This window comes from Theropithecus gelada, chromosome 1 (genome assembly GCF_003255815.1).
Source record: "Theropithecus gelada isolate Dixy chromosome 1, Tgel_1.0, whole genome shotgun sequence".
Taxonomy (NCBI): Eukaryota; Metazoa; Chordata; class Mammalia; order Primates; family Cercopithecidae; genus Theropithecus; species Theropithecus gelada.
Window position 1 is genome coordinate 51,505,926 of NC_037668.1, and position 115,603 is coordinate 51,621,528.

The window sequence follows — 115,603 nt, forward strand, 5'->3', positions numbered from 1 at the left end:
CTGAATTGTATTAACTTTAGAGATTTTACAGAAACTTGAATTTTGTTTACAATTGGTTCTTATGTGTTTATCTTGATTTATAAAGATGCATCATGTTTGACAGATTTAAACATATACTTCTTTTTGAGTAGTCAGCAGATAATTATAGACTATTTGATTTCTTTTTTGTTTTGTAGAGAGGGAGGTTCTCCCTGTGTTTCCCAGGCTGGTCTCAAACTCCTGGGCTCAGGCAATCCTCCCGCCTTGGCCTCCCAAAGTGCTGGTATTACAGGCAGGAGCCACCACATCCAGCCAGACTATTTGATTTTTAGGATGCTTCCTAAGAAAGGATCCCTTCCCCGCTTCCTTCCTTCTTTTTCCTATCAAGGGATAGTATACACATTACCGATTTCATAGCCTATATTAATCCTGAGTACTTGATGGATTTTTACAGATGTACGCATCCATGTGACCACCTTCCAAATAAAGAAAGGGAACATCTACAGCAAGCCACTGAGCCTCCATGTGCCCCTTTCCCATCTATACTATTCTCCTGTTGGAGGTAACTACAATTCTGATTTTTTTTTTTTTTTTTTTTTTTTTTGCGACAAGGTCTCCCTCTGTCATTCGGGCTGGAGTGTAGTGGTGCAATCGTGGCTCACTGAAGTCTGGACCTCTGGGGCTCTCTCTTTCAAAAATTTTAAAGTGGGCTGGGTGCAGTGGTTCATGCCTGTAATCCCAGTACTTTGGAAGGCTGAGGTAGGCAGATTACTTAAGGCCAGGAGTTTGAGACCAGCCTGGCCAACATGGTGAAACCCCATTTCTACTAAAAAAATACAAAAATTAGCCACGTGTGGTGGCACGTACCTGTAATCTCAGCTACTTTGGAGGGCTGAGATAGGAGAATCGCTTGAACCCGGGAGGCGGAGGTTGTAGTAAGCCGAGATTGCACTACTGTACTCTAGCCTGGGTGATAGAATGAGACTCTGTCTCAAAAAAAAAATTTTTTTAAGTGCCTATTGTTCAATACAGCCGTCCACTTCTAGTTATTTATTCCACAGAAATACTTTATCCTATGGATATATTCTATTCCTTGAAAATATTCCATGTGAGCCCAAAGGTATTTGAGTAAAGTTCATATACAATGTCCATCATTGTTTGTAATGAAGAAAAACAGAGGCCAGGCACAGTGGCTCGTACTTGTAATCCCAGCATTCTGGGAGGCCCAGGCAGGCGGATCACCTGAGGTCAGGAGTTCAAGACCAGCCTGGCCAACATGGCAAAACCCCGTCTCTACTAAAAATACAAAAATTAGCCAGGCGTGGTAGTGGGCGCCTGTAATCCCAGCTACTTGGGAGGCTGAGGCTGGAGAATTGCTTGAACCAGGGAGGCGGAGGTTGCAGTGAGCTGAGAATGTGCCACTGCACTGCAACCTGGGTGACAGAGAGAGAGAGAGAGAGACTCAGTCTCAAAAAAAAAAAAGAGAGAGAAAGAAAAATAGGAAATGGCCCCTTATGTCCACCAATAGAGGCGTGGTAAACACAATTTGGCATGTAGTATTATGTTATTATTTTTAGAGACAGGTCTTGCTCTATGGCCCAGGTTGGAGTGCAGTGGTGTGATCACTGCAGCCTTACACTCCTGGGCTCAAGCAATCCTCCCACCTCAGTCTCCCAAGTAGCTGGGATTACAAGTATGAGGCAATATGCCTGGCAGCACATGGTATTAAATACTATACATCAGTCAGCAAGGATGACGAATGGTCATTAAAAATCTTTAATACTTACTAAGTTCAAAATGCAAGTAGAAGAATAATAGGCATAACATGATTTCATTTATATAAAAATAATGCACACTGCAAAAGAATGAAGTTGGACCCTTACCTAACACCATATACAAAAAATAACTCAAAGTGGATCAAATACCTAAATATAAGACCTAACAACACCACTACTCTCAGAAGCAAACGTGGTAAACACTTCATGACATTGGATTTGACAATGAATTCTTTTTTTTTTTTTTCTTTTTTAAGACAGAGTCTCGCTCTGTTGCCCAGGCTGGAGTGCAGTGGCATGATCTCGACTCACTGCAAGCTCCACCTCCCGGGTTTACACCATTCTCCTGCCTCAGCCTTCCGAGTAACTGGGACTGCAGGCGCCTGCCACCACGCCCGGCTGATTTTTTTGTATTTGTAGTAGAGACGGGATTTCACCGAGTTGGCTAGGATGGTCTCGATCTCCTGACCTCGCGATCCGCCTGCCTCGGCCTCCCAAAGTGCTGGGATTACAGGCGTGAGCCACCGTGCCCAGCCCGGATTTGACAATGAATTCTTAGATATGTGTGACACCAAAGGTACAGGCAACAGACGAAAAAATAGACAAATTGGACTGCGTGGAAACTTAAAAGTTTTTGTGCATCAAAAGACACTATCAACAATGTAAAAAGGCAACCCAAAGAATGGCAGAAAATATTTGCAAATCATATATCTGATAAGGCATTGTCATCGAGAATAGGTAAAGAGCTCCTAAAACTCCTCTGGGCACGGTGGGTCACTCCTGTAATCCCAGCACTCTGGGAGGCCCAGGTGGGCAGATCACTTTAGGCTAGGAGTTTGAGACCAGCCTGGTCAACATGGTGAAACCTCGTCTCTACTAAAAATACAAAAATTATCCAGGTGTGGTGGCAGGCGCCTGTAATTTCAGCTACTTGAGTGACTGAGGCGGGAAAATCACTTGAACCTGGGAAGGGGAGGCTCCAGTGAGCTGAGATCGCACCACTGCACTCCAGCCTGGCCTGGGTGACACAGCGAGACTCCATCTCAAAAAACAAACAAAAAACCCTCTAAAACTCAACAACAACAAAATCAATCCAATTCAAAAATGGACAAGGAACTTCAATAGACATTTCTCCAAAGAAGATATGCAAATGGCAAATAAGCACACGAAAAGATGCTCAACATCAAGAATTATTAAGGAAATGTAAATCAAAACCACAATGGGATAACACTGTAAACCTATTAGGATGCTACTATCAAAACAAAAGCAAAACAGCCGGGCGCGGTGGCTCAAGCCTGTAATCCCAGCACTTTGGGAGGCCGAGACGGGCGGATCACGAGGTCAGGAGATCGAGACCATCCTGGCTAACACGGTGAAACCCCGTCTCTACTAAAAAATACAAAAACTAGCCGGGCGAAGTGGCGGGCGCCTGTGGTCCCAGCTACTCGGGAGGCTGAGGCAGGAGAATGGCGTGAACCCGGGAGGCGGAGCTTGCAGTGAGCTGAGATCCGGCCACCGCACTCCAGCCTGGGCGACAGAGCCAGACTCAGTCTCAAAAAAAAAAAAAAAAAAAAAAAAAAAACAAAAGAAAAAAAACAACAACAACCAAAAAAAAAAAAAAAAAAAGAAAAGAAAAGAACCAGAAAATAAGTAATGGCTGGAGTGTGAAGAAATTGTCAGTCTTGTACACTGTTGGTGGGAATATAAATTGATAAAGCTGTTATGGAAAACAATGTGGCAGTTCCTCAAAAAATGAAAAGTAGAATTACCATGTGATCCAGCAAATCCACTTTTGGATATATGCTCAATAGAATTGAAAGCAGGATATAGCCATGTTCATAGCAGCATTATTTACAACAGTCAAAAGGTGAAAAGCCAACCAAGGGTCCATCAGTGAATGACTGGATAAGCAAAACGTGGTATATCCATACAATGGAATATTATTTAGGCTTAAAAATAGAGAAATTCTGACACATGCTGTGATATAGATAACCTTGAGGACCTTATGCCAAGTGAAATAAGCCAGTCACAGAAAGACAAATACTGTATGATTCTACTTATATGAGGTACCTAGGGGTATCAAATTCATATAGTGGTGGTTACCAGGGGCTGGAGGAAGGGAAAAATGTTTATTATGATTGTTACTATTTAATGGGTGCAGAGTTACTGTTTAATGGGTATGGAGTTTCAGTTTTTTTTTTTTTTTTTGAGACGTAGTCTCGCTCTGCCGCCCAGGCTGGAGTGCAGTGGCCGGATCTCTGCTCACTGCAAGCTCCGCCTCCCGGGTTCACGCCATTCTCCTGCCTCAGCCTCCCGAGTAGCTGGGACTACAGGCGCCCGCCACCGCGCCCGGCTAGTTTTTTGTATTTTTTAGTAGAGACGGGGTTTCACCATGTTAGCCAGGATGGTCTCGATCTCCTGACCTCGTGATCCGCCCGTCTCGGCCTCCCAAAGTGCTGGGATTACAGGCTTGAGCCACCGCGCCCGGCCTTGGAGTTTCAGTTTTGCAAGATGAAAAGGGCTACGGAGATGGACGGTGTTGATGGCTGCACTACATTATGGATGTATTCATTTATTTTAGAGACAGAGTCTCACACTGTTGCCCAGGCTAGAGTGCAGTGTCTGTAACCTTCAACTCCTGGGCTCCAGCAATCCTCCCACCTCGGCTAGAACCATAGGAATATGCCACCATGCTCAGTAATTTTATTTTCTTTCTTTTTTTTGCTTGTTTGTAGAGATAGGGTCTTGGTATGTTGCCCGGGCTGGACTTGAACTCCTGGCCTCAAGTGATCCTCTTGTTTCAACCTCCCAAAGCGTTGGGATTAAAAGTGGTGACTTACCATACCAAGCCTAAAAACATTTAATAATACTGAACTGTACACTGAAAATGGTTAAGATGGTAAATTTTATGTTATGTGTATTTCACCACAATAAAAAATGGAAAATATAAAAAATGTACACATGGGTTTATTTATTTATTTATTTTGAGAAAAAGTTTTGCTCCAGTTGCCCAGGCTGGAGTGCAATGGCGCCATCTCGGCTCACTGCAACCTCTGCCTCCCAGGTTCAAGTGATTCTCCTGCCTCAGCCTTCTGAATAGCTGGGATTACAGGCACCCGCCACCATGCCTAGCTAATCTTTTAATGTTGGCCAGGCTGGTCTCGAACTCCTGGCCTCAAGTGATTCCCCCGCCTCGGCCTCCCAAAATGCTGGGATTATAGGTGTGAGCCACCACACCCAGTCACATGGGTTAATTTTTACGTATACATGTACATGTATATAAATGTATAAAAAAAGGACTAGAAGGATACACGCTAAACCATTAACAGTGGTTACCTCTGGGAGGGGATTAGTGAGTGTCTGGAACACACTGGGGGATGAGGGAAGGAAGACCGTTTGCTCTTTTTGTTTTTTTTTTTTTGAGACAGGTTCTTTGTCACCCAGGCTGGAGTATAGTGGTGCAATCCTAGCTCACTGGAGTCTCAAATTTCTGGGCTAAAGCAGTCCTCCCACCTCAGCCTCTTGAGTAGCTGGGACTACAGGTGTATGCCACTCTACCTGGCTAACTTTAAAATTATTTTTTGTGGAGACAAGGTCTCACCTTGCTGACCAAGCTGGTCTTGAACTCCTGGCCTCGAGTGATCCTCCTGCCTTGGCCTCCCAAAGTGCTGAGATTACAGGCATGAACCATCATACCTGGCCCACCTTTTGCTTTTTTTTTTTTTTTTTTTTTCTCTGAGACAGAGTCTCGCTCTGTCACCCAGGCTGGAGTACAGTGGCATAATCTTGGCTCACTGCAACCTTTGCCTCCTGGGTTCAAGCAATACTCCTGCCTCAGCCCCCTGAGTAGCTGGGATTACAGGCATGTGCCACCACGCCTGGTTAATTTTTTTGTACTTTTAGTAGAGACGGGGTTTCACCATGTTGGTCAGGCTGGGCTTGAACTCCTGACTTCGTGATCTGCCTGCCTCAGCTTCCCCAAAATGCTGGGATTACAGGTGTGAGCTGGCTCCACCTTTTGTTTTTTAAGATATTTTGATTTTTAAGATATTTCTGTACTGTTTGATTTTTTACAGCAAGAACATAGTGACTGGGAAGGAAAGGTTGAGCAGCAGGCCTGAAACCTATTCCTTCTCTTTACCAAGGATCCTTGGAAGAAAGGGATCCCCACTCACATCCCCTTGTAAACACTCCAGTAACCAGAGCTCCTGGTAAGCAAACTAATGGTATTTAGTAGCAGAAAGATAATATCTGTGTAATGCGTTTAGCAATATATATGCTGTCTGCTTAGAGCATTTACCAGAAGTAAACTTGGATTTGTGGATTTATGGGGCATAGCATGCTGGAAAATGTCACATAAGCTGTGTAATTAATGGGGTGTAAAATGAAGATCCTCCGTAATAAATATGGCTCCCTCGTGTAAGTGGTGGCATGTGCAATTGCTTAGACTCACACATTAAATATAAGTGCAAACATATTCTATGCAGTAGACGAATGCTCTCTTGGGGGAGGTGTTGATGGTGTTGGACTTCAAGGGAGGGATGTTTTGCCTGTGCCTTGAGATCATCTGTATCCTTCAAATTAGTAGAATTTGGTACTGGGAGATCTATGATTCATGTGACTTGATTTGACAAATTGGGAGACATAGACTGGGTAAAATCAGCATATAGATGGCATCTTACAGCTGTGGAATTTGAGAGATATAGTCAGAGAGAGGTTGAGAGAGGGCATAGATAGAAAACAGAAGAGCAGGCTGGGCATGGTGGCTCACACCTGTAATCCCAGCACTTTGGGAGACTGAGGCGGGTGGATCACCTGAGGTCAGATGTTGGGGTCTGCGTGTTTCCTAAACAAAGGAATGAACACACAAGACAACACAGGACGAGACAAATATGGCGGCCGCCCCGAGCGACACGCTCTGCTTTATTTTATACAGTCGTTTGTGGAATGTTGCCAAGTCACAAGACACATTGTTGTTTTTCTGACCTTTCCCTGACTTTCTGGATTTTCAAGATGTTTACACATAAACCAGCCCCCAGGGTCTGCTGTTTGCAGCTGGCTCCTTTGTCCTCCCTGTTTGCAGGGAAGGAACGCCCTGCTTCGTTTGCAAGAGCAGGACTTATCGGGAATGTCTTGTTTGCGAGCACATAGTCCACTACAGTCAGGAGTTCGAGACCAACCTGGCCAACATGGCAAAACCCCTTCTCTAGTAAAAATACAAAAATTAGCCGGGTGTGGTGGTGGGTGCCTATAATCCCAGCTACACAGGAGGCTGAGGCAGGGAGAATTGCTTGAACCTAAGAGGTAGAGGTTACAGTGAGCTGAGGTCATGCCATTGCACTCCAGCCTGGGTGATAGAGCGAGACTCCATCTCAAAAACAAAACAAAACAAACAAACAAACAAATTTAAAGAAAACAGAAGTGCTTGGACTATTGTAGTAGCTTCCTAACTGGTGTCCTGGCTTCCCTTCTTGACCCCTCCATAACCCAATCTCCACACAGCATGACATCACTGTTTCTAACTTTCCAGTGGCTTGCCATCACATTTAGAATAAAATACAAAGTGCTTATCATGGCCCACAAGGCCCTACACAAATGGGCTCCTGCGACCTCTTAAGCTCAACTCCTAGTACTCTCTTCCTTGTTAACCAATGTTCATGCTGTGCTGGGCTCCTTCAACTGCCTGAGGGCCCTTTTCTGGCTGTTTTCTCTGCCTGTGGTATCTTTCCTTTGGGGCATTCTCTGCATGCCTGGCCCTCTCTCAGGTTTCAAGTCTCAGTTCCAGTGTCACCTTCTCAGGGGATTTGCCTTGGTAATGCAATCTAAAGCAGCTCTACCCTCAGTCTCTACTGCCTTACTTCATCCCCGTCATTTTATTTGCTTTAGAGCACTATCTGAAATTATTGTGTTTTCTTGTTGATTTTTTTTTTGAGACAGGGTCTTGCTCTGTCACTGAGGCTGCAGTGCAGTGGCACAATTATGGCTCACCGCCAGCAAGGAAGAGAGTAGTAGAGGTTGAGCTTAAGAGGCCCCAGGAGCCCATTTGTGTAGGGCCTTGTGGGCCATGATAAGCACTTTGTATTTTATTCTAAATGTGATGGCAAGCCACTGGAAAGTTCCAAACGGTGATGTCATGCTGTGTGGAGATTGGGTTATGGAGAGGTCAAGAAGGGAAGCCTCAACTCCCAGAGTTCAAGTGATCCTCCCAGCTCAGCCTCCCGAGTAGCTGGGACTACAGGTATGTGCCATCGCGCCCGGCTCATTTTTAATTTTTTGTAGAGACAGAATCTTGCCATGTTGCTTAGGCTGGTCTTGAACTCCTGGGCTCAAGCGATCAGCCCACCTTGGCCTCTCAAAGAGTTGAGATTACAGGTGTGAGCCACGGTGCCCAGCCTGATTTTTTAATAGTGGTAAAATATACACAACATAAAATTTACCATTTTAACAATTTTTTTTTTTTTTGAGGCGGAGTTTTGCCCTTATTGCCAGGCTAGAGCGCAATGGCACGATCTCGGCTCACTGCAACCTCTGCCTCCCAGGTTCAAGCGATTCTCCTGCCTCAGCTTCCCTAGTAGCTGGGATTACAGGCATGCGCCACTGTGCCTGGCTAATTTTGTATTTTTAGTAGAGATGGGGTTTCTCCGTGTTGGCCAGGTTGGTCTCGAACTCCTGACCTCAGGTGGATCTGCCCACGTTGGCCTCCCAAAGTGCTGGGATTACAGGCGTGAGCCACTGCGCCCGGCCCATTTTAACTATCTTTAAGTGTACAATTCAGTGGCATTATGTACATTCATGATGTTGTGTCATCATCATGACTATTTCCAGAACTTTTTTATCATCCCAAACAGAAACTCTATGCCCGTTAGACAGTAATTCCCCATTCCTTCCTCCCCCCAGCCTCTGGTAACCTCTATTCTACTTTTTTGTCAATGAATTTTTCTGTTCTAGGTACCTCATACAGCTGCAATAATACAATCTTTGCCCTTTTGTGTCTGGCTTTCAGGGTTCATCCATGTTGGAGGATGTGTCAACATTTCATTCCTTTTAAAGGTTTTCTTTTTTTTTTTTTTTTGAGGCGGAGTTTCACTCTTGTTGCCCAGGCTGGAGTGCAATGGCACGATCTCGGCTCACTGCAACCTCCACCTCTCAGGTTCAAGCAATTCTCCTGCCTCAGCCTCCCTAGTAGCTGGGATTATAGGCATGTGCCACCAGGCCCAGCTAATTTTGTATTTTTAGTAGAGACGGGGTTTCTCCATGTTGGTCAGGCTGGTCTCGAACTCCCGACCTCAGGTGATCCACCCGCCTCGGCCTCCCAAACTGCTGGGATTACAGGCGTGAGCCACTGCGCCCAGCCTCTTTTAAAGGTTTTCAAGATTCATCCATGTTGTAGCATGTGTCCAAATCTCATCCCTTTTAAAGGCTGAGTAATATTCCTCTCTTTTTTTTTTGTTTGTTTTAGACGAAGTTTTGCTCTTGTTGCCCAGGCTGGAGTGCAGTGGCGTGATCTTAGCTCACTGCAACCTCAGCCTCCAGGGTTCAAGCGATTCTCCTACCTCAGCCTCCTGAGTAACTGGGATTACAGGCATCCGCCACCACGCCTGGCTAATTTTTTTTTTTTTTTTTTTTGAGATGGAGTTTGCCTCTCATTGCCCAGGCTGGAGTGCAATGATGCTATCTCAGCTCACCGCAACCTTTGTCCCCCAGGTTCAAGTGATTCTCCTGCCTCAGCCTCCCGAGTAGCTGGGATTATAGGTATGGGCCACCACGCCTAGCTAATTTTGTATTTTTAGTAGAGATGGGGTTTCTCCATGCCTGTAATTGCCACCATGCCTGGCTAATTTTTTTTTTTTTTTGTCTTTTTAGTAGAGACGGGGTTTGTCCATGTTGGTCAGGCTGGCCTCGAACTCCCAACGTTAGGTGATCTGCCTGCCTCAGCTTCCCAAAGGGCTGAGATTACAGGCGTGAGCCACTGCACCTGGCCTTAATTTTTTGTATTTTTAGTAGAGACAGGGTTTCACCATGTTGGTAAGGCTGGTCCCGAGCTCCTGACCTCAGGTGATCCACCCGCCTCAGCCTCCCAAAGTGCTGGGATTACAGGCGTGAACCACCGCGCCCAGCAGATATCTCTGTTAATTGAACATTTTAACTTGATTCTGTCCCACAGAAATATAACAAGAGCCATATATAGAATTAAAATTTGTTGTTGTTGTTGTTACTGTTGTTTTTTTGGAGACAGGGTCTCCCTCTGTCACCCAGCCTGGGGTGCAGTGACATGATCACAGTTCACTGCAGCCTCGAACTCCTGGGCTCAAGTGATCCTCCTGCCTTAGCCTCCTGATTGCTAGAACTACAGGCACATGCCACTGTGCCCAGTTATTTTTATTTTTGTAGAGACAGGGATCTCGCTGTGTTGCCAGGGCTGATGTCAAACTCCTGGGCTTAAGCAATCTTCCCTCCTTGGTCTTCCAAAGTACTGGGATTACAGGTGTGAGCCACTGTGCCCAGCTGAATTTTCTAGTAGCCATATTAAAACAATAAAAAGAGGCCCGGCAAATCACTGGCAAGTTACTTAACCTTCTAGATCTTCTGTTCCCTCTTGGGTAAAATATCTACCAAAGGGCAATTGTAAAGATCAGATGAGGTAGCATATAGAAAAGATATACATGAAAATGCTTTGGTAGTGCAACATCTGATAGTCAAAGTGTTATTTTTGTTTTTCTAGAAATAAACAAATGATTTGCAAAAAATACCGTGTGGTGAGCACCAGATGGATAGTGAGACAAGTTTATTACACGTCTTAAACTGTGCAGTCAGTAACAAAAGCAAGCGGGAAGCAACTAAAGATGTTAGAGCTGGGAAGGCCACCTCATCTGGTCAAAGTCAGGAGGAGCAAATCCCTCTGAGCCACCAGCCCGTTTGCCCACATGGCTCGACCCCAGCTGATAGCCAGTGCAGGAGTTACTGCTGCTTGGGAAACTTGAGATTTTGGCCAGCGGCATGCTTTTGTAATCTTCTATGTGACTGTATTCGCTTCCATTTCTGACTCAGCATGAACAGGGAAAGGCGCTGCTGGAAGCTTAATTGCCTCAAATCCCAGCTCCACCGAATCCTTTGAATAGTAATGAGAGCAATGGGCTCCTCTACACATCACCTAATTAGGGAGGCCCATTTGTTATCACCACTTGGCAGATGAAAGTATTGTTTCGCAGAGGTTAAGTGATTAGGCCCGGATGAGCCAGCAGAGGTTCGAACCCATGTAGCCTGATCCTGGGCTTGGTGCTGTTAGCCCTGAGGCTGCTTCAGGGACCAGAGATTATGTTATTAGGCAAATATTAAATAAACTAAGTGCATTTAATTGCCTTCCCACCCTCAGAAAGCAACCTGGACTCAACCACTTAATTAATTAATTAATTAATATCACTCTATTTTGCAGATGAACAGCACCATTGAGTGTCGCTCCCTCTCTCTCTTTTTTTTTTGAGACAGGATTTTGCTCTGTCGCCCAGGCTGGAGTGCAGTGGTGCAATCATGGCTCACTGCAGCCTCGACCCGCTGAGCTCAAGCAATCCTCCCTCCTCAGCCTCTCAAGTAGCTTTAATGATTCTATTTTTAGTTCTTTTTTTTTTTTTTTTTTTCTGAGGCGGAGTTTCACTCTTGTTGCCCAGGCTGGAGTGCAATGGCACGATCTCGGCTCACCGCAACCTCCGCCTCCCAGGTTCAAGCAATTCTCCTGCCTCAGCCTCCCTAGTAGCTGGGATGATAGGCATGTACCACCACGCCTGGCTAATTTTGTATTGGAGTTTGAGACCAGCCTGGCCAACATGGTGAAAACCCATCTCTACTAAAAAAAAGTACAAAAATTAGCCGGGCATGGTGGCGGGCACCTGTAATCCCAGCTAATCAAGAGGCTGAGGCAGGAGAATCGCTTGAACGGGGGAGGTGGAGGTTGTAGTGAGCCGAGATATCTCTCCATTGCACTCCAGCCTGGGCAACAAGAGCAAAACTCTGTCTCAATATATAAAATAAATAAAATTTGTGTTGATTAAGACAAGCTGATCATGTTTGATTGACTAACTTGTGACCTGTGTTTAAGGGGAACGCTCAGGGTACCATCACTGGTTGCGAGCCTCTGTTAGTCTGTTGAATAGCTTTTAACTTAGTAATTCATTCCCTTAGACCTAGTAATTCCCCTTCTAGAGTCTATCCTAAAGAATTTTTCAGAGATGCAAGCAAAGATTTATGTATAAGGATGATCATTCCAGTTTTAAGAGTGAAAAATTTGAAATAATTTCTAGCAATATGAAAATAATACGTAATTACAACATAAACACTAATATGGGGTTTTTGAATGTTTTGATGATGTGAGGAAGTTCTTATGATGTCAGGGCATATGCAAAACCAGGATGTAAAATTGTTCGTAGGATTTCTCAACTCTGTTAAACTTAGCAGGAAATACACCAAACATGCTAACATGTGGTGTGTGAGTTGGGAATGATTTCAGCGTCAAGGAACAGAAAACCTAACTCACGGTGGCTTAAACATAGAGGGGTTAAGTTTTCTCTCATGGCCAGGCACGGCGGCTCATGCCTGTAATCCCAACACTTTGGTAGGCTGAGGCGGGCAGATCACTTGCGGTCAGGAATTCAAGACCAGCCTGGCTCACATGGTGAAATCTTGTCTCTACTAAAAATACAAAAAATTAGCTGGGCGTGGTGGCAGATGCTTGTAATTCCAGCTACTTGGGAGGCTGAGGCAGAAGAATCCTTGAACCCAGAAGGCAGAGGTTGCAGTGAGCTGAGGTCACGCCATTGCACTCCATCCAGTCTGGGTGACAAGAGCGAAACTCTATCTCAAAAAAAAAAAAAAAAGTTTTCTCTCATATATAGCCTGTAGCCTGAAGGTGGTGGTTGAGGGTCTGATGGCAGCAGCATGGAGATGTCAGGGCTGAATCTCTGCGATTCTCTTTTTTTTCCTTTTTTTTTTCTGAGTTCTCGCTGTGTCATCCAGGCTGGAGTGCAGTGGCACGATCTCAGCTCACTGCAACCTCCGCCTCCGGGGTTCGAGCAATTCTCCTGCCTCAGCCTCCTGAGTAGCTAGGATTACAGGTGTGTGCCACCACGCCTGGCTAATTTTTGTATTTTTAGTAGAGACGGGATTTCATCATGTTGGCTAGGCTGGTCTCCAACTCCTGACCTCCAGTGATCTGCCCGCCTAGGCCTCCCAAAGTGCTGGGATTACAGGCATGAGCCACCACGCCCAGCCTGCGATTCTCTTTTCTTAATGGTTGGGTTGCCATAAAGAAAATCGAGGCCTGCCCCAGCTCCAGGATGACTGCACTTGAATCAGGAAGGAGGAAGGGGAGTTGTATGGTGCCTGCAGCGTGTGTCCCTTTGATTAGGAACACCAAGAGCCTACCAGGGTGCCCCAGCAGATGTTGACTTATTTCTCTTTGACCAGAATTGTGTCCCGTGGCTACCCCCAGCTACAGGAGAACCTGGGAAGGCGAGTATTTAACGTCCCAGTCTCTAGAGTGGAGGCAGCAATGGGGAATCGGTGGGAATATCTATTAGGTTAGTTGATAAACTAACATTTCATTTCCATTGTACTTCTTTCTGGTTGGTGGGTTTATGGGTGTTTTTACTTTTCTTCTTTATTATTTTCTGTCTCATCTAATTTTTCTACAACAAGCATTTCTAATTTCTGTTGTTGAAAATATATGACAATACTGCTTTAAAAATCCCTTGTGAGGTTGTAGGCTTTCATTTCTGGAAGCGTTCGTACTATCATCAGTCAAAATTGTGCAGAAGGAAGAAACTGTTGAATTCTGTGGGGGTTGGATTGACACCTCTCTCTTTCGCAGTAGACTATGACATCCCTGGGGAATGGGTGGGTGGGGAAATCTATCATTTGTTTAGCTCCTGTCACGTACTGTGCTAGTTACTTGGCAAGCAAGTATCGTCTCGTCTAATTCTCATAGCAGCCTTCGTTTTACAGATGAGAGGCAGACAGGCTAAATAACTTAATCAGGTCATACATTGGGTAAAAGGAAGCTGGATCTCAGCACCAGGCTTCAATTTTGTAGGTTTCTGAGACATAGTAATCTCAATAAAGTGTGTGCTGAATGAATATGGAGTCAATGAATCCCTTGGATGTGTAAGTTTTTAAAAGAAAACTGCAGCGGTTACCTGAAAATTATTTCTTGTAGAGCACCCATTCATTTTAACTTGCGCAATTGAAAAATAACAGGCTGTGTAAATTGCCTGCAGGAGAGGAACTCTGCGCACATTCTCCTGTATCTAATATCCTTGACTAATTGCCGGATATAAATAACGAGTATGACTCCTGTATGAAAAGACAGCCGAAGATTTGTTTCTCATGAGGTCTCTGAAATTTTTTATTATGAAAAAATTCTAAACATATTCAAACAGAGAGAGAATGGTAGTATGAACTCCAAGGTACCCATCACCCAGCTTCAAGGAGCATGACTATTTTGTTAACTTTTCCATTTATCTTCCCTCCTCCCACTTTTTTATTAGACTAGAGTACTTTAAAGCAAACCCAAAGACTCATTTCACCATGAACATATTTATAATTGGAATAAAAGGGATTTTTGTGTGGCCTTGTGTTTTTCTTTCTTTAGATCTGCTAGTACAGGAAGCAATGATGTAAAAATCATCCCAGGACACGTGGCTTTCTGGAGGCCCAGGTGAAAAGAGGCATATTCCTCACAGGCTATGCAATTTGTTTTGCCCTTAACTCCTCTGGCTCCAGCAGTAATACTTTCCTCAAATGCTGAAAATCAAATATCTGGCCTCTCTTAGCTAGATTTCTGAGGAGTGCTTCTTTTGAGACTATTGATGGCATGAAAATATCACTCAAGTTGCTTGAAGTTATTTGGAATTTTTAAAGTATGGAAAGCATCTCATTACGGCCATGGTTGAGGCTGAGTGGGTAGAGTTACTTATTACACAGGCTGTCATTGCCCATCCAGCTTCTTGCTTTCTGTGCCTGTCTGTGTAATGGTTCTAATGCTTTAGGACGGCCGGGCATGGTGACTCAAGCCTATAATCCCAGCACTTTGGGAGGCTGAGGCAAGCGGATCACCTGAGATCGGTACTTGAGACAAGCCTGACTGACATGGAGAAACCCTGTCTCTACTAAAAATACAAAATTAGCGGGGGGTGGTGGCGCAGGTTTGTAATCCCAGCTACTCAGGAGGGTGAGGCGGGAGAATCTCTTGAACTTGGGAGGCAGACGTTGTGGTGAACTGAGATCATGTCATTGCACTCTAGCCTGGGCAACAAGAGTGAAACTCCATTTCAAAAAAAAAAAAAATGCATTAGGACAAGAACTGCATCCTGGCTGGGATGTGAAAGGTGACCCAACAGGTATGCAGGAGGAGTGGCTGGTGGCCAGTAGAGGGGAATCTGCCTGGCTGGCCAGCCTTCCTTCCAGCTGTATGCCCTGCCTAGGCTCTCTGGAAGAGTCCAGAATGTTGGGAGGTGCATGGAGAGTTTCTGAGAACGCTGGGATTGTCTGTGTCTCTTAGTCCATGCTGTGTTGCTATAACAGAATACCACAGACTGGGTTGGTTATTTATTTATTTATTTATTTATTTATTTATTTATTTATTTACTTTGAGACAGAGTCTCACTCTGTTGTCCAGGCTGGAGTGCAGAGTGCAATGGTGCACTCTTGGCTCACTGCAACCTCCACCTCCCAGGCTCAAGCAATTCTCCTGCGTCAGGCTCCCGAGTAGCTGGGATTACAGGTGTGTGCCGACACACCCAGCTAATTTTTGTATCTTTAGTGGAGAAGGGGTTTAACCACGTTGGCCAGGCTGGTCTTGAACTCCTGACCTCAAGTGATCTGCTTGCCTTGGCCTCCCAAAGTGCTGGGATTACAGGTGTGATCCACCGCACCTGGCCCAGACTGGGTGCTTTATAAAGAAATTTAAGTAATTAAATTTATACCTGTAATCCCAGCACTTTGGGAGGCCGAGGTATGTGGATCATGAGGTCAGGATATTGAGACCATCCTGGCTAACATGGTGAAACCCTGTCTCTACTAAAAATACAAAAAATTAGCTGGGTGTGGTGGCGGGCGCCTGTGGTCCCAGCTACTCAGGAGGCAGAGGCAGGAGAATGGCATGAACTTGGGAGGCGGAGCTTGCAGTGAGCCGAGATCGCACCACTGCACTCCAGCCTGGGCAACAGAGCAAGACTCCGTCTCAAAAAAAAAAAAAACAAAAAAAACCAAGAAATTTAATTCTTGCAGTTCTGGAGGCTGGGAAGTCCAAGGTTAAGGGAACATATCTGGCAAGGGTCCTTGTGCTGCATCATCCCATGGCAAAGGGCATCACATGGTGAGAGAGCGTGGGGGCAGGGGGAAAACTCATCCTTTTATCAGGAAACCGTGATAACTTACCCACTCACAAGAACACTAACCCACTCGCATGATAATGATCCATCATGGATCAATAATTCATTCATGGCCAGGCACGGTGGCTCATGCCTGTTATTCCAGCACTTTGGGAGGCCAAGGCAGGTGGATCACTTGAGGTCAGGAGTTCAAGACCAGCCTGACCAACATGGGGAAATCCTATCTCTACTGAAAATACAAATACTATCTGGGTGTGGTGGCAGATGCCTGTAATCCCAGCTACTTGGAAGGCTGAGGCAGGAGATTGCTTGAATCCGGAAGGTGGAGGTTGCAGTGAGCCGAGATCGTGCCACTGCTCTCCAGCTTGGGTGACAGAGTGAGACACCTTGTCTCCAAAAAAAAAAAAAGGAAAAATTCAATCTTGAAGGCAGAGCCCTCATTACTTCATCATGTCTTATAAGAATCAACACTGTTGCACTGGGAATTAAGTTCTAACACCTGAACTTTGGGGGACACATTCACATAGAGTGTTTGCCAAGACCTGATCAGAGCCTCTAGAATGCTTCTCCTCCCTCACCTCGCTGTCACATCACCAAAGGCCCATTTACAGCAGTTCCTTTTTATGCCATGCCTGCCTTTTAACAATGAATTACAAGGCATACTAAAAGGTAAAACACACAGATGAGACAGAGCAAACATTAATGTTTGGGATATGCCAAGCATATGGGAATTATTAGGTCAGGATTTTTTTTTTTTTTTTAAATTTTTGAGATGGGGTTTCACTCTGTTGCCCAGGCTGGAAGTTCAGTGGTGCCATCACGACTCACTGCAGCCTCAACTTCCTGGGCCCAGGCAATTCTCCCACCTCAGCCTCCCAAGTATCTGAGACCACAGGCACATGCCACCATGCCTGGCTAGTTTTTCTTTATTATTTGTCGAGACAGGGTCTCGCCATGCTGCCCTGGCTGGTCTCAAACTCCTAGGCTAAAGTGATCCTCCTGCCTCGGCCTTCCAAAGCACTGGGATTATAGGCATGAGCCACCACACCCAGACAGACCAGGAATTTAAAAAAATTATGATTCATATGTTAAGGACTCCAATGCACCAGACTAGGAACTGGCTTCTGCCCCCAAACTGGCTTGTCAGCAATCACAAAGCTTACAACCTCTCCAGCCCCATGAAGCACAGCTTGTAACTTCTTTTCTTTTTTTTTTTTGAGACAGAGTCTCGCTCTGTTGCCCAGGCTGGAGTGCGGTGGTACAATCTCGGCTCACTGCAACCTCTGCCTTCCGGGTTCACACCATTCTCCTGCCTCAGCCTCCCGAGTAGCTGGGACTACAAGCGCCTGCCACCACACCCGGCTAATTTTTTTGTATTTTTTAGTAGAGACGGGGTTTCACCATGTTAGTCAGGATGGTCTCAATCACCTGACCTCGTGATCCGCCCGCCTCGGCTTCCCAAAGCACTGGGATTACAGGCATGAGCCACCGCGCCCAGCCTGCTTGTAGCTTCTTATAGTGCAACTGCAATTTGCACCAACAGGGATGCTCACATCATGTTCCACCAAGGCCAACAGGATTTCCTCTTTCATTGAAATTTGTGACATATTTTCATTGACACACTAAAGAAGCCAAGACTTTCCTCTGATGTTGGAAGTGTTAAGAGTGGTAAGATGGGCTAGGATGGTGTCTTTTTGTTTACTACATATTCATAGGAAGAGAAAAGCAAAAGAGGATGGAGTTCTGGGAAATAATAAAATAATCTGGCTGGGCAGGGTGGCTCATGCCTGTCATCACAGCACTTTGGGAGGCCAAGGCAGGTGGATCGCTTGAGCTCATGAGTTCAAGTAACATGGTGAAACTCCATATCCACAAAAAACACAAAAATTAGCCAGGCGTGGTGGTGTGTAGTGTCTGATACTTGGGAGGTTGAGGTGGGAGGATCACTTGAGCCTGGGAGGCAGAAGGTGCAGTGAGCAGAGATGGTGGTACCGCACTCTAGCCTGGGCAATTGCGCCAGGCCTTGTCTCAAAAACAAAACAAAATAAAACAAAAACTTAGTGTCTATTGGAAGGAACCTCGAAATGATCTTCCAGCCTTCTGGTTTTACAGATGGGAAACTGAGGCCCAGAAAAGGAAAAGTGTTGTGCAGGATCACACAGCGAGTGGGTGGTAGACGGATGCTTCAAACCAGTGGTGTTTGCCTCCAAGATCTGCGTGATTCCCTGAACTCCAGTCAGGTCTCCCTGGTCCCCACTGCTCCCTGCAGAGGTCTCATCAAACGCCTGGCCTGCCTGCACCATACAGCCTGGTAGGCGAGCCGCTGGGGAAATACATTACCCACCACGCCTTGATACGTGCAGAGGTGGGGGATGTAGGGGTGACTCACTTTATCCTTCAGTTCAGAAGTCATTTCAGAAATCAGAGGCAGATGTTACTTCGTGGTGTTGGAAGTACAGATTGTTTATTTTCTCCTCTACAATTTCCAGAGTTTTCCAAAATTTTACAACAAACATCTATAATTTTATGAACTCTCCCCATCTTATTTTTAAAAAGAAAGAAGTTGGGGGGCAGAGAAATGCCCAGCTCAGTACTGAGATCCATCAAGTGAGGCCAGTCGGTATCTGTCACACCAGGCAGAGGCCCCGTGCTGGAAGCCCTGGAGGCTACCAGCTCCAAGCCTGGTATCCAAGGCCACCTGGGCAGCCTCAGCCTCCTCCTTCCCTTTTCTCCCACCAGACCCTGCTCCTGAGATGTCCTTCTCCCATTACCACCACAAAACCGGACTAATTTTTCAGGGCCCAACACCAATTCTGCTAATTTTTTAGCGGGGGCTTAATCTTGGCTCATCACAACCTCCGCCTCCCAGGTTCAAGGGATTCTCCCACCTCGGCCTTCTGAATAGCAGGGATTACAGGCGCCTGCCACCACGCCTGGCTAATTTTTGTATTTTTAGTAGAGATGAGGTTTCGCCATGTTGGCCAGGCTGGTCTTGAACTCCTGACCTCAGGTGATCTGCTCACCTTGGCCTCCCAAAGTGCTGGAATTACAGGTGTGAGCCACCTCGCCCAGCCTGGATGAAGGTGTTTTAAAAGCCCTACCTCCCCATATTGGGACGACCCTCTGGTCTCCCTCCTTGGACCACTGGCAGCACTTTCCTTGGACCTGCTTTATAATCTTTATCATGTCCTGCCTTGTCCTGGAGTTGTTTGTGCCCAGGTCTGTTTCTCCCACTGGACTGAGGCCTCTTTGCAAGTGGAGCCTGCTTATCAGTTGCCTTTGTATTTCCAGCTCCATCTATAGCCTCCCACATGCTAGACTTCACATGAATGTCTGTTGAACTTATGTGAATTGAAACTATGGGATCCTAAAAGAGGGGTGTGATGTATCAGTTTATGGCAGGCCTCATGACTCTTGGCACTTTTGACATCTGGGGTCGGATAATTCTATGTGGTGGGAGCTGCAGTGTTTAGCAGTGTACCTGACCTCTACCTATCAGATGCCAGTACTGTTAGATAGCCCCAGTGCATCCGGGTCTCCTACTCCAGGTCCAGGGTTCATCCCGCTCTCCTGGAGGCCACTCAGGACCCCAGAAAGATCTTTGCTTCTCCACTTTGGTGCATCCGCTCCACCCCCACCCCTCACATCCTGGGTTCTATCTTGTCCCCTTTCCTTCTGCCCCACCCCTGTAGCCTGTGCCAGGCTGTGACCCACTGATTGTCCCTACTGGTCCATGCAGACTAGACTCAGACTGTGCCCGGACACACGCTGTCACATGCTCTTCAGCTCCTTGGGCTCGTCCCCGTGCTTGAACACACTGATGGTGACCTGGCCTGTCTCGGAGCCATACTTGTTCTTGACGAAGACGCCGTAGCGGCCGCTGTCATCACTGTTGACCTTCTCAATGGTGATGGTGACCTCTGTCCCCCTCACTTCCATGCGGTATCGGTCAAGGAAGGTGACAGGCTGGTCATTCTTCAGCCAAGAGATTTCAGGGGTGGGGTCTCCTGAGATGACGCAAGTCAAGCACAGGGTCTGTTTGAAAAGACAGGAAGAGAACAGTCTCACCTGCTTGTAACTTGAACTTAGCATTCACTTTCATGGCCCCAGAGAGCTCCCAGCTCAGGTTGCTCCCTGTGATAGCTCAGTATATGTGTTTTATTGTAATTTATAAAGGGGAGAGATTTTATTTTAACCCCACATCCTTCATCCTCAACCTTTTATTTTGAGATGGAGTCTCATTCCGTCACCCAGGCTGGAGTGCAGTGGCACGATCTTGGTTCACTGCAACCTTTGCCTCCCAGGATCAAGTGATTCTCGTGCCTTAGCCTCCCGAGTAGCTGGGATTACAGATGCCCACCATCAAGCCCGGCTATTTTTTTTTTTTTTTTTTTTTTTTGAGACAGAGTTTCATCTTTTTGCCCAGGCTGGAGTGCAATGGCATAATCTCGGCTCACCGCAACCTCTGCCTCCCAGGTTCAAGTGATTCTCCTGCCTCAGCCTCCCTAGTAGCTGGGATTACAGGCGCCCACCACCAAGCCTGGCCAATTTTGTATTTTTAGTAGAGACGGGGTTTCTCCATGTTGGTCAGGCTGGTCTCAAACTCCCGACCTCAGGTGATCCGCCCACCTTGGCCTCCCAAAGTGCTGGGATTACAGGCATAAGTCACCACGCCCGGCCATTTTTGTATTTTTAGTAGAGACAGGGTTTCGCCATGTTGACCAGGCTGGTCTCAAACTCCTGACCTCAGGTGATCTGCCTGCCTCAGCCTCCCAAAGTGTTAGGATTACAGGCGTGAGCCACTGTGCCTGGCCATTCTCAACCTTTCTTTAGGAATACTTAGTCATTAGAATCTCAGACCGTAATTACTCTGGCAATTCATTGGTCCCAGAATGGCCTTTGGTTTGTTTTATTGCTTTTTGTAACATATATGTCATTATGATTTTATCATGCAAGCAAGATTATATTGCTTGAGTACATAGATTTATGAATTAAAATAGAAAATTACTGAACAAGCTCTAGTGCAGAACACTATAATGTAATTATTAAACACACAGGCTCTGGAGTTGGGCTTCCTGGGTATGAATCTCACCTCTGCCCCTTCAAGCTGTGTGACCTTAGGTCTCTTAACCTGGGTTAAGGGACTCTGGGTTTCCTCAGCTATGAAGTATGATTAGTAATAAATAAAACCCTATTTCATGTGATTGCCTTGATGGTTAAATAAGCTAAAAAAGACAACATACATGGAATCGTGCCTGGCACAAAGTAAGCACCATCAAAAAGTCAGCAATTGTTTTCAGGAACACTAGATTTGCATAAGTAAGTTCAATCCTAGATGGGCTTTTAGGGATCTCCCAGTAGACATTTCTTGTGGACACTGAAGTCCACAGGCAGAAGTCTAGGATGCCCAGGGCTGTCTAGACAGATGGAGTTAGAACTAGGTCAAGCACCCACTGTGGGCTGACACCGGGCCCAGTGGCTTTCCTTTGTACCACATGTAATCAGTGAGGTGTGGTCACTTGGCCACTCTTTGGCTTTGAATCCACGGCGCTGCATTGTTTTGTGATCTGTGGTGGATGCATGAAGGAACACAGAGTGGGACTGCTGACTGTGGGCCGGGAAGGGTCAGTACCTTATCCTCCATGATCGTGGCCACATCCGGCAGACCCCTCACCACTTTGGCACGATCTGGAAGGGAAAGAACAGATCCTGGTGACAAATCTTTTTCTGCCAGCCGCTTCCCAGAAGTTTCATAGAGTTGAGGTTTATTTTTAAGCAAGGCTTCTTTCTTTTTCTTTTTCTATTTTCATTATTTTGGATAGAAATCTTTTTTAATTTTTTTTTTCAAAGTTAATTTTTTGAGATAGGGTCTTGCTCTGTTGCCCAGGGTGGAGCGCAGCAGCACAATCTCGGCTCACTGCAACTTCTGCTTTCCGGGCTCAAGCAATCCTTCCCGCTCAGCCTCCTGAGCAGCTGTGACTACAGGCATGCACCAGCACGCCTGGCTAATTTTTATATTTTTTGTATTTTTATATTTTTTATATTTTTGTAGAGACGGGGTTTCGCCATGTTGCCCAGGCTGGGCTTGAACTCCTGGGCTCAAGCAATCCTCCTGCCTTGGCCTCCCAAAGTTCTGGGATTATAGGCATGAGCTGCCACACCTGACCTTGGATGGAAATCTCTAGAACTGTATTACATGCTTCCTTGTATTCATAAGTAGAATATATGGGACATAGTTTGTTTCTGCCACTGATCTGAGGTCATTTGCTATGATTGGTGGTACCTGGAGGTGACCATGAGATGCTCCTGCCCTCAAGAACCAGGAAGAAGGTAAGTGGGACTACTCTGAGACTTCAACTGGCAAAATCCACACAACGGGTGTGACCAACAAGATCAGAGAAAGCGGGACAGAAGCTTTTGGGACACTTTGAACCTGATCAAACAAAGGACCTGGTGGCTATTGTGGGTGACCAGGAAGAGTGTGGTCATCAACCACTAAGCAGAAACCTGGTCTACTCCTCATGGTGCAGGGGAAGCTGTGGGAACAGGATGAGTGGTCAGCACGGCCTAGATCAGAGATCAGGGATGTGCAAAGAGCCCGATGCGGATGGCATCTGTCCAGTGGGTGAAAAGGGAGCAGGACCCTGGATGGGGAGGGGAAGGCCCCACAGATGGATGCAGTTGTGGGCAGAAAGTGTCACCAGCCCTTCACAGCTGGACGAAATGATCGTTTCCTTCAGCTCTGATTCCACACACCCCAGCAATCCAGTATTGGTGAATTCAGCTTTTGTCTATTAGGGTCCTGCACGGGGCTTCTGTTCAGGATGTGGCATTCCACGATGGGCAGGGACATTCTCACTGGGTGAACGATTAGATTTGTGGTACAAGAGCCTCCTCCTGGCCTAAGGCTGGTCTTGGGCTGTGCTCCCTCCACCGAGGCGCCCCTGAGCCCCCTGCAGGAGCTTCTCGCTGCATGGCCACTTATACCCCTCAATTGCCCCTTCCTGATAACAGCTATGAGCCTGAGGCCTGCACTTCCTGTCAAGTGGGGACGCTTGGGGACAGTGATGCCATGCAGAGCGAATTATCCCCTCCCACACATGGCCTCAAGCTGGCGGTGTGAGTTTTCTTGTCTGTTCTTAGAGCTGTGCTGTCTCCTTCTATGACCACACCTGTGCTCTGCTGCCTGCCCAGGTCTCTCCCCCACTGAAATCCTTACTCCTCATCTGCTGGGCCAGTGAGAGCAGACAGCCAGACTCCCACCACCAGGCTGCTTAGAATTGGCTTGTCTTGGAGGGCTGATGAATGGGACAAGCTTGAGCTCATGGACTTGGTAGTGGCTCCCCCAGTGGCCCAGAGGCCGTGCTGTGTGCCTCTGGGTTTGGGGCTTCATTCTGGTTTCAATAAGACTCTAATGCCTCGAGAGCCATAGCTTCAGCTTTAAAGTCGCCCTGTCCCCACAGATCACTCAGGAAGGCCTGCCCAGCCTCATCCCTGTCTGTCCCCTCCTTTTTGGTCCCACCAATGTTGTCCATGTGCCTGTGAGAACCAGGCTCGCGCTGGGCGCTTCCACAACACAATCCCAGGTGTCCTTGGATTCTGTCTCTGTCCTGCCCAGGTCTTCCCTGCAGCTCTGTAAGACCCCAGAGCCCCACAGACCGTGTCTCCACTGTGGAACGAGGCCTTCAGCAGCCCACCAAGAGGCTTGAGCTTCCGGGAAGTTTCCCCAAATTCAGAAACAAAAACGACAAAAATATCGGCAGACTTACTCTTCTCGATGATGGCCAAGGCTCTGAAAAACAAATGGGAACAAGGTGTGACTGTCCACTTGGTAAAGGACAGTCCAGCCCAGGTGGAGGTGAGGGGTGATGAGGGAAATGTGGAGCTGGCTGGGGCTCCTGGGAAGGAGTCGTGAGCCTAGTTCATGCCACACCCTGGAGGGGCCTATAATTCACACTGAGAAATGTAGAGGAAACTTACTTCAGTCTCTGGTGTTCAGCCATGGCGTCCTCAAAAGCTGTAAGAAGGACAGAGGAGAAAGGGGGCCATCAGGGCCTCTACTGTCCAACAGTGGGGACAGGGTGACCCTGGGAGCAGAGCTTATCCCTGCCTGTCCTCCACTCTCCTCCCCATGCCGATGTTCTTTTGGGGCAGTGGCAGGACTGGGTGGGAGGGTAGGCGTCCCCTCAAAAGACCATGGGATTTTCTTTTTTCTTTCTTTTTATTTTGTTAAAAATTTTTTTTAAATCTTTCTTTCCTTAATGCCTATCCCAGAGTAATCTTTATTATTATTCTTTTTTTTTTTGAGACAAGATCTCACTCTGTTGCCCAGTCTGGAGTACAGTGGTGTGATCACAGCTCATTGCAGCCTCTCTCTCCTGGGCTCAAGCAATCCTCCTGCTTCAGCCTCCCAGGTAGCTGGGAATATAGGCACGCGTCACCATGCCCAGCTAAATTGTTTTTATTTTTTGTAGAGATGTTGCCCAGGCTTGTCTCACTATGTTGCCCAGACTGGCCTCAAACTCCAGAGCTCAAGCGATCCTCCCACTTCAGCCTCCCAAAGTGCTGGGATTACAGGACTGACCCAGTGTGCCCAGCCTGTTCATGGGATTTTCTAAGCAGGTTTCTCTGCAGACATAGGTTGATGGCTCACCTTGCCCTGAGAGATCTGTTGAGAGCTGCCGGACTTCCTTCCCTGCAGCTATTTCCAGAGTGTATTTGCCCTTGTCTGAGTCTTTGGGGTCCAGGATGTGAAGCCAGATCTCATCCAGGGTGGTGCCTGTCCTTATCCGATCACCACTCTCCAGACGTTTGTCTCTGAATGTGAGGGTGGAGAAATGGTTAAGGCTGCCTGTCTGCAGGTCAACAGATACCCCTGCCCCAAAATCCTCTCCTGTGGTTTTGTTTCAAGATCCGTGGGCTATGGGTGGTGACCATTCATGAGGCACCAGATAAATATCCATTCACTTATTCATTATTCAACCCTTCATTCATCATTCAATACTACATTCATTCATTCATTCATTCACCAGTTCTTGTGGCATGACAACTATGTGTCGGTGCTGAGTCCGCATTTGTGATGCATGCCACAGGCAGGGACCCTAAGGAAATGGTGCTCCAGGGTCCGTGACTGCCACTTCCCTCACCCTCAGGAGCCAACTTCCTTACCTCTTTATTCTCCTTTTAAACTCTCCCAGGCCTTCTTCCCACAAGCACTCTAACCTTTAGAAACCACATAAGGTGAAACTTTTCCCCTTCTTTACTTAAATTTCATTCCTAGAGACACTGTCCTCTGTTCCCAGTGTTGTGTTGCAGAGGTGACACCTCTGTGCTTAGTCACAGGGCTGAGAAACTCTGGCTAGGGGAGGAACCTATTGTCCTGAAATTCCATCTGGCCTCGGCTCTCACTCATTTGACAACCTTGTCCAAATCAGTCAAGCCTTCTCCACAGAATGGGTGCAGTCATGTCTGCTCCACAAGGCTGAGGCATGCATCTGATACAAAGCACTGGGAAAACTCTGCTCTTGGATTATCTGGGGTCACTCAGAGAGTGGCTAAGTCTCTGTGGGTACCTCATCTATCCTGCCTTCAAGCCCTGGCTCTCAGTTAGTGGCCAGCCCTGCAGACCCTTTTCCTGCATGTTTCCCCTAAGCCTGGCTGACCGAATTTGCTAAGGCTGCAGAGGCCCACAAGGATGCCCTGACCCACCTGACCACTTGGCTCTTCTTCGTCCCTGCATCCCTTTCTCCCCCAGTTCCCAGCTGCTGCTCAGAGACTGATCCTGTTGTGGCCATAGAGTTTCCAGAAAAATGTTGTCCCACCAAGGTTCTCACCTTCGCTGGGGGATCTTGGCAAAGCCTTTCTACTCCTCCCACTGCTAATCTTTATCCTCAACTCCTTGTGTGGACAGCAAGACCAGGAAGAGACCCTGTCTCTGCCAACCACTGGGACTGGGCTCTGCTTGGAGGACCGGGCAGGGAGAAGGGAGGGAGGCCCCCGTGGGTCAGGTGCTGAATCCTTTCCAGCCTGGCTGGGGCTCTGGGGCAAGGTGGACCTACTTGTGGAACCAGGTGGTTTTCATGTACTCCACGTTGTAGTACTTGACCTTGCTGAAGATCCGGATCCCTTCCTCAGTCCCCTGGATTTTCAGTGGAGTTGCAGAGAGGGCTGGGGAGACAGAGGAGAAGGATGAGTCTTCCCTGAGGCCATTTAGGCATCAGATTTGGGGGCCAGCTTGTCTGACTCTGCCCTGGGGGGTGGGTAGGTGCTGTAGGGGAAATGCAGTGCTGTGAAGAGGCAGGATTTTCTCTTCAGTGTTTGAGGTTGGAAACTAAACCCATCCCCAATAGCCAAGGCCAGTGTTAGGCTGCTTGGAGGCTGTTGGGCATCAGGGCAGGGCTGGGCAAAGAGGCAAGCTGCTTACCACCAATCCTGCCCAGCTCAGTGAAGATGGCATCCAGGGCTGGAGGGAGACAGAGAGAAGGGTTAGCTGGCATAGGGCTCCCCTAGGGATGTGCTAGGAGTGGGGACATCCTTGAAAAAGGCTGGTGGAGCCCATGAGCTGCTCTTGGGGGGACAGGCAGCTCTGTAGGATGACTCTCATAGTTCAGGGATAGGAGGGGTTTCAGGGCACTCGGCAGTGGGGTGGGGAAAAGGGCACTATAGATGGAGGACAAACATGCAAACCTGACAGTTTTTGCAGGTTGAGCCAATCAGCCTGATAAGGAGCCTGGGCCCACTGTGGGATGGAGGAGTGAACTCAGGCTTTGGGTCTCCAAGCCTGGACTCACTGTGGTATACTGTGGTGAACACGGGCATCAGAGTCACACTGACCTGGCTCCTGCCACTGACTAGCTGTGGAATCTTGGGCTAGTCACTTACTCTCTTTGTGCCTCAATTTCTCCAAGTGACATGGTGATCCCATAAATCTTACTGCACAGATCACATCACAGTCTGCTCCACTGTGCTCCCTCCACAGCCCCTGACCTGTCGCCAGCTCCTACCGTCACCCGTGAGGTCCAATATGGTGTCGTCCTCCCCTCGATCGTCAGAAACCATCGCTCTGTAAATTCCCTTGTCCTTTTTGGACAACTGGAAAGAAGGATGAGCATGTGGTGTCAGCATGGGCTTCAGAAGGAGAGATGGCTACCACATCAGGAAGCCTGGGCTCCAGGCCTGCCCCTCACTCTCTGTGTGACCTCAGGTAAGACCCTTCTCCTCCCTGGGCCTCCATTTACTCATCTGGGCTGGGTGAGCCCTAAGGCTCCTTTCAGCTCCAGAGCCCTTGGATTCCTAGCTCGGGGTTGGTCTGGGCCTGGGGAAGGGGTGGAGTAGGGGGAGTTAAGGGCAGAACCAGACACCTTCATTTGCATTCACAGGCAGCTGATCTGAGCACCACACAGTGAGCCTCACTTTGCAGAGCTTGTCTGGGCCTGGCCCACCTTTCACTCCCTGGGGGCTCCTGGATGGAGGGACCCCCACCACCTGCAGTTCCCCAAGAGGAAGCATGTTTTCTCCTGCCCAGGGCAAGGGGGTTCTCTTGGCCCATGTTTTTCAGCCCCGAGTTAAGTCTGAACAAACACTCAGCTAAGCAAGAACCTGAGTTGTGCTTTCAAGGCAAGGTCCAGAGATCAGAAGTGACCTCTCATTACACAGCACCTTCCTTCAGTCCCTCACCTCTCAATACTTCGCAGCAGGACCATCTCCACACAGTGGGGTTGGGGCAGGATCCAAGACAGAGGCAGCTCTTAACCTGAGGATTGAGGTGCTGAGCCCCAAAAATCCTCTCTTATGTCCTCGCCATCCCAGGAAGGCTCCAAGGTCTCAGCCAAACCCAGAGTGGGTGGCTGGAGTGGCTTCTGACCCCACCCTCTAGCCTTATGTCTTTACACTGAAACGCTCTGAGCCTCAGTTTACTCATCAGTAAAATCACGGTATCATCCTTGCCCTGCCTGTGTGCTACAGCTGCTGTGGGGATCAAGGGAGGTAACTCTTAGGAGGCCAGAAACTTTGCACCAATGGGACTGATGATTATACTAAAACTCCGTAACTATGAAGCACCTACTTGGTGCCACAGCCTGTCTGAGGAGCTTGCACAGTGGTGGCAAAGGCTGACTTGGCATCAGCCTGGCCAGGATTTGGGAGAAGACCTTGAAATCATTGTTTTCTTCCTAGTCAGCAAACCTCTGTTTGCTCCAGTCCTCCTGGGCACCCAGTGAGGCCACAGACACCAGCAGCAGGGCGGAAAAAGGTTGATGTTTAAGAGCAAGCCTTGTGTTTCTCTCTTAACCAGGCCACGGTCCGCCAAAGGCCACAGGGGAGGACTTGGGGGGAGAATTGAGCTCCAGGCCTGCTTTATTCTGCCCAGATCTGCCTCCCCTGGAGACATCCTTCCTGTCCTGAATCCTAGACTGCTGGGGCAGGAAGGAGGTGTTGAGACAGCATCCCTTCCAACTCGCTCAGGTTGCAGATGAAAGCTGAGGTCAGAGAGGGACGGGGGCTAGCCCAAGCCTGCACAGTCATTGGCAGGGCCAGTACTGGAGCTAAAGAAGAAAATCAGTAATACTGATTCTGTCTCTATTGAAAGTTTGGGGGCTTTTGATAGTTTTTGTTTGCATTAATTTTGATTTTTTAGAATATTGCATACAATATTATTTATCTTGATTACTGAGTTTTTTTGGTGCCCCTTAAATTTTGTGCTCAGGGCTTCACTTGCCTCAACCTAGCCTCGGCCCTGCCTCTGACTCCCAGCCCAGAGCTCTTGGCCCTCCCTGGCTTGCAGCCAAAGGAGAAAGTGAGCCCTGAAGCTGGAGCCACACTTGCCTCTTCGATGCAGAGAAGTCCCGTTCCCGTCTCTGGGTCATACTGACCATCTGGCAGCTCTGCCCTCTGGAAGAACCACTGAAAGCGAGTCTCCTTCTTCGTGTTTGTCACCTGGGGAAGGTGGGGAATGAGGAGACTCTGTCAGGCTTGTTTCTTCTTGAGTAAAAACACACCTGTGCACACCTTCAGGCATCTCAGCCGAGTCCTTTCACATACCGTATGACTCCTCTGCTGGCTTCCGGACTCTGAATTCTTGCTAATGGTTTTCCCTCTGCCTCTTGATCCCTGCCCTACTCTATTGTCCTTGTAAATGTTCATATGCTTCAGTTAAATGTCATCTCCTCCAGGAAGCCTTTTTTTTGAAGCACCCCATAGTCACCCCCCAACACGATTCATCAATTTCCTGCCCCCTTCAGGTCAAGCATGAGTGATGCTGTTTTCCAGTGGTCCTGCCTTGACCATGGGCTCCCAAGGCCCACAGAGACCACTTCATCATCTTTGTATGTTCAGGACCTTGCAGAGTGGCACGTAATAGATGCTCTGAGTTTACTGAATGGATATGCTTCTGGGAGAGCACCCACCCTCCCCTTCCCCAGTTATCTCAACAGGCCGAAGGGTGCTAAGAAGGACCTTAGGCTTTGGAGTCAGATAGACTGGGCTCTCCCTCTTCCTGTGTGGCCTTGAGCTATTTCCCCATTTGTTTTCTCATCTATAAAGTGGGGATAGCAATGCCTATGTCACAGATGATTGTGAGGCGGATGAAATCATACTGTGAGTCTCTGAGCACAGGATAATCATAAACACAGGGAGAGCCCTCAACATACAAACGCTCGCAGGCTTCTAGACCCCCTGACCCCTCGGAACCCCTGCTGGAGCCACTAGGATCTCGTGCGAGGCTGGTCCACCTCACACTAATCCCACCCCATGGGCGCTGGGAAGGTGGGTTTGCTTTTTGGGTTACATGCAGTCTCCTCGGGGGTGTGTGCGATCAGCCAAGTACAGAGTGTGGAATTTAGGGGGCCAGGTGGGCAGGGACAACAACTGGGCTTGGGGATAAGCCACAGGTCCCCCCGCGCTGGGCCTGGGGGCAGGGCAGGACTTGCCTTGCACATCAGCTGCACTTGGCAGTCCTCTGTGACCTTCCACTGCAACGGCTGCTCGAAATAGGGACCTGTGTGTGCAAAACAAATATGCCCACCGTCAGAGAGCCACGCTCAGCCAGGGTGCCACCTGTGTCCAGGCAGTGATGGGGGGAGGGTCAGTTAATGGCTATGGGCTTCTCAGATGCTGCCCCTGCCAGGGCTGGGACTGGGATGAGGCAAGGGTGGTGCTCAGGGTGCAAATTTCTTTCTTTTCTTTTCTTTTTTTTTTTTTTTTGAGACAGAGTCTCGCTGTGTCGCGCAGGCCGGAGTGCAGTGGCGCAATCTCAGCTCATTGCAACCTCCGCCTCCCGGGTTCAAGGACTCTCGTGGCTCAGCCTCTTGAGTAGCTGGAATTACAGGCATGTGCCACCACGCCCGGCTAATTTTTGTATTTTTTGTAGAGATAGGATTTCACCATGTTGGCCAGCCTGCTCTTGAACTCCTGACCTCAAGTGATCTGCCCACCTTGGCCTCCCAAAGTGCTGGGATTACAGGCATGAGGCGCTGTGTCTGGCTTCAGGGTGCAAAATTTGAGAGGGCTCAGCTCTCACCCTCAGGTCAGGCAAGAGCTATTTTGATCTGGCATTGGGACAGAACTGGACTGAATGGCAGTGGACATCCCTCGGGGTCCCAGCAGGGCTGGGGGTCCCATTAACCCCCAGTCCAGCATCTCTAGCACGAACCAGTGGCCAGGGATTTTGAACTTCACTCCAGCAGCTCTTACCCTGTTTTCTCTTCCAGTCCCTTCTCTTAGCATCTGCCTGCCTCAGAAGTTTGTCAAAATCTGTGAACACAGAGGGAGGAACCAGCATGAGCCCAGAAGAGTGTGCGTCTGGAGAGGGGACATGGGGCAGCAGAAGGCGAGGGGTGTGCTCAGCAGACTGCAGAGCCGAGGACTCAGGGCTGCGGGGCAGGCCGGGTGTGCAGGGCGGGGCAGGGCGGGGCTGACCGTCATCCACCAGTGTCAAGGTAATCTGGTTTTTGGCTTTTCCGTCTTGGAGTTGAGCGGTGTACGACCCTTTGTCCTCCTCAGACAAGTTCTGGATGATCACTTCCACCAGGCCCTTCTCTCGGTCAAAATTGATTTTGCGGTTCTGAAAAGGACAAACTCCAGAGTCCTTTTCCCTGTTCTGGGAACTTTGTTGAGGGGCGCACATCAGGGTGTAGTGGGCTTGGGGGTGGTAAGCACAGAGCTGTCAGCCTTCAGAGACTTGGGCAGGGTGTTGGGTAACCCTCTGCGGCTCCCCCCACACCCAGTCCCCTGGATACTTGAATAAGTTACAATTTTTTTGTTGTTGTTTTGTTTTTCTTGAGACAGTCTCACTCTGTTGCCCAGGCTGGGGTGCAGTGGCGCAATCAGTTACAATTTAATAATAAGTCCCCAACCCCCGCTGTGCCATGGTTTTGCCTGTTTTCTTTTCTTTTCTTTTTTTTTTTTTTTTTTGAAATGGAGTCTCGCTCTGTCGCCCGGGCTGGAGTGCAGTGGCCGGATCTCAGCTCACTGCAAGCTCCGCCTCCCGGGTTTACGCCATTCTCCTGCCTCAGCCTCACAAGTAGCTGGGACTACAGGCGCCCGCCACCTCGCCCGGCTAGTTTTTTTGTATATTTTAGTAGAGACAGGGTTTCACCGTGTTAGCCAGGATGGTCTCGATCTCCTGACCTCGTGATCTGCCCGTCTCGGCCTCCCAAAGTGCTGGGATTACAGGCTCTTTTTTTTTTTTTTTTTTTTTTTTGAGACAGAGTCTCGCTCCATCGCCCAGGCTGGGGTGCAGTGGCGCAGTCTCGGCTCACTGCAGCTTCTGCCTCCCGGGTTCAAGCCATTCTACTGCTTCAGTCTCCTAAGTAGCTGGGATTACAATCATGTGCCAGCACACCCAGCTAATTTTTGTATTTTTAGTAGAGACGGGGTTTCACCATGTTGGCCAGGCTGGTCTCGAACTCCTGGCCTCAAGTAATCTGCCCGTCTCGGCCTCCCAAAGCACCGGGATTACAGGCGTGAGCCACTGTGCCCGACCACTTATTTTCTACTTCTTTTAAAATAGGAAATAGGAAATTTTAAATAACATCGGCATGTGTAAAGGACATTGGAAAAAAAAGTACTCATGTACTTGCTACCCAGTATTAACACTCATTTACATTTTACCATATTCTAACAGTTTTTAAAATTTCATTTTCCTCATCTAGGTTCTTTCTCCCTCTGGCTTTATTTGTATGTATGATTTGGAGGAGTGATCTAATTTTGTTTTATTTTTCTATAGGGACAACTGATTGTCCCACCACTGAATACTAATGAGTCCAGAATTTGTAACACTTCCTATACCATGTGGTAAGGTCATTGCACAATCTTTATGCAGAACTTTCAAATCAGTTTTCTGATTTGCACCTTTTGATGCTGGGACAACCAGCCCCATTGCACAGATGCAGAAACAGAGGCACAGACAGGTGAAGAGACCTGCCAAGGTCATATAACCCACAGGGGGTTGACATGAGACTCCTGTCAGAACTAGTACCTTCTTTCTATAATACATATTTTCTTTCTTTCTTTCTTTCTTTTTTTTTTTTTTTATCATTGGACCTTTGATATATATAACACATATTTTCTTTCTTTTTTCTTTTCTTTTTTTTTTTTTTTTGAGATAGAGTCTCACTTTATTGCCCAGGCTGGAGTGCAGTGGCGCGATCTTGGCTCACTGCAACCTCTGCCTCCTGGATTCAAGCGATTCTCATGCCTCAGTCTCCTCGGTAGCTGGGATTACAGGTGTGCACCACCATGCCAGGCTAATTTTTTGTATTTTTAGTAGAGATGGGGTTTCATCATATTGGCCAGGCTGGTCTCAAACTCCTGACCTCAGGTGATCCGCCTGCCTCGGTCTCCCAATGTGCTGGGATTACAGGCATGGGCCACCCCACCCAGCCACAACATGTATTTTCTAATGGCTGCTTTGCCATCTGGAGATGAAATTCACAAATAATATGAGATTGAGTCACGAATTTGAATGTCTCAGGAGGTTGAAATTGCCATGTCAGCAGGTAAACAGTTGAATATCGACAAATCACGTGGTTCAATCTAATACAACCTGTCTACAGATATGATTTACAAAATAATATCATACTCTAACCATAATATAAAGAAGAAATAAGTCATTTAAAATAAAAATATTTCAATATAGATGTGCTTGGATATAACCTCAATTATGCCGCACTGATTTATAATGAATTGGTTTGACTGTAAAAGAAGAAAAACAAAAAAACAGAAGCTATTCTGTACAAAAGCAGGAAAATGAATGAGCGTAGGTAAAGTAGCCAGCAGAATAAAAATTCTCCATTCAGTGTATAGTAAAATTGCACACTTTGGGAGGCTGGGTAGGAGGATCGCCTGAGTTCAGGAGTTTGCAGCCTAGGCAACAAGGCAAAACCCTGTCTCTACAAAAAAATATTAAAATTCGCTGGGCATGGTGGTGTGTGACTGTGGTCTCAACTACTCGGGAGGCTGAGGTGGGAGGATCGCTTGAGTCTGGGTGGTTGAGGCTGCAGTGAGCTGAGATCATGCCACTGCACTTTTGCCATGATAACAAAGTGAGGTTCTATCTCAAAAACAAACAAATAAAAACAGAAAACAAAAAATAAAATTGTTCGGGAGACAGAGGCAGGAGTACTTGAGGCCAGGAGTTCAAGATCAACTTGGTCAACACCGTGAGCCCCCATCTCTAACTAAAAAGATTAAAAAAAAGAAAAAAATGTACAAAAATACTTTGTATTTGTATCTAAAATAGAGTTAGGGTCTAGCCTTGGATAATTATAGGCATGAATGCAGGTTTTTCATCTTAAGAATAGTGGGGTAATCAAAAGTTGTGGGGGGATGGAAATTCTTTGTTTGTGGGAATGTCCCTTGCATTGGCCAGCATGTAGTGTCCCTGCCAACCCCCACCCCCAACACCAGCACTGGTACTAAAAGCCAAAGGTCCTCATCCCCTCCCCATCACTGAACAGCAAAAGCACACCGTCATTTCTGAAATGGCCACTAGGGGGAAGTACCAGCCCATGCAGAATCACGACCCCGTGAGGCCACCTCCCCGGCAGGGGAGCCTCACTTTAGGGATTGTGAGCACCCAATTACCGGAGAGCTGAAGATCTCCTTGTTGTTGAAGATTAGATGCAGCTCAGCGGCTGGAGATAACTTTTCTACTTCCAGCCAAAGCCGCACCTCTCCTCGTTCCAGGATGTCAACGTTCCAGCCGGAGATCAGTTTGATCACTGGGAGGCGCAGGATGGGAAGGGGGTGGGTTGGACCCCTTCTCCCTTTCCCGCTCCCTTCTAGCCCCACCTGGAGCACACCCTTGGCATCTGACATTGCAAAACGCTTAGAGAACCTGAAGGAGACTCTACCGGGTGGGGCTCAGAGGAGGGTTTTCCGAATGCCCACTCTGGATCTATTTAATCTCAGCGAAGCATTTCCTCTTCTAAGAGCTCTGGGGCTGCCGTTCTCAACCTGGCCGGGCATTGGATCCCCGAGGACTTTCAAAAACCCTAGCATCTGGGCTCCATCCTCAGAGATTCTGATTTGTCTGGGGCATGGCCTAGGTATTGGGATTAGGAAAGGCGTCATCATGGTTCTTTTGTGTAGCCAAGTTTGTGACTTCCCCTGCTCTAGGGACTGCACACACTGTCCCTAGCCAACGGAGGGAAGCAGAGGTTTAGAAGATCCCAAATCCTAATGACTGAAGAGCCAATAATAGTAATTATAGAAGAGGACAACGCCCACATGTCCCTTCCTCGCATCCCCTTTCCTGCTGCTCTTTTCCTTCCGTGAGCTTCCTGAGTGGTGTCTGACCTTCTAGCTCTGTGGTTCCCCCACCCTCTGGGGGTTGTTTCCTGGTCCTTGGCCTGACTCTGCTCTGCTCAGAACATGCCAGTGGGCCCGGTGGGGACTGCACAAGGCTGCAGCTTGGACTGCTTGCTTACCTGGGTTTCTGATTTCATGACTCAGCTTCTTCAGCTTCTCCAGCTCTGGGATAGGGGGGAGTAAGGAAGAAACCAGAGAGAATGAAATATCCTGACCGGGGGTGGGAGGCCCACAGGAGCCATCCAATGATCCAGTGCTGGGTCAAAGTTCCAACAGACACCTCCCCCCAAGTTGGGGTCCCTTGGCTCCATAGGGGCCATGATGAATACTGTGGGCCTTTGCCCTGGGGCACTGAGGGTGATGCCAAGGCTGCTGCTGACCACCCTGAAGTTGCATCTTCTCCCTGTCCTTCAAGGCCTAGATCAAGTCTTACTTCCCTAGAGGAGCACCTACCATGTGCCTGGTTCTGCATACTTCATTAGTCCTCTGCAATGCTGTGGGCTGAGTATTACTGTCTGCCTCTGGTCACTCTGGGACCACTGGTGCCAGGGCCTCATTGCTCACCTCTGTCATATGCTATCTTAGTGTCCCTGGGTCTGGACCACACAGAGCACTGCAGCCCAGAAGTCTCAGATTGTTCTAGAATGCTGTCTTATTTGCTGACTGTTTCTTCTTCTTTGTCTTTTCTTTTTTTTGAGACAGAGTTTTGCTCTTGTTACCCAGGCTGGAGTGCAATGGTGTGATCTTGGCTCACTGCAACCTCTGCCTCCAGGGTTTAAGCGATTCTCCTGCCTCAGCCTCCCAAGTAGCTGGGATTACAGGAGTGTGCCACCATGCCCAGCTAATTTTTTGTATTTTTAGTAGAGACAGGGTTTCACCATGTTGGCCAGGCTGGTCTTGAACTCCTGACTTCAGGTGATCCGCCCGCCTCAGCTTCCCAAAGTGCTGGGATTATAGGTGTGAGCCACTGTGCCCGGCCTGCTGACTGCTTCTTTGTGTTGCCTCTTCTGCTAAGGCGAGCTCTGAATCTACGTGAATGTCTTGTACACAGTAGGTGCTCAGACAATACAGACTGTGTGGATGAACTGGCGGGGCAGCGCCCACGCCTCATTTTCTCTAGTAAGCCCCAGAATCCTTAACACAATGAGTCTAGATTCATGGCAAGCACACGGCAAACAAAACCAAAAAACACCATCATTTTCATGGATGGCTTTAGCTTGCATAGAATCATCTGATTGTATCTGCATAACAATATTGTTTCAGGTGGGGGCAGCCAGGGATTATAATCCCTTTTTATGGGTGAGGAAACTGAGGCCCAGGAAGGTGGCATGACTTGTCCAAAATCAGCCAGCAAATTATGGAACCGGAATTGGAACCCGGGTCTCTCTGGCTTCTGCTTCTTAACAAAATCAAAAGGCCTCATGTGCCACGAGCAGGACAGAAAATGGGCAAAGGCTGTCCTGGTTGCTACGGAGGGAGCAGAGCATCTCATTGGCTGTGAGCACAGGCTTTGGTTCAGTTTAATTTATCAAATATGGATGGTCCTTTAGACGTGGTATTCACTCTCTGGTTACCCACAGTACTCAACACTCCCTATTGTCACCCCATTTCTCAGACCAACTGCTGTTTGCAATTTATCATCACACTTGCACTGTTGTTTTTGGGGGCTACAGAAAGAAACAAAAATAATTCTAGTACCTTTGCTTTTACCAAAAGTGGGAAAACAGGCTAGGCACAGTGGCTCACGCCTGTAATCCCAACACTTTGGGAGGCTGAGGTGGGCAGATCACAAGGTCAGGAGATTGAGACCATCCTGGCTAATACAGTGAAACCCCATCTCTACTAAAAACACAAAAAATTAGCCCGGCGTGGTGGCAGGCACCTGTAGTCCCAGCTACTCAGGGAGCTCAGTCAGAAAAATTGCTTGAACCCAGGAGACAGAGGTTTCAGTGAGCCGAGATCATGCCACAGCATTCCAGCCTGGGCGACAGAGCGAGACTCCATCTCAAGAAATAATAGTAATAATTTAAAAATAAAGAAGTGGGACAACAAAAGAGAGACCAGAAAAATGTAAATTTCACTGGGCGGGGATTTTTGTCTGTCGAGTTCACTGATGTAATATCCAGGGCCTACCTGGCCTGTGGCAGGTCCTTAATAGATATCTGTTGATGGAAAGAATGGGTGGGTGAGGGCCTACTTCTCTGTGGAAATTGCCACTTTACTTATTTTGGTTGCTTCTTGCTGACCTCTGTGTGCATTTGTGTTTGGGACTCTCTCTCTGGGGAGGTGGCAGGGAGGGGGGCAGGTGCATTACCTTCCTCGGTCAGCGTGTGGCTTGCGGAGATGTCTTCATCGGCATCAGTGACTATGACTGAGTAGGTGCCCAAATCCTCGAGGCCAGGTTCTTTCAGGATGACCTTGGACCTGGCAGAGAGAGGAGAGCAGAGGCTCTGGGAGGAGCTCCTTAGTCTTGTGCACTAGAGGCCCGGGAGCCAGGGAGTCCAGGTTGCCTCTGGTGAGCCTGTACCACAAGCAGACGCTGGCCAAGTCAGGAAGCACAGGCAGCTGCCTCCTTCTACCTCCTCAGGGTCCCCTCAGGGTCCCACCTTCAATGGTGCCATTATCTGGGCTCTCTGGCACTGGGTCTGCACTGGTCACACCACCCTGACCTCCTCCACGGCTTGAGGCGTAGGCTTTATGCCTTGCTGGACAGAGCTGAGGCCATGAGCCGCTGGGGGAGGAGTGAGACATGGGGGCATCTGACAGGGGTCCTTGTGGTCATCTGGTCCAACTCTACATGCTATAGATGAGGAACCTAAGTACAGAGAACTTGTAAGAGCAAGTCCCTGGCACCCAGGCTAGAAACCGAGTCCTCTTTGAAGGTCTCCTCGAAGGTACTGAGTTAGGGACACATATAATTCCCTACGGAAAAGGAATCTCCAAAAGAACAGTGCCATTGGCTGAGCGCAGTGGCTCACGCCTGTAATCCCAGCACTTTGAGAGGCTGAGTGGGGAGCATTGGTTGAGCTCAGGAGTTAGAGACAAGCCTAGACAACAGAGTGAGACCCCATCTCTACAAAAAATACAAAAATTAGCTGGGCGTGGTGACATGTGCCTGTAGTCAAGCTACTCAGGAGACTGAGGCGGGAGGGTCGCTTGAGCTTGGGAGGTCAAGGCTGCAGTGAGCTGAGATCATGCCATCGCACAGCCTGGGCAACACAGCAAGACCCTGTCTCAAAAAAAAGAAAGAAAAGAAAAGAAAAGAAAAAATAGCGCCATTGCAGTCCCATAAGTGCACTCTCTACTCTTCTCACTAAGGTTGCAGTCAGTGTCCTCAGAGAAAGACCGAGCAGCACCTTTCAGCCATCATCGATGAGTCCTGCCCTGTGGTCTCAGCAGGAGTGTCTGCCAGCTCCTCTGACAGTATTTGGGTCTCATTGAGCAGTTGTTTCACCTCTCGCCTCACTTACTTGTTAACTGTATCCTCGATCGTGACCCTCTGGGGGTCCAGTGGGCCCTTGTAGTCTTTGGACCACTGAAACTCTGAGTCGTCGGGGGCTTCAGGGGCTTCGAAAGCCAAATAGATAAAACCCTCTTCATCCACACCAACCTCGATCTCATGGGCACCTGAGGGCGAGATCCAATAGAGGGCAGTGGATGTTTATACATAATAAACCAGGTCACACCCCTCCCCTGCTTAAACCTCCAGGGCCTGCCCATTGCTCTTAATAATAAATTTGACTCCTTGCTGTGGCTGCCAAGGCATTGCATGATCTGGCTCCTTCTCACCTCAAATGTCACCTCTTCAGAGAGGCCCTCCTTGACTGCCCTAGCTAAGCAACCTTGCCCCATCCTATCATCCTGTTTCTTTTATAATAAAGCACTTATCTCTATCTTAAATCGCTTTCCTCATGCAATAGTTTACTTGTTTACTGCTCTCTGCTCCCCCTACTCCTACATTAGAGCAGGGATCTTAGTCTCTCATTCACTCCTGTATTCACAGTGCAACGTGGGCATCACCAAATATTTATTAAATGAATGAATAATTAAAAGAATGGAAAGAGAACGTGCTTTATAGTTGGGAGAGGTGGGTGATTCTGTCATATACTAGCATGTGACCTGGTTGATCTTCTCTGAGCTATAATAAAATCAGTGTCAATGTGGGATGATGACCCCTCCCTCAGGGGCTTGCTGGAGGGCCAGAGAAATGTGAGAGCTTAGCACAGCATCAGGCTTCTCCCAACTTCCCTTGAACACCACCCGTCCCCAACGGTGTAACCCAGCGGCAGAGCTCTGGCCTCTCCGGCCACCCTTACCTGGCTTGTCCTCCAGGAGCACAGGATCGGTGGGCATGGACGGTTGCCCCAGACCAGCCGAATTCATGGCCTGTACCTGGAACACGTAACTCTTTCCTGGCTGCAAGTCAGAAACCTGGGGGCAGAGGGCAAGAACCAGCACTGAGGACAGCAGTGACTTTTCCTGCAACCCAGGCCCCAGTGTGCAGGAAACCACTCGGGGAGCCACTCTCAACAAGAAAACCCTCTCTCTTCTTGTGTCCCTCATCTTTCCATGTGACAAAGATGGCCGTTCAACACCTGGGGATTGTCTTTGCCATCCTTTTCTTGGGCTGTCTCCACCAATCACCAGGTTCCATCTGTTTCATTTCCCTAATGTTTCTTTCTTTCTTTTTTTTTTTTTTTTTTGAGACAAAGTTTTAGTCTTGTCGCCCAGGCTGGAGTGCAGTGGCACAATCTCTGCCCACTGCAACCTCTGCTTATCTGGTTCAAGCAATTCTCCCACCTCAGCCTCCCGAGTAGCTAGGATTACAGGCACTCGCCACCATGCCCGGCAGATTTTTGTATTTTTAGTAGAGATGGGGTTTCACCATGTCGGCCAGGCTAGTCTCGAATTCCTGACCTCAGGTAATCCACCTGCCTCAGCCGCTAAAAGTGCTGTGATTACAGGTGTGAGCCACCACGCCTAGCCTCCCTAATGTTTCTTAAATGTGGCCACTTTCCTCCAGGTCCCATCCACAGCCATGATTGAGGCTTTGCTTCTCCTCACCTGGGGTCGTCCAACAGTTTCCTAAAGGGCGTTTCTGCCCTGGGACCCTTCTCTCCAAGTCTATCTTTCCCTCTGCCGATCTGATGATGTGTACATCTTTTTTTTTTTTTTTTTTTGAGACGGAGTCTCGCTCTGTCGCCCAGGCTGGAGTGCTGTGGCCGGATCTCAGCTCACTGCAAGCTCCGCCTCCCGGGTTCCCGCCATTCTCCTGCCTCAGCCTCCCGAGTAGCTGGGACTACAGGCGCCTGCCACCTCGCCCGGCTAGTTTTTTGTATTTTTTAGTAGAGACGGGGTTTCACCGTGTTAGCCAGGATGGTCTCGATCTCCTGACCTCGTGATCCGCCCGTCTCGGCCTCCCAAAGTGCTGGGATTACAGGCGTGAGCCACCGCGCCCGGCCGATGTGTACATCTTTCAGTGGGCCTTCAGGGTCAAGTTCAAATTTCGAGGTTGAGTACCTAGAGTCTTCCTAACCTGGCCTTAGCCTGTTGTCCTCTTGTCCCTCCATCTGTCCCCTTCACGCCACAGCTCTCTCAGCGTCCCCACATCCATCACACCATTTCACACCTCCCTGCCTTTGCCTTTGCTGAGTGCGCTGCCTGGGATGCCGTCCCGCCTCCCTCCTGGCTCACTCCACTGTAGCCTGTGCTTCATCACTCAGTTTCGGCAGACACGTGGATTCCAGGAAGCACCTCTCACCTTCTCTTTTGAGCGTCCAGAATTCCTGAGACCCCCTCAATTGCAACATTTATCACACAGTATTGTTATTGCCTGCTACCCAACAACTGTGACTTATTTAGTGTCTCATGCCTAGGAATTGGTCCAGGCCTGGCATTAAAGCAGGTGTGAAAAAATGTTTAGCCAGTGGCTACTGACCGAATGGTGGCCAACAGTCCACATGCAGAAGCCGGTGCCAGGTCACCAAGGCTGTCCTGCCCTGGCCTGGGCCAACGTACATGCGGAGGGGGCGAGCCACTCATATAGGTGAAGACCTCACCTATATGAGGTCAGGAGACCTCAAGGTCTCAGCAGAGTCCCCTGGCTGAGGCTTGTCTTCCCTGATTCTGTCTGAGGTGGCTTTAATTTCATTTTTTGTAAAATGAAGGTATTTTAATTTTTCCAATTATAAAAGAAATACACACTTGTTGCAAAACATTTTAAGTGACAGAGCACAACATGCCATGAAGGACTAAAGCGCCCCTGGCAGGCCCTCCCCCAGACATCACCAGAATGAACCATTTGGTAAAAATTTTTTTTTTTTTTTTTTTTTTTTGAGACGGAGTCTCACCTGTTGCCCAGCGGGAGTGCAGTGGCGCAATCTCAGCTCACTGCAAGCTCCGCCTCCCGGGTTCATGCCATTCTCTTGCCTCCACCTCCCAAGTAGCTGGGACTACAGGCGCCCGCCACCACACCCGGCTAATTTTTTGTATTTTTAGTAGAGACGGGGTTTCACCGTGTTACCCTGGATGGTCTTGATCTCCTGACCTCGTGATCTGCCCGTCTCAGCCTCCCAAAGTGCTGGGATTACAGGTGTGAGCCACTGTGCCCGGCCAACGTAAAAATCTTTTTAGAGTTTTTTTTGTGTGTGTGTTTTTTTTTGTTTTTTTTTGAGATGGAATCTCACTCTGTGGCCCAGGCTGGAGTGCAGTGGTATGATCTCGGCTCACTGCAACCTCCGCCTCCCAGGTTCAAGTGATTCTCCTGCCTCAGCCTTCTGCGTAGCTGGGACTACAGGCATGCGCCATCACATGTGGCTGATTTTTGTATTTTCGTTGTAGAAACGAGGTTTCACTATGTTGGCCAGGCTGGTCTCGAACTCCTGACCTCAGGAGATCTGCCTCGGTCTCCTAGAGTGCTGGGATTACAGGCATGAGCCCCCACCGCGCCTGGGCAAAATCTTTTTAGACTTTTCCAAGGACATAATCCAGGTAGAAAGAGGACATGCACCTATCCTATTTGTTAGTATCTTATTCTTTCCCATTGTGACGGGCTTCTTGAGCCAGCCTTCTTTCCTCCGGCTGCTCCCTAATAGAATGTTGATGAATGGGCTTGAAAACTGCATATCTTCCTGCCTGCTGGGGAAAAGCACCCAGGAAAACGGGCTGGAGAAATACTTCACCTTTCCCTAGGGCTGCAGAAAATGGAACCTAATCCACTCACATTCTTACAAATATTCCTCAAATAAAGGAGGCCCTGAGACACGCTGGCCCTAGGTGTAGACACTATGGCCTGTGAAAGTGGCCTTCGGTCACCTGGAAGTCTAACTCTGATTGGTTGCCTCAGGTAGTAATTTGTGTCTGCTAATAATGCTTCCAGCGACATCTTTGTTTCCTGACATGTCTAAGTGTTTGTGAATTGTCTTGGTTAGGCCAGGAGAAGACTCTGTGATTTCCTCACCTCCCGCACGGGTGGAAGTGAAAGCAACCGCCACTCCAGAACAAAACCAGTGATTCTGCTAGACTTCTCATTCAGCCAAAGACTCTACAGTTTGTTTCTCATTTAAATTAAGGAACATGTAGCCTCAGCCTCCCAAAGTGCTGGGATGCTCGGGGGCTCTAAACAGTTCTGTTCAAGGTGGGTCTGCACTGGAAACTGATCTGGATGGCTGAGGCAGGGGAACTTGAGACCTCTGTCAGGCCTGCAGGCATCTCACCTGGCTGGGGCATTGTCCACTCTTTGTACTCATGCATACATGTTTATTTATCTATGTTATATATAACATGTATATATATTATATGCTATTCACATATAAATATCCTACTCTGTATTCTGCTTTGCTTTTCTTAGCCACATAGGACGGATACCTTTTTTTGTTAATATATGCATGTAGGTCCACCTCATTCTGTTTTTTTTGAGACAGGGTCTTGCTCTGTCCCTCAGGCTGGAGTGCAGTGGTACGATCACAGCTCCCTGCAGCCTGGACCTCTCTGGGCTCAGGTGATCCTCCCACTTCAGGTGATACTCCCGAGAAGCTGTGACTACAGGTGTATACCACCACACCTGGCTAATTTTTTTTTTTTTTTTTTTTGTAGAGATGAAGTTTCTCCATGTCTCCCAGGCTGGTCTCGAACTCCTGGGCTTCAGCAATCCTCCCACCTCGGCCTCCTCAGAGTGCTGAGATTAAAGGAATGAGCCACCATGCCCTGCCCATCTCCATTCTTCACACCGTCTTGTTCCTTTAACTGCCTTATTCTTTATACTGCCTGGCACAGGATTCTACTTTTAAGATACACTGTGATGAACTTAAGCAACACCCCTACTTAGAGATGTTTCAGTTGTTTCCAGCTTGGGCCATTATAAACAAGGCTATAAGAAGCATCCTTATCCTTAGATCTTTGCACATTTGCCTAATTACCTTTCTATAATTCAATCCCAGGAGCAGAATTCTGGGGTCAGGGGGCATGCATGTGCAAATGGTGATATACCTGGCTGATAGCAAGTGAGTCTTTACGGAGGCGCCTGCCTAGCGTGGAGCAGGATATGGGCACCAGCCAGCCAGACCCACCTCCAACTTGCTGTGTGACCCTAGGTAAATTGCTCTTCCTCTCTGGTCCTCTGCTGCCATTAAGTGAGGGCAACGATGTCTGGAGGTCATTCTGGTGCTAATGTTCTAGTGGCAGGGAAGGCTCAGGGCCAGTCAGAAGATGAAGGCATAAGAACTTACCCTCAGGTGGGTGCCAGAGATGGGGCCTGGGGTGACTGGCTTCCACTGCTCAGAGCCTTCCTCCTGGAAACTGACGTGATAGCCTGTGACAGGCCCAGCTCCCGTATACAATGGGGGCTCCCACTGCAGCACCAGGGATGTGGCCCGCACCTCAGACACCCGTACATCGTACGGGGGGCCTGTGACAAATGAGAGATGGGCAGAGATGTGTGAGTTGGGCAGCAAGCCCCGCAGTCAGTCAACAAGCTTGTCAATCCATCAGTCACAGTCAAGCCAGGAAGGGCCTGCTCTGGGTGTCGCCAAGCCCGGGCCAACCTTGGCATCATGACAAAGCTTGGCTCTGGGCCTGAAACAGGGTTCACTTTTCAAAATGTGCTCAGCCTCCCCTCCTCCTAGTAGCTTCCCTGACCTTCCCCATCCCCATCCCAGACAGCACTAATCATTCTAAAGTGCTTCAGTGTTTAGTGTGGGGGCCAAGGGTGTAACTTCTAGAGTCAGACCTCTGGGATTCATGTCAAAACTCCACCTCTTCCAGATATGGGGACTTTGGGCGAGATAGTTAGCCTCTTTGTTCCTATCCCCCCATCTGTAAAATGGGGATAATAATAATTCTTGTAATATAGTGCTTTTGTGAGCATTAGTGAGATAATTTATGAGAAGTGTTTGGTACCTAGTAGGTACCCGATAAATATTAGTTGTTTATAATTGTTGCTGTCAAAAGCATCATGTTTTAGTTATCTGCCACTCAGGTAGAGGTTTTGTGTAGAAAACAGAACTGAGCTGAACAAAACGATGGAAAGGTGTGATTCTCCTTCCTCAGTGGGAGGTGAGGGGCTCATTGGTGAGAAGGCTTACAGGGTTAATGGGAACAGTGGGTAGGGTGGCCAACTGTCCATTTGTCCAAGACTAAGAGGGTTCCTGGGACATGGGATTTTCAGTAGTAAACTGAAAGTCTCAGGCAAACCAGGACTAGTTGCTCACCCTAGCAGCGCACCTTTGGGGCTGGAGATTGGTCTGTGTCCAGAAGCAGGCAGGGTCTTGGGTTGGGAAATAGTTTGTGCTGGGCCAGTTGATGGCCCAGATCAGGGGTCCTTTAAGACAGGCTTAGGACTCCATTTGTGTCAGGAATTACAGAGTGGGTTTGTGGAAGGGCCGGGGGCCTGGGGTGCAGGACAAACAGTGCAAGCCTGAATGCACAGAGGAGTGCTGCGGCCTTCATCTCATTGGGTAGGTTTGGGGAAGGAGGGAAGGGCAGGCACAGGACTTCAGGCCTGCAGGCCTCTCACCTGGCTGGGGCATTGTCCACTCTTTGCACTCGAACAGGCTGCTGGGTGCCGACAGCTCGCCAACACCTGCCCAGTTGGCAGCCCGGGCACGGAACTCATAAAAGTGGCCTTCACGAAGGTCACTGACCTTGAAGAGCAGAAACGCAAACTGTGAGACTGAGGCTGGGGGAGGGATGGGGAGCGACTCAGAGCAGGAGGTCTGTGGGGGCTTTGCTTTTGTGTTTATTTTTTGAGACATGGTCTCACTTTGTCACCCAGGCTGGAGTGCCGTGGCACGAACATGGCTCACTGCAGCCTCGACCTTCTGGGCTCATGCAGTCCTCCCGTGTCAGCCTCTCGAGTAGCCGGGACTACAGGTGCGTGCCACCACACTCAGCTAATTTTTGTATTTTTTGTAGAGACAGGGTTTTGAACATGTTGCAGACTGGTCTCGAACTCCTGAGCTCAAGCAATCCACCCGCCTCAGCCTCCCAAAGTGCTGGGATTCTTGGGAGCTCTAAACAGTTCTGTTCAAGGTGGGTCTGCACTGGAAAATGATCTGGATGGCTGAGGCAGGGGAACTTGAGACCTCTGTCAGATTCTGTCAGACTCCAAGACTCAAGCACTGCCCTCCGGTCTCTGCTAAACCAGTCATGACACAGGCTGGGGCCACCTTCCAGCCTTACCTTGCAGACCCGGGTGGGGATGGGCTGCTGATTAACCGCGTGCCAGTCCAGCTCTTCTGAGTCATGCTGGTCCAGGAAGTAGCCCAGGATCTTGCCACCTCCACGACGCTTGGGGGGTTTCCACCCAATGACCATTTCATTCTTCCCGCAGTTCAGGAGGGCAAAGCCATATGGGGCAGACGGGGTAGCTACAGGGAGGTAAGGAGGTGAGGACAGCTGCTCCCTAGGGTGGCTGGATTGGACAGTGGGGCCTGAGGGAGCCGATGAGCCTCCCCTAGTTGGTGCCCGCCCTACTCCAGGGGTTTTTCCCTGAGCCAGCAGTATCTGTGCCTCAGGAGGGCATCGGAGCCTCGGGTTTCTGGGCCTGAGGGCTTCCCCACCCGCTAGAGCTGCTCAGGCCTCATCCCATGACCTCAAGCCATGGTTACTTCCTTCCCAAAGGAAAGGGCAGCCAGGGCCAGCTCCAGTTTCCCTCAGAGGTCGTGTGTGCCACAAGCCACCAGCACTGGGCCCTCCAAGATGTGGTCTATGAGCCCCAGCTCCCCGCCCAGCCCAGGGAGGTTTGCAGGCTGGACCTGCCCTTGGACTCACCCAGAGCCTGCTTGACCCTGATGGGTTCGGTGGCGGCTGAGCTCTCGCCTACCCCAGCCTCGCTGACTGACCTGACACAAAACTCGTACTCCTTGCCTGTCCTCAGCCCGGGAACTGTAAACCTGGGAGGGAAACGTGCAGCTTTCACGGATGTACAAACAGCCTGGAGACATTCCCAAACTTTCTAGAACAACTTTGTGGAATAAGTGGTCACCAGCGTGGTAGAATTTGAAAGTTCCAGGTCAATTCTTCCTAAAAATATTGCCCTTGATCCCATGGCAATGCCCGAGATGACACCGTGGAGGGGGTAGACCTAAGGGTTTTAAAGGATGTTTGCTTTTCCAGATCCACCCTTAACATGCAAACACGCTAGGAAAGGTCCTAATTTAAAGCAAAGGCAGCCAACCCTGGACCCAGCGCCACATGGTACATCTTCAAGACTTTGGGCTTTGTCCTTGAAAAAGAACATGTGGCTGTTAATGCTTGCACTAATGCTGTGATGCAAAAACACGGAGTCCTTTCAGAGCCCTCAAAGACAGTTGTCATCCAGGGACACGCAAGGATGCTCTGGCTTAGAGAAAAATGTCCTTTTCATCCTGTCCCTTCTTGATAAGACCCAAATTGTGGCCCTCTCTCTCTTTTTACCTATCAACATTCTCCTAGAGCAAATCTTGTTTTGCAGGGAGCTCCTCTCAGCTAGTGGTCCCTGAGGAGTCCCCAGGACTTCAGTCACATCAAGTGTTGACAGCTGGCAGAGCAGCGAGCTCTCTGCTTGGGGACAAGTGCCTCTAAAGGGGGAACATGGCTTTATGGGACAGAGGGAGCACTGAAGTGGGTGATGGTCAGGCAGCACCTGAACAGGGGAGGCTGGGATGACTCCCCAGACCAGACCCCGTTGACAACAGATGACAATGACAATAATGCTGATAGCAGCGTGCCCTTGTCTGGCACTCACTTTATGTCTATCCACCAGGTGCTCCTCATAACACCCTCTGAGGAAGATGCTGTTACTTATCCCTTTTTTGGAGATGAGGACAAAGTCTTGGGTGTTGGAAGGTCCCTTAGGGGTGAAACGATCCCGTTTTTTCATGTTACGAGTAGGGAAGCACTACCACAGAGGCCGAGATGGCCAAGAGTACACAGCCAATTAGGGGCTCAGCCCAGATGGTAGCCAGGTCTCCTGAGCACCAGTGTAGCACCTGCCCACCCACCATTCATTCATTCATTCATTCATTCATTCATTCATTCAGACATTTTTGCGAGCCAGGCTCTGTGGAGCCTGATGATTCCACAGTGACCTGGGCCACCACAGCCCAACTTAGCTCCTTTTCTGCTGTTGCCCTAGGCTCCAACTCCTGGGCAGCAGGGTTTAGCCTCTTTCCAGTCATGACACATGTAACAGATGACATGCACATATGGGACAAGTTCTCTGGACATGCCAGAGCAGCATGCCACCTTCACTTCTGTATGCCACGTCCCTCGGTCATGCCACCCCATTCGTGCCAGCCCTCCAACCCCTGCCGTCCCCTTCAGGGAAGCACAGCTGAATGCAAGTTGGAGGAGAGGTCTTATTCTAGGGATAAGCTTGACTCTGAGCTAATTTGTCAAAAACCTGATTATTCTCCAACTTGGGAATTTTATCTGTTTCTAGTAACAAATTATGAGGGACCCCTCACAGCTAACTGTGAGGCACCAAAGACCAATGGGGCACTGGGGCTGTTCCTTTTTCTCGGTCAGATGACCTTGGCTCATGGCCCAGGGTGCAGGCAGCCCAGTCAGGTGTGCTCAGGGCTTGGCAAGTTGTCTGATGGAAAGGAAAGGGAGAGGTATTATCACCTAAGCCCTCTCCCCGACAGAGCTCCTATATCAAGAGAAGTTACTAGCCCAGAAGCCCCAGGACTCACTGTGCCTGCTAGGATGAGGGTCTTTCAGGGCCAGGGGATGAGGAGTGAACCTCAGAGTGGAGTGTGAGTTGGAATGTCAAGAGGCCATGAATGTGGCCCCACCCTCCTGGTTTACAGAGGAAGGAACTGATGCTTAGGGAGGGTGATGGTTGAGTGTCAACTTGATTGGCTGAAGGATGCAAAGTATTGTTCCTGGGTGTGTCGGTGAGGGTTGCCAAAGAAGATTACCATTTGTGTCAGTGGACTGGGAGAGGCAGACCCACCCTCAATCTGGGTGGGTACCATCTAATCAGCTGCCAGCGTGACTAGGATAAAGCAGTGGAAGAGTATGGACGGAGGAGACTGGATGATCTTTAGCCTTCATCTTTCTTCCACGTTGGATGTTTCCTGCCCTTGAAAATTGGACTCCAATTTCTTCAGCTTTTGGACTCGGACTTACACCAGTGGTTTGCCAGGAGCTCTCAGGCCTTCGGCCACAAACTGAAGGCTGCACTGTTGGCCTCCCTACTTTTGAGGTTTTAGGACTCGAACACGCTTCCTTGCTCCTCAGCTTGCAGACAGCCAGCCAGTTGTAGGACTTTACCTTGTGATTGTGTGAGTCAATACTCCTTAATAAACTCCCTTTCATAGGTACATGTATCCTGTTAGTCCGTCCCTCTAGAGAACCCTGACTAATACAGAAAGGGTGAGGGGTGGTATGGAGCCTAAACACAGGCCTCCCTGGCTCCAAAGCTCTCCACTGCTCTGCCCTCCCCACCTCTCTCTGGCTGTAAGCTCCTGGAGGGATGAGACCAAGGCATGGTCATCTCTATCCATGGAGTCCTGCAAATAGCACATTCTCAATGAGGTTTGTAAAAGACCATCTGGGTTCAAGTCCCAGTCCTGCCACTTACTAAGCTACAGGGGCTTTGGCAAGTTATGTAACCTTATGTAACCTCTCCAAGCCTCAGTTTCTTCATCTGTAAAATAATAAAAATAATAGTCCTACACGTATAGGCTTGCAGGTAGAACTAGATGACCTCACATAGGAAAAATGCTAGAACAGTACCTGACGCAGGGTAAATACTGTGAAACGCTGGGCTTCATTATTATTATGGCCTCCCTTCAAGGATGCCTGGTGCAGGAAGGGGGGTGATCTGGTTTGACTCTGTGCCTCCACCCAAATCTCATGTTGAATTGTAATCCCCAGTGTTGGGGGAGGGACCTCGTAGGAGGAGATTAGATTTGCTGTTCTCAAGACAGGGAGCAAGTTCTCACGAGATCTGGTTGTTTGTAAGTGTTAGCACTTCCCGCTTTGCTCTTTCTCCCTCTCCTGCTCCCGCCATGTAAGACATGCTTCCTTCCTCCTCGCCTTCCTCCACAATCATAAGTTTCCTGAGGCCTCCCCAGAAGCAGAGGCCTGTATAGCTCGCAGAACTGTGAGCTGATTAAACCTCTCTATAAAAGAAATCACCCAGTCTCAGGTATGTCTTTATAGCAGTGTGAGAACAGACTGATACAGGTGGGCAGACGTACCTGGTGCCTTGGATGGGTTTGTTGTTAACTGTTTGCCACTCAGATGACCCCACCTCCCGGGAGTAGATGTAATAACCCAGGAGCTCTGGGTCTTTCACGGGATCCCAAGTCAGGGTGACAGAGGTCTGCGTGTCTCGGAAAGCTTGAACTTGAGCTGGAGGAGGGAGGGTAGCTAAAAAATAGAAACATGGGCTGAATGAGAAGGTTGAGTTACATGGCTCTGACAGGCTGGGGAAGGGGAGGAGCATGGGGAGAGGCCAGAAGGACCTCCCACAGCAATCAAGGTGCATGAATTCCTGACCTGCTGGGGACTTTGGGAACTCTTCCATAGACCCAGAAGTGTATCCTAAAAGTCCTCTCTCCCCTTACCTCCGAGCATCTCTGCTTCCTCACTAAAGCACAAAAGCATACTCACTCATTCATCCTTACATACACACTCTCTCTCACTCAAAAGTCACCAAATCTGATAGCTTTCCTCAGTCCTTATCTTTAATCTCAGTTTTCTTTCCTTGAAACTTCTCTACCGATTTTCGTGGCTCCCTGAAACTAAGCTCCTTGAGGTAGGGGCTGCTGTAACTTGTTTAATGGATAGATGGATAGTTGGTTGAATGAATGGATGGATAGATGGTTGGTTGGATGGATGGATGGATGGATGGATGGATGGATGGATGGATGGATGAATGGATGGATGGATGGATGGACAGGTGGATATGTGGATGAATGGATGGATGGATAGATGGATGGATGGATGATGGATGGATGGATAGATTGATGGATGGATGGATGGATGGATAGATGGATGGATGAATGGATGGATGAGTAGACAGGTGGATTCATGGATGAATAAATGGATAGATGGATGGATAGATGGACTGATGGATGGCAGGTGCATGATCTTCCTAGTTCTCTTTTTATTTCTAAATTCCTTACACATCCTTTGGTGGTTCTCTATTTTCTTTTGGCCCCCAAACATTGGACTCCTCCAAGCTACTGTTCCTTGACCTGCTCCATTTTTTCTCCTGTCTTCTTATTCTTATTCCTAAGGGTCCTGCCTATCCCAGGTCTTCACCCCTCACCTCTTTGAAGGTTTCACCTCTAGCCCTGCCCTCCCTTCCTTTCTGAATTATACCAGAGCCTTGCCTGGTACAATTTAAGTCTGGTTTATGGTCCAGAGACTGCCCACATCTGATGACAAACTGCTCACTGGCCAGGCCCCAAATCAAAACCAAATGTTCACCAGAATTAAAGAAAAACACCACTTGCTCACCAACTTGTTCATACGTGCTGTGTGTGCGTGTGCGTGTGCATGTGCGTGTGTGTACTTTTTCCCTTCTAAATTATTGAAGCAGAACAAATCTAGAACTTTGAAATCTTCTCCAAATGGGACCTTCAGCAAACCAGGCTTTTCTTGCATAGGTGGCACTGTAGAAAGGTTCCTTAAAGGGCTGGTTGTGATGGCAGCTACAGGGAACCTTCTAATCTGATGAAAGGGTAAAGAACCTCAGAATCCAGAGGTCTCAGAGGTGGGAGCCCTGGGAAGCTGGGGTCAGGATGGAGTTGCAATTGGGAGACTCAGGAAGGAGCCAGAGGTAGGAGCAGTAACGAGGCCCTTTAAAACAATGGGTTTGGGCCAGGCGCGGTGGCTCACGCCTGTAATCCCAGCACTTTGGGAGGCCGAGACGGGTGGATCACGAGGTCAGGAGATCGAGACCATCCTGGCTAACACGGTGAAACCCCATCTCTACTAAAAATACAAAAATTAGCTGGGTGCGGTGGCAGGCGCCTGTAGTCCCAGCTACTCGGGAGGCTGAGGCAGGAGAATGGCGTGAACCTGGGAGGCGGAGCTTGCAGTGAGTGGAGATCGCGCCACTGCACTCCAGCCTGGGCGACGGAGCGAGACTCTGTCTCAAAAAAAAACAAAAAAAACCAAAAACAAACCCAAAAAAACACAATGGGTTTGCCAGTTGAGGACAGTAAGGTGTGCAGCTTGGAAATGACTCTCCCAGGTCCCCCGTTATGCTGCAGATGAGCAGTGTCCTGCCTGGTAAGCCAGGGCTCAGGTGGGACAGCTCAACTTCCACCAGAGAGGGTGCCAGGGGCTGCTTGGCAGTGAGCTGCAGGGTCTAGGGGCAGGCCAGAGACCTGTAGAATGGAGGGACCACTCGCTTACACAGCTGCTGTGCGGGACCCAGCTGCACTCTGTAACCCATTCGTTGCTGATCTGGAAAAAAGCAGAAGGCTGTCTCCCTCCATGAGCCTCCTGCCCAGAGAAATGTAATTTCTGATGTCTTAAAACTCCCCAGGCCTGAGGTCAAATTGCCTTTCAGCTTCATGATGGGTAGAAGGGAGCAGGGACAGGGAAGTGGGCAGGGCTTTGTCCTTGCAGCTTCAGGTCTTGAGCCTGGCCTGGCCTGCCTCCTCCCCGACCCCCTGCATCATGAGGGTACCTGGCTGGCCCGGCAAGGCGATGGGCTCACTGGGCTCTGAGGGATCGCTCAGGCCATACTGGTTCATTGCTCGCACTCTGAAGACATATGACTTCTTTTTCTCCAGGTCCAGAACGGCGAATCTCGGAGATTTCACAGGGCTTTCTGTGCTGATGGCCTCCCAGGTGCCACTACCTATGACTGACTGAAGAAACAGAGGAACTCACATTGGCTAAGCGGTTGCCCAGACCGGCTCTGTACTGGTCACCTCCAATGATCTCTGTCCCCAGCCCATGTGCTTTCATGGTCCTCTATACTCAGCCCAGGCTGCCCCTGAGCACGGAGCTCTGCCCCATCTGCCTCCCTGCCTCTCCACCTGGATACCTACCGAGACCTCACGTCCAGCCTGTCCACGATGCAGCTCCAGAGCTTCCCACACCTGCATTGTGTTGGTGGCCCCCATCCTTCCAGTCCCCCAGGTGAATCCCTGGAGCCACCCTTGGCTCTTCCTCTCTTTGTCTCATGCCCTAAATGTGCTCCAACAACAAACCCAGTTGACTCACTCTTCAAAATTTACCCAGAACCCAGCCATGCTTTATCGCCCTCATGCTCCCCACCATAACCTTGATGCAGGCTGTCAGTACCTCGCGCCTGAATGATCTGAATAGCCTCTTGGCTGGTCTCCCCTCCGTTTCTACCTATAACCCCCTTCCGTCTTGTTCTCTGTTCCCTTCTGCCAAGCCCCGCATCTCCCTCAGAGCAAAAGCTTCCCCATGGCCTGACCCCTTGGTCTGTCTGGCCACCGTTCCCTTTGCCCTTAGTCTCTGTGCCTCTCTGCTGTTCCCTAAGGGCCCAAATCCCACCTCCGTCCGGGCCTTCGCTCTTGCTCGTCTCTCAGCCTGGAATGTTCTTCCCCCAGAAATCTCTTGGCTGGCTTCCTGTAGGCCTTTATTCAAAACCCACCTTCCTGGGGAGTGGGGAGGCCCTCCCAGCCACTCCATCTGAAAATGTCAGCACCTCCTCTCCCCACACTTCAAGTTCCCCTCCCTGCTCGACGTCTTTCTCCTTAGCGCCTACCACTCACTACTGTGCGTAATCTACTGATTTACCCCGTTTATCATCGGCACTCCCTCCCCCGCCTGCTGTGTCCCCAGGACCGAGAACAGCACTGGCACATGGCAGGTGCTCCATCTATGTTTCTGGGGCAAATGAATGAATGAAAGAATGAGTTCTCACAATAACCCTGCAGGAAGGTGTTAATTTCTCTGCCGATGAGGGAAGTCAGGTTCAGAAAGTTTCGGTAATTTGGCCAAAAGTCCTGCATCTAATAACTGGTGGATATGGCATTTCACTTCGCTCAGGTGTGGGTAGCTGCAAACCTGTTTACTCTCCACAGTGTCAGGGACCCAGAAAGCAGCCAGAAACTCTGAGTCTCTGGGCAGATGGAGGGTGAAGAGCCCAGGGTGATACAGATGAGAGAGGCACCCAGAGACCGTTTCTGCTGAGTCTGGGCAAGAGAGTTAAGACCTAGAAGCACCAGAGGACCCACTGATTCCATCCTCTGTGGTCTTCCCCCTCCCAAGCCCATCTGGCTGTCAGTGGCCTAGACCAGGCAGGACAAGAAATCACCATAAGAAACCATGAAGACTGCTGAGCTCCTACTGTGTGCCAGGCTCTATTCTAAGTCTTTATGCGCGCTAATTAATTTGATCCTCACATTAACCCTACAAGCTGTGTATGATTATTATCATTTTATGGAAGAAGAAAGAGGCGTATAGAGAAACTAAGTAACTTGCCCAAAGTCACACAGCTGGTAAGTAGCAGAGATAGGATTTGAACCTAAGCAGTCTGACGCCAACATCTCCACCATGATACCCTACCACCTCGCAAAACCAGTCCCCAATTATCTATAGCTTTCCTACGTCAGAGAAAAAGGATTACCCATGAGGGTGAAAAGAGAGGCCCGTTTAGATAACCAGAGCCAGAGATTCCTCCCTGAAAATGTTAAATGCATTTATTCCCTAAACCTTCTCTGTCCACCTGGTTTGTGCCAGGCATTGTGCTGGGCACAGAAAGTAGTGAGAAGATAAACTTAGTCTCTGACTTCAGGGAGATAGTCAAGAACATCTCCTTGGGAAGCACTGACAGATCCCGGGGACTGCAGGCTCTGGCTGCGGGCTGTGTTTTATTTCATCTTCACAGGGCAGGTTCTCTATTCTATGCTGGAGGAAACTGAGGCTCAGAGAAGTTAGGACACTCACTCAGGATCACACAGCAGAAGGCAGGATTTGAACAGATTTTAACACCCATGCTGTCTTCTACTCCGCCGTCCTGCCTCCCCTCCACTGTGAAGTCCACTCTACAAGACCTGCTGCATCCTCGCCAAGGTCTCCCCTGACCCCACTCGATCCCCAGTGAGAGCCACCTCCTAGTGCTAATCACTCCGTAGGCTCTGCAAGTGCTGCTGGTTCCTGTCCCTGGCTGGAGGGTACCAGCCTCGTTTCCCTCCCAACATAGTCCCACCAAGAAGTGCTTGGCCCAGTGTGTGGTCTGATGCCAGCCGACTTGGGGGCAGGGAGGTACCCAGGAAGTGGTGGATCATATTGTCATTGTTGTCTGTGCCTTGTATTTTGTGTACTTCCATGAACAGCCTCAGGAACAACCAGCAGTGACTGGCCTCCCAGGGCTAGAGGTAGCCGCAAAGGCTATTCAATCCATCCCCGTGCCTCTGTGTGCAGCCATGCCTGGGCCCTTCCAGCCAGGGGCTTCTTTTTTATTCTCTGACGGCCTCCCCAGGGGACACTGCCCAGGGTCCCACAGCACGCTGTTTCTCAGGCTGGCCTGGGGCTGGGGCCTCGGGGTCCCCTACCTTCTCCAGGGAGTATGCCAGTGGCGCTCTGCCCCGGGGCCTCGGCTCCTCCCAGGCCAGAACCACGTAGGCCTCTCGGATCTCGCTGGCGTGGACATTGGTCGGCGGTGAGGGGATGGTCACAGTATCTGGAATCAGAGTCACCCGGGGCCGAGATGGGTGGTCCTTCAGAGACCCCCTAATCTCAGTGCCTCATTCCATGGAGGAGGGAACTACATCTCCACCCATCCCCAAGACAGGGGTAGTAATTGGCTCCAGGTCACCCAGCAATGCTGGGCATAGCTGGGGCCAGAACCCAGGTCTCCCCCTGCCCTGGCCAGGACTTTTCCCAACGTGTTCCCTCCTCCAGGAGGGCCACAGCCAGATGGGCCACAGTGACCCCAGCACTCTGGCTGCCTCCGACTAGGCCCCACCTGCCCTGATCCCCCACACCCTGCACAGGGACAGTTTCTGCCTTCTTGCCAGCTCACCTCCCAGAGTTTCCAGAACTATACAGATTCCAGAACTATACAGAGTTTCCAGAACTATACAGAGTTTCCAGAACGATACAGATTCCAGAACTACCTAGGAGGGTCCCGCATACCTTCAAAATCGTCTGTGCTGATGGTGATCTTGTTTCCCAGACCAAAGGGGATCTCTAGGATGAGAAGGGAGCATGGGAGGGTGGGGGGTGGGACAGGAGGAGTTAGGCCAGGGCCTACCCCACACCAGGCTCTGTGTCCTGCCCTGTCCCAGTCCTGGCCTTGCAGCCCTCGCTGTGCAACCTCAGACAGGTGCCCTGTGACCTCAGGTTTCTCGGGAGTCCCAGGTGGAGCCCTGCTGCTCTCAGGCCCTGGTAGACGCTCTTTCTCTTGGGACAAGTGGAGACAGAGAGGAGGAAGGAGGCGCCTGGGGCCGGGCACCCTGCCATGGTGGAGCTTCTAGCACACCCAAGTCAGCGTGGCTCCCGAGGGCTGAGAGGGCCGTGTCCCCACACTTGAGTTGAAGGACATCTGACAGGTGCTGCGGTAGGGTGCTCCCTCAGACTGGTCTCTCCCATGGACGGTTTGGTTTCGCCCATTAGACTAGCTGTATCTTTCTTCTCAGGCTAGGGGTTCCTAAGGACCGGATTGTGCCTCCTCCATCAGACTGGAAGTTCTTGAGGGCTGGCCTTTGTCTCCTTCGTCAGACTAGTGTTTACTGAGGCCTGGGCTGTGCTTCCAGACTCGGGGTTCCTGAGGGCCGGATTGTCTCCTGTGTGAGGTAGTCCTGAGGGTTCCCTGACTGATGTTCTAGAAAGTCGCTTAGGACCTCTGTACCCACCTGTCTTCCTCCGGGCGGCATCATGGTCGCCCATGACAACCAACTCTGAGGCCTTGGAGGGGAGGCTGCTGCCCGCCTTGCTGATGGCTCTCACCCGGAACCGATAGCTCTGACCTTCAACGAGGCCTTGGATCGGGCACCGACAAGTCCCTCCGGGGGCCTCATGGCAGGGGACCCATTCCCCAGAGTCACCCTGGCACCTGTTGGAGACAGGCCCCCCTTTCAGCCCCTGCCCACACTGCACACCTTCCCAATGTGAGCCTCTACGAGGACTTTCCTTTTCTTTCTTTTTTTTTTTTTTAGACGGAGTCTTGTTTTGTTGCCAGGCTAGAGTGCAGTGGCACCATCCCTGCTCACCACAACCTCCATCTCCCGGGTTCAAGCAATCCTCATGCCTCAGCCTCCAGAGTATCTGGGATAACAGACACACGCCACTACCACCTGGCTAATTTTCATATTTTTGTAGAGACAGGGATTCACCATGTTGGTCAGACTGGTCTCGAACTCCTGACATCTCGTGATCCACCTGCCTAGGCCTCCCAAAGTGCTGGGATTACAGGCGTGAGCCACCGCGCCCGGCCTGAGGGCTTTTCTTTAACTGGGGGAGCCTGCCGAGCTCATCTCTACCAATTAAAGTTATTCTCTACAATAGAAGAGGCTGGTTCCAACTTTGGGTCCCCGGGAGACCTTTTCACCATCCCTGATGCTGACCAGCAGCAGTGCCTTTCACAGGGGATCATCGTGAGCCCACGGCTGTGCTGTGCCCTCCACACCCAGCCCTTGTTTCATCTCCCTGGAAGTCCTGGGGGCATGTGTGGTCACCTTCACTGTACACATGGAGGGTCTGTGGCTCAGAGAGTGACCAGACCTGCCCAAGGTCACACGGTTAGGATCCACCTGAGCTTGTCCCCTCCCTAAGTTGGCGTGCATTCCAGGTTGACCCTCCAAGCCTGGGCTCTCTGGACCCTCTTGGTACCATTGTCCCAGGCAGTGTGACAGTGCACGTTACCCTTATTGTTACCAGCTGGTTGGGGTAGTCATAACATGTGGGTCCAAGTCTTGTCTCCACCACTAATGACAAATGAGTCTTTGAGCAAAGTCATCTCCCCACGTGCCTTGGTTTCCCTATCCATAGAAGGGGGCATTAGATAGTCCCCTTCTCTTTAGAGCGGGGTCGTTGTAAGGATGGAAAGAGATGAGGCGTGCCCCTAGCATGGTCATGAGCCCGTCTGTGGCAGCATTCGCTATTTCCTCAAGCTGGGCCTTCAGAGCCGGCCACACAGGAAGGAGGCTGGAGGTTCTGGGCTGTCTACCTGTTTGCCTCCTCCTTTGGGATCAGTGCTATTCCATCTCTCTCTGTCATTCAGGAAGGAAAATAGCCCACGAATCCACTGTGCTCAGGGTCCAGGCACTCCCTGCTTTGCCCCTCCGGGCCAGCTCTAGAGGGTCCACAGGGCAGTAGCCGACTCCAGTGTAGAATTCCAGGTATCAGCATGACAGAGACTTGGAGGCACGGATGCCCCTCCATTGCCCCTAAATGACACAGCACAGCCTGCCTCCTGTCCTGTTCTGAGGAGCGGGGCTGTGGGGTTTCTCTGAGGCCAGGCATGGGGCCTCCTCTTTGATGTGGCTCCCACAGCCAGACAGAATTCCAGCCCTAGGGCCTCTGCCACTCAAGAGGCCGACTCACCGCTCGACGGAGTAGGCAGTGATGGCGTTGCCCCGGGTGTCACTGGGCGGGGCCCAGGTCAGGATGAGGCAGTCTCTGTTCACATCCAGGCATCGGACGTTCAGCGGCGAGCCTGGGGCCCCGGGGTTCTCGGCCTCAGCATCTGAAACCCGGGGGTGAGAGAGAGGCCCTTCTAGTCAGTGGCCATTTGGTGACAGGCCCTTCCCACTCCCATCCGGCATCCTCTTCTCATCCATCCTCCAGGGGCTCAGTTTTGATCTTGAGGACTGGGGCCTGAATATTAGTCCCCCCACCCCCATAGCAGTATCTGAGGGAAGGGTGACAGTACCATTTCTTGGGGGCCCATTTTACACCAAGTACCTGAACAAGTGGAATAATGAATTCCAGCCCCAGAGCAGCCTTCCCCTCTTTGGATGGGGAAACTGAGTCTCACGGAGGTGAGTGAGTGACCTGCCCAAGGTCACCCAGCTGGTGAAGCGACAAAGCCAGGATATGAACCCAGGCCCTAAGCAGTGGCCAGAATCACTCCAGCTCCACACTCAGCTCCCCGCCTCCTTGGCTCCAGCCGGGCTAACTCTCAGGCCATGTCCCTTTGGAGAGTCACAGGATGTCATGTGGAGTCTTGGAGACCCTAACCCAAAGCCCTGATTTTATGGCAGAGAAATTGAGGCCCTAAGACAGCAGGGCCCTTGCCTAAGGTTCCACAGCAAACGAGGGGCAGAGCCCTGGTCTCTGGGCTTCTGCTGCCACCTCGCACGCACCCATGCCCTCACCTCTCACAAGCACGTAGGTGCTCTGTTCCCGGGGTCCGAAAGGTGAGGGCACCTGGACCGTGTAGAGCCCCTCATCCTCCTTGTAGGTGCAGGACACCTTCAGGGACGCCTGGCAGTCTGCGTAGAGGATCTTCCGACGTCTCGAGGACCTCAGTAGCCTCCCTGTGGAGGGGAAGTGGGGGGCCATTGAGTTTGTGGGGGGTCCTGGTCTCACCTGGGAACCGTGGAAACTCGGGGGGGCCTGGAGACCCTGGCTAGGCAGACAGAGAGGCTGGTGAGGCTCAGCTCAGGCCTTGGGTGCAGCTGGTGGCCTCCAGGGCTTCGCCAAGGTAGCAGAGAACTCTTCTTTGCAGAGGGCTTGGGGAGGAGGGAAGGGCCAGTGTGGGGCTGGGGCTCAATGAGGGAGTGAGGGTTTAGGGACATAGCCAGTGACAAGGTGAGGAGTTGTAGGTTCTCTGAGGAAGTAGGAGCAAGAGAGATGGGTCCCTGTATGGGGTCAGGGACTCAAAGAAGGAGGGCCCATTTGCGGGGGGTGGGAGCTCAGTAAAGGGCCTGGGTCTCATTGAGAGAGCTGGGGCCTCGGTGAGGCGGGTGGAGGACTTGTTGAGGGGTTAGGGGTCAGGGAGGGGAGTGAGTGCTCATGGGATGGGAGCTTAGGAGGTGGATGGGGACTCAGAAGCGGAGTCCGGGGCTCAGGGGCGGGCCCTGCCCTGAGGCCACACTGTGGGGCCAGCTCTTCTCTTTACCCCATGGGAAGACTCTGCCCTCCAGTCAGCACCTCCATTCCGGAAGATCTACAAGTTTGGGAAAACATCTCAGCCTTGTTATTGCAGCTGTCAGGGATCCTGATGGCTTCCCTACTCCCTACTGCCCCAGCAGGTACAGCCTCCCTGGGCTCAGAGCTGGGGGTGCCAGAGGGGCACTCTACTCTGGGTCCTTAGGCTATAGGCCTGGTCATGGATGGGGTAGGAGGTCCATATCTTCCTGCCTTGGCTCTGACCAGGCTTCTCCAGGCCTTGCCTGAGACGTCCCCAGAGGCCTCCCAGCCCACGGGTCAGCAACTGTTTATCTGCACCACAACCCTGCCTCTGAAAAGCCTGATGCAACTGTCGCAGCTTGCCCCGAGCGCTCGTGGTGCCCTCCTGCCTCCTGACCTTGGGGCTCTGTTCCCATTGCTTTAAGAGCCCTCACTCACTTTTTTTTTTTTTTTTTTTTTTTTGAGACATAGTCTCGCTCTTGTCCCCCAGGCTGGAATGCAGTGATGCCATCTTGGCTCACTGCAACCTCTGCCTCCCAGGTTCAAGCGATTCTCCTGCCTCAGCCTCCCGAGTAACTAGGATTACAGGCACCCACCACTGCACCTGGCTAATTTTTTGTATTTTTAGTAGAGATGGAGTTTCACCATGTTAGCCAGGCCTGAACTCTTGACTTCAGGTGATCCACCCGCCTCAGCCTCCCAGAGTACTAGGATTACAGGTGTGAGCCACCACGCCTGGCCTCCCTCACTCACTCTTAGGGAGGTAACAATGCATGTAAATGGCTGAGCAGGTGCTTGGTCAGTGCTGGTGGCTACAATTGTGCTGATGGCTTCCTCCCTCCTCCCTCCTCCCAGGTGGACACAGCCCCTGGACTCATGCACATCTGCCCCTACCCTCTGCCCCAGTCCCAGCCCAGGGCCTGGCACCCCACAGATGCTTGGTGGCCATTTGTGGGGTGGCATGGTCTGACCACACCTGGCTGTACTCCTGCTCTCCTCTGCCTCTTCAGCTCAGTTGGTACTGGTTGGAGAGAGTCTCTCTACTAGGGGTCCTCTCTGGCTCTGAGTTGAGCTTTGGAGGTGCTAGCTCTGGAGGCTGGGGGCCAGGACTGGGGGTCCTCACCGTCTCGGAACCACTGGATGCTCTCAGCATCTAACACATCTTCCGAAAACAAGCATGACAAGGAGAAGGGTTCCTTCTCACGAGCAAAGACTGGCTTCAGCACCGAGGTGAATTCCACGCTGGGGCCAAACATCGATCCTGGGGTGGGAATGAAATTTGGGGCAGAAGTTTTTGAGGCAGCCAGCCCGGCCTGGGACTTAGGAGTGAGGACTTTTCTGGGGCATCCCCTCTCTTCTGGGTCTTGACTGGGAGAAGGGGACCTGGCCTTGGGGTAGGATGGGAAGAGATTTATCTAGGTAGGGGCCAGAGAAGCCAAAGAGCAAACATCTGAAGGCCAAGTCCGCTGGTTTTTCTGGCTTTGCCTTTCAAACCCAGTTTTAGTCAGAGGACAGTTCAGCAGCCGGGGACAGCTCTGGGGTACCCTGCGGCCCTTAGAAGTCAGGTGCAAGTGTTACCAGCTCATAGACAAACCCCGGTGGACATCCTTTTATGGGCAGCGGATGGCTATTTTCTAAACAGGTACCAAAGTGGGTTGGGGAGCAAAGCCTGAACAAAGAATCCCAGGTCCCATGCTCCCCCAGCCGACTTACTTTTGAAGATCTCTGAATCGAAGCCGGCATCCTTCCCCAGGTAAGCTGAAAACCAAAGGCAAATGGAGTTGGAGAAGGCTCAGACCCCACATTCCTATGCTATTTTGGGGACATAGGCTTTGGATATGAGTTTGAGTCCTGGTCTGTTGGTGGCTCCCCCTTGTGGCTTTGGGAAAGTTCTTTCACCTCTCTGTGCCTCAGTTTCTTCAGCAGTAAAATGGGACAGTAATTCCTACCTGGGGCAAGGAATGAGCGGGTTCACATGAACCAAGCCCCCAGCCATAGCCTGACACATGGCAGGTTCTCAACACATATTGGTTTCCTTTGTCTCCCCAAACTTGCCCCCAGGATCACGCATTGTCTTCACAGTGGTCAAGCCCAGTCAGAGACGCAGAGACGCGGGCATTTCTGGTGGGATCAGGGAGAGTGGTGGGGGAGGGGCAGCACTGAGAGAGTCCAGGGGCTGAAGGGTGAAATCCAAGGTAATGTTGCCACAGACCACCAGAGAATAGTAACAGCAGCTCTTACTCACACAGTGCTTGCCCCATGCTGTGAGGATTAAACAAGCCAATTAAACACATTGACTCATTTAATCTTCACAACAGCCCTGTCAGTGGGTACTATTATTATCCTGTCAAACAGATGAGAAAACTGAGGCACAGCTGTCCAGACAACACCCCAGGAGCCTGAAGCTATGACATGACACTGGTCCCTGGAAAGGCCCTTCCTGAGCAAGGTCCAGAGAAGGGCAGGAGGCTGCCCGAGATCACACAGGTCAGTGAAAGAGTTAGGATTGGAACTCAGGGCTCCTGCCCCCCAGGCCACTAAAATCACCCAAGTTGCTATGGAGATGAGAGCAGAGAAGAGGGTGGTAGTGGCGGTGAGTAGAGTAGGAGGAGCAGGGGGTTGGCTGGAGTCTGGGGCCAAGAGCAAGCCTGGTGGACCCTGGAGCTGCCAGCCTTGATGGAGAGAGGGACAGGGATCTGGAAGGAGTGGTGGGAAGGATGGGTGGGCAGAGGGAGGCAGAGCCCCAGTCCCTGACCTTGGGCTTGACTCTGGGCACGGCCTGTGGGGACAGCTCAAATTTCTGCACAAGAGCTTGGCCTGGCAGCAGGATCTGCCTCCGAAGAGCTATTTAGGGAACAGGACAGTGGGTGGAGAGGGCTGTGCAGGACAGTTTAACAAGGTCTGATGAGAGGCAGGGAGGGTGGGCTGGGATCCACCTGTCTACCGCCCAAGACAGCTGCCTTAGGAGCGTGTGTATGGGTGTGTGTGTATGAGTGCATGTGTGTGAGTGTGTGTGAGTGTGCATGTGTGTGCATCTGTGGGCTTCTCTCTCCCGGGGGTCCTGGAACTCAGGGCACGGCATTCTTCTGGGCCCAAATGTGTGACCCCCTTGGGCAGTGCCCTGCCCTGGTCATGGGAGTGGGTACCACATGCCAAGGCTTATCACCTCATTTAATCAACACGGGCATCTGAGAGAGGTGGTAGGATTGTAGGATTCTTCCTTTCACAGATGAAGAAATAGAGGCTCAGAGAAGTGAGGTGGCTTCCCAGGTTTACACGGCCAGCTGGCGGCAGAGCCATGATGTGAACTCGGGTCTGGCTGACTCCTGAGTGTCTCCCTGCTTTATGCTGTGATTTCAGATGCCCAGGGGGTGACCTCCAGGAGGGGCCCAAGCCCAACTGGAAAATGTGCACCAGAACCCACATGGGGCAGTGAGGGTCAGGTGGGGAGTTGCTGGGGTTTGACCTTTGCCCCAAGGACCCCTCAGTAGGGTTGGCAGGGCCAGACCACCCTCCCAGAGGCCCTGAGATGGATCCCGACCTAAGCGCAATCCGGTGGGCCAAGCATGCTCTCTGGCATGGCGGGCAGGTGGGTTCGCCTTGAACAGCTGTGTAGGTTGTGCTCTGCGCAAAGACATCCCCTGAGAGAGCAACGTGGGGGCTAAAATTCAGTCTGTTTTCCATTTGCCAAGCCATGTGCCCTGGAGTGGGAGCTGCACCTGCCTGCAGAAAAGGGGCCTCTTTCGCTAATTCATCCACTCAGTTCACACAAAGGTGCCCACCATGCCAGTGACGACTCTGCAGAGAGAGCTGAGTTCAAGTCCCAGCCCTGCCACCATCTGGCTCAGGATGAAGTCAGGTACCATCAAGGGTGTCTGGCACACAGTGAAGACTCAGGAGAGGTCAGTTCCCTTCCCCTCTCCCAGTTGCTCTTGACACCAACCCACAGGGACAGGTGATCCTGCCTCACTCGCCTTCCACTATCAGCCCATGCCAGGCTGATGGAGGAGACTATCACCTGCTACGAAGGCCTCCAGGGAAGCGGGAGTCTCCAGGGCTGCCCTGGTCACCCAATGCCAGGCTGAACAGCCTTGTGCAACGGCCTTTCCTCAGGTCTCACGCAGACCCATGTCCTTGTCTGCTCAGCTAGGGTTTGCTGTGGCCCGGACTGCCTGTTGGGGATGGGAGGACTTACTGCGGACGAGGACTTTGGCGAAGGAGGAGGCCTGGCCGTAGGCATTCTTCACTCGCACAGTGTAAGTGGCTGAGTCCTCAATGGTGCATCTGAAAAGGAGAGAAGGAGAAGTTCCTCCCAAGACTGCTGGGCTCCAGGGGAAACACAAGTCCCCATAGGTGGGTGGGAAAGGCTGGAACTAAGGAAAGCCTCATGGTGCCAGGAAGAGACTTTGGTCACAATCTCTGAAAAGCTGTGTTTTTAGGTTGGCCACTGCACCTTTCCACGCTTCGGTGTCCTCTGAAAAACTGGGGACACGACACCACCTAAACCATCTCAGGAGAAAGTGCTTTGAAAATATGATATGCCACATTGCAGTTATTGCTGACTCTGGAGGATCAGAGAGGTTAAGTGACTTTCCCAGAGTCACAGAGCAAATGGAATTCAACTCAGCTTCAAACAAGAATCCTGGAGCGGGAGGCTCCTTCCTTCTCAGAGAGCAGCAGACAAACTTGGTCAAGGCAGACTGCAATCTGGGTAGAACTGGGCCAGACACCCAGGTGTTCCCAGTCTCAGATATGGGTCTCACCACCAACCAGGCCAACCCTGTCATGTTCCCAGTGGAAGCCTGGGCCAGCTCCATCCTAGGGGCACCCTGGTGACAGAGGGGAGGTGGTAGGATGTGGCACCTCTGGCCCCATTAGCAAGCAGAGGCCCCTTGATGCCTCCTTTTTGCGCCGGTCACTCAGCGCAGGAATCCCTCTTGCTTCTGCCTGCCCCTGGAGGTCCCCTGGGCCTGCACACCTTCCCCGACTCTGCAGTCCATGGGGTGCCTCCGTTATATGGTCAGATAATTGTGTCTCCCCACTTCTGGAGGGTAAGATGACTGTTCTGCTTATCTTTGTGTCTCTGAGGTCTGGGTCGGTTGAACTGGAGGGTTTGGTGTTTGGGAAACAGCCCAGATAGAGAGAAATGGCTCACATCAGGCCCTGCCGCATAGCAGCTGTACAAGACCCTTAACTTTCTGGGCCTCTTTGGTCGCCTGTGACATGGGGTGCTCCCTCAAGCATGGTGGCAGGGATTATGGATTGTATGTGAAAAGCACCTAGCACAGGGCTTGGCACCTGGGAGGAACTCAGCGTGTGGCAGCTGATAGGAATGATGAGTGACACATATCATCTCATTTAATAAGCCACCACGCCTTATATTCCTATGTGGCCTCCCCGCATGCGCCCTGCCTCTTCTCTCAAAACCATGCTTAGGACTCACCATCTGCTGAAAGGCTGAACTCTCTCCCATGTAATTGCTTCCCCTCACATGTATACGTCTGTGTATACAAGCACATGTGTGAGCACTGTGTATGTGCATGTGTGCACGTGTGTGTGCACTGTGTATGTGCATGTGTGCATATGTGTGTGCACAGGTGCATATGTGCGTGTATTATGGTATTTTCTTTCCCCCACAAGGAGCCTTCCCAGCATGCCTAGTTCAGTGTCCAGTCCGCACGGCCAGCCTCTGAGTCCAAATTTCTCACCGTGTATCTCAAGGCATCGGAATGACATAGTGGGTGTGTGTTACATATCAATTCCTGGCTCCGTTCCAGACCTGCTTAGTCTGAATCTCTGGGAGTAAGGGGAGGGTCTGCCCTGTCCCAGGAATCGGTATTTTCACCAGCACCCCAGAGACTTCTGAAGAAGGTGAACCTGGGCCGCGGCTCTGAGGAGGGGTTTGGGATCCTGCTCTGGCCTCGGCGGTGGCAGGGCCTGGAGTCATGGGTCTCTCCAGGTCCCCAGTCTCACCTCCTAATCTCCAGGGACAGCAGCCCGTAGTTGTTGGTGATTCGGTATTTTCCGGCAGGAAAGAGGCGGGGATCAATCCTTGTGTCATTTTTGTACCTGTGGAGACACAGCGGTCTGTGGCAGGCAGTGTGTTCCAAGTGGGAGGGGTCTGGAGTCTCTCGGACGGGGATTCCAGCTGCAGGTTTTTGTTTCGCTTTGTTTTGTTTTTTGAGATGGAGTCTTGCTCTGTCGCCCAGGCTGGAGGGCAGTGGTGCGATCTTAGCTCACTGCAACCTCCGCCTCCCAGATTCAAGCAATTCTCCCTGCCTCAGCCTCCCGAGTAGCTGGGATTACAGGTGCCCCCACCACGCCCAGTTAATTTTAGTATTTTTAGTAGAGACGGGTTTCCCCATGTTGGCCAGGCTGGTCTCGAACTCCTGACCTCAGGTGATCCACCCGCCTCAGCCTCCCAAAGTGCTGGGATTATAGGCGTGAACCACCATGCCTGGCCTTCAGTTGCAGTTTTGTGTTGCTTACTTGCTGGTGCGATCGGAGCAGCACTTACGCCACTCTGAGCCTCAGTTGTCCTGACCTGTGAAATGGGGGTATGAACGCACTGGCCTCACAGGGCTGCTGTGATAATTAAATGGGATGAGCATATAAAGGCTTTCCCCTGTGCCCACATACCACAGGTCCTTAAGGGTTTGTTTCCCTTCTGGGGGCAGAGAAGAAGGAGCCTGTAATTAGGGACAGCTGCCCCTCCCCCTACCCAGCCATCCCCAGGGGTACCCTAGGACCAGGCCCCAGCTTTTCCCTTCCCTCTGAAGGGGCTTGCCAGGGAAGGAATCCCAGACCCCTGCCTCTCTTCCCAACCCCTGAGGATGGCTGTTCTTTTTGGTTCTCATTACAATAGCTGGAGGAGCTTTCAAAAATCTCCATGCCCAGTTTTTGAACATAAGGCTGTGGGAATTTGCATCGGAAACTGCTAATTGTTGTCCAATATCCATTCTCGGGGGAAATAGAATTTACTCATGGGTCACCCAATATATGAGATATCTCCTTGCCTCTCTTTCTGCTAGGTGTGGTCGTATGACTTAGTATTGTCAACAGCAAGTGGGGACAAGAGTCATGTGGCTGCCCCGATGACACCCTTTGCCCCCTTTCACGTCATCGTTCCCTTTGTCCTTGGCAGGAACAGGGAGGTGCTGGTGGCTGTCTCATACCCTGAAGCTCAGGGTTGACCCTCCAGGAGTGATCTGGAGCTCAGTCCCTGGGGAATCTGCATCCAGGCATTTAGATGGAAGAAAACAAGCTTCTAGCTTATGTAAGCCATTAAAAACAAAACAAAACTCCAGGTCCAGGCTGCATCCCAAATCAATGAAATCAGAATTTCTGGGGGTGAGACCCTCAGATCCGTATTTTGAAAATCCTCTGGTGAGGCCAGATGCGGTAGCTCATGCCTGTAATCCCAACACTTTGGGAGGCCAAGACTGGATGATTGCTTGAGGCCAGGAGTTCAAGACCACCCTGGGCAATATAGCAAGACCGCATCTTTACAAAATATTCTTTAAAATAATTAGCTGGTTGTGGTGGGGTGTGCCTGTTGTCCTAGCTACTCAGGAGGCTGAGGCAGGAGGACTGCTTGAGGCCAGGAGTTAGAGGTTGCAGTGAACCACGATTGCACCACTGCACTCCAGCCTGGGTGATAGAGCAAGACCCTGTCCCCCCTCCAAAACAATTGTTTTTCTTAATGTCCTCTGCTGATTCCCAAGGGTAGTAAAGCGGATCACCCTGCCCTGGATGTTGCCCTTATTTTCTGTGAACTTGGGTCTTGTTCCCCCTGCTGTGTGGACAGGACATTGGGGTGGCCTGGGGTCCTGGAGGCCTAAGCAGTAGGAGCTGAGGAGTGAGGATGAGTGACACTTAGGAGACCTGGGTTTTGACACAGCTTGCTGTGTGACCTTGGGCAACTCCGTACCCCTCTCTGGGCCTCTGTGTCCCTGAGGCCATGGAATGGAGTCTCACAGGATGAATTCTTCTCTCTGCCCTGGGTGGGTGGCTGAGGTTGAAGAGGAGGCCTCCCAGAGAGAGGGCACCCCGGCCTCAGTCCACTTCCTTCCCTGGACCTGGCCTCATTCATGCCCTGTTTGTCTCCAGGGCAACCAAACACAGCCACACCCATGCCCCACCACGCAGCCCCCAGTCTGGCCCCCTCCTGAAAGGACCCCGGCTAAATCTCCCGCAGAGAGGGTGATGTCTAATCTGGGTGCTCAATCTCCCCAGCTCTCCAGGCCTGGGGGCCAGGGTTAGGCCCCCTACCACGCACCTGTCAGGAAGATTCCAGACACCTCAGCCTGGCCAGCTTTTCTTTTCCTGGAAAAAGCAGCTGCTGCAGCTCTGGCATGGCTGAGACAGCCGGAGACCTCAACGCTCACCCCTCCCTCTCTCTGGGCCTCAGTCTCTGCCTGTGCCATCAGGCCCTTGAAGGCACAAGCAGAGGACCACCTGAAGTGGCAGCCAGTGACAAAACAAGCTTGACTGGGACAGAGGAAGTGAGGGGCCTGCTCAGGGTCTGGCTCTGCAAGGACCTCAAAAGGAGTGAGATTTCTGTTATTTATCTAAATCTTTTTTTTGGCCTCACATATTTTGGTGTTCGATTTTACTTTTTAAGACTGCTTTAGGGAGGCTGAGGCGGGGGGATCACTTGAAGTCAGGAGTTCCAGACTAGCCTGGCCAAAATGGTGAAATCCCATCTCTACTAAAAATACACACAAAAAATTTAGCTGGGCATGGCGGTGGGTGCCTGTCATTCCAGCTACTTGGGAGGCTGAGGCAGGAGAATCGCTTGAACCCAGGAGGTGGAGGCTGCAGTGAGCCGAGATGGTGCCACTGCACTCCAGGCTGAGCAACAGAATGAGATTCCATCTTAAAAAAATAAATAAATTAATTAATTAATAAGTAAATAAAAAAAAAAGAATGCTTTAAAAAAAGAAAATAAGACCAGGCATAGTGGCTCATGCCTGTATTCCCAGAGCTTTGGGAGACTGAGATGGGAGGAATACTTGAGACCAGGAGTTCGAGACCAGCCTGGGCAACATAGTGAGACTCTGTCTCTACAAAAAATTAAAAAGTTAGCCAGGTGTAGTGGCACATGCCTGTTGTCCCAGCTACTTGGGAGGCTGGGGTGGGAGCATCGCTTGAGCCCAGGAAGTTGAGGTGCAGTGAGCTGTGATTGAACCACTACACTCCAGCCTGGCAACAGAGTGAGACCTTATCTCTAAATAATAATAATAATGATAATCATTGAATGAATAGACTTGTCTAATACGTCAGGTGAGCTGGAATATTCCTCCAGCCCTGAGGCTGGACAGAACCTCTGGAGGTCAGTCCTGGGGCAACATGTGGCCCTGCCTGATGTGACTGATGATGGAAAACCAGATCCATCAAGCCAGGAGTACCAGGGGCCACCCGAGTTGCCTGGGCTGGAGGTGGACCTGAGCTTGGCTTCTGCCAGTTGTCAGGAATGCTCAGCTCCCTGTTGTGGCAACCTCGTTGGCAGGGGTAGAAACAAATCCCAAGAGGTTTCCAAATGCCTTCGATGTGGGCCTCAGTGCCAGGGCTGAGCAGAGCTTGGCTGCGGGGCCAGGACAGCTGAGATGCTAACCTCCACTTGGCCCGGCCAACGCTGGGAGCAGTCCTCCTAGTGGAACCAGTAACTTGCCTGCAGGGACCGCCCGGTCCCCACAGCATCCCAGAGCCCAGCAGGGTACTTGGCATACTTTTTGGAATAAATTCCAGCTGGCAATGACCAGCCCTGAGGCCAGCTCCCTCAAGATGCCTTTCTTGATGACTCCTGGCCTGAGTGATTTCTATTTCTCTGACTTCTGAAGCATTATATGTGCTTTAAGGAAAGTAACACTTGTAATGGAACAGGAATTAAAAGAAAAATTAAAGAATGTGTAAGCAAAAACTCAGCTGTATGTAAGAAAACCCAGTTCCCCCTGAGGAAGAGAAAGAGCTGGAATCCTTTAAAAATTAACTGCGTGTTTTTCTGTGGCTAGTGAGCCTTATCTCCTCCTTTCCCAGGCATTGTGAAGACCCTGTTTCTCTAGCTGTGCAGCTGCAAGGCCACTAGACAGATACACTCAAGTCGTAAAACACGTTTTTCCTTGAAAAGTAAGAAATGATGTAATGCATGTCTTAATTGAATACCTGTCTTTGTTTCTCGCTTCTGTAATATGCTTCCCCCTGCACAGATCTCCCCTGCCCCCAACCCACAAAATGCTTAAAAGGTCACCGGACTCTTTGTTCGGAGCTCAGTCCTTTGGATGTTAATCCGACTGGGTTAGATTAACTAAATAATTAAATAATGCCTCCTCAACCCCCTGGTCTCTCTGATTCCTTAATTATCCCATAGCAGTAATAATCACTCTCCTACTCTCTAGGCCAGTTGAAAGAGTTATGGGCTTAGAGGCAGGAGACCTGAATTTGAATCCTAGCTCACATTGGCTGTGTGACCTTAGATAAGTCACACTACCTCTCTGAGCCTTGATATCCTTACCTGTGAAATGGGCGTAATAGTTCCTGTCTCATGAATGGCCCTGATGCTCAAATGAGAGTGAAGTTCTGGATCATTGTAATGTGGATTCACGTATAAGAGGCTGCTCTTTTCCTTTGTGTTTTCCATTATTTGTGCCTCTATTCTCTCTCCTGCTAGACCATCGGCTGTTCCCTGTCAAGATCTGGCTGATATACAGCCTCTTCTGAGAAGCCTTCCTGGATTCTATGGGCTGAGGTAGCCCCTTCTTCCTTTTCACCCAGACTCTTTGATCTGAAATATCACCCACGAATATACTTCTTTGCATGTTGATGTTTCTTTTCTGGGCTAAGAGTTAGTTCCTTGAAGGTGAGATTGTGTCTGGTTATTTCCTTTCTTTTCTTTTTTGAGACAGAGTCTCTTCTGTCACCAGGCTGGAGTGCAGTGGTACAATCTCGGCTTACTGCATCCTCTGCCTCCCGGGTTCAAGTGATTCTCCTGTCTCAGCCTCCCAAGTAGTTGGGATTACAGGCACCCGCCACCACGCTCAGCTAATTTTTGCATTTTTAGTAGAGACAGGGTTTCACCATGTTGGCAAGGATGGTCTCGAATTCCTGACTTCAGGTGATCCACCTGCCTCGGACTCCCAAAGTGCCGGGAGTACAGGTGTGAGCCACCGTGCCTGGCCGCTTTTTTTTTTTTTTTTCTGTGAGACAGGATCTTACTCTGTCATCCAGGATGGAGTGCAGTGGTACAATCATGGTACACGGCAGCCTTGACCTCAGCTTCCCAAGTAGCTGGGACTACAAGTGCAGGCCACACGCCCAGCTAATTTTTAAATTTTTTGTAGAGATGGGGTCTCCCAGCTGCCCAGGATGTTCTCAAACTCCTAGGTTCAAGTGATCCTCCCTCCTTGGCTTCCCAAAGTACTGGAAGTGGGCCTGGGCTTGTTTGGTTATTTCTGTGCCCCAGTGCCTCAGTCAGGTCCTGGGACAGATGACACTCTCGGTAAATATTTGTTGAAACCACTTCCTCATCCCCCAGGGTACTGGGCAATGGGCCTTAGATACAGGGGGCACTCAGGAAAGAGTAGCTAAGCCATGTGAATGACGTGTCTTCTTCTGTGGTGAGACTGAGACGTGGGCCGCGGCCATGCCCACCACGATCTGTGCCTGTGCAGGAGACCCCTGCCCCTGCTCTGCCCCTCCCCAAGTGAGGCCTAGCCTCTGGCGTTCTACCCTCCCAGGAATGGCATTTCCTGTTTTCCCAGCCCTTTTCAAGTTCTGAGGTTTCCATGCTATTGTATTAAGTTCTCATCACACACAAGCTGGACAGGAGGCCTTCAATCCATTCTTCAAAATAGGAAATGGAGGCAGGACCAGGGAGTTTAAGAGGCATGGCTGAGACCTCACACTGAGTAGAGAGAAAGAAAGCGAGGGTGGGAACACAAAGCTCCCCCCTGCCCCTGAGGCCTGTGCTCCTTCTCTGTAGGCCCTGCCCTCCCCATCTTCTCCCTGCCCCTTGGCCCCTGTCCCACCTCTCACCATCATCCTCAACCCTGGAGACACCCAGCTTGCAGCACCTGCCTTCTCATGAGACCAGAATTATATTTTTATGAGAGCTGGCTTCCCAGGGGCCCAGTCTTCCAGCCCCAGGCTGGCTGGGGGGCAGCTAAGAATAACCCAGGCCTAAGCTGGGCGTGGTGGCTTGTGCCTGTGGTCCCAGCTACTTGGGAGGCTGAGGTGGGAGGATCTCTTGAGCCCAGGAGTCAACACTGCAGTGAGCTATGATCACTCCACTGCACTCCAGCCTGAGCGAGACCCTGCCTCTAAAAAACAACCCAGGTCTGGTTCCTCAGCAGCTGCTCTATTTGGTGGGTGGACAGAGCTCAGGGTTCACGGGTCCACAACAAGAAGTCCTGGCAGAAGTATTGGATGTGAGGAACTCACTCGTGACCCCAGAGGCCCAGAACCCCGTCCTGCCCCAGCGGCTTACCAGGTGACCTGGGGTGGTGGCGAGGCCTGGACAGTGCAGGTCAGCAGGACCGTGGTGTGCTCCCAGACAGCGTGGGAGCGAAGAGGGATCCAGAACCAGGGCCCGCGGCCAGAGCACAGCTCTCTCAGCTCCTTGGCCTCCTGGACCTTCTCCTCTGTCTGGAGGCGGAAGGAGGTGTATGACGCTGTGAGCCAGGGACCACCTCTCTGCCATCTTCGCCATTACCTCCCCACTGACACCCAGACTCTGTAGTTAGACCCACATGGGCTGGAGTTCCCGGTCCCCCGCACTAGCAGAGCAGGGTGGCACTGTGGGCAGGGCATGGGCTTCGGAGCCAGCTGGCCTGGGGTCAAGGTATTAACTAGCTGTGGTACCATAGGCAGGTCCTCAGTGTCCTTATCTGTAAAATGGGGATGATAGCAAAATCCCCTGCCCGCTGTGGGGGTGTGGGGGTGAAAGTCACGACACTGAGAGAGCCTGTGTAAGCGGGAGCTGGGGAAGAGATGTGGAGAGTGGCTCAAATCCTGATACTCATCAGGGCTAGCGTTTCCTGAGGGCCTTCTGTGTTCTAGGCAGCGGGAAAGTCACTTTCCAAACCCAGTCTCATTTAAATCCCACCTCAGCACTGATAATTGTTACAATGATGTCTATTTTACTTTATTTATTTATTTTTTTAATTTTGAGATGGAGTCTCACTCTGTAGCCCAGGCTGGAGTGCAGCGGTGTGATCTTGGCTCACTGCAACCTCTGCCTCTCAGGTTCAAGCGATTCTCCTGCCTCAGTCTCCCAAGTAGCTGGGATTACAGGCCCGGCTAATTTTCATATTTTTAGTAGAGACAGGGTTTCACCATGTTGGCCAGGCTAGTCTCGAACTTCTGACCTCAGGTGATCCACCCACCTTGGCCTCCCAAAGTGCTGGGATTACAGGCATGAGCCACTGTACCCAGCTCTGTTTTACAGATGAGAGCACTGAGGCTCAGGAACAGGGTTGCACTTGCCCAGGCTCACACTGCTGGGGTGTACAGGCATCAGATGCAAACCCAAAGCCTGGACTCTGCCTAGGACGTCCTAACTCTTGGGAAGGGGGTGAGAATGGCAGCAAGTGGTGCGTTGCAGGTCCCAGGCCCTGGGGGCTCCACAGCCCACACCCTTACCCGCTGCCTCAGCATCTTCCAGTTCCGCCTCTGGCGCAGCAGCCGGTGGGTCCGCAGGAAGGCAATCTCGGTCCTCTCCCAGTCATTGCCGAAGCCCACCCGCTTCTGCCCTCGCTCCTCTAGCTCCACGGCAGACGTCTGGCGTCTCAGCTGGGCTTCCCTGCCGTGACAGAGGCCACTGGGGCTCAGGCAGGGATGGGGGCACCAGGGGCATCCTGGCCAGTTCCATTCCCCATGCCCAGCAGTGCCAGGATGCTTTAAACTTTGGGAGGACATGTATGACTTTGCATCTTCCCTTGCCTCCAAAAAGGCCTGGAAGGGCCCTGCTTACAGTCGGTGCTTAATAAACAGTTGACTGTTTTCATCGTTTTCAAGGCTCTTTCGCAAACCTTTGTTCATCTTGTTTTCACAATACCCAAGTGGCCAGGCCTTAGTGTCCCTATTTTATAGGGCAGGGACTGAGGCTCAGCAACCTGCTTCAGGTCAGCCAGGACCACGACCCAACCCTCCTAGCTCAGGGGCCTGCCCCAAGCCGGACGCTGCTTCTCTAAGCCGGCACACTCAGAGGCTTCCTCAGTCTCTGGCCTTGTGGGAAACTGGGGCCTGGTTTACTTGCTCCTTCTGTCCTATTCCTAGCTCCCTCCCTACCACGTGAAGCCTGGAAGCCTGTCGGTGAGGTGGGCCCCCACCCTCTCCCTTGGGGATGTCCCCAGCTATGACACGTGCACCCTTCCAGAAGGTGGTGTGTGGGCTTTGTGGGCAGGCAGCACTGGGCTTAAAATCCTGTCTAGACCCTTATTCTAGATGTGGGATTTTGGGCAGGTTCTTTATGCTCAGGGTGAGAGGCCAGCAGGGAGGCCGGGGACTGGACAGGATGGCCCCTTCTCAGCCAGGGCTCCCTGGGAAGCAACTCTGACTTACCAAGACAGCTCAGAGGAGGCCGTCAGAGCCAGGGCTGCTGCCAGGGCGTAGTCTGCGGCGCTGAACTCATACTCTTCCTCGCTGCTCTCAGAAGGAGGGGAGTGAACGGCTCCTGAGGGATTGGCTGGGGGCTCCCTGAGATTAGGGCTGCATTTGCCCACCTCAGCCTCAGGGCACCAACAGGCAGGACTGTGCCTCCCTCCTCATACCAGTCTCAGAAAGCAAGGCTACATCCCCCCAAGACTGAACGTGCTTCCCTCCTCAAACAGGGTTTCCAGAGGACAGGGCTGTGCCTCTTCCATCACATGGGGGTCTCCAGAGAGCCAATTGTGTCTCCTTCCTCAGATAGGGGGCTCAGAAAGCAGGGATGTCCCTCCCCCCATCAGGTTGGAGCCTCCAGAGGGCTTGGGGCCTCCCTCCTCAGACCGGAGGCAGGGCAGTGGCTGGGCAGGGACCCCGTGGCTCCCACCTGCTGCGGAAGGTGTGCCTCCGCACGGAGGAGCCCATGTGCAGGCTGTGCTGCCGCTCCTCCTTCCGCTCCTCCTCCTGTCGGTGCTCCAGCCTGTGGACCTCCATGGTCTGGGGGGGCCGGGGGTCCCCCGCACTTCCCAAGCTGTGCGGCAGAGTCATGGCTACGAGAGCAACAACCTGTCAAGGCCAAGGTCCACGGTCATTCCACCAGGTGCCTGCCTGTCCCCTCCCATGCAGTCTTCCCAACATCTCTAGGAGGCTGGCAGGATGGGGGAGTGGGGGTGTCCTCTCTGTAGTGGGCAGACAGGGAAACTGAGGTCTGACAGGGAGAGGGACCTGCCCAAGGTGGCAGAGGCAGGCTCTGAGCCTGGCTTCTCCTCTACCACACGTGCTCCCCAGCTGAGTGAGCAGAGCCCCACGTTAGGGAGCAGGGCCCTGGCTTCTAGCTGCTTCCAGCTGCAGCCCAGCCCTTGTCTTGCTGTACGATCTGGGGCAAGGTTTTCCCTTCTCTGGGCCTCAGCTCCCCAGACAATGAGTGATTGAAACTGTGATGTCCACGGCTTTGTCTGTGACTCAGGACGGGCAGGTGTCCCAATTCTTCCTGCACTGGCCACGCTCAGTCCTACCTCTGAGCCTTTGCCTGCGCTGGTTTCCTCTCCCGCCACACCCTTCCCCTCCTCCTGGCCCGCTTAACTCTAGTCATGCTTCAAACCCCAACTGAGGGCATGCTAGTTAGCACAGAGACTCTGAATCCAGCCCACAGGGTATGATCCCAGCTCCTCATCTCAGCTTACAAGTGTGTAACCTTGGGAAAGACTCATGACTTGGCTTCCTCATCTGTAAAATGGGTCTACCAACCTCCCAGGGTAGTTGTGAAGGTTAGATGAGTGCTTGGGGCTTAGTAAGTACAACATAAGTGTTAGACATTAGCATTATTTTTCTTTTTCTTTTTTTGTTTTGTTTTGTTTTGTTTTGTTTTTTTGAGATGGAGTCTAGCTCTGTCGCCCAGTTTGGAGTGCAGTGGCTGGATCTCAGCTCACTGCAAGCTCCGCCTCCCGGGTTTACACCATTCTCCTGCCTCAGCCTCCCGAGTAGCTGGGACTACAGGCGCCCGCCACCTCGCCTGGCTAGTTTTTTGTATTCTTTAGTAGAGACGGTGTTTCACCGTGTTAGCCAGAATGGTCTCGATCTCCTGACCTCGTGATCTGCCCATCTCGGCCTCCCAAAGTGCTGGGATTACAGGCTTGAGCCACCGCGCCCGGCCGACATTAGCACTATTTTTCCAAGAAGCCGTTCTGAAAAACTACAGGCCACCTAGAATTTTCCCTCTTCTAATTTCTTTTGTACTTATTTTCTAGCACGCCACAATTTAGCATTGATTCAGACAATGCCTTCTCTATGTAATTATTTTGTATCTGTGCATCTTGACTGTTCAACAAGATTGTAAGTGAATTAAAAGTAACAATAGTGAGAACTTACTATGTGCCAGGCCCATGTTAGTTTTCAAATGCATTATCCCCGGTCCCTGCAATAACCCAAATGAGGACAGCACCATTATTATCCCATTTTACTGATAAACAGGGGCAGTACTTGCCTGAGGTCACCCAGCAAGGTGATGGGGCCATGACTGGCAGCCAATCCTTAGCCCAACCCCTAGCCCTTCTGACCTCTATGTCATATGTCCACTCAAGGCGAGGCCATGGCCAAGGCTGGGGACACGGTGGGCCACAGGGCCTTTCTCTTCATAAGGGGATTGCAATGTACACATCTCCTTTGCGTTCCTGAGGCTCAGGTCTAGGCCCCTGATGGCGCCCAGTGGGGCTGGATCACACTGACCCGGGGGAGGCTCAGGAAGCTGATCCATGGATATGGAGAGGCAAGTGAGGGGTGTGGGAGGCCCGTGCGCCTGTTGGCTGTGGGTTTTTGCACTAAATTCTTTCTCAGATCCAGGCTTCTGTCACTGCTGGGTCTCTGAGGGCCCCTCTGATGCTGAAGCTGGAATCCCTGGAATGGCTTTCACACCTCCTCCAGGTGGGAATCCTGGTCTGCAGACTTCTGGCATGGGAGGGTTCCTGCCCAGACGTGGGGATGGAAACAGAAGAGGGACGACCGCCTGCCTTGGCCCGCTCCTGTCAGCTTCTGTGGGGTCGTCTCTGTGCGGCCCCTGCCTCTCTAGGGGGGCCTGCTGGAGGTGGCAGAGTGTGTGTGTATGTGTGTGTGTGTGTGTGCGCGTGTGCGCGCGCGTGTGTGTGTGTGCGCGTGCGTGTGTGTGTGCGTGCGTGTGTGTGCGTGTGTGTGTGTGCGTGTGTGCGTGCGTGTGTGCGTGCATGTGCGCGTGTGTGTGCGTGTGTGCGTTTGTGTGTGTGTGCGTGTGTGCGTGTGCGTGCATGTGTGCGTGTGTGCGTGTGTGTGTGCGTGTGTGTGTGTGTGTATGTGCGTGTGTGCATGTGTAGGCTGTCTTCTGCCTGGATGTGAACACAGCACCCAGGTGAGCATTTCTCTAAGTCCATGACATGGAAGGTGAACCCACTGGCTTTACTGGAGAGCCCTTGGCCTGGAAGGGGCATGTGGTGGGGGTGTCGGGGGCTTGGGCTGCGGAGGGTCAGTCTTAGTGGGCTTTTACCCCTTCTGCTTCCTGGAAGTTTGCTCCTTTTGGGTGTCTGCAGTTGTGGGCATCAGGAAAACAGAGTGGATGGCTGCAGGGTTAGCTGGGACCAAGGGCTGCCCCTGAAGCTCCCTGGGCTCCTGTTAATCATCTCAAATGACATAATGGGACAGTCACCCTCTTTGGCTTCGTATCACCCCCTCCTGATGGAAGAAGTTCTCCCTGCACACAAAGAAGTGACTAGCTCTGCTCATTCTGCTCTTTCTTCCTCATGGCCCAGGAGGAGAGCTGCTGGGTACCACCCTAGGTGGAGCCAGGACACCCCACTCTGCCCCGGCTTTCCTGGGACACGATGGCCCTGGCTCCAGTGGCTGAGAGTTAACATTCCCTGGCACCAGCCACTGGCTCCCTTCCCCTGGATGCTCTGTTCCCGATTAGCACAGCGGGCAGGGGCCTGGCGCCCGTCCCTGACCTCGGGGCCTCCAGCAACCAGACCCCTGGCTTTAGCGGATGAGCCACCAATTCTTTTTAAAGCACTGACTGATGCGTGGGATTAAGCAGGGACAAGTTTGCGGCCTCCCTGCCCTTTCCCGAAGGACCAGGGTGCCTCTTCCGAGAACACCGTGTGTGCCTGCGTGAAGGGGAAACTGCCCCCTTTTCCCTCTCTTGGGGTGCAAAAATCTGGGTCAGAGGTCCCACTGCATGGTCTTCCCAATTCCCCTCTGCTTTGCTCCCAAGCCTCCATCTGCGGAGGAGGCTTCTCCCCTTCTTCAGGAGGGAAAGAGAAATGCATAGCAGTTGAGCCAAGACCCCTCCGAGAACTGCCGGCAGGGGAGCTGCGTTGGAGGCGGGGTGGGGTGGCTGGGAGCAGAGACACATCCTGCGCGCGGCGGGCGGCACAGGCCGGGACGCGTTCTTAGCCAGGGGCTCCACCAGCTTCCGCGAGGCCGAATCCTGCCCTTGCCAGTCATGAGCTGAGGCAACTCCTTTCCCGTCTGGGCCTCGGTTTCCTGCCAGGCACTGGATGAAATCCCTTCCAGCTCTAAGATTTGGGATCTGAGGGCTTGCTCTCTTTCCCTGCCTGTGGGGCTGGCCAAGCCGGGCTCAGCCAGCTCCCCTCTGAGTTCGTGGAGCTTGCCAGCTTAGCCGGCTCCCGCTGATCGCTGCTCCATCGCAGGAAAGACTCCAGTTCCCAGGGCAGCCCCCACCCTTTTTTTTTTTTTTTTTTTTTTTTTCAACTTTCACATCACAGAGAGCTCAGCTCTCAGAAGACCCAGGGCCACACAAAACAGTGGGATGCGGCAGGGGTTTCTGGAATCCCCTCCCATTTTCACTTGGGTGCTGCCTCAGCACAAATTTCCCAGGCTCCTTTCACAACACACAACCGCGCGCACACGCACATACACCCACAGAAATCACTCCCCAGTGGCTGACTCTCAGGAGGCATCCCTCCCCAGCCCTGACTTCCGGGGGGGGACTCACAGAGCAGTGTGCCCACTTAGGAGTCTCTGGGGAGAAGATTCCAGAGGTCGAGAGGGTCCTTGTTCTCTTCTTGCCCTCGGCTCAGCGGGCACCGGGAGAAGAATGCGATCCCGGAGCCTGCACCGTCTTAAATATAGCAGCGCCGAGACAGTACGATGACAATGGATGAGAACTATGGCATGGGGGACGGGGGGGCCAAGGGGAGGGGCCGTTCCGTGTCTCCAGCCTGCTGGGCAGCAGCGACAGGTGGAGCTGTCCCCCGCGTCCCCCGCACTGCGCCTCCTTTCAGCTGGGTCCTTTCTGCCCAGCCCCAGCCCCCGGAAAGGAGGGAACAGCTCAGGCCTGGTCGTTTATGGAGGGCAGATCCCGTGCGGCGTTCCCAGCTGTCGGGAGTTCTGATCTGAATTCTGCCCCAGCTGACTGGGTGCCCTGGGGAAGGCGCTCAGCTTCCCCGAACCGACTGCCTTCTGAAAAACGGAGACAGTGACACGGGGCACCGGGACTTCACGAAGACAGTGGAAGGAATATGACCTAAGAGTGAATGTTTTGTGCTCAGAAGTTGTCACTGGCTAAAACAGCAATGTGGGGCTCCTGGTCCCTCCACCACTCCAGCAGTTACTACACAGCCCCCGCCCTGACCACAGTCATGTGTGTGTGGTGTGGGGCAGGCAGGAGGAGCTGGGGAGCCACCTACTGCTTCACGGTCCAAACTGCTCAGGCTGCCAGAGTGGCCACGGCAGGGCCCTCATACAGGGTAAACGCACCCGATACAGATAACTGAAGAGCACCCCAAGAGTGACCCTGTGTGGAAGACCTGAATGTGCATTCCGAGCTAAGGAATCTGGGAGTGGCCAACCTGTTTCTTACCTACGAGGAACATTGGCCATACAGGGCCATACATTGGCCATACATTGGCCAGGACAGGAGCCCCTGTCCCATCCCTTCCAATGGAACACTGGCCATACAGGGGATTGAGGCCCTGAGTTTTGAGTTAAATGAAGATTGCCAGGTGGAGGTCATTAGGGGAGGGTGTTAAGTGAAAATGCTCTATAAACTGCATGCTGTTTGCAAGGGGCTGAGGTTTTCCCGACCAGTCGGCTGCCACTGGTATGTTGTCCAGCCTGCCGCCCCGGACCATTTCTGTATGTAAGGTGGTTCTCCTGTCCAGTTCACCGCCACTGGACTCTCTCTCCTGTAGGCAAGTCCCTAATAAACTCCCATGTTTCTTTTCCTTCCTTCTTTTCCTTCCTTCCCTTCCCTCTTTCCTTCCCTTCCCTTCCCTTCTCTTCTCTTCTCTTCTCTTCTCTTCTCTTCTCTTCTCTTCTCTTCTCTTCTCTTCTCTTCTCTTCTCTTCTCTTCTCTTTCTCTCTTTGTTTCTTTCGAGTCAGAGTCTCATTTTGTTGTCCAGGCTGGAGTGCAGTGGCATGATCTCAACTCACTGCAACCTCTGCCTCCTGAAACCCCCATGTTTCGTTTGCTGGCTATGGATGCTTTATTTGGCCTCTCAAACCTGGTGCCTTCCCTACTGAGGTTAACAGGTGTTTGGCACCACACCTCTTCCCACCCTTGGCCCTGCCCTGCCATTCTCTCAATCTCAATTCTTTCCCCCTCATATTCATTGGCACCTACCCTGTGCCAGGCCCTAACCTACAGGGGAAGTCAGGCACTTATGACAGGAGGTGATCAGGAAGGTGTACCTGGGTCGGGTCTCAGAGAACGAGCCAGTGAGGGGAAGGCTCTATCGGCCCCCAGCCAGAGAGCGCAGCTTCCCTCCCTCACCCCTTCCTGGGAACTCAGGTGGCCACCAACACTACACCTGTCACTGTTGCTAGTGCCTCGGGGACTCCTCACTGGAGAGAAGGAGAGAGAGAGCACCAGTGAACTCTACAGGCAAAATCTGAATCCCCTGCCCTATTTGAAAACCCCTTTCTAAGCTCTCCTGTGGCTCTTTCTTACAGCATCTTTTGGGGGAGAACCTTTCTCTCCCATCTTCTATTGACCCAGTCGAACAAGGGCTTTCCAAGACTCATATTCATACATTTGCTGTGAGGGGTGAGTGTGAGTGAATCTGTACAAAGAGCAAAGAGGGGTTTGACCTTCCAATTAAGCAGGAGACAGCCATTTAAACAGGTCCTCTAGCCCATCCTCCCAAGGCAGTCTGGAGAGATGAATGAAGGTGCATTGGAGAGGCAGGGTGTATCTTGGAGTCCAACCGGCTTAGGCTTTCAATTCAGTCCCACCACTTACTAGCTGGATGACCTTGGGGAAGGCACTCAGCCAGTGTGGTTTGATTATCTGTACAGTTGAAGACAAGCATTTCCACTTTGCTGTCTGATTGAAAATGTTCAATTAGTCTGGGCATGGTGCATCAGTGGGCCGGGTGCGGTGGCTCACGCCTGTAATTCCAGCACTTTGGGAGGCCGAGGTGGGCGGATCATGAGGTCAGGAAATCGAGACCATCCTGGCTAACATGGTGAAACCCCGTCTCTACTAAAAATACAAAAAATTAGCCGGACTCACACCTGTAATCCCATCACTTTGGGAGGTCAAGGCAGGCAGATCACCTGAGGTCAGGAGTTCATGACCAGCCTGGCCAACATGGTGTTAGCCATCTCCACTAAAAATACAACAATTAGCCAGGTGTGGTGGTGGGTGCCTGTAATCCCAGCTACTTGGGAGGCTGAGGCAGGAGAATCGCTTGAACCCTGGAGGTGGACGTTGCAGTGAGCTGAGGTGGGGTCATTGCACTCCAGCCTGGGTGACAAGAGTGAAACTTTGTCTCAAAAAAAAAAAAAAAAAGAAAGAAAAAGGAAAAGGAAAAAGAAAAGAAAATGTTCAACCAAGAACCATGAAACCTTCAGCACAGTGTCTGGCCCCGGACAGACGTTTGCTAAATGAAAGCTCTAGGAATGCTGATGGCTTTCTCTTAGCCCATGCTTCTGTGGGGTACTAATGGGACCAGTGCCGTTACACCATCACCTTGTCTCTCCGTAGCCTCAAATCAGCTCCCTAGAGGGACCCCCATTACACCCACTGTTGTAACAGAGTTGAGGGTGGGTGTACTGCATGGCTGTGATGCCATAAACTGCCAAGCAACACGGTTGACTTCTTCTCTTTCTTATGCCTTTGACTACTGGGGACTGGTTCCCATGTATCTCTTTGTTGACGTTACCCCGGTGAAGCACTAAAGTCATCACTGGGACCTCTGTAAACATGGTCAACCCTAAGGTCATGCGGCTAAGCAGAGAGATTAGATGACTTGATGTTATACAAGCCTTGGTTTAAATCCCAAACTCTGGTACCTCTAACTCACTAACAGGGGGACCTTGGCCTCCTTTCTGGGCCTCAGTTTCTTTCTCTGTAAGTGGAGGACACGTTCCAAGACAGCAGGGAACTTGCCTGTCTGACCATATCCCTACTCCCGAGGACAGTGCTTGGCATACAACTGGGCCCTCAATTCACACATGTTTAAAAATGTATCAGTGGGCTGGGCGCAGTGGTTCACGCCTGTAATCCCAGCACTTTGGGAGGCCAAGGCGGGCGGATCATGAGGTCAGGAAATCGAGACCATCCTGGCTAACACGGTGAAACCCCATCTCTACTAAAAATACAAAAAACTAGCCGGGCGAGGTGGCGGGCACCTGTAGTCCCAGCTACTCAGGAGGCTGAGCAGGAGAATGGCGTGAACCCGGGAGGCGGAGCTTGCAGTGAGCCGAGATGGCGCCACTGCACTCCAGCCTGGGCAACAGAGCAAGACTCTGTCTCAAAAAAAAAAAAAAAAAAAGAAAAAGAAAAATGAATCAGTGAATGGTTACTGTCTTAGTTTGTTTGGGCTGCCATAACAAAATACATTAGATAGGGTCATTTATAAATAATAAAAGTTTATTTCTTATGGTTCTGGAGACCAATAAGTTCAAGATCAAGGTGCTAGCAGATTCAGTGTCTGGTGAGGACTCGCTCTTTGCCTCACAGATGGCGCCTCTTGTGGAGTCCTTGTGTGGTGGAAGGGGCTAGGGCACTCTCCTCAACCTCTTTTATAAGGGCATTAATCCCATTCCTTTGTGTTTTTTTTTTTTTTCCAAGACAGGATCTTGATCTGTTGCCCAGGCTGGAGTGCAGTGGTGCGATCATGGCTTGCTGCAGCCTCAACCTCTTGGGCTTAAGTGATCCTCCTACCTCAGCCTCCTGAGTGCTGGGACTACAGGCATGCACCACCACACCAGGCTAATTTTTGCATTTTTTGTAGCGTCAGGGTCTCACTATATTGCCCAGGCTGGTCTCAAACTCCTGGCCTCAAGGGATTCTCCCACCTTGGCCTCCCAAAGTGCTGGGATTACTGGTGTGAATCACCATGCTGGCCTCTTGATCCCATTATTGAGGGCATAGTCTTCACGGTCTCTCAAAGGTCCCACCTCTAGCTACTATTACATGAAGTTTCAACACACAAATTTTGGGGGGAACTCCAACATTCAGACTATAGCAATTGCCTATCTTGCAGAACTCTTGGGAGACTCAGGTGAGGTTAAATGTGTAAAATACCTACTATAGTACCTGGCTCATCTTTCTTCTTTCTCCCCTCTCCTTTTCTCTTTTATTCCCTTCCCTGGACTTATGCCCGTTAAGAACAAGCTGACTGCTCTGAACCTCCACACTGTTTCTCGGACAGCAACCAAGCCTGTGACTTTCTCCCCGCCTGTGTTGACACTGTACCTGCTTCAGTCTCCCGTCACTCCCTCTGTCGCTCTTGCATTCCAGTTAATTCCAACTGCTGTTCTTCTCATATGGACTGGCCAAAGCTTATCTTCCCTATGCCCCCTTCCTCCTTAGAGTGGGAAGGGAAAATGGGCTCCAGTAGCCAAAGGGGCTGAGCAGCAGGCTCTGGGGTCAGAGTCGTTCCGTCAGCCTCAGCACCAGCAGGGGAGGTGAGGGCTGCCTCCATCTCTCTGGCTATACCTGCCTCAGCTTATTGTTTCTGTCCCATGGTCTGGAATGCAGGTGGGGACAGCAACAGGGGGCAAGCATTGGTGACATCAGGCCATAGCCTCCCTGTCCAGGTTGACACTCAGACTTGAGAGGGACACAGAGGCTCTGGCTGTCTGGGAATCTGAAGGAGCTCCAGTCCCGCTGGCCCAGTTTTCTGGGTGGAGACTCAGGCAAGCCCTGTATGTTCCTAGAGTCGGGAGCTCGGGAGGTCAGAGGTTTGCAGGCATCACAGCCATGCAGTACCCCCACCCTCAACTCTGTTGCAACAGCAGGTGTAATGGGGGTCCCTCTAGGGAGCTGATTTGAAGCTATGGAGAGAGAAAGTGATGGTGTAACGGCACTGGTCCCTCAACTTGCTTGAGAGGAATCACCAAAGAAGTTTATGAAAAATACAGATTCCCCCCAGCACTTTGGGAGGCCAAGGCGGAGGATCACTTGAGCCCAGGAGTTTGAAGCCAGCCTGGTCAACAGGGTGAAACCCTGTCTCTACAAAAAATACAAAAGTTAGCCAGGCATGGTGGTGTGTGTTTGTAGTCCCAGCCACTTGGGAGGCTGAGGTGGGAGGATCACCTGAGCCAGGGGACGTGGAGGCTGCAGTGAGCTGTGATCATGCCACTGCAATCCAGCCTGGGTAAAAAAGTGAGGCTCTGCCTCAAAAGCAAACAACCAGATTCCTAGAAACTATGAGTTTAGCAGATCTGGGGTGGGGTTGGGGAAGCTGTATTTTTAGTAAGCTTCCCAGGGTATTTTCATGAGCCGGGGCAAGTAATCTCTGTGAGCCACATTTTCCTCCTTTGTAAAATATCAATAATACAACCTATGATGGAGCCAAGGGTACCAGGAGGATGAGTGATCAAGTACATAAACTGCCAAGCAACATGGTTGACTTCTCTTTCTTATGCCATTGACTACTGCTACTATTATATTACTAGTCGTTTATTCCTGGGCTTGACTCTGCCATACTTTGTAGGCAAGTGACAACTTGGAGAATTACCTCCCTCGCTGGGCAGGGTGGGGCTGTGGAGATTCCTGGAAATGGAATTGGACCCAGGACTCTCAGGAACGATGAGGTCCCCAGCCAGCTCCCGGGTACGCGGACGCTCTTCTGGAAACTTCTGGCTGGTTCCAGCTCCATCTGCAGGCCTGGGCTGCCCAGGAGCCAGGGGACCTCAAGGGTCATGCAGCCTGGTCCCTGCCCCTCAGTCGAGACAGGGCCAACCTGAGGACGGGTGAGTCACAGACTCGGAGCCATCCACCCCTCTCTTCAGACACTCAGACTCCACCCTCCCAGAATCATTTCTGAAATGTTTGCCACCCAGAGGAGGGCAGAGAGCTTCGTGGTCCTGTGAGCTGGAAGATATATTTATGGCCCTTAATAAAAAACTTCTTTTTTGAGACGGAGTCTTGCTCTGTTGCCCAGGCTGGAGTTCAATGGCTGGATTTTGGCTCACTGCAACCCCTGCCTCCCAGGTTCAAGTGATCCTCCTGCCTCAGCCTCCCAAGTAGCTGGGATTACAGGCGCCCGCCACCATGCCCAGCTAATTTTGTACTTTTAGTAGAGAGGGGATCTCATCATGTTGGCCAGACTGGTCTGGAACTCCCGACCTCAGGTGATCCACCCCCCCTCGGCCTCCCAAAGTGCTGGGATTACAGGTGTGAGCCACCGCGCCTGGTCTTAATAAAAAACTTCTGTAGCTCCCGGGTCTCATTTACTTGGTAAGAATAGTCCACCTGTTAGGTTGTTTTTCACTAATAAACAAGGTGAAGACAGTTAACCTTTGGCCAAGTGTGACCCAAGCAACAGGAAGTAGACTTGTTTGCAGTGGGTGGGGAGAGGGGAGCCGTCATCCGGCTGACTTGGCTGCCGTGGAGGGCTGAATGGGCTGGGGGTGCTGTCCAGGGAGACCCATCCCTCTGCACGGAGGTGTTGGGTCTAAACCAGTGACACCGAGGAGAGGTTAAACATTAATTACCGTCAGATAAGAACGCCACCACCTGTCACTGTGTCCCAGGAAAGGGGAGGGGTGGGGAAGAGAAGAGATGTAGCTGGGAAGAGAAGGACACTGTCCACTCTGGGAAGGGTCCCTCTGAGGCGACTGATGTTACATCCTCTTTCTCAGAAATGTTCAGAAAAGGCTTTGGAGGCCGGGTGTGGTGGCTCACACCTGTAATTCCAACGACTCGGGAGGTTGAGGCAGGAGGATCACTTGAGCCCATGAGTTCAAGACCAACCTGGGCAACACGGCGAAACCCTGTCTCTACAAAAAATACCAAAAATTATCTGGGCATGGTGACATGCACCTGTAATCCCAGCTACTCAGGAGGCTGAAGTAGGAGGATCACTTGAGTCCAGGAGGTCAAGGCTGCAGTGAATCGTGTTCATGCCACTGCACTCCAGCCACAGGGTGAGACCCTTTCTCCAAAAGGAAAAAAAAAAAAAAGACTTGGGAGCAAGGTGACCAGGAGCACTTGTCTCTGGGGACCCCATTAGGAGGCCTCCCCTCCTTAGTCTCCACTAGTCTCATCCTCCAAGAATCCAAACAGGCGTGGAAAGCTTCCTCTCTCGATGAGGACAAAAAGCCCTCGGTTTGCGCTCCAACTCTGTCACAGCCTCAATAGTGGGATCTCGGGTGGTTCCCCTCTCGCTCTGGGCCTTGGCTTCCTCATGGTAGGGGTCGTCTGAGATGCAGTGATACAGAGGGTATGACAGCAGTCTGTACAACAGTGCCTCTGTGGGGCGTCAGGGAGGCCGGATGGACAGAGGCCATCTGAGATCACCCCTGCCACCCCCAGTGGATTCTGCCTACGATCTGAGGGAGAAGGTTTCACATCATTTGTCTCTGAACTCTGTCTCTAGAAGGCCCTGCAGTCCCTCCTCTTTCCCACCCCAGACCCTGTCCTGAGGAAATCCAGGTCATTTAAGCCCATGAGAAAATGCCAGGTGTGTCTGAAGCCAATCCGAATTGGGGGAGGGGTCACTCCTTGTGTGATGTAGTTTTCTAAAAAAAATCACAACAGGAAATAGCTACCGTTTATTGGGCACTGCCCGTGTATCAGGCATTATTAAACGCTTTAAGGACATGACTTAATTTCATCTTCACCACAACCCCATGAGGTAGGTGTTATGATCCCCATGTTACAAATGAGGAAACCGAGGTTCTGGGCACTGATTCATTTGTCTGAAGTCACACAGCTTGTCAGTGGTGAGGCTGGAATTTGAGCCCAGATGGGCTGAACCCAAGGCAGAGTTCGCAAAGTTGTGACATCAGTACCGTGTGTTACTGTACCCGTCCAGGGGCCACAGCCCTCACTTTCCTTTCAAACTCCATTCTCAGGATAGGGTCTGAAACTCCTGCCTGCAGAAAAGGCTTGCGTGTCTTCCTCCCTGGTGGACCCGCATTTCACTTCATTCTAGCAGAGGAATGAAGCTGAAATCGCGCAACGTCAGGCAGTTGCCCCGGCTGGGAACGAGCTCCAGGCCACACCCCTCCCTAGAGTCTTGCGGTCCTGCTGGCCCTGGCCTTGGCAGAAGTACAGGTTGTTCTGGTTCTGCCCAGCCTCCCACAGGATGTTCTTTTCCAGGCTCTCTTCTCACCTTTGAGCAATGACAGCAGAGGCAGGGGCCTCATACTCTGTTGAGCTAGATTGTGAAACTGGCCAGGAATGGGGCAAGGAGAGGCAAATTCCCCGAGCACTTTGAATCCAGGGTGTTAGGAGGCGGGGCTCTGGATCTCAGGGGTTTCCCTGCATTTCCTCCTTGCACGGTCATTTCTGCCTTGCAGGTCTCAGCGAGCACGCGCTTGTCTACACAGGCTGCTCCCCAGAGCTCCTCTGCAGCGGTCCTTATCATGCTGCTTTGCTCCGGTGGGGAGCGCACCCATGGCAGGGGCCCTGCATGCCACTCCCTCTGCTTCTCGCAAGGGCACCCGTCTGAGGCTGGACCGCAGAGTGTGCGGCATGGGCAGGCATGGGATTGACAGCCAAGGATGTGACACTGGGTAGGGACAGGGAGGAAGCCCCAAGACTTTCCCATTCCCCTCAGGACTCCCACTGTACGGTCAGGGCCAGGCCTTTGAAAAGAGAATCCAGCTCTGTGGGCTGCTCCAGGTCTGAGGTCTCAGGGGCTAGGCTCTTGGCTTCATCTTTGGGACACACAAGAGACTCCAGCAGGCCCCAGGGACTTGGACCCTGGTCCGAGGGGGAGCATGGGGGGGAAGGAGGATGCAAAGGCAGGGACATGGGGTGGCCCTCGATCTGGACTGAGGAGAGGAGGGGGAGCTGGCCCTTTAGGTACTGTGGTGTCCCTTCCTCCCCACTGTCTAGCACATTCAGGTCAGATGTTCTGTCTGTGCAAACTCCCAGAGGCTGGTGCAATGATTTTGCTTCTTGGGATTCCTCCATAGCCAAGGAGGTCACCTCCTGCAGAGAAAGGCCACCTGACATGCAGCTTCCAGCGGGCGGCTCTTTCTGAAGCTGACCTTTAGGCCTAAGGTGTTTAGGACTAGAAAGTGTCACAGTGGGGGAGTCTTTGCCAGAACCTTCTACGCATATCCCATAGGAGGGAGGCCAGCTGTCTGGAGTTGCCTGAGGGGCATAGGAGGGAGGCTGGACCTTAGAGACGGCCTGTGGGGTGTAGAATGGGAGTTGAGCTTCGGGGGTCACCTGAGGTGCATAGGATGGGGGCCCGACCTCAGGGGCAGCATTTGGGGCATAGGACAGTGGGGACTGGGTAGGTGGCACGTTGGCGGGCTGGAGGATGGAGATGTCCGGCTGCCCTAAGTAGGTGATCTCGGACAGGCTATGCCGCTGTGGAGGTCCTGCGGGCTCCCTGGGTCCGGACACCCTGATCTGGGAGTACTGGACAGGCTGGGCCAGACTGCTGGGGCCGCTGAGGTCAAAGACAGGGATCAGGACGTGCTCCTGGATGAAGCGCAGCGGCTGGAAAGTCAGGACTCGCTGGACGTTCTGTGCAGGGACAACAACAGTCACACCCCCCTGGTTAGGGTATGTCCCAAGCTCCCTGCTGGTGATGTGGGTGGGTGAGGTCCTCCATAGGGAGGCATCTGGGGGCTTTTTCAAGATGCATCTGTCCCATATCCCCATCTGCTTCCCAGAGACTCCTCTAGGTGCAAGTGCCTCCCTGAAGGGACGGGATCTCTCAGCTCTTTGGTTCTGAAGTCTCGGTTATCTCAGGGAGAGAGATCTAGGCTCTGGTTTCTCCAGGAGGCAGATAATCCAGGGAGTAGATGACCAGGAATTGGGGTTGCCTTGGGGCATGCTCTGGAGGTGTTGGCCCCGCATTGTTGCTTGGCCCACGGGTCCCTGAGGGCCTAATACAGGGTCAGGGTGTGAAAGGAAGGAACCAGAAGAGACTGGGGGAGCTTTACAGAAAATGCTTCATCTGGACTTGCACACGCAGCAAAACTCCCTCAGAGCTCCTCTGTCCCTCCGATGGGCAAGAGCAGGCTCTGGGTGCCCCAGGTGGCTCAGCTCATGGCTTCTGCAGTGGGCCTTGCTGCTCTAGCAGAGGCGGCACGGGCATCAGGTAGGGGCTGCTGATGTGATTTGTGTGACTGGTGTAGGGCTTTCCATTTTATTTTATTTTTTAGGGGAGGGGGGGTTCTGGTCTTCACTTGCTAGACAAATTCTAAAAGAGCTGTAACAAAGGGCTTTCCACTTAACAATTAGTTTTGCCATTTAAAATTTTTCTGTTTAAAATGGCTGGGTGCAGTGGCTCACGCCTGTAATCCCAGCACTTTGGGAGGCTGAGGCAGGCTGATCACCTGAAGTCAGGAGTTTGAGACCAACCTGACCAACATGGTGAAACCCTGTCTCTACTAAAAATACAAAAATTAGCCTGGTGTGGTGGCGTGTGCCTGTAATCCCAGCTACTTGGGAGGCTGAGGCAGGAGAATCACTTGAACTCGGGAGGCAGGGGCTGTGGTGAGACGAGATCATGCCACTGCACTCCAGCCTGGGTGACAGAGTGAGACTCCATCTCAAAAAAACAAAAAAAAAACCAAAAAAACCCAAAAAACTGTTTAAAAAACAGAATATTTGAAAATTGGGAGATTTCACAACATAATCTGAAGCTCTCTCCTCTTGAAAAACATGAAGATCAGGCAGTGCTGGGCCTGCATTCCCACGTGGTGGTGCCTGGCTGCCCACTTAGACAGGGCATGAGTGCCACGGCTCTCCTGGTACCCACCATTCCTCCCTCGTTGCCTTGCTGCTCACTCAGGTCCCACACTACCCTCCTGGTGCTAGACACTTCCAAGCCATGTGGGTTTTTTATTTCGTGTCCACTATTCCTGATCACCTGCCCCTCTTTGATGTGTCCTGAGACCCGCTGGGCCACACATCTGTTGACTTTAGGAGGGACTGTGAGCTCCATGAAGGGAGAGAGCAGGCCCATCTCCCACTTTGTCTGTGGATCCCTGCATTTTGGGGAGAACTGGGGACCTCAGAGCCCAGGCCCTCCCCTGGACCTCTCCCTCCTGCCCCAGGGGGACGGCTCACCAGGGAGTTGGGAGGTGCAGGCGGCTTGGTGACATATCTGTAGCTCAGGTAGCAGAGCACTGCGACGAGGAAGCCCATGGAGAACAGGAAGGCTCCGGAGAAGGAGTAGGTCCACGTCCGGTCTGGGAAACCAAAGAGGCCAGAGAAGGAAGCGTGAGGCTGGGCTCTGCCGGGGCCCGGTTGGGTGCGGCCCCACAAGTGGATGCTGCAAATCCTCTCTGACTGGGCTGGCGAAGCCTCTCTTACCCTCAGAATGCAAGATCACAAATGGAAGTCCATATACTGTACATCTAAATAGTCAGAATTTACAAATTATATTTTCACACTGTTAAATAAAATGTTCTATGTTTCCATTGACAAAAAGACTTTTCACAACCACCTGGGATGCCATATTTTAATTCAGAGTTCTTGGACTTCTCTAGGTACTGTGCTGCAGTGGGGAGGAACAGGGAAAGCCTGCAGTGCACTGCAGGCACCCAGCCCAGCCCAGCCCAGCCCAGCTCCATCCCACACTGCCAGGCCCCTCACGCACATGTGTATAGATGCCCCAGCCCTCATGGTCGAGCTCATCCATGACCTCCACAAATAGCCACCTGTTGGTCATCCTTTGGGCCAAGGGTCTGCACTACGTGTCAGCAGTGTTTGCCCTCATGAGGAAGGACCCCCAAAGGAGGACTGCCTAGACAGATCACAGGCTCCAGGCCATATGTACAGAGCGTCTCAGGGTCCCAGGTACTCACAATGTGATCTAGAAAGGCGGTCACAGGATCCAGATGGACCTGTCCCCTTTGTTGTATGGAGTCTTCATCTTGCAAGGAAGGGAATGGCCAGGGCAGGACCAGAGAAGGCCTTCTAAAGTGCTGGGTACAGGGAAGGGCCCCTCTTGCTTGAGTCTAAGGGCAGTCCTGCCTCCCTCGTACGGTAGAGGCAGAAGGAGGGGAGAAGTGAAAACAGGGAGGCCTGTCCTCTCCACCTCCCTACCAAGGTAAGGGGCTGGACATCAGGGAAGATCTTGGTCAAGAAGGGAGCCTGGGAAGGCACTGTCCTGTCTAAAATGGAGGGGAGAGGGATGACTAGGGCTCTAGTACCTGAGCCTCTCCCTGTGTTCCAGCATCCTTGGGATGGGTGCAGCCGGTTCCAGGCAGGACACACTTCCTGTCACCAGTCCAAATGGGACTTGTGAAGGGCTTAGGGAGGAAGAGGTTGTTGGAGTTTTTGGTAAAACTGACAGTTTGCAACAGAGGGAAGGTGACTCGAAGAGTCAAGACCCCTGCAGTCCAGGGGCCTGCTAATCACCCTTCCTCTCATCCTGGCCCCTGTGAGGCCTCAGCTTGGAGAGTTAATCAATAGCTCCAGTGATCTCGGTGATCACTGTGAACCCCGGGAACTGCTGGAGCCTCTACTTCTAGCCCACTCCTCGATCCTCCCCTAGCCTACGAGCTTGGGCCTCTCTGGGTCAGCTTCCCACTTCAGTGAGACTCTGTCTCCTGTCACATGTTACCCCCATCCCTACTCCAGGAAAAAGACACGACCCGAATGTCCATAACTTTCCAGGACAGGATAGGGACACGGAATGGTCTCTGGCTTGACATATTTCCATTTCACACTGTATGTATTTGATACATTGCCATTTCACCCATAGGGAGGTTGGATGGAAAAATAAAAACACCACCAGCTTGAGAGTAAGGAATACAGAGTGTTGGAGGCCTGGCTTTGCCACAGATATGCTGAGCATCCTTCCTGCTGCACGACCCTCTCTGGTTTACCCTTTAATAACAACAGTAGCCAGCGGTGGTTGAACTCCTACTACGGGCCATGATCTATATGACCGTGTAGAGCTGGGTGCTCTACCTATGTTATCTCACTACATCATCAAAACACAACACAGAGGGTTAGGGATGCTCCCTTCCTACGGATAACAAAGTTGAGTCCCAGAGAGGTTAAGTGACCTGACCAAGGTCACAGAGCTACTCAGTGGAATTACACGTGTAACTCTAAAACTCATCCTCCCTGCCACTCTGCAAGGAAGCCTCAGTTTCCTCATCTGTAAGATTAGGATATGAGGTGAGATGGCCCTTAGAGCCTTTTCCATCATCAAGATGCTGGGACAATGCTCTATGACACTCCCTGTTTATCTACAGAGAGGTAGGTAAAAGGGATTCTGGGGGTAACGCAGACGTCAGGATACACGGTCAAGGGCAGGATGCAGCACTCTGAAATGGAAGTAGGAGGAAGAAGTGTGCAGTACAGGGGGCCCACTGTAAACAAAATTGCAAAGTGGTGGGTAGAGCCCAGCCTTCAGAAGCAGATGAATCAACCAGGTTACCCGAGCAGCTGTGTGGTCATGGGCAAGTTGCTTAACCTCTCTGAGCCAGAGTTCCTCCTCTGTAAAATGAGGATGATGCTACCCAACTTGCAGGATTGTTCTAAAGATTAAATAATATACGTTACATGTGATAACGAAGATTAAATAATATATGTAAAGCATTTGGCACAACTATTTGCTTGGCAATATAGTAGAATCTAATAAATGTAGGAATTGTTTTAAATATATTTTTAAGAATAAGGTGCCTTCTATATGTTAGCAAGAAGTAGCCACCAAGAAGTGTGATTTATATAAAAGTAGCTACAGTCTTAGGAAAAACAAAATGGTATCCCATTATGAGCAAGACCATGTAAGGACAAGGCAACAGAAGGCTGTTGTGGATAAGGGTGGCGTGGTCTTCACATTGTCAAAAAACTGGTGGGCCAGGAGCAGGTGAGATTTGTCTAGGACAGTCCAGGGAAGGGGTTCACGAATCATACAAATGCTCCCAGCTTAGCCCCAGAACGTGAGTTTCCTTTTTCTAGTTCTCCTCTCGCCAAGTTCTATTCTGAGCTCGCTGGCAGCCGTTGCCCCAGGAAGGGCATGCCCCATGCAAGTGGCCAGTGTTGGCTGTTCCATCAGACACAGCTCCCCTGCCAATTGGTGCACTGGGATTTGGGTGGAGAAATCAGTCTCTTGTGGGCTCTTTGGAAAACTGATGAGTTTCCAAACAAACCTGAGGACCAGAGCTTCATTTCCTAGGGCTCAGCTCTGGCAGCTGCCTGGCCTTGGATTATCGCCTCAGCCCAGGCATCAGCATCCTTATTTGTCAGATGAGGGATCAGGCTCCCAGAGGCTGAGTGACTTCCCCAGGCACATGGTTGGCTGACATCTGACTAAGGCTGTGCCTTCTCATTCCTCATGCGGTACTTCTCTTTCCACTGTGCCACATGCAATGTCCAGCTTGCAAACTCAACTCTATTCTGAATGTTGGCATGGTTGGAACTGAAATCACTTACTGACATCATGAATCTGAACGTGAGGATAAAGTGGAGACTGTTTTACCAAATCTACCTCATCCACTGCCATCACCTTCATCCTCTAAACCTGCAGCTCTGAGTAATACATTTCCATCTGTCTATGAAAAGAAACACTAATAAAAACATCATGATGCTTGTGATGAGCATCAAATTTCAATGTGCTAGAGGAAAGGACCATCTCACTGAGCAGATGATTCAAAACTATATCTAGGCCGGGCGTGATGGCTGCTGCCTGTAATCCCAGCATTTTGGGAGGCTAAGGTGGGTGGATCACTTGAGGCCAGGAGATCAAGACCAGCCTAAGCAACAGGGTGAAACCCCGTCTCTACTAAAAATACCAAAAAAAAAAAAAAAAAAAATTATCCAGGAGTGGTGGCACACACCTGTAATCCCAGCTACTTGGGAGGTTGAGGTTGGAGAATTGCTTGAAATCGGGAGGCAGAGGTTGCAGTGAGGCGAGACTGTGCCATTGCACTCCAGCCTGAGCGACAGAGAGAGACTCTGTTTCAAAAACAAAACAGAAAAAAACTACAAAAAACTCAACCGTATCTATAGTAGCTCTGTGGTAAGAGCATGGCCTCTAGAATTAGGCCTCATTCCATTCCTCAGCACCTGTGTGACCCTGGGCAAGTCACTTTTTTTTTTTTTTTTTTGAGACAGGGTCTCGCTCTGTCATCCAGGCTAGAGTGCAGTGGTGCAAACATAGCTCTTTGCAGCTTCAACCTCCTGGGCTCAAGTGATCCTTCTGCCTCAACCTCCTGTGTAGCTGGGACCACAGAGGCATGCCACCATTACATAGCTAAGTTTTCGATTTTTTTTGTGGAGACTGGGTTTTGCTATGTTGCCCAGGCTGGTCTTAAATTTCTGGGCTCAAGTGATCCTCCTGCCTTGGCCTCCCAAAGTGTTTGGTTTACAGATGTGAGCCACTGCGCCCGGCCATGGGCAAATGACCTAACGACTCTGAACCTCAGGTTCTTCGTCTGTAAAATGAGGATGAAAATAATACCTATCTCATAGACTGTTCATGAGGCTTGCCCTTGGTTGTGCCTGGTCCCTGGTTAGCACTGCAGAAAAGGTAGTTATCATGATACCATTATTGTTATTTGACTTTGGAAGATATTGAGAGATCTTTTTATCTTCTCTGCTTCCCCCCTGCAGATTTTCCCTCCAGTATATCTCACCTGGGTTAATATTAAGGTGAGTTTGCTTTGCCAAGGTACATACAAGCCTGTCAGAGAGGGGAAATCCAGACATAGGCTGGAGGGTGAGAATCAAACATTTGCTTTGATAACTCATCAGCCAACTCTTTTATGGATAAACAAAGATTGACTTCAATAACACACTGATAACCCTTCCATGGTTTTTTAGAGTGTTGCCAAGTCTCACCTTGGTTACAGGGAGGAAAGAGGAGAGTCAAGACTTGAATCCAGGAGCCCCACCCCACTCTGGTTTCAGCTGAACTCACCTGGCAGTGTCCTCACTCGGCACATGTAGGGGGCACTCTCCTTGGACCAGGTGGGAACACAAATCATGATGGTGCCAAGGAACTCTGTGTCAGGGGTCAGTCCGAAGAACTCATATTCTCTCTGCTTCCCTCCAAGGTGCTGAATTGGACAGAGAATGTGATTCGTGTTACACACCAATCTCCACACGGAGCCCAAGGAAGCTCACTCGCTCCTCCTCCCGGATTCTGGTTTGGTGCTGATGGGTCTGTCTTCAGTCTCTGTTTCCATTCCCCTCCCTTCTGCTTTATCCCGAAATCCAATCAGGGTCCAAGCACATGTGTCTTTCACTTGCAACAGTGTCTGGCCCATAGGCAGTCATTATACACACTAGTGGCTGCCATTATGACCTCTACCACCCTCCCACCCTCTCACCATCCCTCCTTCCAATTCTTCTTGTTCTTCACCTTTTCTTTGTTAAACGTCAAAAACTCTTTGAACACCCATTCCTTTCTTTCTTTCCTCATTGCTTCTGCCTTAATTGGGCCTCAAGCCTTCAGCCTGGACTCTAGCAGTAGCCTTTTTCATGGTCACCCATCTCTGGGTTTGCCCCGTTCACTTCCATATTCATCCTGGTGTTAAGGGGATCTTTCTAAAAGATAATCTCATTATAATGCTCTTCTGTTCAAAAGCCTTTGATGGCCTCACCCATGTTTACAGAATAGAGTCCTGGTCCCTGGCTTCCAGTCCAGACTCATTTGTCTCTGCAGCCCACCTGGCTCTGCAGGCTCATCAATGCTGGATACCCGCCACTCAGGTAAACACCTACCTTGCATAAGAAAACCCTTGTTTCTTTGCATCTGCCAGTCCTTCTGCTGGACCTGTGTTTTGATTCTCGTTCTTCTGTGTATCTCTCACCTTTTTGACCCTGAACTCCTCTCCCATGGTTGCCACGTGTCATCATGTCTGGTGTCATCCTACCTTTCTGATTGGTCTTTCACTGGTTTTAGCCCCTCAGTGTTGTTCTGCAAGATTTGCTCTTCAACCATTTGCTTCTCTCTCACGTACTCTCCAGCCACTTAGTGATCTTATCTGAACCCATGGCTGCTCTGAGCACCGATGTGTGGATAACTCCCAAACTTACCTCAGGAAGAGCTGTAGCATTTCTATGGGCCCTGCCAGCTCCCTGCTGGATGTACCATGTGAGCATCTCTAAGTCAACACGTCCAAACACGCTGCCCTCCTCTCTCTGGGGCCGGCCCCATCCCAAACCCCAAACCCAAATCTGTTTTTGATTCTCTAATTTTGGTAATAGCATCACTCTTCTTCTAATCTCCAGGGCCTAAACCTTGAAGCCTTTTTGGACAAATCCCCTCTCATATCTTGGGTATCCACTTGCCCTTAAAGGATCCAGACATCTTCCTTTAAAGGGCCAGAACCTGTGATCTCGGGAGTTCAAAAACTGAGAATTTTCTTCTTTGGCTCTTTGTATTTCAGCTCTGCCTTCTCTTTTTCAGGCACATGGAGGCCAAGGTTGAGGGTAAATTATTGTTTTCTTTTGTGTGTGTTTCTGGGGGTGGTGGTGACAGTGAGTGAAGAAGTACATAAATACATTTTTTAACTTATTGTTTTGTAGAACTCATGTGGTTGAAACTGGACACATTACATATCATGAGACACAACTCCAGGAGAGTTACAAAGGCCCTGATTCCTCCTTCCCCAAGTTTTTGACTTGGTTCAGGCCCTCATTTCCATCCTGGTTCAGGACCTCATTTCCAACCTATACCATTATAATAATCTTCTGACTTCCCACCCTGTTATCTCTTCCATTTCCATATTTGATCTTTCTTCATTCTAATCCAAGTAATTTATAGTTTCTATTGGACCAAACATCCCCAAAATAACAACTATAAATTCTGAGCAAAATGAAAAACAACTACTTAAAGGCATTAGAAAGAAAATAAAAGCAGGCACATATTGGAGAAAGGAGAACTGGTAATGGGTACATATCCAATTTTTACTGTCTTTTAGCCTGAAGGCAGGCCCCAGTCCACACTTTGTGGGATGGCTAAACCTAGATAGAAACCCTGTATTCTCACTGTCTTGAATACCCAAAAGGCAGGGCTTGGAATAATCACAGCAGCTGGAAAATGAGAGGAGAAACCACAGACGGGAGATAAAGTAGAAGAGGCCCAAACTCTGTGTATAAACTCTGCTCAAATCCCTGACTGACCCCTAAAGTAGGCATGAATGGGGTAGACTCCAAGAAGTCCAGGTAAAGTTAAAAAAAAAAAAAAAAAAGCGATTTCAGAGTTTGGAGTTCAGCCAAATTAATTGCCTGCTAAAACCGGATGAAACCAAACCAATGCTCTTTGGAGGAATATAACAGAATCTACAGTAATTTCAACATAATGTCCAGGATACATTTCAAAATTGTTAGACATACAAAGAAAGAATATGTGACCCATATTCAAGAGAAAAGACAATAGTGACTGACCCTGATGACAAAAATGTTGAATTAGCAGACAATGATTTTATTTTATTTTATTTTATTTTATTTGAGACAGAGTCTCACTCTGTCACCCAGGTTGGAGTGCAGTGGTGCAATCTCAGCTCACTGCAACCTCTGCCTCCCAGGTTCAAATAATTCTCCTGCCTCAGCTTCCCGAGTAGCTGGGGACAGGCACCTGCCACCATGCCTGGCTAATTTTTGTATTTTTAGTAGAGATGGGGTTTCACCATGTTGGCCAGGCTGGTACTGACTTCCAGAAAGCCAATACCAATTTCTGTGGCATGCCAGGTAATATATGAATATTAATGACATAATATGCATATTATACATATTAGGCTTTCTGGAAACCAGTACCAGTTTCTGTGGCATGCCAGGTAATATATGCATATTATGTCATTTTTGGCTTCCCAAAAGTTTTCTGGAAGCCTTCCAAATCTTGCTGTACTGACATCCTACCCCACCTCCCAATACCCATATTTTTCTCTACCTATAGCTATTTGAATTCTTGTTTTAACTCCCTCTTCACCCCCTAGATTATAAGCTCCTTGCATGCAGAAACCACAAAGTAGAAAATAAATATTCATTTAACTGAATTGTGGTTTGGTGGCACATGCTGAGGGTAGGGGGTACCAAATATTTTCTGAATATGAGAAGAAATAATTCATATATTATTTGAGAATTTATGCTCTTGCCTTCCACCTCTTATTATTACTCATCCTTCCACATTGCCTGTATATAGTTCCTGAAAATAGTGGAGAACTACTGCAGCAGTAGAAATTGATTCTAGCATTTTCTAATGTGAACATCCGAAGATATGAATAGAGGTTGTTCCCCAGGATGTGAGAGGGTGTTAAACAAAAAACCACGTAAATATTATGCAAAAAAAGCAGCTTCTCTGGTGAAATAAATTTGGGAGAAGTTGTATTAAACAAATTGATAGTGGAGTGTTGGCTCTGCAGGACTTGTCAGAGTTTTTAGATGCTATTGTGTGTGTGACTCTACAAGAGAGAGGTTGTCATTTGTGATGTTTTCCAGGCTTCAAGAAGGCTCTTAAGGGACATGTTTTGGGAAACGCTAATTTACATAACATGTCCCCTTTTTTTCTTAAAGCAGCTCAGATCTAATTGAGAGGGAAGAGGCTTCCTAGGCAGAGAAAGACCAGGATGCAACACACACTTACCATTTGGTAGGTGTGGTTGACCTGGAGCTCTAAGTGGTAGAACAGGTCATAGATGTCTTCCAGGGTTAACCGGTGGCCGTCCCCTGCACGGATGGGTGTGGGGGTAGGATGAACAATCATCTGAATCGATCTCACTTTGGGGATACAGGTCACATCAGGTGGCTTGAGGGTAGCTGGGGATAGGGATAGAGAAAAGAGAAAAGAAAAAGTCAGAATTGGTGGGTAGTGTCTGAGGCTACCCTGGACAGTGGAAAATGACTGTTCCCTCTCTCCTTCCACTCCAATGCCAGCTATGTTTCTGGAAGCATCGGCTAAACAAACAGTGAAAAGAGAAAAGTTTCTGCAAGCCCTGGTGTTTGGGTTTCAGGCTGGCAAAGGGATGACCAAAGGTGGATGAGAAGAACCCAGGGTGAGGGGCACCAGTCCCCTAGCTTGGTCATGCCTTTGGCTTGCCCCCACACATCCCAGCCCCCTGCATCCCCACCTTAAGTCAGCCTGGAACACCTTCTTCCCTCATCTATTGAGTATGACAGTTTTGGGGATGTCAATGACATCAACTGCACATCCTAAAAAATGTTTGGGGCCTAATACTATTGATGCAGCCTCAAAGGTCAGGCTGAAGACTTCTGTCTCTCTCAAGATGGAATTTTCCAAATAACCAAATTACCTTTGCTGGTTTACAGACTCCTTTGAGAATGTGATGAATGCTGTGGGTCTTCTCCCCTCCAAAATGTACACATACAAAAATCTTGCATCCAACTTCAGGGATTCATGGACCTCACTTACCCTGAATCTAATTTGTAAAAATACCTCAGTGATCCATTGGCCTCCAAGGTTGAAAATATCTGAGTCAGAACAATGTTTACTCCAGTGCTGCCAATAAAATTGAAAAACTGAGCTGTAGGCCCTCAAAAAGCAAAATATGTAAGTAAATTAGAGTACCTCCCTAGAATGGATCATTTTGCACTGTGAAATATCATGTTGTGCAATATGTTTAATGATATGGGCAAATGTTCATGATACTAATATATGGGGAAAAAGAACCTAAGACAAAAAAGCAATGCCAGATTGCAAAGTAGATACAGCTGCTAGTAACTGCAGTTATGTTAGAATGTTAAGATTATTTTCGGTGACTTTTATTTTTCTTTTATATTTCTATATTTCACAAATTTTCTACAATGAATGTGAATTCATTGAACAAGCCAGGTTGAAAAAACAATATTTTACTTAATTTTATTTTTTTATTTTCTTAAAAAGCTATGTGTGACTATAAAGTCAGTTGGTGAACATCATCACATGCTTACCTTGTGTGGGGAGTTTGGCAACTGTATTAGTCCATTCTCACACTACTAATAAAGACACACCTCAGACTGGGTAATTTATAAAGGAAAGAGGTTTAACTGACTCACTGTTCCACATGGCTGGGGAGGCCTCAGGAAACTTACAATCAGGAAACTTACAGAACGAGAGGCAAACATGTTCTTCCTCACATGGTGGCAGGAAGGAAAATGAGAACCGAGCAAAGGGGGAAGCCCCTTATAAAACCATCAGAACTCATGAGAACTTACTGACTATTACGAGAATAGCATGGGGGAAACTGTTTCCATGATTCAGTTACCTCCTACTGGGTCCTTCCCACAAGACAGGATTATGGGAACTACAATTCAAGATGAGATTTGGGTGGGGACATAGCCAAACCATATCGGCAACTGCTATCCACTCATTCATTCATTTACTGAATATCTTTTTTTTTTTTTTTTGAGACAGGATCTCACTGTGTCACCTAAGCAGGAGTGCAGTGGGGCAATCCCAGCTCACTGCAGTCTTGACCTCTCTCGTTCAAGCTACCCTTCCACTTCAACCTCCTGAGTAGCTGGGACTACAAGTGTGTGCCACCACATCTGGCTAATTTTTAAATTTTTTGTAGAGATGGGGTCTCACGTGTTCCCCAGGCTGGTCTCGAACTCCTAGGCTCAAGTGATCCTCTTGCCTCAGCCTCCCAAAGTGCTGGGATTACAAGTGTAAGCCACCGCGTCTGGCTGTTGAGCATCTTCTGTGTGCCAGGCACTATGCTGAGGGCTGGGAATGCAGTGGATTCTGCTGCCCACACAGGCAGTTCTAGAGTTCACATTTTAGAGAGGGGGGCAGATGATAACATGTGTGAGCAAACACAGTAATTACAGCATGTGATCTGAGCGATGAAGACAATAAACCCTGTATTGCAATAGAGAATCACAGGTGGTGGCCTACTGAAATCAGGTCATCAGGGCTGGAGGTGGGGACGCTGACTTAGGAAGTGATGTTGAAGCTGAGCCATGAGGACTATAAAAGAACCAGTCATGTAAAGAGCCCAGAAGTGCCCCCAGACAGTGGGAGCAGCAAGGACCCCGAGGCAGGGACTGTCAGAAGCTTGGCTACTTGATGCATTGGGAAGACAAGTTCAAGATGAGGACCAGGATAGGCAGGGCCTCACGGGCCATGGCAAATAGTTGGATCTTATTTTTAGAGTCATGAGAAGCTGCCAGACGGTTTTAAGCTGAGAAGAGAAGGTGGGATTTATGTGTTGAGGAGCTCTCTCTAAATGCTCTGTGGAGAATGGGCTGGAGGAGGTGGTAAAGAGGGGAGTTGGGGAAACAAGTTAGGCGGCCTTGACCTCAGTCGAGGGGCAAGATAAGTGTGGTCTGAACTAGGGAGGTTGGGGTGGAGGTGGAGAAAAATGAACAAACCTGCTAGGGACACACTGCAATTGGCGGGGCGGGGGCCCTCCCTAAAAGCCACATCCCCAGCTGCCCCCCTCCCCTTGCAGAGAGCCCCTTCTGGGCCCTCCACCCACTCCAGAGGGGAAGAGGCCATCCCACCCCGCAAACACCTGCGCTTTCCTCTCCCCTTCCCTGAAACCCACAGGGGCTCCAACTCACTGTGCTGCAAAGAGTTGAACCTGTCAGTCATCTTGGTAGCTGACCGGCCTCCCGCGCTGACAGCGGTGACCCTGGCATAGTAGAGCTCCGTGTGGTTGCCCGTCTCCACCGTCAGGTTGCAGGACTTTCGGGTGATCCGCTGACAGCCCTTCTTTGCCACCCAGTCTCTCTCTCCGTACCTGCGGGCCAGGAAGGGGCCAAGTCACAATAGTGATGAAAAGGCCAGCGCTAGGCCTGTGGCTTATTAATAATGCCAAGGAGATCTAATATTTACTTAGCACGTTCAGTGGCCCAGGCCCTTTATGCGAATGATCTCATTTTGTTCTCACAATGATTCTCTGAGGCATATGCATTCTTCTTTTTCTTTCTTTCTTCCTTTCTTTCTTTTTTTTTTTTTTTTCTTGAGACACGGCCTCGCTCTGTCACTCAGGCTGGAGTGCAGTGGTGCAATCTTGGCTCACTGCAACTTCTACCTCCGGGGTTCAAGTGATTCTCCTGCCTCAGCCTCCCGAGTAGCTGGGATTACAGGAGTGCACCACCATGCCCAGCTAATTTTTGTATTTTAGTAGAGACAGTATGGCCACCCTGTTGGTCAGGCTGGTCTCGAACTCCTGACCTCAAGTGATCCACCTGCCTCAGCCTCCCAAAGTGCTGAGATTATAAGTGTGAGCCACCGTGCCCAGTATATTCTCTTTATTTTTCAAATAAAGAGGATGAGGCTCAAAGAAGTAAATTGCCCACGTGTTTGAAGTGTGCATGTGGGGAACCAGGATTTGAACCCAGCCAGTCTGAGTCCACATTCTGGGCTCATCATCACCATAATCCTTTGATGTGGACCCTGTTATCTTCATTTTACAGATTAGAGAAATGAGGCTCAGAGAGGGGGAAGTGACTTGCTACAGGGCAATGTGGCATGACCAGGAGTGGAAGCCACGTTTGAGGACTCCTGAGCCCAGGCCACCCCTCCTCACCTGCATGGGAGGCAGAGGAGTACGAACAGGCATGTGGGCTAGAGGGGCTGGGTGCATCTTTAGCCTACCTGGTCTCACTAATAATAATAAAACAATTATTGGTAGCTTATAATTTTTCAGGCACAAGTGCTAATGGCTTTATCTTCTTTAACCCACCCAACAACTCTGTGATGAAGGTGCTACCATTGTCCTCACTTTGTGGGTGGAGAAACTGAGGCTTCGCGAGGTCACCTGACTGCCCAAGGTTATACAGGCAAGAGCTGGCATTTAAGCCCAGACAGCCTGATCCTATCACCTGTACTTTTTACCGTTATATTATTCTCCCTCCCCAAAAGAAACATGAAGGAGCAAAGCTTTATCTGGGAGGGATGGGAACACATGGAGAGGAGGGGAATTCCTTGGAGAGGGGCTGGCTTCAGAGCACAGTCAAAGGAGGGGGAGTCAGGAGAGAAGCCTACGTCTTATACTCGATGCTGTAGACCGTGTCTGGGGTGCCCTCCGGCCCGCTGTCCCACGTCAGGATGTTTTCAAAGTTGTTGGACTGGAATTTCACGTGCTGGAGCAGATCTGAGGGGTCCTCAGGGGCGTGAGCTGCAGGAGGGAGGGAGGAGGGTGAGCAGGGGCTTTCCCAGGGTCACCCTGCCCATGTGTGGGCTCAATCAGTCCTGTCCCATATAAATTTCAGGCAAAGTGCCTTCGCTTTCAAGATGTGAGCCCAGTGTGAGGGCAGGGAGACCCCGGCCCCCAGTCTTCTGCAAATGGGCCAGCGAGAGGGGATGCTTCCCACACTGCTCTAACCAATCATCCACTCTCAGCCATTTTGCTTTGCACCAAGCTGTGATTCACATTCCATAAATGTCCCCACCTTACGGTGTTCAGTTCAATGATTTCTCAGTATTTTCACAATGTTGTGCAATCATCACTACTATCTAATTCCAGAACATTTTCAGCACCCCAAAAAGACACTGCATGCCCATTAGCAGTCACTCCGCCCATTAGCAGTCACTCCACCCATTAGCAGTCGCTTCCCATTCTTCTCCTCCCCTAACCCCTGACAACCACGAATCTACTTCCTGTGTCTGTGAATGTGCCTACTCTAGACTTTTTATATAAATAGAGCCTTGGCTGGCTTCTTTCACTTAGCATAATGTTTTCAAGTTTCACACTTATGATAGCATGGATTAGTACTTCCTTTTCAGGGCTGAATAATATTCCATCATGTGATATACCACATTTTGTTTATCCACACATCAAGATATCTGGGTTGTTTCTACTTTTTGGCTACCATGAATAACACTGCTGTGAACACCATGTTCGTTTTTTTAAGTGGACACATGTTTTCAGTTGTCTTGGATATATATCTAAGACTGGAATTTGGTAGGTTATATGGTAGCTCTCTCTTTAACCTTTTGAAGAACTGTCAAACTATTTTCTAAAGTGGCCACACCATCTTTCTTTTGTCTTTGAGACAGGGTCTTGCTCTGTCCCCCAAGTGGGAGTGCAGTGGCGCGATCATGGCTCACTGCAGCCTCGACTTCCTGGACTCCTCACACCTCAGCCTCCTGAGTAGCTGGGACTACAGCTGTGCACCACCACATCTGGCTAATTCATTTTTACATTTTTTGTAGTGATAGGGTCTGAAATATTGTCCAGGATGTTACGGCTGCATCATCGTATATTCCCACTAGCATTGTTCGAGGGGTTCAATTTCTCCACGTCCCCACTGATGCTTGGTATTGTCTCTCACTCACTTTTTAACACAACCTGAAGCTGGTGTCCTCGCCCTTATTTTAAAGATATGTAACTAAAATGTGTAAGAAGCAATTTGCCCCAAGTCGATCATTTGAAGCAATGGTGGAGGAGGCACTTGTGAATTCCAGTCTCTCTGCTGGCTGAGCCAATCCCTGCCCTCACACCAGGCTGGCTTCTCGAAAGCAAAGACATCTTGCACGAAATTTGTAGGGGGCAGGACTCTTGACTGAGCCCACACATGGGCAGGGTGACCTTGGGAAAGCTGTTTAAGCAACCAGAACTTCAATTGCCTCATCTCTAAAATGGAAATAGTTTGATTTACCTAAAGACAAACAACAATGACAACAGCAGCCGCTGGCATTTGTGAAGTGCATGGCCTCTTTCAGGCAAGTCCCTTCCTTCATTAAATCCTCATGACAATGTGCCCCTATCACTATCCCCATTTGATGAATGAGGAAAACTGAGGCTCAGAGAGAGCTGTCGCCCAGCATCACAGTTAGGATGTGAAGAGCCTACAATTTTCATCCCAGTGCTAGACTGGTTGTGGGACAGATAGAGCGGGGTGGCATCTGTGAATGTGTTTAGTGTCTAATAGGCCTCTAGGTACCTGTGTTGAGTCCAAAGGGAGGAGACCTGGGAAGGGAAGACATTCGCTCTGTAGGGAGGGGGGCTGTCTTGTTCACCCTTTTATATGAGGGTGAGGGGCTTTAGGGACCTGAGCACCTGATAAAAGGATGAATTTAGGGAGGAGGAGAGGAGAGAGGAGGAGAGAAGCTGGCCCTTGAAGAGCCCACGGCCCTCCCTTCCAGGCTAGGTCTTTGTCCAGCCCACTTCTGCTTATGGTAAGGGAAGGGCAATGAGGGCCTGAGCCTCAAGGAAGGGGCTGGGGAGGGGCTGCAGCCTCTGAAGCAATCTGCACTGTAAACCAAGAGTCCTTAACTTATAAAACCCTTCCCTCAGCCCAGCAGGTTTGGGTTGTGGAGAGCAAGAGCCTGTGGGAAAATGGTGGCCCAAGCTGGCAGCTGGCTCCGAGCTCGGAGGCCCTGGCTGGCTGGCGTGGGAACTAAACAGGTGGGAAAATGCTGAGCAGCCCCAGCTTGGTCAAGGCCTTGCAGCCTGGGTGTGTGTCTTGGATATGTTTGTGCCTCTCCTTCCACAGAGATGACCATGACTGCCAGCGGGCCCAAGGTGCGAGGGAGCAGACAGTTATTGATGCCCCCACTCCAACTCTACACACAAGAGGGGTCCTCAGGCTTGGCAAGGACCGGTGGGGTCAGGGAAGGACGGCCGCACCCCGCTGCACATCCTCTGGCTAACCTCGAAGGCTGCCCTCCTCTCTGAATCTGGGTTCTGGCCCAGCGGCTGTAAAATGTCTTCAGGCTTCCTGGAGTCCCCAGAATGGGGCCTTAGGGATGGCGCGGGGAGGTCTACTGCCTCTACCCAAGCTGACGGCTGTGCCATGGAGCCTCAGGATGTAGCTGACATCTTGTTTGGATGTGAAGCTGGGTGGAATTGGGGTCAGTTCTGGAGGAAGGGGTCCTGGATTCAGGGCTGAGTCTAAAGTTGAGGAAAGGAGTCCAGTCAAGGTCAGACCCGAACAGTGACTTCTGGTCGGGTGGTGGGTCAGGGCAGGAGGGTGAGGGTGGGATTTGAGAGGCCAGGCTCCATCAGGGCTTGGAGTAGAGTCTGCGGTGGGAATGGTTGCTGCTGGAGGTCAGTGTGCTGGGTGGGAAACAGAGGGCCCATCTGGGTTGCGAGGAGGCTGGTGGCTGAGGTGGGGGCATGTTGCCAAGGCACGAACCCTGGGCTACATGGAGGTTGGCACCACTTTTCAGGAGGGAACTGCAGTTAGCTTCCTGAAGAGGGGTAAGTGAACCTCGGCCCACCCCTCTCTTTTAGGGGTGTCAGGGACTAACAAGATCTCCCCCTCTTCTCCCGCCCTCCTTGCTCCTTTTCCTTCTCAAATCCATCATCTATTCCTCAGCCTGTGTTGCTTCAGCACTTCCCGGGTGAAAGTCTATATTGTGAAATCTGGGGAGACATGTGTTGTGTGGAGCCTGGCAGCCTGGCGGATTTATAAAAGGCAATTTGTTTTTTCACATTCATGTGGAAAAACAATGTTCTGTCAACCAGCTGGGAAGCTAAGGAAAAATACACAAACAAGAAACAATTCCACATGCTCTGGAGTCAGCCTATGATTGGGGGAGTGAGGGCCCGGGGTGTGCAGCGCGAGGGAACTGATCCTTGACAGTCTCCTAAGGGCTGTTTCCTGTGGGTCCTCCATCTCAAAAGGCTGGGAGCCTCTAGGATTTCCAACCAGTATGGCTGGGGGTCTAAAGGAACGTGTCTTGGGGGCTCACATCTTCCTGGAATGCCCAGCCTGATGCTGGGAAGCAGACTGGAGCGGCACCACAGAGCTGGGAGCCCTGGGGACACAGGCAGCCGGGGTGGGACAGCGGCAGAGGGGGTGGGAAGCTCTGCCCCTTCGTGGGCCTCGTCCTGCACTTGAGCAAAGAGGGCCTGGCTGAGGACATGCCTGCTCACCATCCTCAATCAGGACTATGCTTTGACTTCCTAAGGAAGTTCCCTGAATTTCATGCAATGCATCAGGAGAGCAGCGACAGAGTCTAGGGTCTCATGTGATGTTCTGCATAATGAGCTCCCCCCTGACTTTATTGGCTTTGAACACTATGCCCTTAAGCCCTGTTTCCAAGTGGGTCCTGTGTCTTAAGACCTATTAATGTAGCGGACCTGCCCACTCTAGGAGAAAATGCTCTTTCAGATCTATGATAACAAAAGGGACCAAAGAGGCCCTGCAAGAGGCATGGAGGGAGGCAACGGCAGAACTCAAGCTTTGTTTCCCCTGTCCTTCCTCCACCTCCCCTGTCAGGCCAGTGCCAGGTGAGAGGCAGAGGAAGGGATGGCACAACCCATGCCAGCACTATTTGAGGGACCGAAGGATGTCTGCCTCCTCCAAGACAATTATCCATTCACTGAGGTGCAGCGATCCAGTACCCCCAGTTCAGACAGCTGGCTATATTCCCCAAGACCTGAGGGTCCTTTGGGTCCCTGGAAGAACCCAGGGTCTGAGGCACCCTCTCCTGCCCCCAGCAACCTAAGCTGGACATTTGCTTCTCCATGGACATCCGGCACCCTGCTCAGCCCTAGCAGGGGAGAAACTGAAACTGGCTATGCTGGAGCTGGGGAGGGTGCTGGGGAGATGACTTCGATCATTGGCCCCTAGGATGGGGGAGATCTGACCGCAGGGTGGATGGGCACTCACCGGCCAGGGATCCCACAGCCAGGATGGTCAGCAGCGTCCTCATCGGGGCCGGCACAGAGCCCTCCGCTGGCCTCTACTCTGCGGTGCACAGAGGGAGGGCTGGGAGTCTTGGTGCCCTGGCAGCTGGCTCCACCCGGGCATGGGGCGGGGAGAAGGGGTGGGTGGGACCCAAGCCGGTGAGGAGCAGGGGTACAAAGGTGCCCTGGCCCCGTGTGCTCTGGAATTCCAGGTTCTGGGAGGGATCTAAGGGAGTTCCCTTCCGACTGGCAGAAAGCAGCCACAGTAACAGGCTGGCTTGTTTATCTGGTCTGGTGGCTGATTCATCCCAAGTGGTTTATCGAGGAGCTGAGGGGCAGAAAAGGCAAGAATAATCCACGATATGCAGCCTTATCAAAAAGCAATTTGGCACTGTGGATCAAAAGCCTACACCACACGCCTATCTTTTGCTTTAATAATTCTATTCCTAGGGGATTTACCCTGATGAAAATAACTGGACAAGAGAGGGGAAAAAAAAAAAAAGTCCCAGAATGTTTCTGGCAGCAAAGGAAAAGCTGTGACTCCTTTGCTTTTCTGACAGGAGGAGATGGAGAACACTTGATGCTTCTCCTTGATCCTCCATATCAAGGCAGGTCCCGACTCTTGTGGTGGGCTTGGGAACAGCTCTGCCCTAGAGAGGCCGCTGGGGGCGAGGAAGCCCAGCCACTCTTACCTTGAGCCTTTGGGTCTAAGATCTGCAAAGGGTTAGAAAAAAAATGGAACTCAAACTTCAGTGATACTTTCTGCTGTGCTAGCGATGGGGCCGAACTTCATGAATGGGTCTTTGGTTCGGAACAATGAAGATTCGGGCTGCTCTCCCATCATTCTGCCACGTGGGGCAGGATCTGAACACGAGCTTCGTGTGAATGAAGGGACAGGTGTTTAGGAAATGGTTTTCTCCTTCTTGCAGGGCCCCGGAGAAGGTTGAAGGGGGCCTGGACTCTGGTCAGGGTGGACACGATCGGAGGGTCCTGCCCCTGGGGAAAGTTCGCCTGGCCCCAGGCGCACAACGGCAAGCGAAATTTTAGCAGGGATCCTGCCAAGGGGTTGGATGTGATGGGCTGTGATACCCCGGGATCCGTGTTTAAGTTTTTCTTTCCTGAATTGTAAGTGTTTGTTATCAGCCCCGATGGCTAAAGTTTGTTTGACAAAACAGCCAAATATAAGCTGTGCTTTGGAAGAATTAAGGTAGGGCCCATGCCAGTCACTTCCTGAAATTGCAGGAAACTACATTTTCCAGACTCCTTTATCAACCGCTTTCTGGTAAGTTTAGCCCCTGGGGGAAGACTGGGGAGGCAGAGATCAGAGCATTTCTCCTTGTTTTCTGCTTTGAGTGGTTTCTCCAGCAATGGCCGTATCTCCTCTGCAGCTCCTGCTACCTCTGGACTGTCCATCAGCCAGGCAGTCCCCTATGTCTTTCTTGCTCTTGTCTGGAGGCCAGCTCCTGGCTCTGGCAACACCTTCTCCCCTCATCTTTCCCTTCAGTGGGTAGCATGGCACGGCTTCCTGCTGTGGGGAAATCTCTGAACTGTCTGTCCTCATTAGTGTCCCAGCTCCTCCATCCTCTGGGTGACAAGCTCCTTTACATTAAAGTCCCTTGTTCTGAAAGACTGGAGAGGTTTCTGTGCTACTGAATGAACCATGATGGATGGAGGGTTTTTGATGACTTTGATGACAAGGCGGTGTGGGGAGGCTACAGTCAGAGAAACAGGTTACAAGGGACCCTTAGGGAGAAGAGCAGGCTTTGGACCCAGTGACTGACTGGGAGGACAAGCGGCAGCCCTCACAGGTCTGTGAAACACGAAAGCGGTTCCTTGGGGCCGGAAGCACTGGAGGAAGGAACTTAATGGAGGAAATGGGCATCCTGTGGTTTCGAGGGTCTGTGGTTATATAGGAATTAACGGGAATTACGTAGGAATTAACCTGGATTGCTTAGGAACGTGGGAACACCCAGACTTCATTTCTAACAGTTTAAGAAAAAAATAGGCGGGGCTTGGTGGCTCACGCCTGTAATCCCAGCACTTTGGGAGCCCAAGGTGGGTGGATCACCTGAGATTAGGAGTTCGAGACCAGCCTGGGCAACATGGCGAAACCCTGTCTCTACTAAAAATACAAAAATTAGCCGGGCATGGTGGCGGGCACCTGTAATCCCAGCTGCTCGGGAGGCTGAGGCAGGAGAATCGCTTGAGCCCAGAAGGCGGGGATTGCAGTGAGCCAAGATTGTACTATTGCACTCCAGCCTGGGCAACAGAGCGAGACTCCATCTCAAAAAAAAAAAAGAAAAAAAGAAAAAAATGAAAACAACCTTCGTGTCTGACAACAGAAATTTGATTAAAAGAATAAAGGTATGTCCACCCCAAGCAAGACAAATGCAGCTTCCAAAATAATGCTGGAGAAAAATGTTTCTTGACCTGGTAAAGATTCATCATATTTTTTCAAGTGAAAATAGGCATAACATAAACTATATACAGTACCGCCCTGGCTAAAACGCACACCTGTGCACGCAGAGCAAACTGCGTGTCTTCATGGATATAGGTGAAAACATTAGGGGCGTTATCTCTGGGTAGTAGTGGAATTGTAGGTGATTTTTCTTTTCTTCCCTTCGCTTATCTGCATTTCCTAAAGTTGATATAGGAAATACACTAATTTATATTAAGGGAAAGCAAGGTTACTAAACATAACAAATAGGCATTAAAGACAAGCCTTTGTCTGGGCTCTACCCTCCTCCTGGAATGCCACTTCCACTCCCTGAGCCAATTCCCTTTTCCTTGAATCTCACCAAGACAGTTCTCTTCTTCTGCAGTATGGCCCTTCTTGATAACTCCAGCCCATAACATCTCACTTTCAAAGTCCTTCCAGAGGCCAGACACCATGGCTCATGCCTATAATCCTGGCACTTTGGGAGGCCAAGGAGGGAGTATCGCTTGAGTCCAGGAGTTTAAAGCCAGCCTGGGCAACATAGTGAGGTGTGGGGAGCAGCCTGAACTGTCTCTATAAATAATAAAAAATTAGCCAGGTGTGGTGGCACATGCCTGTAGTCCCAGCTACTTGGGAGCCTGAGGCAGGAGAATTGCTTGAGCCCAGGAGGTCAAGGCTGCGGTGAGCCATGACTGCACCACAGCACTCAGCCTGGGCAAACAGAGTGACACCTTGTCTCAAAAAACAAACGAATGAAAAAACAAAGTCCTTCCAGAACGTGTGGTCTGGCCCGCATTTTGGCATTTTCTGCTATGATACTTCAGCTGTGTTACATGTTCAGGAATGGAAAGGAGGCCAGGCGCCGTGGCTCATGCCTGTAATTCCAACACTTTGAGAGGCTGAGACGGGCTGATCACTTGAGGCCAAGAGTTCGAGACTTCGAGACCAGCCTGGTCAACATGGTGAAACCTTGTCTCTACTAAAAATACAAAAATTAGCCAGGCATGATGGTGCATGCCTGTAGTCCCATCTTCTTGGGAGACTGAGGCAGGAGAATCGCATGAACCCGGGATGCGGAGGTTGCAGTAAGCCAAGACCGCGCCATTTTACTCCAGCGTGGGGGACAGAATGAGTGAGGCTCCGTCTCAAAAACAAACAGGCCGGGCTCGGTGGCTCATGCCTGTAATCCTAGCACTTTGGGAGGCAGAGGTGGGCGTATTGCCTGAGGTCAGGAGTTCAAGACCAGCCTGGGCAAAATGGCAAAACCCTGTCTCTACTAAAAACACACACACACACACACACACACACACACACAAAGCTGGGTGTGGTGGCGAGTGCCTATAATCTCAGTTACTCGGGAGGCTGAGGCAGGAGAATTGCTTGAACCTGGAAGGCAGAGGTTGCAGTGAGCCGAGATTGAGCCACTGCACTCCAGCCTGGGTGACAGAGCAAGACTCTGCCTTTAAACAAACAAACAGACAGAAGAATGAACAGGAGAGATCGGGTTGGAATGGAGGTAAGATATGAGCACTGTCTTCAAATATCTGAGGGGCTCTGCATGGAGAAGGCTCTAGACCCTTTTGTGTAACTATCTCTGAAATGAAAACTAGGGTGGTTGGAGGAGACATATGAGGGAGACCATTTTTTCAGTTTAAGGAAATCGCTCTCGCTATGATGGTGTGGCTGCCTTGAGAGGTAGAAAGGTCTTGGCTGCTGGACGTGTTGACAACGAAGCTGCCTCCAGTGGTAAAGGCTCCCCAGATAACATTGTTCTCTGGGCTCTACAATTGGACGGTGCTTGTCAAGCATTTTGATTGCAAAGAGCTCCCTGGTATTCCTCTGTACCCTCCATGTGGCTGAATGTAGAGCAGGTATCCAACATCGACTTACAGCGTTGGCCTTCAGAGCAGCAGGTTCGCCTTGCTGATTCTCAGACCTCCAGGAAAAGCACTTGTTTTCTGTCTGACAAATTTCTCCAGTGCACCCATGCACGGTCTTGTCTCCGAGAATCCCTTTCCACCTCCACTTTCCTGTCTCACTCCAATTCATTCTTCAGACCTATTCTCCAATTCACCTCCACCAGGAAGCTTTCCCTGTGTGAGCTGCCCCCTTCGTTGGGTTGGGAACACCAGCTCTCTGTTCCCATCTCCTAGCATGTATTGCGTGGTGCTTTCCCATTCCCCACGGTACTGACTACAGGGACAATGCCTGGAGCTCGCTCTCCTGAGCGTCTCAGTGTCTAGTAGGAGCTGGCACAGAGCAGGTACTCTGTAAGATTTGCTGAGTGAATGAGTGTGCTGGAGAAAGCTGGCCAGGGCTTTAAGACTGTAGGGAACATCCCCAAGCTATAGAAAAACCACATTTTACAATGAAATACTCAGGAATGTGACCTGCTCCTGTCCCTTCTCTCAACACCCAAGAATTCCAGAAGCAACAACATCAAAAGGCAGTGGGCTGTTTCCTGGAAGTCTTCGGGGAGTGTGGAGTGCTGTCTCCGTGGTTGACTCTGCAGGGGCAGGTCCTAGAGGGGTTCCTGATCATTCCTGAAGAGCAGGAGCAAAGAATGAAGCCTGAGAGCCCATCTGATTCCAATGCCTGGGCTGTGTCAAGCAGGGACCCTGACTACATGGCCCAGGTCCAGAGCCTGGGTCTGGTCCCAAACTTGCACCTGACTTCAGGTGACTATGAATAGCTCTTGTCCCCTCTTGAGGCCTCAGTTTCCCTGTCTGTAAAGGAGGCTTGGTCTAGAACGCTCGTAAGGGCCTCTGCAGCTTGCATGGCCTCTGCTTCGATGTCACTTTGGGGATGGAAACCTCCCCTGACATTCCAGAATTCCCTTCATGACTAATGTCATTCACACAAACATAAAATCATTGTAGAATTTCCTGACTCTACTTATAATTTCAGCTCTCTTGGGAGTTTGAAGTTCCAGAAGCTTATTACGTGCCTATAAGGCATGTACAAGGCCATGCTTCTTCATAAAAACATTAAGAATATCATGCATCTCCAGCCAGGATGGGGGAGCACTTTCATAGGCCCCCATGGGAGCCAAGGGAAGTGAATGGAACATGGGCTTTGAGTAGATAGACCCGGTCTGAATTCTAGCTCTGCCACTTCCCTGCTGTGTGAGGGTCCCTTAGCCTCTTGCCCTCAGCTTCCTCATCTAGAAATGGAAGTAAGTCTCTACTCCTCAGTGCTGCTGGGTTGCTGTCTCTGGACGGTTTCTGAGAAGGAGGTCTCATGCAGCAAGCATCCTCTGTTACAAAATGAGGAACCCAAGGACCAGTTCGGTCCCTTAAAAACCTTTGCAGGCCAGGCACAGTGGTTCATGCCTGTAATCTCAGCACTTTGGGAGGCAGAGGTGGGAGGATTACAAGGTCAAGAGATGGAGACTATCCTAGCCAACATGGTGAAAACCTGTCTCTACTAATAATGCAAAAATTAGCTGGGCGTGGTGGCACACACCTGTAGTCCCAGCTACTTCGGAGACTGAGGCAGGAGAATCACTTGAACCCGGGAGACGGAGGTTGCAGTGAGCCAAGACTGCATGCCACTGTACTCCAGCCTGGCGACAGAGGGAGACTGTGCCAAAAAAAAAAAAAAGAAAAAAAAAAGAAAAAAGAAAGAAAGAAAGAAAGAAGGAAAAAAAGAAAAAAAACTTTTGCAAAAACCTAGACTGCTGGTGTGCAGGTGTGGCGATGGAGGGAGGTGGGCATGAGGGGAATGATAACATTCCCTTAGAAGTTTGAGGCTGGGTGTGGTGGCTCACGCCTGTAATCCCAGCACTTTGGGAGGCCAAGATGGGCGGATCACCTGAGGTCAGGAGTTCGAGACCAGTCTGGCCAACATGGCAAAAACCCATCGTACTAAAAATACAAAAATTAGCCAGGCGTGGTGGCAGGCACCTGTAATCCCAGCTACTCAGGCAGCTGAAGTAGGAGAATCATTTGAACCAGGAGGCAGAGGTTGCAGAGAGCCAAGATTGCACCACTGGACTCCAGCCTGCATGACAGAGCAAGACTCCATCTCGGGGAATAAAAAGAAGTTTGAGTTGGCTATCATTTCTGAGGCCCAATTCCAAGGCTGGAGAAAGTAACGGCATTGCATCCTGCAGGTTGCCCCTTAGAAGAAGGGGCCTAGAGCTCAGAGATGGGTGTGTGGAGGCTCCAGGCTCCTACTGGACTCTGGCTTCCCAGATGGTCCGCTGAGCACCTGGAGAAACAGACTCAGAGTGGGGCGGGATATGTCTCACCCTGGAGTCACCACTCTCCTAGAGAGGGGCCTCCCGCCACATGCTGATGGTTTTGTCCACCAGGGCAGGGCACTCCTCGAGACCTTCTCCTCTTCATCCACTTAAAGAAGCAGTTAGGGGGAAATAAAAAGACTCAGCCTATATAAAGCCATCACACCTCCGTGTCACGTAGCGTCACACGCCAAGGGTGGGGCTCCCGGGGCTGGAACCGGTTCTGGTGTCAATCAGTGTCTCCTGAGGAACTGACTCGTGGAGCTGACTCACGCATTTAGATATAACTTCTAGTCTGTTTTTCTAGAAAAAAAAAACAAAACCCCAACCCTCATTACTTCAGCCCCGCTTTAGGCACACAGGAATGAGCTCAGGGAAGATGCCGCAGGCAGCCATTGATCAAACCCTAAATAACATGGGAAACAATCAATTACAGAATAATGAATTCCAGCCCAAGTGTTAAGGTCCTGTTCTGTCTCCCACGTACCCCTTCCAACATCACTATGCTCGCTGAGCAGCACCAGTGCCCTCTCACAGCAGATGCTGGGTGAGGGAGGACGGGCACCCACGGGCAACAGGAATTTGGGATCAGGATGGTATCATCGCATGCGAGAGCTCCTGAAACCTTATACGTAAGTCAGCCACAGCCGTCCACTTACTGACTCCAATTCATATGCCAATTCACTCTCTTATTCTTATTCTTTCATTCACCTACTCAATCCCAAGCTTCCACTCTGTGCCAGGTGCTGGTGCCAAGAGGAAAAGTAACCCCTTTCCTAAAGGAAGTTTTCAGGACGTCTATTACCCCAGCCCTCCCCTCTCCAGGCTCCCTGAGCCCGGTTCAGGTAAGACCGCGCCCTGACATACCACTAATGTCCAGGAGGTGGCAGCAGACGGGCCCGGAGAAGCTCAAGGGTGGCGACCGTGCTGGGTGGAGTGGAGAGAGGAGGAGGAGGAGGAGGAGGCGGAGAAGGAGGCGGAGGCGGAGGCGCAGGCGGAGGGGGAGGAGGAGGGCGGGTCACCTGGAGAGGACGTCCTTTCCTGTTTCCTGGAAAGGACCAGATACCCGAAGCTGGCCAAAGCGGGCGTGGTGGCGGGTGCCTGTGATCCCAGCTACTTGGGAGGCTGAGGCAGGAGAATCGTTTGAACCCGGGAGGTGGATTCACTGTCTCCTTGTCTTTGTGAATTAGCAAGGACATTTGGTTACACGTAATAGAAAGCCCTGGCTTAAATACTGGGGCAGGAGAGGAAATATAATTTCAAAACCTCAAGTGTTCATAGTAGGGACAGATCCCCCTGTAACAAAAGACAGATTAACAAGAGGAAAACAAGTCTGTAATATGTACGGCACACATCACGAGGGAGTAACCTCAAACAAAGGTGATGGTGCAGTGGCTTGTGACTCTGGCTTAGAGAGCATCTTCAGTAAAGAACAATA

The 115,603-nt window shown here is 50.6% G+C and overlaps 2 protein-coding genes across 2 annotated transcripts; both read right to left on the bottom strand.

Moving 5' to 3' along the window:
- Positions 1 to 18,580: 18,580 nt before the first annotated feature.
- On the bottom strand, positions 18,581 to 78,733 carry MYOM3 (myomesin 3). Its single transcript, XM_025395242.1, has 37 exons — positions 78,564 to 78,733; positions 74,475 to 74,653; positions 74,006 to 74,086; positions 73,085 to 73,244; positions 71,931 to 72,088; positions 65,420 to 65,515; positions 63,642 to 63,730; positions 61,160 to 61,204; positions 60,570 to 60,707; positions 58,690 to 58,851; positions 57,917 to 58,058; positions 56,227 to 56,426; positions 55,508 to 55,561; positions 54,925 to 55,052; positions 52,077 to 52,260; positions 49,630 to 49,801; positions 46,211 to 46,332; positions 45,620 to 45,807; positions 44,955 to 45,081; positions 43,669 to 43,847; positions 39,259 to 39,373; positions 38,413 to 38,569; positions 37,257 to 37,366; positions 35,062 to 35,106; positions 34,217 to 34,353; positions 31,049 to 31,193; positions 30,824 to 30,883; positions 30,061 to 30,128; positions 28,958 to 29,068; positions 27,139 to 27,226; positions 26,559 to 26,597; positions 26,194 to 26,302; positions 24,789 to 24,952; positions 24,116 to 24,152; positions 23,905 to 23,927; positions 21,768 to 21,823; positions 18,581 to 20,170 (listed from the first exon to the last, which is right to left on the bottom strand). The coding sequence occupies exons 2-37, from the start codon at positions 74,633 to 74,635 to the stop codon at positions 19,907 to 19,909; spliced, it is 4,314 nt and encodes a 1,437-aa protein (XP_025251027.1). The 5' UTR covers positions 74,636 to 74,653; positions 78,564 to 78,733; the 3' UTR covers positions 18,581 to 19,906.
- Positions 78,734 to 86,565: 7,832 nt separating this feature from the next.
- On the bottom strand, positions 86,566 to 107,713 carry IL22RA1 (interleukin 22 receptor subunit alpha 1). Its single transcript, XM_025402756.1, has 7 exons — positions 107,469 to 107,713; positions 102,892 to 103,024; positions 101,463 to 101,641; positions 98,545 to 98,717; positions 94,876 to 95,014; positions 90,066 to 90,187; positions 86,566 to 88,511 (listed from the first exon to the last, which is right to left on the bottom strand). The coding sequence occupies exons 1-7, from the start codon at positions 107,509 to 107,511 to the stop codon at positions 87,585 to 87,587; spliced, it is 1,716 nt and encodes a 571-aa protein (XP_025258541.1). The 5' UTR covers positions 107,512 to 107,713; the 3' UTR covers positions 86,566 to 87,584.
- Between the last annotated feature and the right edge of the window lie 7,890 nt (positions 107,714 to 115,603).

Excerpts from the sequence above, each read along its gene's own strand:
- MYOM3 (XM_025395242.1), bottom strand. The coding sequence starts at position 74,635 with ATGACTCTGCCGCACAGCTTGGGAAGTGCGGGGGACCCCCGGCCCCCC. Across the intron at positions 60,708-61,159 it reads CGATTCAGAGATCTTCAAAA|GATCGATGTTTGGCCCCAGC; the intron begins GTAAGTCGGCTG and ends TTCCCACCCCAG. Across the intron at positions 21,824-23,904 it reads CTTGGCCATCATCGAGAAGA|ATCGTGCCAAAGTGGTGAGG; the intron begins GTAAGTCTGCCG and ends TTTCCCTTCCAG.
- IL22RA1 (XM_025402756.1), bottom strand. The coding sequence starts at position 107,511 with ATGAGGACGCTGCTGACCATCCTGGCTGTGGGATCCCTGGCCG. Across the intron at positions 101,642-102,891 it reads TACAGCATCGAGTATAAGAC|GTACGGAGAGAGAGACTGGG; the intron begins GTAGGCTTCTCT and ends CCTGGCCCGCAG. Across the intron at positions 88,512-90,065 it reads CTGCACCTCCCAACTCCCTG|AACGTCCAGCGAGTCCTGAC; the intron begins GTGAGCCGTCCC and ends GTCCCTGCACAG.